Genomic DNA, 144179 nt, shown 5'->3' on the forward strand with positions numbered 1-144179 from the left:
GATGCCTGGAAGTATGCTTTATGGCACAAAAAAACCCAAGAAGGAACACTTTCTTGCTATATTTTTGGGGTGCTCAGAAAAGTGATTTAAAGACTTTGAGCTGACCACATTTGAAGATGCTGACTCGTCTAATGGAGACAGTCTTAATAAGGTCCCTAAATGCTGGTCACACTAATCCGGCCGACATATTTTTAAATATATTAATGGCATTTACTGATACCTTGGAGGTACATCCGAACAGTCAGCTCTTACTGAGTCTGCCCTTGTGATGCTCTTTATAAAGGACATTATAAATACAGCTCTGTTCTCTATTGACTCATTGATGAACATTGTACACTACCATTAAGAATACCCATACTTTATTACTAATCGTTCTTCTGTGTTCCCTTACGCTTCGCATCAAATTGCAACTATCTCTCAATACACTATGGGAACAAATCAGCCTTCACAAAGTCTAGTTGCTAAAACATGTTTGCTGTAGTTCATGTCCACCAAGTCTGAATTGGCGGTAATCTCCTAACTGTTTGTCTCACATCAAAGCAAAGAAAAACTGTAAGCAAGTTTCAGGTTTTCTGGACATATTTCTTTCAGATGCAAACAAAATATTAATTCTACAAAATGTTAGGACTGTATCGCCATACTAGATGGGATCTCTGCCAAATAAGTGCTCTGTTAATAAAAAACAGAGCTATCTGTTTAGCTGTTTGTCTTTGTATTTTTAATCAACACTCATTAGACACTAAATATCAAAGATGCTCTTGGTATACTACAGACAATTCCTATTAATGTGACTAAGGGCAGAGGAGCAGAAATTGGGAGGTCTTACTGAGAGGGTAAGCACTGTGGAATCTGTACAGACACAGGTGGGGCTCAGTGCCCAAGCAATGAAAACCTAAACCGGTGACATATATTTCAAGGTGGGTGACTTTGTCACCTATAAACCATTTGGAATATCTTCCATCCTGAAGCTAGGTGAGAGTATGGAGGTTCTTGACAACCTACACAATAGTACAGATATGTGTTTCTTTGGGTGTTGCTTCATCTATACAAGTAGAACTACTAACTGTTTATTTGGGAAAGGTACTGCAGCACTCGCTAGGACCAAAAATGCTGATGAAGCACAGTTGGTCACTCGGGCTTATAGTCTCTCCCTGGCCCAGTGAAATAACAACGAGGCAGTGAAACCCTCGGTTCAGATTGTGATGCTGACAATGTCTCTTCTGCCGCAGTGAGCAGATCTGTTAGTCTCGGGTATGTGTCTACATAGCTGAGAGTCCGTCTCTTGTGCCGTAGCGAGCAGATCTGTTAGTCTCGGGTATGTGTCTACTACATGTCTGAGAGCCTGTCTCTTGTGCCATAGTAAGCAGATCTGTTAGTCTCTGGTGTTGGTCTATGTTAGACCTGGCACCATTGGCGTAGGTCTCCTTTCCATTTTTGCTGTTGCCTCATGTATTTTTGCTGGTGTTAGAGGCTTTGGGCACTGTGCCACTGCTATTCAGTGCCACAGTGCAAGTTCTCCATATTCCAAATTTATGTACTAATCAGTGGTTCCATGTTTGGCTGTTTTGGTTTACTTGTCAGACCCTAGTCTAGTGCACTGAGTGTGCCAGGGTGTGTAATCCAAATGCTGCTGGTGGGCCTGCAGCACTGGTTGTGCCACCCACAGAAGCAACCTTGTAAAATGTGTCTAAGGTCTGCCATTGCAGAGCCTGCGTGCAGTCTGGTACTGTTATGCTGACTGGGCAAGTGCACCCACTCCCCAGTCCCTAAACCTCCCATTTTCTTCATATCAGTCACCCCTATGGTAGGCCCAAGGGCAGGGTGCATGGTAAGTATAAGGTAGGACAAGCCCTGGCGTGTGTGGCATGTCCTATTGAGAAATTACAGCCATTTTCGTTTTTCACTATTGCCAGGCCACTTGTTCTCCATAGGCCAGAATGGGCTATTAGAGCTATTACATTTTATAATCCTAACTGTCTCAGAGAACATGGTAGAAATTCGAGTTTAGTATTCCTGAACTCAGAATAATAAAATACATCTTTTAGTAAAGTTTATTTTAATATTCTGTGTTTGCAAATACCACTTTTAGAAAGTAGGTATTTGCTTGTCTAACCATTCAAACCTGCCTCTGCTAGTTTGTGTATTCCTATGTCTGGTTTTGTGAGTGACGGGCTGGGGAATTCCAGGAGACAGGCTAAGTCACACAGCGGTGAACAGAGAGATCTGCATCTAGATGGGAGGGAGGAGTCGCAGCTGAACCTTGAATAGGGCTGTGCCTGCCTTCCACAATGCTGGCTCCACCCCCTGGTGAGCGGCTGATGTGTCTGCCCTGCACACTGAAAGAAGAGAAGGACAGTGGCGGCTGGTGACATTTGAAAGTGGTGTGGCGTAAAATGATAATCATACTGCACCGTAGCGAGCAAACGTATCGAGCGTGCCCGAACCCCCTAAGGAGGGTTCGATGGGATTTCCCCCCGAGAAAATTTTGAAAAAAGAGTGGACAAATGGTGCATTTTCAAGCAGATTTGAGAAAGCAGGAAGGTTAATAAAGCAATTGTGAAAGTGCAGTTATTACATTAATAAAGGGGTGTCATATAACATAGGTAGCTGCTTATCCAGCATAACCACAGAGCTTCATAACAGACTTTGAAACACAATGCATTGCTGAGTACCTCACAGATGTATTTTAATAACAAACAAATAAACCGGACACAAACTAGCAGCATTTAAATAGAGTGTTCACTTTTTGTAATTAAAATCAGCACGTCTGTTTTTAATGGAAGAAAACTTCTCAACGGCTTGAACATTGAAGTCTGAGTGTGTCCTTAAGAAACCGTCTACAGCATGCAATGTTTCAACCAAAAAACAAATTGACTTTAGATAAAAATGGAAGCAGCAGGATGACACCAGGGGTAAATATAAAAAAACACATGAGCTTGAAAAACTAGTTTTCACTTAAACATGGGTTTAATTGCAAATTTCAAGCAGTATCCTTACTAACACCTTAGTGAGACATTTAACCCATGCTAAGGTTGCTGTCTTTGTCCCATCATAATTCCTGAAGCATAATACACCACAGTGAACAGCCAGGAGGCCTATAATTGCTTACACTTTTTTATGAGACTAACTACAGATATGACATGTACCTCGGAGACCTCAACAATAAATGTAAAAACCTATGATTTGAGAGTTGCCTGTGCCTCACTTGGCAAATCTGCTGTCCCATAAGTGCCAACCATGATGTCACCTTGACTCTGGCTGGGACATCAGGGAATAAATGCCACGATGGTTCAAGTAGCAGAATGCTCTTTCAAGGCAGTAGAATGTCAATGTTTGACTATAGGCAGAGCACACTCAACCTTTCATACCCCGTAGGTTGGTAAAATGAATATAAAAAAGTGTGTGTTCGTAACGTTTTAATTATAGTGCTTAGATACAGTAGAAGAGACGGATCAAGCACTGTACAATATCAAGTCATTATTCTTATTGTTAATATAGGTCTTAGGCATAGCTTTCTTACACCAGACCCAAACAAATTCCTACATACAGGCCTCGTGAGAACCATGTATGCTATGGTCAGTTTCTGTAACCATGCACCGTTGCTGGTATCAGCCTTCACTTGATATGGGGCCGCAATAGTGGTAAAAACGGAATTCATCTTGTGCTGTGTTCAAGCCAAAACACCAGTCGACATTGCCAAGTATAAAAATAATGTCTCTAAATATTTATCTTAACTGTTCGCGGTCTTAGATGTACTGAATTGTAGTACAGAGTCATTTTCGTCTAAGATGCAACAGCACATGGATATTATATTTTCCATGCTCGTACGGTGTACTTTTGTCTGATCTGCAAACACTTTTGTTTAAATTAATAATCACTTTACTTCAAATCATGCATGAAATCGAAAGCAATCAGTAATAAATATCCCGACAGTGAACGATGGAGAGAGACACCCATCAATCAAAATCCCCAAATGTAATTTGGACCCTGGTATACCCGCAGCTTTGTAATTACATTAACTATTGTGCATCTCAGAATGCTCGATGGGCCTACATGCCTAGAATACCAGTCTGTTCCTCGGATGCCCACTCAAGGCACCTCAGTAAGCGAGGTTTGAGTAACATGTTCAACTGCCCATTATGGGATGAGTGTGTTATTGTTGTATTCTCTTGTTGTGGGATACTGTCTAGTACACACATCAGAACAGTGCTAGCTATTCAGGGTTTCTTAGACTCTGCCTTGTCGTGTACCGTGTGCAGGACCCGCCTTGGAATGAGGCCCACAAGTGAAGCGGCGTGCAGCCTTGAAGAGACATTCTCACGTTGGCTCTTCTTTTAACAGTGCAGAGGGCGGGATGTGAAGCTGGCCGCAGGGTGTACAGTTCCCCTCATCCTGAGTATCGCAACCAAAAATCACGGGGCCCTTGCAGAATGTGACGACGGGCCCTCGGCCTTTACAAACGGATCGGTTACATGCCGAGGGACGCCTTTATATTGAGTCTGTCCGGAGTCTCCTAACTCTCACAGATATTCACTGGCATTGGGCATAACGGGAGCTCCATGATGACGGATTACCTCCATGTCACGCCCAGCCCACCCTCGGAAAGGCAGGTAGCGCTCAATTCGCTCGAAGGTTTGCCTACAACTAAACAGACTCAATATAAAGGCGTCCCTCGGCCTGTAACCGATTCATTTGTAAAGGCGAACAACAATAACTGGCACGTCCGTTTTCATTTTCGTTGTGTCCGTCACTGTACCACCACCCACACCAACACTATAGATCTGACTAAAAAGCACCTCGCTTTTCTAAGAGAAATGCAGTTGTGCTACATCATATTTCGCACTTTTTTGGGACTCCTGAGTTTTGGCTTATTTAACACAGATAACGTGGGTACAGATGTTTAAATATTGCGCATTTCAATAATCATTGCCACTCGGATACAAGTTTCCAATTTTAAATGACTATAAAAAGAAGAAAGAAGTCCTGGCGCCGCACTGTAGCAAATATCACGCGGAGCTAGGCCCAGACAGCGAATGTATGTCAACGGGGGATTTATTGAAATAATTTATATATATGCACACACCTTACGTCGCTCGTAGAGGTCAGTAGTCAGTGTGTGTCACACACAGTCACTCACTGTCTGTCACAGTCTCGATGATTCTCGAACCACGATCTCACTCGAGTGGACTCCTCGGACTGCACGTGCTCTCTTGCAGAGAGGAGGATTGACTGTCCAGTCCTTCCAGTCACTGAATGGCTTAACACACACTAAGCCTACAGTCGTCACAGTGATTGGGCATTGACGCTCGCTCCCACCCCCGCGGTGCAAGACTAGACTGGCAACCGCACACCACTACATGCTGCAGCACTGCAGCAGCCAATCTTGACGCTGCTCTCTTCAGAGGAGAGCTGCTCTCTGAAGAGAGCAGCGTCAGGATTGGAGTGAGCAAGACAAAAACGACGCTCATTTTCGAACCACTGGGGTCTGTGGCTTCGGACATACCCAGTACTCAAACATGCTTGCTTTTGAAAGGCAATAGCGTTAGTAGCTACAGGAAAGGCAGCCGGTCAAACCCCACATGCGCAGTGCGCACTCACTGTGCCAGGCCAGCCCCGCGCAGCCCATAGTAACGATGGTGAGAGTGAGTCATTGCAAGCCAGGCTGGTTGTCACGTCACGTGATGTGATGACGTAGCGATCGAGCACAGCTTTTTAAAATTAATAAACAGGATTACTTGTATTTTAATTTTTAGCGGCGGGCTCAATTAATTGCCCAATTTTATTAGTGGGGCAACGCCCCACCGCCCAAATAGTGGAACCGCCACTGGAGAAGGAGTCCTGTAAACAAAGTGCTCCAGGACTGTACTTGCCTCCCACAATGCTGGCTCCACCTCCTGTGGGGCGTCTGATGTTTCTGCCCTGCACTGTGAAAGGAAAGGAGAAGTCTGGTAAACAGAGTGCTTCAGAACTGGTTTGGACTGGGCAAAGGCCCCTCTCCCCTCAGAGAACAAAATATTTCTGGGTATAAATATTGGGACCCTGAACCCATGAAATTAGATCACTTTGGACTCTCCAGAGTTCTGTTGGAAGTGCCTTCTGCTGTTTTGAGCCTTCTGAGGAACTGCATGTCGCAAGGAGCTGGAAGTGCAACTCAACGAGAAGAAGCATGTCGCCATCGCTGTGCCTGCCATCGCAACTCCGAAGGAGGGTGTCGCCGCTGGAACTGTCGCGCTGCACCGCATCGGAGAGAAGTGTGCCGCAACAAAGAGGAAGCGTGTCGCCGTCGCTGCTGCTGCCGTCGCAACTCCGAAGTAGGAGGGTGTCGCCGCTGGAGCTGTCGCCCTGCACTGCATCAGGAGAAGAATCCCTCAACGAGGTCTGAGCGTGTCGCCGTCTCTGTGCCTGCCATCACAACTCCGAAGGAGGGTGTCGCCGCTGGAACTGTCGCATTGCACCGCATCGACCAAGAGCACCTCGTATCCCCGAGAAGCGTGCCACCATCGGAGCTGCTGCCGTCGCATCTTAGATGTCGCCAACGTAGTTGTCGCATCGAGTGGAAGCTTCACACATCGTGGAGAAGAGCGTCGCCACTGGAGCTGTTGCCGTCGCATCGTATGGGTGTCGCCGCTGCAGTCCAGGCATCGAACCGAGGATGTCTCGCATCCCCGAGAAGTGTGCTGCATCTGGATGATCTTCACGTCTTTATTTCTTTGCACCTGACTTTTGCCGCATTTCCCATCGCTGCGACATTGCTTGTTGTGGAAGCGCAACGCTACTTAAGGTACATTGATGCAGAGTGTTGCATCTAAGAACTGAAGTGAACTAAGCTTAAATATACCATCTTAAAGTAATCATAGTGTGTATTTTTGTCGTTTAAGGTCTTGTGGTAACTCTATATAAAGTCTATTTATTTTTTATATAAAACCTGTGTGGTGTCCATTTGTAGTGTTGTCACTGGTTACTGTATGTGGTCACAACTGCTTAACTTACATCGCCTCTGAAATAAGCCTTGACTGCTCGCGCCACACAGCCTAGAGGGAGAGCAGGGGTTATTTTAGGAGTGTAATCCCCTTGTCCTGACTAGAGGAGAGGGTCCCTATTTGTCCCAAGTACCTACCTGTGTCAACTAGAGACCCCCAAATCTAACAGTCTACATGGCTGAGAGTCCGTCTCTTGTGCCGTAGTGAGCAGATCTGTTAGTCTCGGGGAGCGACCCATGACCTTCCAAGTAGGTCACTCCCCCCTGCTGCAGCTCCCCCAGTGCTTGTGCCCTGCATCCCTGGTTTCTTTGCTGCCCATTCCAGGGCACCATTTTTCTTCACCTCCCGTTCCCACTGCTCACTTTCACCCCGCTGCTGCCCCTGCAGCCCCGCAACCGCACCCATTTGCTATCCTCTGCCTCTCGCCTCCCAGCTGCTTCTCCCTCCCAGCTCCCCTTAAAATGGCACCAGCTGCACGGTGAGGAGAGCGACCTTGACCTTCCAGGTAGGTCGCTCACCCCAGCTGAAGCTCCACCAGCGTTTGTGCCCTGCATCCCTGGTTTCTTTGCTGCCCATTCCTGGGTGCTATTTTTCCTCGCCCCCCCCCCATGCCCACTGCTTACTTTCCCGCTGCTGCTGCCCCTGCGGCCCTGCCCCATCCCCATTCACTATCCCCTGCCTCCCGTCTCCGGCCTCCCAGCTGCTCCTCCCTCCCAGCTCCCCTTAAAATGGCGGCAGCTGCCTGCTTACACAGCGGGTGCGCAGCTGTCGCGCCGAAGGTGTGCCTAAGGCAAGCCCGCCTGCGCCCATCCGCACCTGGACCGCGCCCAGTGCCAGAACCCCTAGACCCCGCGTACGCCACGACACCAGACTCCACTACGATGCCAGCAGCCTCCCCGCACTTAACGCTGGACGAAACCACACCTGCTTCCAGGCCACCCCGAAGCGGTCCCACGGACCCTTCTCCTGCCGCACCTGCAGCTTCACCTGCGACAGAACCACCAAACCTCCAAGGACTGGACCCAACCACGTCCGCTGCATACTCCTCAACACCCACTCCGCACGCAAACATGCCGTCGAGCTCTGGGATCTGCTCGACACCTCTGCACCAGATGTGCCCTTCCTGATAGAGACCTGGTGGAACGACTCCTCGGCGCCCGACATCTCCATAGCCATCCCGGACGGCTACAAGATCACCCGAAGGGATCGCGCCAATGGAATCAGGGAAGGAATAGCCATCGTCCACAAGTCCACCCTCAAGGTCACCACCCACGCAGACGATACCCTCAACACCGCCGAGCACCTGCACTTCTGGATCGACACCGACTCCAACACCACCCTCAGAGGAACACTCATCTACAGACCCCCCCGGACCCCGAGCTCAGTTCAGCGACTCCATCGCCGACCTCGCCAGCACCCACGCACTCGCCTCCATGGACTGCATCCTCCTCGGGGACCTGAACTTTCACCTCGAGAACAACAACGACGCCAACTCCGCCACCCTGATCGACAACCTCGCCAACCTTGGCCTCAAACAACTCGTCACCACACCCACACACGCCACCGGCCACACGCTGGACCCCGTCTTCTCCACAGGCACCCAGGCACCCACCACCGAACTCCACTGGACCAACCACCGCTGCATTCATTTCACTTTCAATAAACCAACCACGAAGCACTTTCCCGCTTTAGATACTATCTCCCTAGCGGAACTTGCCATCCGTGTGAAATCTGGCTCCCCTAATGACTGCTGCCCACCCTCTGTCCTGCGGAGCATCTGCCTCCATCTGCCAGACTGCATTTTACATTTACTCAATAGATCGCTCAGCAGTGGCAGCTTCCCCACTTCTTTCAAGGAGGCCATTCTAGTGCCCCTTCTCAAGAAGCCGGGTGCCGACCCTGAAGAGCCATTGAATTATCGTCCCATTTCCCTCCTCCCCTACTTTTCTAAAATCTTAGAGGCCCATGTCACCCGCTGCCTGTCAAACTTTATTGAATCCTCCCAGCATCTTGAGCCTAATCAGGCTGGATTCCGACCTGCCCACTCTACCGAGGCGGTCATCCTGGCAGTCCTTGACACCCTTAGGAGCAACGCTGACGTTGGGAGTCCTCAAGCCCTCGTCCTTCTGGATTTGTCTGCCGCGTTCGACACGGTGGACCATAACATCCCTCTCCACCGTGTCGAGCAGGCAGGCATCCAGGGCTCTGCTCTCGAGTGGGTCAGATCCTTCCTCACTGGAAGAACACAGGCAGTCCGCCTGGGCCCCTATACGGCCAAAAAATCCCTCACGCCCTGCGGAGTCCCCCAGGGCTCCTCTCTCTTTCCGCTCCTATTTAATTTGTACCTCCGGCCATTGATTCAATCCCTCCTCAAATGGGACATCACAATCTTTAATTACGCCGACGACTTACAGCTCGTTTTCTCACTTAACTCCCCACTGGCTATCAATATGTTCCACGCAGTAATGATTCACATCCAACTCTGGATGGACCAGAACCAATTAAAACTGAACCCCGGAAAAACTGAGCTCCTTCTCCCTGGCCTCAGCCACGCCCATTGGGGCCCACAGTTCTGGCCTCCGGAGCTTGGTTCCCCTCCTACCCCAGCTAAAACAATAAAAAGTCTAGGTGTAACCATCGACGTTGAACTTTCCCTCAAAGCCCAAGTTGGAGCTGTAATCTCATCATGCATGTTCCGGAGGATCCGTAAAGTCCGTCACCTTCTCCCCCCCGCGGCACTCATTCAAACTGTCACCTCACTCGTGCTTTCCCGCCTTGACTTTTCTAATTCCATCTATCACGGTCTTCCACTATTCCTGTTAAACCGCCTTCAAGTCGTCCAAAATCAGGCAGCCCGTTTAATCCATGGATCGCCTAGATGGCAATCCGCCAAGCCTCTGCTTCATAGCCTGCATTGGCTCCCAATGGACCAAAGGGCCGCCTTCAAGGTGGCATGCCTCACCTTCAAAGCTCTTCACTGCTCTATTCCAGGGTTTCTCAAATCCCTTATCCGTCCCTACCGCCCCACACGTAACCTTCGATCAGCCCACTGCGACTTATTAGTCACTCCAAAAAACAAAACTAAGAAATTTGGTGGCCGCCGTTTCTCCTACCTAGCCCCAACTCTCTGGAACCTTCTCCCTTTATCTATTAAATCCTCCCTCTCTCTCCTCTCTTTCAGAAAACATTTAAAAACCCATCTCTTCCCATCCCCTAGTTAGGTTGCTCTGTTTCCCGTTCTTCCTCTCCTCCCACCCTGTCTAGCAGCGCCAGGAAGCTTCGGCGTCAGTGCGCTTTACAAATGGCACCTAACATAACATAACATAACATAACACCCAACAGCTGCCTCGCCACTGCTGGAACAAAGTCACCGAAGACCGTCTGATCACCATCCTCGCCCAGAACCCACCCACAGACCCCACCAACCCAGATGCCGTAGCCCGCAACCTCAGACAGTGGATCGACAACTGCGCCAACACCCTCGCCCCGCTCAAGAAACCCTCCAACAACCACGCCAGCCTCCAAACGCGCATGCCGGAAACTGGAGAAAATATGGCTCCACCAACGTACACCGAAAAACCACGCAGCCCACAAGGACGCCACTCGCAGACATCACCACTTCATCAGATTAGCCTAGAGATCCTCCTTCAAAGACCGCTTGGACAACAACGCACACGACAGCAAAGAACTCTTCTGCATCGTAAAGGAACTCTCATACCCCAGCGCCAATGCCGACATCCCGCCCTCACAAGAACTGTGTGACTCACTAGCCATCTTCTTCCACCGCAAGATCGCTGACATCCCAGACAGCTTCAACACCATAACCGCCCCGACTACGCCAGACTCCATCTCCCCTGTGAACACCACCAGCGCCATCCGCCTGACCTCCTGGTCCAACGTTAACGACGACGAGACATAAAAGGTCATGAACTCCATCCACTCCGTATCTCCGACAGACCCGTGCACACCACATATTCAACAAAGCAGATGCGGCCATCACTCCCTAACTACGGAAGGTCATCAACATCTCCTTCGAAACAGCGACATTCCCGGAAAGCTGGAAGCACGCCAGAATCAACGCTCTCCTCAAGAAGCCCAAGGCAGACCCCAAGGACCTCAAGAAATTCCAGCCCATCTCCCTGCTCCCATTTCCGGCAAAGGTCATTGAAAAAATCGTCAACAGGCAATTGGCCCGCCACCTGGAAGACAACAGCATCATGGACCCGTCCCAGTTCGGATTCAGATGAAACCACAGCACTGAGACAGCCTTCATCGCCACCACAGACGACATCAGGTGCCAACTAGACAACGGCGAAACATCAGCCCTCATCCTCCTGGACCTGTCAGTCGCCTTCGACACGGTCTGCCATCGCATTCTAAAGACACGCCTCCTAAAAGCCGGAATCCAAGAGAAGGCCCTTAACTGGACCACGTCCTTCCTCTCGGGCAGAACCCAGAGTGTCCGCCTCCCACCCTTCCGATCCGAAGCCACCAGCATCATCTGCGGCATCCCCCAGGGCTCATTCCTCAGCCCGGCGCTGTTCAACAACTACATGGCCCCCCTCGCACAAGTGGCCCGCCATCACGACCTCAACATCATCTCTTACGCCAACGATACCCTGCTCATCTTCTCCCTCACCAAGGACCCACACACCACCAAAACCAACCTCCACGAGGGAATGAAGGCCATCGCCGACTGGATGAGGAGCAACCATCTGAAGCTGAACTCGGACAAGACGGAGGTATTCATCCTCTGACCCACCCCCTCAGCCTGGGACGACTCCTGGTGGCCGACCATACTATGAACAGAACCAACACCCACCGACCATGCACGCAACCTAGGATTCATCCTCAACTCCTCCCTCTCCATGGCCAAGCAGGTCAACGCCGTCTCCTCCTCCTGCTACAACACCCTCCGCAGGCTCAGCAGGATTTACAAGTGGATCCCAACCAAAACAAGAACAACATTGACACCGGCCCTCGTCAGCAGCAGACTGGACTACGGCAACGCACTCCAGGCAGGAATCCCAGTCAAACACCTACGACGACTATAACACATCCAAAACGCCTCCGCCCGACTGATCGTCAACTTCCCCCGCCGCAGCCACATCACCCCACACCTGAGAGACCTACTCTGGCTCCCCGTCGACAAGAGGATCACCTTCAAGCTCCTCACCCACGCACACAAAGCACTCCACAACATCAGACCAGCCTACCTTAACAGCAGACTCAGCTTCTACACCCCCATCCGCCAGCTCTGCTCTGCCAGCCTCACCATCGCCGCTGTCCCCCGCATCCAACCAATGACCTCGGGCTGCGGATCCTTCTCCTACCTCGCCGCCAAGACCTGGAACACCCTCCCTACCCACATACGGCAGACCCAAGACCTACTCGCCTTCAGAAGACTCCTCAAGACATGGCTCTTCGAGCAGTAGCAGCACCCTCCCCCCCTCCCCTCAGCGCCTTGAGACCCTTACGGGTAAGTAGAGCGCTCTACAAGTACTCTGTTGATTGAGCTCCCTGTTTTTGAAGGGCAAAATCTCATGGTCAGCAATTTGCATAACATCTGTAATTCTGTAATTCTAAGAAAGCACAGTATTCTCTTTTTTCGTGATTTGCATCTTAACACTTTGCTGCCTAAGAAAGGGAGATTTGATAAGGGAGTGAAAGGAAATGTCTCCTGGTCTCTGTGATTTACCCAGCAAGACTCAAGATTGAACACAAGGGGAAGTACTTTGTCTTCTCACAAATAGATTCTGTTAGGGTCTTTCTTAAAGAGTTGCATCAGGCTCTGGATGAAGATTTGGCCAGTTTAGTTTATGTTTTTGAGAGGGTTCAGAGGAGCGGTGTAGAGTGATAGATGCACAGTAGGTGCTTCTTTGGAAGGAATGGGGTGGGGAATGTGAGTTAAAAGTCGTTCCAACACACAAATCTTTTGTCTCACCATGTTCTTTTCCTCCATTTATACAGGACATTGGGTCCTTGTGTTTTGACATGTATTGGATGATCTGAGAATGGTTTTATATGATTTATTTTCACGTACTGTAGATTTGTATTTGGAAGGAACCTTTTGTCTTTTCTACTTCAGTGATACAATTTGTGAAGTAGGTGCTCCTAAAGGTATTTTGTCTTGATGAACAGATTTAAATTTAGCTATTTCTACAACACATCCCAAGACTCTGCATACATTGTTTCTTGCTGTATATTACAGACAGTTCTCAGCATATGTATCCAACACCTCTATATACCATATGTGGGGTCCACTGGAAATCAGATAACACGCTATTCCCAAAATGAACACCACACCACCACGTATCAACACTCCAATCTCACCTACAAACTGTGATACTCTTTCAACACATGCTAGACAGACCCCACTCACCTTCATCCTTACATGGACCCAAAATCACATAGCTGGTGAAATGCAGCCACATCAACGTAACTGGAATGCACTACACCAACATACATCATAGAAAACACCCAGATAAAACTAACATATACATAACACACTATTAAGCAAAACAACATCACACCAGGAGACTAGAACCTTGATTGTGATGTATGTAGAGAAAACACTACACTTGAGCTGACCAATGTAAAATTGATTCCCTTTTGAGAGCAAAAGTGGAAATCCCACAGCCTACACAACTCATTCAATTAAAATAATGCGCAAATATTTGAAAATCAAATTCAATGTATCTTTACATTCACACAAGCCATTTAAAATGGTAACACTGAGCAAACTTAGTGCTAACTTCACAGAAAACACTAACATATTCTATCAAATAATTGGGCTTGTCATTGTCGATGGATGACCTTCCCAGAACTGCATGAAATGGCACCTACATAGAGTACACACTATAATTCCATAACAAAGGTGGTTAGTGTGATACAAGTGGAAAGTGACATAACATAACCTATGTGGAGCTATCCTCCCTACAGGTATGTGTGGATGTGCATGCAAAGATCTGTGTGTCTGGACCAGCTGCAGTGTCCAGCAGAACACAAGGTATGGTGATGTAGCTGATTGCAGTATGATCCATGGGGTCTACTGTTGACCCACAGGCGTTGTCTCACAGCTATCTCCACTATCTTTACACTTTCATAACAGGAACGTCAGGCACAGGCTGCCATCAAGATTGGTGCCACATGCACATAGTGGAGATTGACCTCCTACTTGCTTAATTGATGAAGTTGCTACCTCGCCATTTACTGAACTGTCACCCACAGTAGTGAAGGCGAGCACAACTGTTAGTAAGGTAGTAAGCCATTAGAGTGTAGATATGTTATGTGTATGCTATGTGAAGTGTTGTTTGTACCTGACTTTCAAGAAAGCTATGGCTGTTCCTATCTGTATTCACCTGCTGTGACAGAGCATTGAAATTATATTTCAGAGTAAGGCACCCAACTAGCTTTGTTTGTGTTATTTGTGTTATTTGGCTTTGCCCGCCCGCCATCCTCGTGCTAAAAGGGACCTTTTGCCTCGTGCTAAAAGGGACTGCCCGCCTTAAGGGCGGGGGTCCCGTCCCCAGCATTAGGATGCACCCGCCACAGTGGCGGGTGCATCCTGCATTCCTACCATTGTTGCGTGTGGTGCACTCAGCACCGCCCGCCACAATGGCAGGAAAGCATGCTGTGCACTTCCGTGCACAGCATGGCAGGCACCGCACGGTGTCTGCCATTCTGTGCATGGAACTGCTGGGGGGGTACCATAGGTACCCCCCATGTGCACCCTCCATCCCCCCCGGAGTCCCTGGGGGCCCGCAATGGGCCCCCGCAGGGCTTCTCCGCATGCCTTTCCGTGGCGGCATTGCCGCCATGGAAAGGCATTCCCAAATGCCCATCATAATATGGCTTGCGGTGTCTGATAGACACCGCCACCATATTAATCTATTACCGCCGCGGTCGCAAGGCGACCGCGGTGGTAAAGCGGCGGACAGTCTTTCCGTCCGCTGCTGTCCCCTCCGCCATCCTAATCTGGCAGAGGGGAAACCGAGAGTGGTTGTCGGGTGGATTGCCTCCGTCAGGGTGGCGGAGGCAATCCGCCCGACATCCTAATGGACCCTTCCAAAACCCCCTCCACAATCCCAATAATTGTGAACACAAATAAAATCCCCATAACTATCAATGAGCCCAGACCTCTCCTCAATTCACCACCATTCAAACACTTCCTTCCTCTAAGGAAAATCCCTGCCCTCTCGCATGCATGCACATCAACTGTAGATTAGCAGCCAATCATGCTACAGATATCGCAGAATGCAATCTCAGGTAAAAAAAAATGATATTGCACTCCTACCTGAATCCAGGCTTAATGAACATTTCACCCCCATACTTAACCTGCTGACTCCCCCTGGGTACACCATCATTAGACATAACAGACCTAAAATAACTGGTGAAAGACTAGCCATAATTCCCGGTGTAGGAATACAACTTTCTGAATAAAATAACACAGAATATTTGACTTTTGGATACCTTTGTGTTGAACTTAAAAGCAAAGGCTCCACTCTAATAAAATTTCACACCATCTACCACCCTCCTGGTGATGGTGCCCTCTTCGCAGAAGAGCTATCTGACCTAATTACTCAGTTCTCCTTAACCGAAATGAAGGATGTGTTCTTGGGTGACTTCAACATTTATTGGAACAACTCAGAAGGCACCTCAGTCCGGCTACTCACGAACCTTCTGGAAATAAATATCCTTAATCAACTCTGCAATGAACCAACACAAATCAAAGGCTCCACTCTACATGCAATGATCACTAAAAATGAACTGGTCTCTCTCGGCTCCATCTCACCTATTGAATGGTCAGACCACCATCTAATACCTTTCAATATCAATACCCAAGTCAGACCCCACCTAAACGTTACAAAGAAACCTAAGCAGTTGACCAGAAATCTCATACAAGTCCCAATAACTGAACTGGAATCCAAGATTCGTGAACAACTACAGCGTCACTTCCTCACGTATACCGCTCATGATCACACTGCACACTATAACACAGCGATGTCGGAAGTTCTCGACCAAGTGACGCCACCTAAACTAAACCAACTGAGATCAATCAAATAAAAATTGTGGTTTAATTCAGATCTTAACAGCAAAAGAAGATAACTCAGACAAGCAGAAAGGACATGGAGACAAAACCTCTCGACAAACCACCTAGCACTACCTAGAACTACAAGGCTGTCATACAAGAAACACATTTTTAGAGACAAATCCTCCTTCTTCCACAAACCAATTGGACTGTGCAAAGAATAGATCCAGAGAGATCTTTGACATTGTCAAACGACATACCATGTCTTCACCCCTTCATGATATAATCGCCACTAATGAACGATGTGAAGAAATGGCTAGCTTTTTCTCTGACAAAGTTACTAAGATCTAGCTAAAAGTGAGCAATTCTTCTTACAAGTCACAATTCTTCCCTCCGTCCTTACCATCCTCACTGACGCACCTCTTCCCATGGCAGCTTCACCCCCAGAACCCATTAATGACCAAATGGCCCATAAAGGAACTAACAGCTACCTTAAGTACTCCCAACTGAAAAACAATGCCAACTGATCTGACTTCAAACCCTTGACTGAAAATGAAGTCTTCAATATAATTGTGAAATTAAAGCCATCTGCTCACTCTAAGGATCCCCCTCATCCACGATGGTACAAAATCTCAACCACATCATTCCCCGTTCTAGACATTAATCATTGGGCTGGGTACCTGACTCTCTCCAACTAGGACAAATCACACCCATACTCAAAAACCCCAGGGCTGACCCAAATGATCTCAACAACCTTAGACCCATCTCCAACTTTTCAGAGTTGGACAGGGTGAGAGAACAATTTGATGCATTCAGGTCACTGAACCCTAGTTCCTAGCCGAAACTATGGAAAAGTGTGTCTTACAACAAGTTAATCATCATGTAGAGAAATTAAACGTCCTTGACACCTTCCAATCTGGGTTCAGGAAAGGCTGTAGCACTGAAACTGCCATGCTCAATATCTCAGATGATGTCCACAGCTTCTTAGATGACGGAGACGCATGCCTACTTATCCTACTCGACTTATCTGCTGCCTTTGATACCCTTAATCACCCAGCCTTACCTGAATCACTGAAGATCCGTTCTGGTATCATGGTACAGTCTTAAAATGGTTCACATCTTACCTACAACACCAATTACAGAAAATCAAAATCAACTCATGTTTATCGAAACCCACATGTGTCACTTTTGGCGTGCCACAGTGCTCAATTCTCTCCCCTTGCCTTTTCAGTCTCTTCGTGGAACCCCTTACTGTCATCCTGAAGCAGGCATGGATCAAATATCACCAATATGCTGATGACACTCAACTCTGTTACAAAATCAGATCACCCAGTGACACCTCAACTCCACTCTGAGGAAGATACAATCTCAATTTAACTCTAACCACTTAAAGGTAAACTCCAACAAAACAGAATTATTTCTATTCTCCCCTTAAAACAACCACCTACCGAATGATGAATGGTTCAGTGACCTGCATGCATCAAATTGTTCTTTCACTCTGTCCAACTCTGAAAAGTCCCTAGGTTTCATCCTGGACAACAACATGTCAATGAAAGATCACATCAAAAATTCAGCCATAGGAGCGCTTTACACACTAAAACACCTCAAGAAAATTAAACTATTCATTCCCTCTGGTGATTTCAAGATTGTTGTGCAATCTCTTGTCCTCTACAAACTGTACTATGGTAATGACATCCTCACAGGGACGCTGAGAACTCACCTCACCCCTCCTTAGATCAGTTCTAAACATGGCAGCCCAGCTCATAACAGATTTTAAATGGTATGACCATTTCCCAAGAACAGAGTTCTCTGTGTTTTGCCCTTTCTTCCTTGCTCTAGAGCACCTAGCCAGCTCTTTTCGCAGTTCAGGCCGGCTGAGGGGAGGGATGTCTTAGCCATCCTTAAATCCTTGAAATCAGGATCCCCTTTGGACCCCTGTCCGGCCAGAGTCCTGGCCGATGTGGCTGAGGCAGTTTTTCTTGAGGCTGCAGCTCTCTTCAATGGATCATTTCAGTCGGGCATAGTCCCCAGCAATGGAAGCATGCCAAACTCCTTCCTCTCCTCAAGAAGCCTTCTGCTGATCCTTCCATCCTCTCTAATTATCGTCCCATCTCCCTTTTACCGGCCTTGGCTATGAGGTACTGGGTTTTTAAGAACCGGCACAGAACCGGTAACCCAGCGGTGTCAGGGAATCAACACCCAGAGACCTCGGGTTCTTCCTGAGTCAGACCTACAGAAACTCAGAGTCTTCCAGGTGAAGTCAAAGATTAGTTTATTGGCTGCAACCAAGGTAACAGGGTCCTAGAAGTACAATACGGGTATATTCTCAGGAGACTGCACACTTTCACGAAGTCAGGCTTCTCTCTTTATACATGATATTCGGCCTTGGGCAAACATTCTTTGAATTCGTGGTATTTCACTTATAGTTACTGGTTACAAAAGAAAAGCAGAGTCATGATGACATGTACATATTTCACGTCGTGCTGCCCATAACAAATCATCCGGCAAGGCCCAACATTTCATCAGATATCGCTGGACCCCTAATAAAAACGGTCACCTCCCCATCATAAAGCAAGTAAAGAAAAGGAGTGGAGGAAAGATGTGAGCGAGATATGGCAGGTGTGCGCGCTGAAATGGTTTTATGGCTGGTTGAGCCTAGATGCTATCTTGCTCGGCCACTGGGAGGGAACTGACCTAACGAGTTCGGCCTGGGGCAATGGTTCTAACTTGTACTGAGGTCAGGGAGAAGTCGATTAAGGAGTATGTGTCCTTGTGGAATCAAATTCAACTGGATTAAGGCCTATGTAAAGGGCAACATGTAAATGGGAGCTAAGGGTTTAGAATGTAAATGACGATTTCGAGGTGAAATCGTCACTCGAATACGCCGAAAATACATGTACATGATGTACTCGTCATTCTCGGTCTTTTGATACCAAATTCGTCCTATTTCGACGAAGTTTTATTTCTCGAGTCCAGAACTTTTATATGAATCCAGATTTTCAGAACCACAGACCCTCCTTTTGCCCTTACATAGGCAATTAATCTATCCTCATGTTAGTCTGAGTCCAGATCTATATTCCTAAAGTCATTGAGATGTTGCTGTAACATCATTCTAGTGCTTAGTTCATTTCTTGACACAGGCTTCCTTACACATGACGTGACGCAGAGGCCACATATTGCAGGAGCACACTGTATGCACAGACAGAACAGGAAAAGAATGGCTAAGACCATCCCAATGACCATCAGAATTTTCCATCCCCAGGCAGATATCAGTTCCCAGAACCATCCCATTAACGACCAATCTCCTTTATCCACATGGATAGATTCAGAAATCTTATGTAATTTGGAGATGGCCCTGTACACTGTTGGAGCATTATCTGGGATGAAAATGCAACAACTAGACTGGATCAATTTGCATACTCCACCTCGGTCCGCAAGTATTACGTCCAAAGCGACCCGGTTCTGAAGGGTCATAAGTCGATCTGACTGGAGCTCAGCAGTCGGGTTACTAAGGGCACCAGCAGTTTCAGTCACGGTGGATTCAACTACCCTTGTCAATTGCCTTATGTTCCTGCTGTTAGCCATGGCTCCCCAGAACGGCAGAAAACCCATTGCAAAGTCACCAAATTCTTGACCTGCAGTGTCTTCTTTACTCAAAACACCTCTAACTACCCTTGTCCGATGGTAATCCGCCGCTGCTGTGTAGGTGGGAGGTAACAGGAATGAAACAAAACATGAGCCCGAGAAGTCAGGGGGCAACCATGTATAGGCTCTATCATGGCAGATGAAATAAGTACCCTTAGCGGCTAAAAACGCAGGGGAAGTCTGAGATCCAAAAACATACGTTTCTGTACAGACACTCTTCCCTAGCTGAGCTCTGGGATTCTTGCCAATACCTTGCAGACACAGGTGACCTTGATGGGGTACGATCCAGATAGGGGACGATCTTTTGGCTTGCTGTTTCTCACTTAATGTAGTGCCATATCCGGTCACGTTCCAACCTACATATGCAAGTATCTCATCATCCGGGGTATCTTCGTAAGAGGTTACTTCCTTGATCATGTCAACTATACCTTTGACTAGGGCGCTAGTCTTGAGGTTGTCTTTTACAGAACGTAGGGGTTGGATTTCTCGTGCATATATGAACATTGTCCTATATGCCCAGACTGAACCATTGTGACTAAATGGCAGGACCAAATAGGGGATACCTTTGTCCGTTGTGTGAGGCATGAGACCACACACCCAACAGTTAGTTGTGTTCATTACAAGTTGGTGTTGGTGTAATAACTGAACGAAGGAGTTATTAATGAACTCTAATCTCCTATTTGATTCGTCGTCAGGCAGAGGGTGGAAAGAATGGGAGGAAACAGTAGGAGGAGGTATGGGTGATGTAGTGGGCGCAAATGTCACATGAAAAGAGAATAAAACATAGCTTATCAAAAAGACCATTACGCTGGATAGCATAAAAATACACACTATTATAAAACTTTTCTTCGTCATCGTGTAAAAAAGTCTCTGCTTAAAGTTCATTTGTTTGGCAGGCCTCTCCACATCAGGAAACACCATCCTCTCTAAGGTGCTGCCCGCGGTGGTAGGTTGCCTCTGCTAAAGGATGCTTCCGCCAGTCTAGGGCAACTCCCTTGGACCAACCAGAACTACCTACCTAACGTCGTCAGCTGCACCCAAAAGTCTTTAATCAACCGTGACCCTAGCAGCGGAACCCGGATGGCGGTTCGAAAAAACCAAAAATAAGCAAGTTACCTAGATGGGAGATCTGCACTTTAAAAAATAGGATTTGGGGAAAATACACATTTTATTAGTCCATAGGGTTTTCTCTCGGATCACAAAAAGGAATCACTTTTAATTAGTCTGTTTTTCTTGGTCGTAAATTGTAGCGTCTTTTCCCGGGTACTGTCTGGTCCAGAAATAGTAGTTCAGGTTCCACAGGGTTTAATTGTTCTGGTGGTGGCACAGTTTCTCGAAAAATGTTCTTGCTTTCACAGTCAGAGTTAGTTTCTTTTACACGTTCATCAGTTGTGCGCTCTGAGTCAGTGCCTCCTTTCTGGACCCATTGGTCATGTGGCAGAGGGAAGGGTATCTTCTTACAATGGATCCCGTGGACCCAATTGGCCTTCCCCTCCACCCTAACAGCCGACCTTGTAGACAGGAGGACGAGGTGAGGCCCGGTCCATCTGGGCTGGTCGTTTCTTGTTCTTTGAAAGTTGCGGACTAGGACCCATGAACCGGGTTCAATGGAGTGACCCGGAGTCTCAGTGACCGGAGGCAAGGTGTTGTGGACCTGTTGATATAAAACACGCAATTTAGCCGTCAATTCATACAAGTAATCAAGCAAAATAGGGTGTTGCAGCTCGCTGAATTTCGTGGGCCTAGGCACTCCCCATATGTTGGCTGGACGACCAAAGATGATTTCATAGGGGCTCAGTTTCACTCGCGAATGCACAGTCATTCTGGTGGATAGGACTGCTAAGGGTAGAGCGTCAGGCCATTTAAGACCTGTGCTCGCTTGGATTTTGGCCAATTTAAGTTTAAGCGTGCCATTGTAACATTCTACTAATCCAGCTGATTGGGGGTGATTTGCAGCGTGGAACTTCTGCCTAATGCCTAGCCCTTCACACACTCTTTTCATCACACGACCCACAAATTCACTTCCGTTGTCAGACCAGACCATTCTAGGCATTCCGAACCTGGGGAAGAACTCTTTCACAAGGGCTTTTGCTGTGGACAAGGCAGTATTGTCTTTTAGGGGATAGGCTTCTACCCATCTTGAGAAGGCACAAACAACCACGAGCACGTATTTTAAGTTGTTGCACCTCTCCATGTGTATGAAATCTAGCTGCAAAACCTCGAACGGATACGTAGGAGGTGCAAAATGACCAGCTGGAGTTGGGGTTCCCCTACCAGGATTGTGCTTCAGACATACCATGCAATTCTTGACAACATTCTCTGCACACTTGGGAATCCCCGAATTCTTCTACACTGGGGCCAACAACTCGCAAATCCCTTTCACGCTGATATGGGCCATTCCATGAGCCATTGTAACCACTGCAAGCACATGTGCATCGGGTAACAACCATCTCTGATGCTCTGTCAATTCAATCCAACAACCATTTGCATCCATTCTTCCTGTACTCTCTCTCCACGTGCTTAACTCTTTCTCCGTGGCCTCAGCTTGGATGGACTTCACGCTCTCTATCGTGTCCTCACATATTCCAACATCACCAGTCCATCTTTCTGGGCTCGCAACATACATCCGGCTCATCACATTCTTTGCAGTTTCTTTAGCGGTTTCATCAGCAAATGCATTTCCACGACCAACATCATCAGTCACTTTCTTGTGAGCACTACATTTCACGATCCGTATTTGCAGGGGAAACGTCAGTGATTCAAGAAGCTCATTCACCAACTGACCATGCTGAATCTTAGTTCCATGCGAAGTCAGGAACCCACGTTCTCTCCACAATCGTCCAAAACTGTGAGCCACTCCAAAAGCATACTGGCTGTCGGTATAGACAGTCACTTTCATTCCTTTAGACAACACACATGCTCTCGTAAGTGCTACGAGTTCTGCGGCTTGAGCTGAACCATGTGGTATTCGCGCAGTTTCAACGACTGTGTGCAAAGTTGTGACAGCATATGCTGTAGTCACGTTACCATTTGGGAGCTTAAAGCATGAACCATCTACCCATAATGTACCATCACATTCAGCAAGAGGAGTGTCTAATAAATCCACTCTCCCTTTTGTCTCTTCCTCTGTTGTGAGAAAACAGTCGTGCTGTTCTGAAGCATCTGACTCCTCTGCAATTGGTAACAATGTGGCTAGGTTCAAGGTACTGCACCTTTTTATGTGCACATGGCTCGCTAGCAGCGTCAATTCGTAACTGGACAGTCGAGCACTAGTTAAGTGCTGTGTCTTGGTCCTATTTAACAATGTGTTTACTGCATGCGGGACCATCACGATTAGTGTATTATTCATTACTAGACCAGCAGACTGTCGAATGGAAACAGCTGCTGCTGTGGCCTTTAAACAACTTGGCAATGCTCGTGCTACCGGATCCAAAGTTGACGAAAAATAGGCACATGGCTGCTGTCTATCTCCGAATAACTGAGTCAGCACAGACAATGCACAGCCTTCCTTCTCGTGGACATACAATGTGAAAGGCTTACTGTAGTTGGGGGTACCTAACACAGGAGCCAAACATAATGCTGTGCGTAAGTCGAGAAAACTTTTCTGACAATCTTCAGACCAAGGAATGGGATTGGGTGTATTTTTACACGTTAATTCCACCAAGGGTTTGGCCAATAACGAAAAATTTGGAATCCACTGTCTACAGTACGATGTAATGCCCAAGAAAGCACGTACTTCTCTCTGTGTTCTTGGCACACTCAATTTTGCTATTGCCTGAATTCTTTCTGGGGTCAGTTTCCTTCCCTCCTTCGATAAGAGGTGACCTAAGTAGGTCACTTCTTGTCGGCAATATTGGAGCTTGGAAAGTGACACCTTGTGATGCAGATCACACAGATGATGCAATAATGTCAATGTGGCCTTTCTACAAATTTTCTCAGTGTCTGCAGCAACGAGCAAATCGTCCACATACTGTACAAGAGTAGCACCTTTTGGTAAAACAATCGTGTCAAGTTGTGTTTTCAGAGCTTGACTGTATATTGAGGGGCTTTCACAGTAGCCTTGAGGAGCGCGTTTAAAGCGGAAGCTTCGACCTCCTAAACTAAAGGAAAAAATATCCCTGCTCTCCTCAGCAATTGGGATGCTGAAGAAAGCATTCTTTAGGTCAATCACTGAAAACCATGAAGCAGAAGCTGGAATCATAGTTAATAATGTGGTAATGTCGGGGACAACTGGGAATTGTGGCACAACTATCTTATTTACTTCTCTAAGATCAATCACGAATCTATACACAGGTGGCTGAGAAGGGTCAGTTCGTTTTAAAACAGGCAGAACAGGACTATTGCAAACATTGCCTTGTGTTTCTTCAATCACATCCTTTTCAATCAACTCGTAAACAATCGCTAGCAAAGCTTTTTCACCCTCATTAGATATTCTGTATTGGGGAATTCGTGGCATTTTGACATTCGACTTCAATGTTACAACATATGGTGGAATTTCTAAAAGACCTACATCATTAGGACCAGTAGCCCAAAGAATATCTGGGAGAAGTGCCAATTCAGCTGGAAGTGCATCTCTTGACAAATACATAGGAGAAACCACTTTCTTGCCTAAAGTGAGTTGTACTCCTGAAGGAGAACAATACAAAGTCGCATACAATCTCTTTAACAAATCCAATCCTAGCAGATTCTCACCACAACCTGTCGTCAGAATAAGGGGTGCTTCGAATTCACAAGGACCAACAGAAAGAGATAAAGGGTCAGAAATCGGATTTCTAACTGGGGCGCCAGAAAAACCTACAGAAACGTTCATTTCGCCAGACAAAGGTGCGCCAGGGAGTTTGGAGTGCATAATAGAACTCTTTGTAGCACCAGTATCCAACAGAAAAGGTTCTGACACACCCGATGTAATCACCTCAACGTAAGGTCCACTCTGATCTACTGGAACTGAAACAACTCCCTCTCTTTGTCCATGGCTGTCCTAGCAATCATTATTCTCCCACTGCTCATTTTCTGTGTAATACTCATCAACATAGTATTGAGCGGTCCTGTCAGATACGTTATTCTGCTGATCAAACCTGTTCATAGAGTTTTGTGGCAGAAGGGGGTGCGCGTCCTGAGGGGCGTTTCCACGTCCTCTACCTCTAGGTGCTTGCTGACTGCCACGACCTCTAACGCCAGGAACTCCATTCGTACGTTGTGGCAGGGCAGGACAATTATATTTGTAGTGACCCTCTTGTTTGCAATATAAACACTGGTTGGGGCCTACACGGGGTTGAGCATACTCGAATCTTTGCGAGTTTCTCTGATACTGTTGAGGCTGCTGAAAAGTATTTTGGTAGTGATTCTGACCATTATTATTTTGATTACCACCACCACGTGGCGGATAGGCTTGCTGTAGCAAAACCTTCGTTTTGAGTTCTCTAGTTTTCTTTTCTACTTTATCTTTCTCATCTTTGTCTCTATTCTCGTATTATTGTGCAGAAGCTAATATCTGCGCTGAAGATGAGACTGCCCAAGAACTTTCTGAATCTTTTAATTTCCTACACAATTCTGGAAGCAGATTGTGCACGAATTTATCGACAAACAATCTCTGACCACCTTCCGTGGTCATATCTTGACCGCTATGGTCAATGAATGTTTCTTCAAATCTGGTGAAGAAATCTGAAACAGTTTCTTCTTTCTTTTGCTTGCATGCAGACAACTTATCCCAATTTACGCGTATTGCAGGCATTATCGTTTTCATGTAATCTACTATTCTACCAGGTAGTTCTGCTATCAGAGGCTCAGGCTGTGCACCACCAACTTGTCGGGCATCTGCAGCAGTAATATTAGCCCACGTGTCACCTAATTCCTGGTCATGATCTACATGACGAATTTTACCCCATAAGGGCTGTGGAACAACATTCCCAAATAACATATCGATATCGGCTAAATTCATTATACATGACCCAGCAGTTTGTGACAATTCTTTATAGTACCCTGCAGGATTTTTACGCGGATCTGGTAATGTTTGTTTGAGTGCTAAAACTTCAGCTCGCTTCCATGGGACATGTACCCATACACGCTGAAAGTGTGACAGGACAGGTGGGACAGCAGTCGTGTCACCCTCTCTCCACTGTGGGGGAACTTCTCTCATAGGGTATTGTCGTGCCTTTTTCCTACTGGATGTATTAGATTCCGATGGTGACCCAGAACTGTTTCCCTTACTTCGGTATGATAATAACATTTCAACTGCCTTTTCCACATCTGGACCTACAATCATACCCTCTCCAAACTTAAATCGTACACGACACATTTCTTGTGGGATGCATTCTTGATCATTGTCTTCCAAATCCTCGCCAAGAAAGACACACATTTGTTCGAAAACATATCTCTGTGTCGCTGCTTCCCATTGATGGAAGACTTCCATGACAGACTGTACATCATATTTTGCAGTGTCCATGACCCATTTCCGAGCTAAACTATTCAGGGAATCTCTCTCTTGATAATCAGGCAGTTGACTTCGCAACTGTCTTCTTCCTATGTTAGGGGTCGTAGCAGGCGACCCGAAAAGAGGTAAAAGAAGATTAGTAACAGTGCTGGCCATTTTCTGCCGAATGGAAGGTGAAACTGAAGGACAAACAGATGGAAAAACGGGGTGAGATAAGGCGGGGGTAGAGATGGCAGAAGAGGTATCAGGGAAAATAGATGTGGTACTAGGCAGAATCGTAGAGGGAGCATTAGGAGATGTAAAAAGTACAGTAGGCAAAATCGTAGAAAACACAGGTGAAACAGAAGTGGTCGGTGGGCCTGGAGGAGGCTGCACCGAAGAAGTAGGAGCCAGCTGAAGAACAGCTGGTGGGTGCTGTGGAAGAGCAGGAGGCGCAGCTTGTGCAACTAAAGGTTGCGGGGGTGCCGTGGCATTCTGCGCATAGGGGGGTGGTGAAATTAATAATTGCGACATTAATGGGTCTTTTTCACGCTCTTTTGCTGCCTCTTGCTGAAGAGACGGCAAAACTGGATAACACTTATCTATTGCCATTTTACGTTGCCTGTGCAACTGCTCATTTATCTGCTCTTCTTCATTATCTTTAAACTGCACGGCAGCTTGCATTAATGAAAGTCCTCCTTCTCTCTTATTTTTCTTAGCTAATTTAATTTCTTTTTGTTTGGCTTCTTTGCGCCATAAGGGGAAAGAGTCAAACATCGCCGGCCTGGCTTTCTTTTTAAAGAGTTTCACTTCAAGGTTGTCTAAGATTTCAGAATCAAAGCTACCATATTGGGGCCATTTTAAAACACCATCTTTCCTAGTGTATTTAATCCATACTTCGTTGTAAACAATGGGGCCTACCCCATGTTTAACATATAGCTCGTAAGTCGGAGTTCCAACTGGAGGAACCGGACATGAGTCCTCCAATCGGGAGTCCCTATTATTACTACCAAGACAAAATAAATTCCCAAGTCTAAGACTAGGCATCCTCGCTCTCTAGTCTAGTTCCAAAACTTCAAAGGATTTATCGATTACGATATTTCTCGTGAATACACGAGTCCTTCGGTTATGGTGCTTGCAAGTACCAATACAAAACCTTTTGTATCCCAAAGATACCACAAAGTAAGTCCAACTATGGACTGGGAGACGCTCCACTTATACTTAACTGAAAATATCGATGGCGTCACCAGAAGACTCGTCTCAGTGTTTCGCTCTACCGAAAACTTCAAGGGCCCAACATCAGGGCGATAGCCAGGGCAGCAGTCCTTGTAGCCGTCGGGAAGCGGGGAACCTCGCAGCAAAGACCTTCGGACCACGTCGACATGCAGGGGTCGATGAGGTGGTGGGCCCTCCTCCGGAATTTCCACACGAAGCTCCTCACGATCTTCAGGCTGACTGGTACCACTGGAATCGCCCCAAACGTTGGGCGAATTGAGGTACTGGGTTTTTAAGAACCGGCACAGAACCGGTAACCCAGCGGTGTTAGGGAATCCACACCCAGAGACCTCGGGTTCTTCCTGAGTCAGACCTACAGAAACTCAGAGTCTTCCAGGTGAAGTCAAAGATTAGTTTATTGGCTGCAACCAAGGTAACAGGGTCCTAGAAGTACAATACGGGTATATTCTCAGGAGACTGCACACTTTCACGAAGTCAGGCTTCTCTCTTTATACATGATATTCGGCCTTGGGGAAACATTCTTTGAATTTGTGGTATTTCATTTATAGTTACTGGTTACAAAAGAAAAGCAGAGTCATGATGACATGTACATATTTCACGTCGTGCTGCCCATAACAAATCATCCGGCAAGGCCCAACATTTCATCAGATATCGCTGGACCCCTAATAAAAACGGTCACCTCCCCATCATAAAGCAAGTAAAGAAAAGGAGTGGAGGAAAGATGTGAGCGAGATATGGCAGGTGTGCGCGCTGAAATGGTTTTATGGCTGGTTGAGCCTAGATCCTATCTTGCTCGGCCACTGGGAGGGAACTGACCTAACGAGTTCGGCCTGGGGCAATGGTTCTAACTTGTACTGAGGTCAGGGAGAAGTCGATTAAGGAGTATGTGTCCTTGTGGAATCAAATTCAACTGGATTAAGGCCTATGTAAAGGGCAACATGTAAATGGGAGCTAAGGGTTTAGAATGTAAATGACGATTTCGAGGTGAAATCGTCACTCGAATACGCCGAAAATACATGTACATGATGTACTCGTCATTCTCGGTCTTTTGATACCAAATTCGTCCTATTTCGACGAAGTTTTATTTCTCGAGTCCAGAACTTTTATATGAATCCAGATTTTCAGAACCACAGCTAAGGTCTGTGAAAAGGCGGCTTTTAGGCAACTGGAGGAGTTAGTTGAGTCTTCAGGTGCTCTTCACCAGGCTCAATCAGTGTTTAGGGCGTCCTATAGCACTGAGACAGTGCTGGTTGAGATAACTGAGGCTATTAGGGAGTGCCTGGACGCGGGCGGCAGAGCGACTCTGATTTTATTGGACCTCTCTGCCGCCTTCGACACGGTACCCCACCAACAACTCCTTGCCCGATTGTCTGCCATCGGCATTACGGGCCTGGCCTGGGACTGGGTCAAATCCTTTCTCGATAACCGCACCCAACAGGTGTGGATGCCGCCTTTTTCAGTATCAGTTAGTAAACTGTCCACGGGGGACCCAAAGGGGTCTACACTTAGTCCCTTACTTTTTAATATTTATCTGACTCCCCTGTTCTTCTTGGCAGAGGAGCTGGGTGCCAAAATAATGGCTTATGCCGAGGGCACTCAGCTCCTATTTACTTGGAAGGGCTCTGATCTTCAAACTGACACTGCCCATAAGTGCCTTTCATCGGTATTCTCCGGGCTGGCTCAGGCCAGTCTCAAATGTAATGAAGACAAGTCCGAGGTGCTCCTCTATGGCCAGTTTCCCCCCACCTTCAGAAAGTTTCTTTGGCCACCTGATTTTCCGTGCACTAAGTCTAAGTGTGGCCCTGCCAAGAACCTAGGAATATGGTTTGGGGAAGATCTGTGTTTCTACGACCAAATCAAAAAACTCACAGGAGTCTGTTTTGGCTCTCTTAAAGCCCTGAGGAGATTTTTCCTCTGCTGCCTCGCACTGCTAGGGAAACGGTTGCCCGGGCGCTCATTCTTTCCCGCCTAGACTATGCTAACGCTCTCTACATTGGTATACCAGGTTACCTCCTAGGAAAACTTCAGGTTATACAAAATGCAGCAGATAAACTCCTGTTTAATATCCTGAGGAGTTCCAGTGTCCGGAGGCAGATCAGGGACCTTCATTGGCTTCCCGTGGCCCAGCGAGTATGTTTTAAAGCACTGACCATGATTCATAAGGCACTCCACGGTTCCGGCCCTCTCTACATTAGAACGCGGTTTGCGTTCTATTTGCTCAGGCAACCTTTACGTTCCGCTCTCCAACGTCGGCTGATGGTCCCTAGGTTCCGCCGGTCACGGATTGGGGGTCAGTCTTTAGCGGTTAAAGCAGCCATGCTGTGGAATGCTCTTCCAGCTGACCTCCATCACACCCAGGAGTTTCCTATCTTTAAAAAACTTCTCAAAACTTTCCTGTTTAAACAGCTGATTTAATATTTCTGTACACGCATGCCACTGTTCACTGACGTGCCAGGACACTCCAGAGTATTAGTGCGTGGTATAAATCTTTCTATAACATAACATAACATAATATAACATAACATGAACACAACACATCTGCCCTCAAGATCCTCAACTGGCTTCTCATCGAAGGAAGATGGACTTACAAGACTGCCTGCATCACTCACAAAGACCTTCACTCGCATACCCCCAACTTCTTAGACAACACGCTCAAGAAAGCTGGAAGAACCAGAGCTTTGAGAAGCTTCAACTCTCTTTTTCTCCTACCTCCAAAACTAAAAAGGAAATCAACTCATGCTCCCTCTTTTTCTGGAAATGCACCCAGCATATGGAACTCTCTACCAAGCGATCTACGATGCAACCTCTCCTTCCCTTGCTTCAAAAGAGACCTGAAACTCCTCCTCCTCAACAAATACTTTAACTCTTAAGCTTACTGAACTTTGTTAATTATCCCTCGTTACCGGACCAAACCCTCTGTCTAAGTCAGTTGTTTGTTTGCTTCTGTTGTCTATTAGGTCTTCTCTCTCTTAATGCATACTGTTCTTTTGACCTCTTTCGGTTACCCACGCTCATTGCCTAACACATTTTCTTTGTTTATCTTTGGTGTGCTTTAGAGTCTATGGAGTCTCGGTTCATATGGTTTGTGTTGTGCCTCGAGTGTTAGCAAAAGTTGTTTAATGTAGTAGATAACATCTATTTTGAAGAAACAAAAGTTCATTCATAGATACAAGCCAAGAAAACCATATTTTGCACAACACTAATTTAACAATCCTATGCACTCTGGATGAGAGGTACGTGTGCTTGCAGGCTTCAATGGATAGCAGATCAAAGTAGCCACTGTCTGCTGTCTGCAGTGAATGGTGTAGCAGCCCAAACCTATTGCCACTCTGAGGGTTTAAACTAGTAATTTGTTGTTGTCCTTTTGGAATACTCGAAAGTGTGCTTTTGAGCCAACCTATATTTAATCTCTATCTGTACTGTAGAAACATGTAAAGACATTTGCTTGCTTAGCATAACTGTAACCTGTCTTCCCAATGTTGTCTTGTTCAGGCTAACGTAGCATTACTGAATGTGCATGTCTCCAAGCATTGGACACCTTGCATCCTTTGAAGATCTGCTTGCTCGGTTGACCTATTTACATGTTAGGTATTGAGGAAGGCCATCTGCTAATTCTCCTGAGCTGACCTAGGCTACTGCTTGCTCTCCTGGTGGAGTTTTGTCATGTGACCCATACTTTAAATGGTGTTTTCAGTATGGTATATATATTGCAGCCCTACCTTATGGTTGTTCTATTGCTGATCTATGCTGTAATCTCTGTGATTTACAGGCTACTACCTATGGTCAATAAGCATGTTCAGAGTTAACCAAAATGTGTGACTAAGCTTTCTTTGAAAGCATTGGAGCATTGACCAAAAACTATCTGCACCTCCACAAACCCAGGTACAAAGATAATTCATAGTATTCTCTCTGGAGAGCTTTGAAGGAGTATGGTCCAGTGTCCAAATGGCTGAACACGTCAGACAGTATACCAAAATGTAATTTGAATGTGAGCTGTGCTTACTGATTACTCATTAGGTACTTTTTGTTCCTTTAGTTAATGGAATTGTTGGACAGGAATGGGTGAGTGCCTGGACTAGGAGGCAGAGCTGAGATTGAAATCTATATTTATTGAGCAACACGTTCAGGAGGGACAGCAATGGTTCCCTAGGTTCCATTTCAAACCCTAATAATTGTATGTATTGAAAGAAATCACTGATTCCTCTGACCAAGACCTCGTGCGTGCCTCAAAAGACTATGACCAGTGGTATTTTGATTGGATCACTGACAGAATATCGACTGTCAAAATATTGACAGTCAAAATATCAAGGTAAAAATATAGAATGCCAGAATATCGACCTCCTATCTACAAACAGGAAAGTACAAAAATATCGACTCCAAAATATCGATAGGAAAAAATATAGACAGTCAAAATATCGATTTTTTAAAATATTTTAAAAGTAATTTTAAAGTACTATAATAATAAATATAACTATTTTAAACATACTTAAAATACTTAAATAAACTTAAAATTAATAAATAATTATTGTAACTTAAAAAAATATATATTTTTAAAACATATATATATATATATATATATATATATATATATATATATATATATATTACGCTCCAAGTTTGCCCCAGCAAGGAGCCTGCACTCCAGTTCAAGCAATGGCTGAATGCTAGGGTAAGAATGTTCTCCGTCTGCCGATGCATTCAGACAGCCAATTCTCCACCTCGCCTGACGCGTTTCGAATTATTCTTCCTCAGAGGCGTGGTCGGTTTTGAAAAGGTGCGTGCCTCCAGTGCTTTAAGTAATCCAGTTAGTTCCGCCCCCAATATTACTGGCATGATTGCACTGTGGGGCATACTGGGAACTGTAGTCACTGGAGAATGAAACCCTTGATGGTTGCACTAATTCTTGTCTTGCAATAGTTCAAAGTCCGCAAATGGACCTCGGGAGACAGAGTCCATTCAAATCCCTTACTTGAAAATCCTCAATAGGTGTACTGGATACAACACCAATGGCCCCCTGATTTCGCGGGATGGTGCAAGCTCGGCGGCGGGACAGCCGCCTTAATATTACGCTCCAAGTTTGCCCCAGCAAGGAGCCTGCACTCCAGTTCAAGTAATGGCTGAATGCTAGGGTAAGAATGTTCTCCGTCTGCCGATGCATTCAGACAGCCAATTCTCCACCTCGCCTGACGCGTTTCGAATTATTCTTCCTCAGAGGCGTGGTCGGTTTTGAAAAGGTGCGTGCCTCCAGTGCTTTAAGTAATCCAGTTAGTTCCGCCCCCAATATTACTGGCATGATTGCACTGTGGGGCATACTGGGAACTGTAGTCACTGGAGAATGAAACCCTTGATGGTTGCACTAATTCTTGTCTTGCAATAGTTCAAAGTCCGCAAATGGACCTCGGGAGACAGAGTCCATTCAAATCCCTTACTTGAAAATCCTCAATAGGTGTGCTGGATACAACACCAATGGCCCCCTGATTTCGCGGGATGGTGCAAGCTCGGCGGCGGGACAGCCGCCTTAATATTACGCTCCAAGTTTGCCCCAGCAAGGAGCCTGCACTCCAGTTCAAGTAATGGCTGAATGCTAGGGTAAGAATGTTCTCCGTCTGCCGATGCATTCAGACAGCCAATTCTCCACCTCGCCTGACGCGTTTCGAATTATTCTTCCTCAGAGGCGTGGTCGGTTTTGAAAAGGTGCGTGCCTCCAGTGCTTTAAGTAATCCAGTTAGTTCCGCCCCCAATATTACTGGCATGATTGCACTGTGGGGCATACTGGGAACTGTAGTCACTGGAGAATGAAACCCTTGATGGTTGCACTAATTCTTGTCTTGCAATAGTTCAAAGTCCGCAAATGGACCTCGGGAGACAGAGTCCATTCAAATCCCTTACTTGAAAATCCTCAATAGGTGTGCTGGATACAACACCAATGGCCCCCTGATTTCGCGGGATGGTGCAAGCTCGGCGGCGGGACAGCCGCCTTAATATTACGCTCCAAGTTTGCCCCAGCAAGGAGCCTGCACTCCAGTTCAAGTAATGGCTGAATGCTAGGGTAAGAATGTTCTCCGTCTGCCGATGCATTCAGACAGCCAATTCTCCACCTCGCCTGACGCGTTTCGAATTATTCTTCCTCAGAGGCGTGGTCGGTTTTGAAAAGGTGCGTGCCTCCAGTGCTTTAAGTAATCCAGTTAGTTCCACCCCCAATATTACTGGCATGATTGCACTGTGGGGCATACTGGGAACTGTAGTCACTGGAGAATGAAACCCTTGATGGTTGCATTAATTCTTGTCTTGCAATAGTTCAAAGTCCGCAAATGGACCTCGGGAGACAGAGTCCATTCAAATCCCTTACTTGAAAATCCTCAATAGGTGTGCTGGATACAACACCAATGGCCCCCTGATTTCGCGGGATGGTGCAAGCTCGGCGGCGGGACAGCCGCCTTAATATTACGCTCCAAGTTTGCCCCAGCAAGGAGCCTGCACTCCAGTTCAAGTAATGGCTGAATGCTAGGGTAAGAATGTTCTCCGTCTGCCGATGCATTCAGACAGCCAATTCTCCACCTCGCCTGACGCGTTTCGAATTATTCTTCCTCAGAGGCGTGGTCGGTTTTGAAAAGGTGCGTGCCTCCAGTGCTTTAAGTAATCCAGTTAGTTCCGCCCCCAATATTACTGGCATGATTGCACTGTGGGGCATACTGGGAACTGTAGTCACTGGAGAATGAAACCCTTGATGGTTGCACTAATTCTTGTCTTGCAATAGTTCAAAGTCCGCAAATGGACCTCGGGAGACAGAGTCCATTCAAATCCCTTACTTGAAAATCCTCAATAGGTGTGCTGGATACAACACCAATGGCCCCCTGATTTCGCGGGATGGTGCAAGCTCGGCGGCGGGACAGCCGCCTTAATATTACGCTCCAAGTTTGCCCCAGCAAGGAGCCTGCACTCCAGTTCAAGTAATGGCTGAATGCTAGGGTAAGAATGTTCTCCGTCTGCCGATGCATTCAGACAGCCAATTCTCCACCTCGCCTGACGCGTTTCGAATTATTCTTCCTCAGAGGCGTGGTCGGTTTTGAAAAGGTGCGTGCCTCCAGTGCTTTAAGTAATCCAGTTAGTTCCGCCCCCAATATTACTGGCATGATTGCACTGTGGGGCATACTGGGAACTGTAGTCACTGGAGAATGAAACCCTTGATGGTTGCACTAATTCTTGTCTTGCAATAGTTCAAAGTCCGCAAATGGACCTCGGGAGACAGAGTCCATTCAAATCCCTTACTTGAAAATCCTCAATAGGTGTGCTGGATACAACACCAATGGCCCCCTGATTTCGCGGGATGGTGCAAGCTCGGCGGCGGGACAGCCGCCTTAATATTACGCTCCAAGTTTGCCCCAGCAAGGAGCCTGCACTCCAGTTCAAGTAATGGCTGAATGCTAGGGTAAGAATGTTCTCCGTCTGCCGATGCATTCAGACAGCCAATTCTCCACCTCGCCTGACGCGTTTCGAATTATTCTTCCTCAGAGGCGTGGTCGGTTTTGAAAAGGTGCGTGCCTCCAGTGCTTTAAGTAATCCAGTTAGTTCCGCCCCCAATATTACTGGCATGATTGCACTGTGGGGCATACTGGGAACTGTAGTCACTGGAGAATGAAACCCTTGATGGTTGCACTAATTCTTGTCTTGCAATAGTTCAAAGTCCGCAAATGGACCTCGGGAGACAGAGTCCATTCAAATCCCTTACTTGAAAATCCTCAATAGGTGTGCTGGATACAACACCAATGGCCCCCTGATTTCGCGGGATGGTGCAAGCTCGGCGACGGGACAGCCGCCTTAATATTACGCTCCAAGTTTGCCCCAGCAAGGAGCCTGCACTCCAGTTCAAGTAATGGCTGAATGCTAGGGTAAGAATGTTCTCCGTCTGCCGATGCATTCAGACAGCCAATTCTCCACCTCGCCTGACGCGTTTCGAATTATTCTTCCTCAGAGGCGTGGTCGGTTTTGAAAAGGTGCGTGCCTCCAGTGCTTTAAGTAATCCAGTTAGTTCCGCCCCCAATATTACTGGCATGATTGCACTGTGGGGCATACTGGGAACTGTAGTCACTGGAGAATGAAACCCTTGATGGTTGCACTAATTCTTGTCTTGCAATAGTTCAAAGTCCGCAAATGGACCTCGGGAGACAGAGTCCATTCAAATCCCTTACTTGAAAATCCTCAATAGGTGTGCTGGATACAACACCAATGGCCCCCTGATTTCGCGGGATGGTGCAAGCTCGGCGGCGGGACAGCCGCCTTAATATTACGCTCCAAGTTTGCCCCAGCAAGGAGCCTGCACTCCAGTTCAAGTAATGGCTGAATGCTAGGGTAAGAATGTTCTCCGTCTGCCGATGCATTCAGACAGCCAATTCTCCACCTCGCCTGACGCGTTTCGAATTATTCTTCCTCAGAGGCGTGGTCGGTTTTGAAAAGGTGCGTGCCTCCAGTGCTTTAAGTAATCCAGTTAGTTCCGCCCCCAATATTACTGGCATGATTGCACTGTGGGGCATACTGGGAACTGTAGTCACTGGAGAATGAAACCCTTGATGGTTGCACTAATTCTTGTCTTGCAATAGTTCAAAGTCCGCAAATGGACCTCGGGAGACAGAGTCCATTCAAATCCCTTACTTGAAAATCCTCAATAGGTGTGCTGGATACAACACCAATGGCCCCCTGATTTCGCGGGATGGTGCAAGCTCGGCGGCGGGACAGCCGCCTTAATATTACGCTCCAAGTTTGCCCCAGCAAGGAGCCTGCACTCCAGTTCAAGTAATGGCTGAATGCTAGGGTAAGAATGTTCTCCGTCTGCCGATGCATTCAGACAGCCAATTCTCCACCTCGCCTGACGCGTTTCGAATTATTCTTCCTCAGAGGCGTGGTCGGTTTTGAAAAGGTGCGTGCCTCCAGTGCTTTAAGTAATCCAGTTAGTTCCGCCCCCAATATTACTGGCATGATTGCACTGTGGGGCATACTGGGAACTGTAGTCACTGGAGAATGAAACCCTGGATGGTTGCACTAATTCTTGTCTTGCAATAGTTCAAAGTCCGCAAATGGACCTCGGGAGACAGAGTCCATTCAAATCCCTTACTTGAAAATCCTCAATAGGTGTGCTGGATACAACACCAATGGCCCCCTGATTTCGCGGGATGGTGCAAGCTCGGCGGCGGGACAGCCGCCTTAATATTACGCTCCAAGTTTGCCCCAGCAAGGAGCCTGCACTCCAGTTCAAGTAATGGCTGAATGCTAGGGTAAGAATGTTCTCCGTCTGCCGATGCATTCAGACAGCCAATTCTCCACCTCGCCTGACGCGTTTCGAATTATTCTTCCTCAGAGGCGTGGTCGGTTTTGAAAAGGTGCGTGCCTCCAGTGCTTTAAGTAATCCAGTTAGTTCCGCCCCCAATATTACTGGCATGATTGCACTGTGGGGCATACTGGGAACTGTAGTCACTGGAGAATGAAACCCTTGATGGTTGCACTAATTCTTGTCTTGCAATAGTTCAAAGTCCGCAAATGGACCTCGGGAGACAGAGTCCATTCAAATCCCTTACTTGAAAATCCTCAATAGGTGTGCTGGATACAACACCAATGGCCCCCTGATTTCGCGGGATGGTGCAAGCTCGGCGGCGGGACAGCCGCCTTAATATTACGCTCTAAGTTTGCCCCAGCAAGGAGCCTGCACTCCAGTTCAAGTAATGGCTGAATGCTAGGGTAAGAATGTTCTCCGTCTGCCGATGCATTCAGACAGCTAATTCTCCACCTCGCCTGACGCGTTTCGAATTATTCTTCCTCAGAGGCGTGGTCGGTTTTGAAAAGGTGCGTGCCTCCAGTGCTTTAAGTAATCCAGTTAGTTCCGCCCCCAATATTACTGGCATGATTGCACTGTGGGGCATACTGGGAACTGTAGTCACTGGAGAATGAAACCCTTGATGGTTGCACTAATTCTTGTCTTGCAATAGTTCAAAGTCCGCAAATGGACCTCGGGAGACAGAGTCCATTCAAATCCCTTACTTGAAAATCCTCAATAGGTGTGCTGGATACAACACCAATGGCCCCCTGATTTCGCGGGATGGTGCAAGCTCGGCGGCGGGACAGCCGCCTTAATATTACGCTCCAAGTTTGCCCCAGCAAGGAGCCTGCACTCCAGTTCAAGTAATGACTGAATGCTAGGGTAAGAATGTTCTCCGTCTGCCGATGCATTCAGACAGCCAATTCTCCACCTCGCCTGACGCGTTTCGAATTATTCTTCCTCAGAGGCGTGGTCGGTTTTGAAAAGGTGCGTGCCTCCAGTGCTTTAAGTAATCCAGTTAGTTCCGCCCCCAATATTACTGGCATGATTGCACTGTGGGGCATACTGGGAACTGTAGTCACTGGAGAATGAAACCCTTGATGGTTGCACTAATTCTTGTCTTGCAATAGTTCAAAGTCCGCAAATGGACCTCGGGAGACAGAGTCCATTCAAATCCCTTACTTGAAAATCCTCAATAGGTGTGCTGGATACAACACCAATGGCCCCCTGATTTCGCGGGATGGTGCAAGCTCGGCGGCGGGACAGCCGCCTTAATATTACGCTCCAAGTTTGCCCCAGCAAGGAGCCTGCACTCCAGTTCAAGTAATGGCTGAATGCTAGGGTAAGAATGTTCTCCGTCTGCCGATGCATTCAGACAGCCAATTCTCCACCTCGCCTGACGCGTTTCGAATTATTCTTCCTCAGAGGCGTGGTCGGTTTTGAAAAGGTGCGTGCCTCCAGTGCTTTAAGTAATCCAGTTAGTTCCGCCCCCAATATTACTGGCATGATTGCACTGTGGGGCATACTGGGAACTGTAGTCACTGGAGAATGAAACCCTTGATGGTTGCACTAATTCTTGTCTTGCAATAGTTCAAAGTCCGCAAATGGACCTCGGGAGACAGAGTCCATTCAAATCCCTTACTTGAAAATCCTCAATAGGTGTGCTGGATACAACACCAATGGCCCCCTGATTTCGCGGGATGGTGCAAGCTCGGCGGCGGGACAGCCGCCTTAATATTACGCTCCAAGTTTGCCCCAGCAAGGAGCCTGCACTCCAGTTCAAGTAATGGCTGAATGCTAGGGTAAGAATGTTCTCCGTCTGCCGATGCATTCAGACAGCCAATTCTCCACCTCGCCTGACGCGTTTCGAATTATTCTTCCTCAGAGGCGTGGTCGGTTTTGAAAAGGTGCGTGCCTCCAGTGCTTTAAGTAATCCAGTTAGTTCCGCCCCCAATATTACTGGCATGATTGCACTGTGGGGCATACTGGGAACTGTAGTCACTGGAGAATGAAACCCTTGATGGTTGCACTAATTCTTGTCTTGCAATAGTTCAAAGTCCGCAAATGGACCTCGGGAGACAGAGTCCATTCAAATCCCTTACTTGAAAATCCTCAATAGGTGTGCTGGATACAACACCAATGGCCCCCTGATTTCGCGAGATGGTGCAAGCTCGGCGGCGGGACAGCCGCCTTAATATTACGCTCCAAGTTTGCCCCAGCAAGGAGCCTGCACTCCAGTTCAAGTAATGGCTGAATGCTAGGGTAAGAATGTTCTCCGTCTGCCGATGCATTCAGACAGCCAATTCTCCACCTCGCCTGACGCGTTTCGAATTATTCTTCCTCAGAGGCGTGGTCGGTTTTGAAAAGGTGCGTGCCTCCAGTGCTTTAAGTAATCCAGTTAGTTCCGCCCCCAATATTACTGGCATGATTGCACTGTGGGGCATACTGGGAACTGTAGTCACTGGAGAATGAAACCCTTGATGGTTGCACTAATTCTTGTCTTGCAATAGTTCAAAGTCCGCAAATGGACCTCGGGAGACAGAGTCCATTCAAATTCCTTACTTGAAAATCCTCATTAGGTGTGCTGGATACAACACCAATGGCCCCCTGATTTCGAGGGATGGTGCAAGCTCGGCGGCGGGACAGCCGCCTTAATATTACGCTCCAAGTTTGCCCCAGCAAGGAGCCTGCACTCCAGTTCAAGTAATGGCTGAATGCTAGGGTAAGAATGTTCTCCGTCTGCCGATGCATTCAGACAGCCAATTCTCCACCTCGCCTGACGCGTTTCGAATTATTCTTCCTCAGAGGCGTGGTCGGTTTTGAAAAGGTGCGTGCCTCCAGTGCTTTAAGTAATCCAGTTAGTTCCGCCCCAATATTACTGGCATGATTGCACTGTGGGGCATACTGGGAACTGTAGTCACTGGAGAATGAAACCCTTGATGGTTGCACTAATTCTTGTCTTGCAATAGTTCAAAGTCCGCAAATGGACCTCGGGAGACAGAGTCCATTCAAATCCCTTACTTGAAAATCCTCAATAGGTGTGCTGGATACAACACCAATGGCCCCCTGATTTCGCGGGATGGTGCAAGCTCGGCGGCGGGACAGCCGCCTTAATATTACGCTCCAAGTTTGCCCCAGCAAGGAGCCGGCACTCCAGTTCAAGTAATGGCTGAATGCTAGGGTAAGAATGTTCTCCGTCTGCCGATGCATTCAGACAGCCAATTCTCCACCTCGCCTGACTTGTTTCGAATTATTCTTCCTCAGAGGCGTGGTCGGTTTTGAAAAGGTGCGTGCCTCCAGTGCTTTAAGTAATCCAGTTAGTTCTGCCCCCAATATTACTGGCATGATTGCACTGTGGGGCATACTGGGAACTGTAGTCACTGGAGAATGAAACCCTTGATGGTTGCACTAATTCTTGTCTTGCAATAGTTCAAAGTCCGCAAATGGACCTCGGGAGACAGAGTCCATTCAAATCCCTTACTTGAAAATCCTCAATAGGTGTGCTGGATACAACACCAATGGCCCCCTGATTTCGCGTGGGGCAAACTTGGAGCGTAATATATATATATATATATACATATTATTAACAAAACATATACAATAATTTTTCCGTAAGATAGCGAGAGTTTTAAATTTACTATTCCAACTCCAGTGAGTGCAACAGTAGGGAAAGCGTTGGATAGCGCAGGGGTAAAAATTACTATTCCCACTCCAAAGAGTGCAACAGTAGGGAAAGCGTTGGATAGCGTAGGGGTGAAAATGACTATTCCCACTCCAAAGAGTGCAACAGGCGAGGTCGCCCCCACCCACCGCTGCTCCTGCCCGCTGACCTCCAGTTCGCTGCCTGCTGCCTGCTGACTGCGTTGCCTCTGTGTTTTTCCCCCCCTCTTGCTGCCTCCGTTTTTTCCGCCTATTTGCCCTTTGCCTGTTGGTCTTCTTCCTCCTGTATTCACCTTCCCCTGTGCCCCCTTTGCCTTCTGTACCCTATTTTCCCCCTTCTGCTGCTCTCCCCCTACCTGTGGGTCTCCTCCAGCCGCTGGACGACCCAGCCGCCGCTGAGCCGCCCTCGGCCCTCCTTTCCCGCCACTGTCCTCCAGCCGACTCCGCCCCCCCTGCCCACTGGCCGCCCCGCTCCCGCCACCCAGGTGACCCGCCCTCCCGGCGCATTACTTATGACGCCCCCTGAGCGACCGCGCAGCGGGAGCACCGATTGAGCGCCGAAGGTGCGCCAAAGGTAAGCCCGTCTGCGCCCGTCCGCGCCCGTCCGTGCCTGCACCAGGCCCTGCGCCAGGACCCCTGGCCCTCCCTGCCGATGCAAGACGACCCGACTGTCCTACGACGCCGCCACTCTCAACGCACTCAACGCCGGCCGGACCCACGCCTGCTGACGAGCCACCCCGAGACGCACCTACGGACCCTTCACCTGCTGTACCTGCAAGTTCACCTGCCTCCGAACCTGCCCCGCACCCGCCAAGACAAACACCAGCAGCAACCACCTCAAATGCATCCTGCTCAACACCTGCTCCGTCCACAGACACGCCGTGGAACTCTGGAACCTCCTCGACGCTACATCACTGGACGTCGCCTTCCTCACGGAGACCTGGATGAACGCCTCCTCTGCACCCGACATCGCCATCGCCATCCCGGACGGGTACAAGATCATCAGGAGGGACCGCATCAACCAGATCGGAGGAGGCATCGCCATCGTCCACAAGAACACCATCCGCATCACGACTGACTCCAACGACACCTTCGCCACCGCCGAGCACCTCCAGTTCCAGATTCACACCGACCCTAAGACGACCCTCAGAGGCACCCTCGTCTACAGACCCCCGGGACCACGCACACAATTCAGCGAAGACATCGCGGACTTCATCAGCCCACACGCCCTCCCCTCCGCTGACTACATCCTACTAGGGGACCTCAACTTCCACCTGGAGAACAACAAGGACCGCAACACCACCGCCCTGCTGGAAAACCTCGCCAACCTCGGACTCAAGCAACTGGTCAACACCCCACCCACTACGCCGGCCACAAGCTTGATCCCGTCTTCTCTTCCAGCAAGGACATCACCATCAGCCAAGCCACCGGACTCCACTGGACCGACCACAGCTGCGTCCACTTCATGTTCAAAAGATCCATGACCCACCACCACCCGCAACAGATACCTCACAGGAACTGGAGCAAGATCACCGCGGACCAGCTCACCACCTCCCTCAACCAGAGCCCACCCGCCTACACAACGGACCCCAACGAAGCAGCCCGCAACTTCACACAGTGGCTGACCGCCTGCGCCGACGACCTTGCGCCACTAAAGAACCCGCCCAGCAGACCCAGAAGCAAGAAGGCATCCTGGTTCACCGACGAACTCAAGGACTCCAAGAAGGCCTGACGCACCCTCGAGAAAGCCTGGCGCCTCGACCGGACCACCGACAACATGACCGCCCTCAAACACGCGACCCGCAAGCACCACCAACTCATCCGCACCACCAAGAAGAAATCCCTGAAGGAACGACTGGACAACAATGCCCACGACAGCAAAGAGCTCTTCACCATCGTCAAGGAGTTCTCCAACCCCAGCACCGGCACCAACGACATCACTCCGTCACAAGACCTCTGAGACTCCCTCGCCTCGTTCTTCCACCGCAAGATCGCCGACATCCACAACAGCTTCGGAGCACCACCCACGCACCCAACCGTCGAACCAACGCCCCCCACCGCCACCCTCCGCACCTGGACCACGGTGACCACCGAAGACACAGCCCGCACGATGAACACCATCCACTCCGGATCACCGACCGACCCCTGCCCACACCACGTCTTCAACAAGGCCGACTCCACCATCGCACCCCAACTCCGGAACATCATCAACACCTCATTCAACACCGCCACCTTCCCGGAGAGCTGGAAGCACGCCGAGCTCAGCGCCCTCCTGAAGAAACCTACAGTGGACCCCACCGACCTCAAGAACTTCTGCCCCATCTCGCTCCTCCCTTTTCCTGCTAAAGTCATTGAGAAGATTGTCAACAGACAGCTGACCGCCTTCCTCGAGATGAACGGATCCCTCGACCCCTCGCAGTCCGGATTCAGAGCCAACCACAGCACCGAGACCGCCCTCATCGCAGCCACCGACGACATCCGGACCCTGCTCGACAAAGGAGAAACAGTGGCCCTCATCCTCCTGGACCTTTCCGCTGCGTTCGACACTGTCTGCCACCGCACACTAGTCCAGCGCCTCAACAACATTGGTATCCAAGAGAAGGCACTGGAGTGGACCATCTCGTTCCTCGCTGGAAGAACACAAAGAGTCCGCCTCCCCCCGTTTCGCTCCGAGGCCACCGAAGTCATCTGCGGCGTCCCGCAAGGATCTTCACTCAGCCCCACCCTCTTCAACGTCTACATGAGACCTCTTGCAGCCATCGCACGCCAGCACAACCTCAACATCATCTCTTACGCCGACGACACCCAGCTGATCCTCTCCCTCACCAGAGACCCCAACACCGCCAGAACCTGCCTACACGAAGGGATGAAAGATGTCGCCGAGTGGATGAAGGACAGCCGCCTGAAACTGAACACGGACAAGACGGTAGTCCTCATCCTGGGATCCTCGCCCTCCGCCTGGGATGACTCCTGGTGGCCCCCAGCCCTGGGCACCGCACCCAAACCAACCGACCACGCACGCAACCTGGGCTTCATCCTGGACTCCTCCCTCTCGATGACCAGAGAAGTCAACGCCGTCTCCTCATCGTGCTTCAACACCCTTCATATGCTTCGCAAGATCTTCTGCTGGATCCCGACCGAGACCAGGAAGACTGTCACCCAGGCACTCGTCACCATCCGTCTGGACTACGGAAACGCCCTCTACGCCGGAACCACAGCCAAGCTACAGAAAAGACTCCAGCGCATCCAGAACGCCTCCGCCCGACTCATCTTGGATGTCCCCCGACGCAACCACATCTCCAGCCACCTGAGGAACCTGCACTGGCTCCCCGTCGACAAGAGGATCACGTTCCGGCTCCTCACCCACGCACACAAATCTCCCCACGACCTGGGCCCCAAGTATCTCAACGACCGCCTGACCTTCTACACGCCCACCCGCCAGCTACGGTCCACCAGCCTCGCCCTCGCAGCCGTACCACGCATCCGAAGAGCAACCGCCGGAGGAAGATCCTTCTCTTACCTGGCTGCCAAGACGTGGAACTCCCTCCCCATCCACCTTCGGCTGACCAAGGACCATCTCACCTTCAGAAAACAACTCAAGACCTGGATGTTCGAGCAGTAGCATACCGCCTCCCCCAAGCGCCTTGAGACCCTCCCGTGTGAGTAGTGCGCTATACAAATGGTATGATTGATTGATTGATTGATTGATTGACAGTAGGGAAAGCGTTGGATAGCGTAGGGGTAAAAATTACTATTCCAACTCCAGCGAGTGCAACAGTAGAGAAAGCGTTGGATAGCGTAGGGGTAAAAATTACTATTCCCACTCCAGCGAGTGCAACAGTAGGGAAAGCGTTGGATAGCGTAGGGGTAAAAATTATTATTCCCACTCCAGAGAGTGCAACAGTAGGGAAAGCATTGGATGGCGTAGGGGTAAAAATAACTATTCCAACTCCAGCAAGTGCAACAGTAGGGAAAGCGTAGGATAGCGTAGGGGTAAAAATTACTATTCCCACTCCAGAGAGTGCAACAGTAGGGTAAGCGTTGGATAGCGTAGGGGTAAAAATTAATATTCCCACTCCAGAGAGTGCAGCAGTAGGGAAGACGTTGATTAGCGTAGGGGTAAAAATTACTATTCCAACTCCAGCGAGTGCAACAGTAGGGAAAGCGTTGGATGGCGTAGGGGTAAAAATAACTATTCCAACTCCAGCAACTGCAACAGTAGGGAAAGCGTTGGATAGCATAGGGGTAAATTTTAATATCCCCACTCTAGTGAAAATAAATTAATCTAAGTCACATAATTATAAATTAATCAATTAATACATTTTAATTACCAATTAAGAATTAATTAATTACCAATTAAACATTAATTAACAATTTATTTAAAATAAATAGCAATTAATTAATTATCATGTTTAATTATTTATATTAAATTACTTCCCACCCTATTCCCCTATAAACCCACAACCCGCTACTACAAATAAAATAATATTATTCACATAATTATTAATAAAAATTTTTTTTTAATTAATTATCAATTAAGAATTAATTATTTATCAATTAAAAATTAATTAGCAATTAATTCAAAATAGATACCAATTAATTCATTAACATATTTAATTAATTATAATTAAATTACTTCCCACCCTATTCCCCTATAAACTCGCAACCCGCTACAGAAAATTAATTACTAAAATTAAAATATTTATCAATTAATCAATTAAAATTTTTACCAATTATATTTTAATTAATTACCAATTAATAATTAATTAACAATTAATTCTAAATAAATAACAAAAAATAAATTAACATATTTAATTTGTTATAAAAAAATTACTTCCCACCCTATTCCCCTATAAACCCACAACCCACTACAGATTTATATTACACAAAAAGAAAAATTAATATTAACTTACCTACATTTCGAGATTTGTTGTCTATATTATGTCTAGTCGATATTATGTCCATTCTATATTTTTGATTCGATATTATGTCCATTTTATTAGATATTAAAATTTTCTAGTCGATATTTTGGTAGTCTATATTATGTCTAGTCGATATTATGTCCATTCTATATTTTTTACTCGATATTATGTCTAGTCGATATTAAAGACTCAATATTTTGACTCTATACCATTTTGATTGCAATGGGGCAAGAGAAAAAGCATGAACTTACTTTCTAGCCTTCTTCCTAGTTAGCTGGCAGGGAAAAGCTGGCAGCAACCTCCTTTTCTCTCTCTTCTTATTCTACCATCTCCTCTGTAGGGATGAGCTGAAGCAAAATGAGGCAAACAACCTAACACTGCCTTTGAGTGAGTGAGAATGAAGTAAGGGAAATTGGGACTGAAGAATTAAAACTAGGTGAGCTCGCTAATGAGGGACTTCCCTCTTTGTGTGCAAATTAATTATATGAAGGATAGAATGTGAGCTTTTATTCTCACTGTCCCATAACTAATAGCCCAAAATGACTAATGATAGGCCAGAAGAAACCACAGATAAAAGGGAGGACATGTTAGATGTTTTCAATTTTCCTATCCAGGCAGGACATGCAGGAAGTGTCCTAATGACTACACCCAGAAACACTATGGTGCCATTGGATGAACAGGCTGAAAGTGGTGCAGGCAGGGGCAGTGAAACTACAAGTTAAAGGAATAGATGTGAAGCTGCCCCTACAATGCCACATTTGCCACCATCACTGGCTTACTTCCAATTGGTACCTCCCCAAAGCTCCACCTCCTTTCAGAAGCTTCCTGTCAGAACAGTCAGGCATGTTCCACGACTCTCACCTGGGAGAGTCTAAGGTCAAACGATGAGCAAAGAGCTTGGCTCCCTAAACACAAGCCCCATCACCGAAGATGAGCATGATTCCTTAATGAGGATGATACCCCGTGTTCAGCCTGATGCCCTTTTAAATTTACAAATTGAATATTCCTAGACAATTCCCCTAAATCCGAGAAAATCTCAGAAATTCATGCATACATTGCAAATTGTTTTTGAATGCTATCATTCTAATTCGGCTGATGTGAATTAATTGTTATGTGTTACTAAGCCTTGAAGGCAACTGACCACTATATTCGCCTCAGCAGAAAATGCTGTTTTGATTGCTGTTAGAGATGCTTTGTTGAATGCCAAGGTTTACCCTAAGACTGTTAGACCAAAAACAATAATCGTAAATAAAACAATGGGAAGACCCAGGTAATTTTTGGTAATGGCTTGAAAAATGCTGTTGATCATTATTCTGATATTGTGAATGATGCTGAATCATGTTCAAGAGGCCTTTGGGCGATGGTGTTGGACATGGGTTATTACAAAAGGTGCTGGACAATTGAGAATGATGTGGAGTGGTTGTCAAAATGTATCTGTAGCAAATCATTGTGCAGTGCATGAAGAACACAAACATTTTAAGTTAGTGTCATTACAAATGCAGTCTTTCCACAAACCGTCAGAGTGAGGGGTGAAGGAAGCCCAACATGACATGGACAGAGCAAACAAGTAGGTGAGAGGGTACGGAGGGACAGACAGGGCCGGACTGGGAATCCAAAGCAGCCCAGGCAAATATTGTCAGACCAGCCTTGCACGCTGCATAGTGAGTGCAGCGAGAGCCCCTGGCCACTACAAGGAGGATTTGGTGGGTTGTCCCTCCGCAAGAAAATTTGGACAAAAAAGGTGCATTCTGCAACATAATTTTCAAAATATATTCAATTGTATTAGCTTTTACAGCATAGTAAATGATGACCTTAGAGTGTATCAGGATGTAACAATCTTTATTGGGGCTCTTCAATGATTCTCTCACTATCGCCCTCCAACAGTGCCGGTCATCTCTCCATAGCCTCTCTCCCACATGTATTTAATTTGTTTTATAGTGCCTCTCAAATCACTGTAGGCTGTCGGAGAAATTTACATCATACACAAATACTTAGACAATGAATCATACATGTGTAAATCAGTGTATAGAAAATAGAACATAAGACATAGGAAACTACAAGGTGTAGAATTCATGTCATCCATACTGGTAGGCATTTTTTAAGAGGTTTGTCTGAAGAAGCATCAATCAGGAATCAGAACGTAACACAGTGGTTAGGGTTTGGCTTTAATAATAAGAATTGATTTTTACGCAAACAACCCCCTTTTAGCAAGACAATGAAAGTTTATGAAAAAAACATAACTTTCTAACATGCACCATGTAGTTTGCATGCAGCTCTTTGATAACACTTCATAGATCACTCTGCTAGATTATGATTGTAACTTATGACCTGCACATTAAGCTATGCACAAAAGATACTGTTCTGTGATCTACATGGTACTCATCCTTTGAAGCAGGCATATTAACCATCATCGAGACCTTAGATGAGTCAAAACGGCCACTAGACAAAACTGTGGTCTCTCTCAAGCAGGTACATTAATCACCAGAGTCATCTTGACACTTTTATTCTTGCCTGAAAACTACAGGGAACTCTGCAGCGTGTGTTTTCAAAACTGCCGCAGTGCAACAAATACGGCACCAGAAACAAAGCCAGCCCCCCCCCCCCCTTTTCCAGACTCCTGGGGAAATGCCTGATTCCTGGTATAACCAGTCTGGCCTTAAGGAATGAGAAGGGGAGAGTTTACCTCACCTGGTAACTCCTTATGTTTCAAGTGTTATCGATTAGTACATTGGAAACAAGGCTGCCCAAATCTACCTTACAGTTCTTGCGTTCAGCCTGAACAGCCTGATTATTCTAATCCTCTGAACAGGCCCCAGTTAAGAAAAGCCAGAAGGGTGCAGAGGACTCCTTACACACTATAATCCAAGAAGACCAGATGAAGGGTTTGTCATCAATGAAAAGCCATTTTGATGCTGGTGGGAGTTGATCCACTCTAAGAATCTAGAAGTTCCCCTTTCACACTCTGCATACGTTTTCAGATGTGAAAGTGGACAATCTTTCAGTTTTTGGTTTAACCAGCTACACCATCTTCTGACCACCTCAGGACCATGATCTCCTAGTGAACGTGGAGAAAACACAATTTATGGTCCTACATAAGCACAAGGTGATAAATGGTAGAGTAGAAATGATGGAAGGTATTCTGGAACAGACTCAGGTCTTCACTTATTTGAGCGTAACGTTTGGCAGTAAACTCAGTTGGAAGCCTCGGTTTAATTTATTGACCCTTAGGCATGCCCAGCTGTCACGTGCCCTGCTAAAGGAGCAGCGACTCTCGTATACCAAACCTGTAGCTCCAGTCTAAAAATGTATAATTCAACAATTAGTGCTTCGGTCTTGTATGGAACTGAATTGTGGGGCTTCGATGATCTTACCCCTCTTAAAACAGCCCAAACCACATTTTTGAGGGCATTGACTGGGTTACCTCAGTCAACTCCCCTACTGCCCCTATTTTTAGATCTCGGCTGTTATTCAATCAAAGATACAGCGCATTATAGACCAGTAGCGTATTGGAGAAGACTCTGGGTCACCCCGGAGCTGTCCCAGTATGCCATGCACTTTTGGAAGTCAGGGAGGCCTATAGGATGCATAAAATTCCATGGCTGAGACGAGTGAAAACTACTCTGTCAGAGATGGGGATGAGTAGACTGCGGGTAAATCCCATGGAAAACTCCTTTCCCTCAAAGTGCGAATTTAAGGCAGCATATTGGAATATGATTAAAACTAAGCGTTTTTCTGCTTTAACAAAATCATCGTTATCCAGAGATTTCTTAGATCATAAGTCCGAAGAAGAGTATGAAAAGTACCAGGATTTTATCACCCGAAAAAATGATAGAAAACTGTATCATCAATTTAGTGTGGGATCTCTACCAACCAATCTCTTTTTGTCAGTAAATGGAACGCCTCAGATCCCAGCACATGCGCATTCTGTCCCACAATGAATGAATCACTGGCCCATATCCTATCAGCATGTCCCACCAATAAAATCCCTAGGCATAGATGGCTAAAACCTATTTGTCTAATCCTAGGGACTGGGTTAAGTAGCGAATCTTTTAGGATCTTAAAAACATCTACGAATGAAACCATTGTGATAGCTGTCGCTAAATGTTTAAGCTGGATGTGGGTTATACGTGCTAAGGAGAAGAGACAATGTTAATCTCTTTTTCCTCTTGTGTAATGCTGGGGGCAGACTACTCTATTGTACTTTATTGCACTGACCTTAGCATATCCAAATTGTCCACCTGTTTTCTTCAGGATTATTGAGTGTCATGCCAATTGTGATTGGAGTTTAAAAGATGTTTTAGTGATTCACACTATTTATTATTTTAAGCATGTTTTAACTATGGTCCCGTCATCCTTTTGTCCATCACATTTTAATGTACTTTTTGCTAAACACCTTTGATCATGAAATTCATAGTAATTGTGAATGTTTAATTCTGATGTATTTTGATTATATATTTAACTTAGTTTTAGATGGTCTTTGTCTTTTATGATGTTTATTCGAAATAAAGACTTAATGACTTGACCACCCCATCCGGCTGGTTTCAATCAAGTATGCTAGGGCCCTGTGGCTGCGACTGAAGGTCTCCACAGGATACCCTCCATTTTGTGCTTCTTTGTAAATATTTAGCCGGCCTAGGAAGCAGTTTCGTTGTATACAGACAGAGCCACCCAGTAATCCCGTGAGGACTGGGTATAATCAATAACACATACACAATTGTCCTCAAAGGAATCGTTTTCACCAATTTCAATAATTAATATTGTCACAGAAAGTGATCAATCATTTAACTGAAAGCAAGGTACATACAGTTTCTCATACTGTTTTATTATTTTTCAAAAGAATATAGTATCAAAAATGAATTTCTCAAACATGGCAACATAATACTACTATAAATAATTGATTTTCAGTAGTATTCAACACCTTCTGCACTCTACATGGAAGAAATGAAATACCATGTACAATCAAATATAACCCAGTCATATGATTTTATCTAACATCAATGATATTAGAAAAGGCAGAACGGCGTCAGGCGTCGACGTTTCGGTCCTCCTTGGTTAATAAATCCATAGGACCATCCTCAGGACCCGTTGCACATAATATATCACTAACCACCAGCCGGTGGACGTGACGCCTCAAAGGCAGAAATATTTTTCGAATAAATTTATCGACTCACTCCTGTATGTAAACTGGAAGGTTCCAATGCCAACTCTTCGATTTATTCTGTAATCTCTTTCGTTCTAGAGCGTTCACGTCTCTCTTCCTCATGCCTTAACGGTCAGGGAGTGACTCCCTGACCGTTAAGGCATGAGGAAGAGAGACGTGAACGCTCTAGAACGAAAGAGATTACAGAATAAATGTGCAACGGGTCCTGAGGATGGTCCTATGGATTTATTAACCAAGGAGGACCGAAACGTCGACGCCTGACGCCGTTCTGCCTTTTCTAATATCATTGATGTTAGATAAAATCATATGACTGGGTTATATTTGATTGTACATGGTATTTCATTTCTTCCATGTAGAGTGCAGAAGGTGTTGAATACTACTGAAAATCAATTATTTATAGTAGTATTATGTTGCCATGTTTGAGAAATTCATTTTTGATACTATATTCTTTTGAAAAATAATAAAACAGTATGAGAAACTGTATGTACCTTGCTTTCAGTTAAATGATTGATCACTTTCTGTGACAATATTAATTATTGAAATTGGTGAAAACGATTCCTTTGAGGACAATTGTGTATGTGTTATAGGAAGCAGTTTCTGCAGGCTCTCTTGAAAGCCCTGAAATGTATGCAAGCCCGTGTGGCGCTCATGCATTTGCAGCTTCTTCAAATTAATACACCGTTTTTGCAATAACCTCCTTTCTTCGGGCAGCTTTGAGGTCAAGGCAGTCAAAGACCCAACTGATATTATGTGGATATACTTTTATGGTACGTTGTTTTAAACGTGATTTTATTCTATTTTTATTGGTATTTATATATGATTCTGTATTTAATGTTTTTGCTCTGTGATTTTATCTTTTATGGTTGTGATTGCAACCAAATATTTATTTGATTGATTGAGTTGACATCTACTAATTCATTTCTAAAACATTCTAATCATTGTCTTGAATGCTATTAGGAAGTATGCTCAAGTTTGTTATACATGCCAAAAACAGTTCCGCCAGCGGCCAATTTTTTGAGGCAGTATACTCCTAGAAGTACGAAAATAGTATCCCAGGAGTTTTCAAATATAATCTACAAAGAGAGGTGCTCTTCTGTCTTTCTGTCTGGAATGCTGTTTATTTGGGTTTGAATAGAGAACAAAAACGTGATAAGTTTAGTGCCTGAATTACTCTCGTTCTTTGGGAATTACCCTGGGCTACATTCACTGATCAGGCCCAAACAGGCAAAAACAGGTCTTGAGTTGCTGTTGTTTTGTGTTCATTTAGGATGCAGCCTAGCATTTTGGGCTGGGCTGTTTCTATTGGAGCAGGATTGTATCTGATTAGCATACAGTTGGTCCCTGTCAAAAGCATAACAATGAGCAGAAAATTATCCACAGGAAGGGAGGTTGGAGCAATATTTAGCAGCTGAAATTAATACAAACATTCCATCCAACACTTTTTTGCTTTTCACAGTAAGGTGCCCTAAGTACAACTGATATGCTGAGAAATGTGTCCAATAGTTCATTGACTAAAGATGAAACTATCTCATGATGGCTTAAAAGCCTGCCACTAGTCTTGGGTTACTCGTATTCATGTTCAGAGGATTCACGGCCTAACACAATCAACACAAATTTGCATATGTTCGGTCTCTTTAGGGGCATACTAAACAAAATAGGGATAGTGTGTGGCCATGAAGCTAATGGTACAGGTTAAGGAACCCGGCCATCATTTTTTATTTTGCACCTTTTGCTTTCACAGCAATAGCTATTAATAGGTGGCACCATTTCTCCAGCACCTGATTGTTTTAGAGAGTTTGATTTTTAAAGAGATTGGGAGTGATTAACCAGATTCGTTTTCTTTTTTGATAATGTGCCATTAATTTGTCCAAGTCACTAGCACAATTAAACTTAAATGTTGTATTTTTACTAGTTAATGTATCAATGTATGAGATATCCGACAGTGATTGCTCCATGTAGAGATCATAAAGAGGTTTTTAATTGATTATTCGACAATTTGTAAGGCAATATGTATCGTTTTTATTAGAATTTTGGCATAACAATCCATCAAAACTTTACATGTTTTTTTTTCGTAAATGTGTATTTCAAAGCTAAATGGCGGGATTACATGTGATAATTAAGATGCTTGGCTCTTGGCTAAATTCTATGCAAGGCATACAAGATAAGAGAAATGTAACTCAGGAAGGCAGAGATAATGTAAGCTAAGCTCTTTCTTCTGTTATAGAAGGTATCTGCTAGTGTCCATCTACAGTGATCATATTTGTTAATTTGATTCATGTATAATAAGTGTTCCTCCTCTTTCTGGTCCATGCTGTGGCAGAAGGGGACTGACGGTGAAGTCTCGCCCAGAGTATGCATGGCCTAGATCTGGAAGACTGCAAGTATTGCCTTGGTCCATCTCACATTTAATCCCAAGTGTAGAAAAGTCTTGCTAACCTCAGCTCCATAAAACATGAAACTCACCACCTTTATCTCCTCGTTTGCAGAGGGATCAGAAATTAGCCCTGAACTTGTAATGAGGTCCTTAGGCTGATCAAAGGAGTTAACATTTGCGGATTAAATAACAGGGTAAAACAAAAAGGAACTGGTGTAATAACACTGAATCCTGCATGGTATTTCCCATAAATGTGTATTAGGAATTAATTCTACTTCCCAGAGCTTACCAATGACCAAGGAATTGGCATTTCTGGAGAGGTGAATGTGGGGAAGGATGTTAGAGGAACAGTTGTAATGGAAAGACTAAGAAGAAGATATGTTGCTTAGTTGGTATAGAGAGATGTGTTCTTAAGCTATAGCCAGTGCTCGGGAACATCAAAGTCACTTTCACAAATTGACCCATTTATAAAGCTTAAGCTATGCCTTCCTGACAAGCTGAAAACATGATGGCAATCCTCTTTATTCACTTTGCTAAGATAGTCCCTCTGCCTCCAGAGCCGGGGACCTTTCCGGATGCTATAGAACTATATGCTCCACTTTTGGGTTTCTTTTTTCTTTTGAAGGGCCAGATCCACCTCCGCTCACGAGTACCCTGTAAATTGAAAAAAGAAAAGAAAAGTTCTGTCAAAGTATAAAGAAGAGCACCCATGTGTACACATTGCCCATTCCAGTGTTCCTTTGGTCTTGAAAAAAGCACTAATTTCTCTATTAGACGTGCATTTCTCAACCATCAGTGAAAATACATAAAAGTGGGTCCAAAACAGAAAAGGAAAGCATAGCAATAGAGTTACATGAAATGAAAAAAAGCCAATATGTCAAAATATATCAATACAGAATTAAATGAATCCACTGCAGTCCCTTTGGAACATGAAGACATTTGAAAAAATAAACACTGTAGGTGATGAAAATAATTGGAAGCACATTTGGATGTGGTGCAGTTCTAAAGTAAATGATCCTTGGCATGTGCTACTCACAGATACTTGAGATCTACTTTCTAGAGGACATTGTTTTGTAACTTTTTTATGGTAAAGTGTCTAGGAAGATTACTCGCGATGTGGGCAGTGGACCAAAAGATACATGCAGCACTCATCTTTAGTCACCTACGTATTTTAAGACCCAAAAAGGATGTCCCTGGTTGGAAATCGCCACATGAACCCCCTGCCCAGTGATCCCTCCCTTCAACAGGGAGTATAGAACAACAATACACAGTTAGAGCTGCACCACATGCAGACAAACAAATCAGCTTTGACAATGTCAGAAAACAGTGTAATATGACACTTCCTTTTAAATAACAGTGTCTATACAGTCCTCAGGTAGTAGTTTCTTCCTTTATTTTATTGCGTTCAAAATAAGTTGCACCAACGGCCACGGCGCAATTCAAGATAGCACTATCTCTGACCTGAGATCTTCTATTATAAAGGGGACACACGGATTTCTCAGTGCATATGGGTGGGTGGATAATCTCCACTACTTGATGCATCTCTGATTGTGATTTGCATACTGATGTCAATTGCTTCAATCGGGCGACAATACTTGTATGTCGGGTTTTATTTCGTCGCCGTGTTTTATTTCGTCGCCAAATGGAATCTCGCCTATATTTCTTCGCCATGTCTAGGACTGTCCATCAACACAGTCCTCTGCAGAAGCCTCATTTTGGCATACAATCTTGAATTGCGCCATGGCCGTTGGTGCAACTTATTTTGAATTGACATAGACGTTTGACGCATTTACTGCCCTGAAGAAGTCCAATTGAAATATGGACGAAACGCGTTGGCTGATGTTTTTTTTTTATTGAACACAATAAAATAAAAGAAGAAACTTCAACATATGGACTGTATAGACACTATTATGTAAAAGGAAGTGTTATATTACACTGTTTTCTGACATTGTCAAACCTGATTTCTTTGTCTGCATGTAGTGTCTAGGAAGATACCAGGATCACCCTTTGCCTAGTTTCTTGCAGATAGTGCCAATGTAAACATTCTATATAGCACTTCTTCAGTCATTCGATCGATTTTTTTGTAAATACTAGAGGCTTATGTTAATGCTGTATTTTATTAAAATGCTAGTAAGAAGTTATACTGTACATGGGTACATGGGAATTAAATTAACCAAAACGAGAGCATGGTACAGCGCATCAATCCATGTTCTGACATGTAGGAGGGTGGAGTATTATGAGGTGTAGGGGTTAGGCCTTACCATGTAAAACTATTACGATACCAGAAAGATGGTTCTCGGATTTTCAGGATTAAATTCTTAGTGCAATCTCGGTATTGTGGCAAACAGCTGTCAGGCTTTACTAGAGGAACATTTGTTAAGTACTTCAGAGTACCAGCATGGAAGATAAGTAATTGACATGACTCAAAAGAAATCTGAGACCAATTTATAAAAATAAAAGAGATTTTAAGTTAATATAGACACCAAAACAAATGGAATAGCATACATATAATTGGAGTTATAGATTTTTGAAGCAATATAATTTCAGTGCAAAATAATACAGTGAAATTTTATCATTGCGTTCAATGGGGAAAACCACAAGTGACAATCGGTCACTTGCATGTCGGGTTGCGGGGAAGAGTAGCAGGGGGGTAAAGGTGATGCGGGTCTCAGGACAGAGGCAAGATAGTCAGTTCAATTTTACCTGGCCTGTGAAGCCCTGCTGCAGAGTTGTCCTGGCTGTCCCTTGTGCTGAACGGGAACCGCAGGAGAGCTGCTTTTACCCTTGAAACAGCGATGGACAAAAAAGATTTAAAAGCACAACAACGGGCTGCTGCTAATGTCAGATGAATGTTGATTGGAGTTCCCTCTTGGTGTAGCATCAAATGCAGGGGTCGGTTGCCAGACTGGTGATCAACAAGCCTTAGCAACGGTAGGAGGAGCCCAAAGTAACTTCGACATCCTGTGGTCTCTGGTAATATGGTAGCTGCCTGTAACTTGCAGAAGGCAGACTACAGTTCCCACAGTGCACTAGACTATCTGGATTTCTCTGATCCCTCATGTGGCCCTACAGCCGCCAGTGATTCTTTGGATCCTGAGCATTATTGTACCTGTGATCTTAAGGGGACTAATGCCTCTAGTCCGGGGGAGTCTGATGGTGCTTCAGGCTTCAGCAGGTGTCTCTCTCCCTGAGGGAACTAAGAGATAGCCTCGGATGATTCTCAATCAGGCAGTTTCAGATGTGTTGCCACAGGGACAGAGTATCCCTCTTTTGCTTTGGTCAAGTCACGGATCCCTTCTTTGTCCTATTTGATGCAGGGTGTTCAGAATTGAGTTTCTGGTGTCAGGGTGTCCCTTACATCCTACATGTAGGGGAGTTAGGGGTGTGGGCAAAAGTTGCAAATGGACTGCTAGTCACTGCAGCTAATCCTCGCTGAGTTGACCACATCTCGGGGTGTAGGTCACTTTTCCACACAGAACGCACAATTTCTACCACTTTTAAAAAGGACAATATCTTCCTTAATTGTACAGACCAGGCAGCTCACCCTTGGGGTGTGGCTAGCCTTCTGGGGGATACGTCTCCTGCCTACCTAAGTTTCCAACCTGCCCAGGTGCAAATGTGGAAGGGGCAGGAGGAGGGCTGCTTACTCCTCTGGGAGACTGCCTGATGCATATCAGAGTCAGTACATCCTTTAAAGCTCGCCGCCTTGATGTGACACTTCTTTAGCCTTCCTGAGAGGGAGGAGGTGTTACTTTGTTGTAAATGAAGTTAGTAGACGGATGAAAGGCTTAACACTTGTTTATTAAGCACCATAGAGAAAAGCTGGTGTTCCCATCAGAAAGCAGGAGCTAACTGACAAGACAGAACATAGGGGAAAATGACATCAGGGAAAATGGAATGCATGACTTAAAGGGATACAGAGAAACATAAGTGCAGAGAATACAACATATCCTCTTCCCTTCCCATGGAGAAACATAAAAAAAAAACATAATAAGGCTATGCCCTTCGTTACAGGAGAAGACCTTACTTGCAAACAAAGTCGTGCAAATGGGCTGGGGGTCTTCTCACTCTCTGGGTTCTACTAGTACGAAACTCATTGGTGCCACTTGCCCTGTGCTCGCTGGACCTCACCGGTTCTTGCTCGGCTTTCTTATACAGTGCCACACGCCTCAAGTTCCAACTTTCACCATTAAATAAAGTGACAAATCTCCTGTGTACAGACTTCACCTTAAATGGACCCCTGAACTTCGTCAGTCCGACACCCACTCGACCGGGCTTGACCTTAACCCAATCATTCACAGCAAACTTACACGCGCCATCAGATTCGCAAACAATGTCAGGCTCACCAGGACTGGCAGGGGGATCAGCGTTCAGGAGTTCCTTCATCCATGCAGCCACAAGTTTGGTACCCGCTGGACGTCCCCTCATGACAGAAAACGGGACCAAACCAGTCACAGCATTTTCAGTGGTCCTGTAGGCCCACACCAGGTCATTAACCAGACTCTTTACATCTAACCGGGAAGAAATCGCCATCTGAATAGCACCTTTAACCATTCGGTTGGCCCTCTCCACTATGCCATTTCCCTGGGGGTTATAAAGCGAGGTCCTTGAGTGAATGATCCCACATCTTCCCAAGAAGTTAGCCATCTCCAAGGAGGTGAGCTGCGTCCCATTGTCAGTAATAATCTTTGTGGGGAAGCCTTCCTCCCTAAAAATCTCACCCAGTACGGCAATAGTGCTGCTCGTAGTGATCTCCCTCATGAATTTGACTACTAACCATTTAGAAGAGACATCAACTACCACCAGCCCAAACCTCAAATCCTGGTTCAACTGGTGGAATGGGCCAATGAAGTCGAGGCATATGGTGTGCCAGGGGCACTTGGGATCCGTTATTGAGCCACAGCCAGTATGACTACCCACCTTAAGTCTCTTTTCACTTTCTAAGCAATCGGTACATCTCTCCACCCACTGCGAGATTTCAGAGTCCATTCCGGGCCACCAAAAATTGTCCCTAATTCTCCTCTTGGTAAGGGACTGCCCTAAATGGCCCTCATGACCCAGCTTAAACAAGGTAAATCGCACGTCTTGTGGAGGAATGAATTTGTCATCCATTAAGATCAAGAATCCCTCATTGTCCAAGATAGACAATTGATCCAGAACCTTCAAATAAGGACGGAGTGCAGGAGATATACAACTCTCTCTCCTTGGGCCCTTTGCTATCAAATCTTTGACTTCACACAGCACTGCATCTTTAACCATTGAAGTGTTCCACAAACTTCTAGTAATTGCTCCAGCACACATATCTACAACTTCATCTACAGCAGCAACAGAACCCTCCGAGTTGAGAGATTCAACCCCTAACTTGTCTACTCTCTCCCAAGGTAGTGGAAGTCTAGAGAGTCCATCCGCCTGGCAATTCTTCCAACCGGGAATGTATTCCACGGTGTATAAGTACTCTTGAATCCTGGCGGCGAGTCTCGCTAACCTGGCGGAGCCTTTACCAGCGCCACCAGGCGAAAGTATCTTAACCAGGGGTTTGTGGTCTGTCAATAATGTAAATTTAAACCCCCACAGGTACATTCTATAATACTCGCAACCCCATGCTGCAGCTAAAGCCTCACGCTCGATTATAGAGTAATTTCTCTCGGCTGTAGTAAGTGTCCTTGAGGCAAACGCTACTGTTTTAAGACCGGAATCGTGTACTTGAGCTAGGACCGCACCAACTCCCACAGCACTTGCATCCACTGTCAGAACCGACTTACGGTTGGTGTCAAACGGTGTCAGAATACCCGCCTCACAAATCTCCACCTTGATTCTTTTGAAGCACTCATCTTGTTCCACACCCCACACAAACTTACAACCACTCCTCAACAGCACCTTGATCTTTTCGGTTTTCTCTGCAAAATCCCCTACAAACTTAGCGTAGTACTCGATGAGGCCGAGGAAAGACCTCAACTGATCCTTATCACATGGAGATGGTGCATTTCTAATGGAGTCTAATAAATCTCTCTTGGGTTTTACACCATCCACAGACAATGTATACCCAAGATATTCAACCTCCTCCACTGCAAATTTACATTTCTCTTTCTTGAGAGTTAAACCCGCTTGTTCTATCCTTTCTAAAACAGTTTTCAAAATCACATTATGTTCTTCGACAGTCGCTCCAAATATTAGAACATCGTCCTGAAAATATACAACATTGTGTACCCCTTTTAGTACAACACCCATCATCCTCTGAAATACCCCAGCTGCAGAGGCAAGTCCAAAAGGCATTCGCGTGAATTGGTATATTCCTTCGGTTGTTATGAACGCTGTAAGTGCTTTAGAGTCTTGGTGTAGTTTTATCTGATGATAGGCGCTGCGAAGGTCTAACTTGGAAAATACTTCCCACCTTTTAGTGATAGGACCAACTCATTGATGTTTGGTAAAGGAAAATTATCTGTCACAATGTTTTGGTTCAGGGTGCGAAGGTCCACACAAAAACGAAATTTCCCATCAGATTTGGTTGTAATAACCACGGGGGAAATCCAAGGTGACGTTTCGATCTGTTCTATCACACCCTGATCTAGCATTTCCTTTAACATCTTCTTCACTTCCTCACGTGCGATAAATGGAACCTTTCTGACTCTGTGTTGCATGGGTATGGCATTATCCCTCAACACAATCTTATGCACATAGCCCCTTAACTCTCCTATATGCTCATCAAACAAACCATTCATCCCTTCCACTATCGAATCCGTGGTTATACTGTCTACTACCATTACCTGTTGTGCTGCTCTTGGATTTATTATTATCCCAAGGTCATACTGCTGTCCCCATCCTAAAATTGCAGGACCGGACTTGGCTACGTACACCTTCCCTTCAGCTGAACGATCCTTGAATGTTATTACACACACCATGAACCCAATCACATCTATGCTTTCACCCTGAAAACCACAGGCATTAATGTCGCTGGGAGACAATTGCACGTCCTTCCAATTGGTTTGGAACATATCTTTGGGAATGATGGTCCATAAGGATCCAGGGTCAACCATCAGTTGAACCTCAATTTTATCAATAAGGAATAGAGCTTTTGGTCTGAATCTCCTCCCAGGCTCATCCTCGTTCACACCGTCTCCACCTAAGCACAATATTTTGTTCGCACCTTCAACACTAACAAAGTCTCTTACTTCATCCCTGTTTTCAACAACAGCAACTTTATCGACATTTGTACTTCTACACATCTTCGCGAAATGTCCTTTCCGCCCACATTTCCTACACATCTTGTCAATTGCAAAACATTTTCTAAAGTCTGAATTGTGAAAAGTGCTCCCACACCTACTGCACATTCTTCCTTGGAATCTATTTCTATCGTTACTTGAAAATGTATTGTTAAATTTTTTTTTTCTGACTACTTCCTCCCAGATCCACACTCCTCTTGTTTACAACAGCAACTTCGTCATGGTCAACACACGAAACATCATTGCCTTGAGCATTGCCTTTTGCGTTATCTTTCTTTTCCATTTCTTTCATGCATGCATTCGACTCCTCAACCACTTTTGCTATGTCAATGGCCATTTGTAGGGTTGGGTTTTTTGCTGCCCACAGTTTTTCTTGCATCTTTTTATTTCGACACTGTACTATTAGTTGGTCTCTTATCATTTCATCTCTTATTTCTCCAAAACTGCATTTTATCGACAACTCACGTAGTCTAGCCACGAACTGATCCACAGACTCTTCATTCCTTTGAGGCTGAGTGTAAAATTTGTGTCGCGCCATAACAATATTTACTTCTTTTGCGTATTGTTTTTTCATCCGAGCTTTAGCTTCTGTGTATACATTAGTTATTGCTCTACCATCTTGGTTGACTGCCACAGGAAGGTATTTAAAAGAATGTTGACCCTCCTTGCCCAAAGCACTTAACAAGAGAGCTTTCTTCCTAATTGCACTAAAATCTTTCCCATCAAGTGCTTCGATGTAGTTCTCGAAAATGTCTATCCATTCATCCCACTCAATGGGTGGATCTCCTGTGGCTTGTAAGAACAATGGGGGTGCAATGATATTTAAATTCTCCATTTTTTTTTTATTTTAAAAAAAAATGTATTTTATTTTTTTTTTTAATAAAAAAATGAAGAAATAGTCAGACTGGGATAACAATTACACTCCTTAACATATGCTATATGCAATTCATTGCTCTTTCTTTACCCGTCTAATGTAAAGAATAAAGTCATTGGTAGCTTACACTGTGTCTAATAGAGGAGCTCTTCCATGGGGCTCCAACACTTCAACTTGCAGCTTTCGTTGTGCACTGCCTAAAGTCTCAAAGCTAAACTGTAAGTAAGGTTCTCTCACCCTTCACTTTCTCTTGTTAATGGTGCACTCACCCTCCGTTTCCTCTTGTTGACGCGCTCACCTTTCAATTCCTTTTTCTTTCGTTCATTTAGATTTACTGAGATTTTCAAGCTACTCGGTAAATTTTTTTTTTTTTTTTTTTTTGAGTAACGATCTTTACTCGGGATGTCTGTAACAATTTCTACTCGCGTTGCCAAGATACGCGGTAAACAAAGATGGACGCTGCGTGGTTGCGTCACTGCCGGCACTTTGCTCTCACGCGATGTCGGTTGCTAGGATACGCAGTGATCCGGATGAACGCTGCGTGATCGCGTCACTGCTTCACTTCCTGCATTGTTGGATGCGCAGCTCGGTTGCGAAAGAAAACAATGGTTGAAAATGGAACGGTGAGTCTCCTGCGCTCGTGTGTCTGCTGTGCTTCTCTGTTCAAGAAGTGCGCTCGTGTATTTTCAAAAGATGCAACACGTATGTTTGTGTTGAGGTTATCAGTTTGAGCAGGATTACACAGATAAAGTTAGATTTTGAGCATGAATGCTACACCAGTCACTCCGTTTTCGCTCTAAAGGTCACGTTTTTCATCTCCTTAAAATTTTATAATCAACAGGAATTTCTCTTTCTTTTAAAAACGGAGCTTTCTCAAACGTGGTATTTCTGTGGCTGTAGCCTTTAAGCTTAACGTTCATCAAAGTTAACCAAAGTTACAACGAGACACACAGCAAGGGTTTGTTAATGATTTCTCCAACTCACCAGTTGCTTTGGAGGTTTGCAGGTTCTAATTCAAACGTAGATTCTTGCAGTTTTCACATCAAAACGTAATATGTCCTTCTTGTCTGTTTCAATAGATGTGTAGCAATATATTTTCCTCTTTTTTTTTAAGACTTGCGTGGTTCTTTAGAGTTGTTTTCTCTGGTTCTTCAGAAATTCGCGTGGTTCTTTTCACCAGTGGAGTTCTCCTCCCTCTATGGTTGTTTATCTCCTTCTGTTCATCGTCGCCATGTGTTGTAAATGAAGTTAGTAGACGGATGAAAGGCTTAACACTTGTTTATTAAGCACCATAGAGAAAAGATGGTGTTCCCATCAGAAAGCAGGAGCTAACTGACAAGACAGAACATAGGGGAAAATGACATCAGGGAAAATGGAATGCATGACTTAAAGGGATACAGAGAAACATAAGTGCAGAGAATACAACATACTTCTTTCCCAGGGCCATCTTAACAGCATTATAGGCCCCCAGGCAAAGCAATGCACTAGGCCTTGCCTACACAACCACTCAGAGAAATAAACATTTTAATTGAACATTAGTGTTAAATTCTGGTCTGCATGGGGTCTTAATGCTCGTTGGGCTTCCGGGCAACTGCCCAGTGTACCCATGCGTTACGACAGCACTGCTCTTTCCTGCCCAAACCTTTGTTCTTGACTCCTGGAAGTGTTCATACTGCCTGGCAGGAGGTCAGAATCCTGTCTTGGCAGCAGCAAGTGTGAGCTGTCAGCCAGAGCACAGGAAAGCTGGGGCAACCACGTGAGCAACTTCTAAGGTAGTTACCTAGGTGCATGCCACATCTCTCCTGGCACAAGATACTTGTCAGGGGTGAGAAGGCACATTGCTTGATATCAAGCATGGCATATTTAGACGGTACCATAATGGAGATGCTAACCTCTGGTTTGCCCAGGTGCCAGCCCAAGTTATCCTATGGACCGTCTATTACGTATAGTGTCCTTTAATGGTAAAGGGCACTATTAGGAATTATAAGCTGGCTCTTACATGTCCACACCCTGGATACAATGCACCCTGCCTCCAGAGTTTAGGAGGCCTTCCTTTTTGGTCGATTGGCATATATCAAGTAAAGTGTATTGACTTTGCCACACATGGTGAGGGCCAAGTCTAGTTCCCGCAGTTTACACTGCTCCTGCAAGCTGCAATGGCAGGCCTGCTGTCAGTAGTTTCTTTAGGTTACTCAGGGTGGCACAAACAGTGCTGTAAACCCTGGGGTTCTCTTTACCACCCATGCCCTAGATCCACTGGTACCATATACTAGGGAGTTAAAAGAGGGCTAAAATCCGTGTCAGCTGGGATTGCCAATTTGAACGTAACAGGTTTGGGGAAAGAGCACAGGCATTGGGGCCTGGTTAGCAGGCTCCTGTGCATTGTCTTGAGGCGAAAAGCAGCATCTAGTAGTCCAACTAGGGGCAAAAAGCAGGGCCATCTGCAAAAAGCCTGTTTTCTTACCTGAAGATCATATCAAAGCCTAATCTGCTATGATCAAGCCTTCCTCTCTTGCTATTGCAGGCACATTTTTCCAATTATGGATAGGTAACCATCTGCAATGGGTTGGTTTTCAAATGACAGTTTCCAACTTACATTAAATAGATAAGCACAATGGAGTTTGATTTGTCTCTGATGTCACTACTTATTCTAAGTTAATAAACAACTACCCATCTTTAAGCTTGTGTTATGAATGGTCTAAGTGCAGGAGTAGTGGAGTCATGGTAAAAATTTGCACAACAAGACTCACCTAACTCAGCATCCCTTTCTTGTGCTGTAAAATGAAATCTACATGATGCCCTGCCATCCACCCCACCACACACTGGAAATTTCTGGCATCCTCTGACCAAATATCAATAACATGACAAGCATATTTCTGGTTTCCTCCCCACTCTTAGGAGAGCACTTCTCACCAATGTGCAAATCAACTAAAAATACATAGGGCCACTTGTATCATCATCGTTTTAAATAGTGGTTACCTAATTACGATTCTCTGTGAATTGCAATTAGTTAATCACTGATTGAATTTTTTGAAACTCCATGAGTTTCATTTAGCGTTTCCTAAAGTGTCGCAAATCTACCTACCTCAATATTAATGAGGCAGTTTACATTTGGTGACCCATTGGAATCGCTAAAATCTCAGAGAGGGTGGCCTGCTGGGGGCTTTTAAATAAAGCAATTTAAAATGCAGCCCGATTTCCTTAAAGGAAAATGGGTTGCGCCTAAAAAAGAAAAATTACAGGTTTTCTTTTCATTTTTCAAGAGCAGGACCACTGCCTTCTCTTCAAAAATCTTTCCAAGAACATTCACATTCCTGTTTGGGAATAGGTTACCACCTACTTGAAGTAGGTGGTAAAATGCGAAAGATTTGCGACCACAATTCAGTCGCAAAACATTCCTACATACCGCTGCGATTCGGTATTAGGAAGGCACGCCCTAAACATGCCCCTTCCTAATACTGAACAAAACCTCACTTGCAAGCTACAGAACATCCAGATCGCCGCCTCAAGACTGGTCATCGAGCTGCCAAGACACTGCCACATCTCCCAGCACCTGCGCACACTCCACTGGCTCCCCATCAAAGCTAGAGTCACCTGCAAGATGCTTACCCATGCCCACAAGGCCTCCATGACAATGGACCAGCATACCTGAACAGCCGACTCAAATTTCACGCACCCCAGAGGACCCTACGTTCTGCCCAGCTCTCCTACGCTGTGGTCCCCGCACTAGAAAGACCAGATCGGGAGGCCGCTCCTTCTCCTTACTCGCGGCCCGAGCCTGGAACGCCCTGCCGCTCCACACTAAGCCAGACAACATCGCTCCCCATCTTCGCAAGAAACCTCAAAACCTGGCTCTTCGACAGACCCCCCCTTGATGGACTGGAGCCTGCTAACCCCCCGCCCCACCACCTTGAAACCCTTACAGGTGAGTAGTCGCACTTAACAAATGCCTGATTGATTGATTGATTGATGTATTCACAATTCCAAGTTGCGATTCAGTACCATGTTATTAAATCACAAATTGGAATTCATACATACCAAAATGCATATTACCGGTAGGAAACTGCCCGATTCGCATGTGACCGGTAAAATGCAGGATATATGTGGCCCCTAGTGTTGGAAAAGCATAATTTTTACTCCACTCTTTCATGTATGAACAGGCCACATGCATATTTACACATGGCCTTGTATTTGTGTGAATTAATATCATTAATGTGATGTTCGCCAAACAGCTATAGAAAGTGCATTTACTGTATAATCTCGACATTTAAACAACTTTGCAAACCAATGTTGTCCTTATAGTAACATTGAATTGTCATTCCCATAAATATCTGATTTGTGTGGTTTGAATAATGTTGTTAACTCTAATTATTTGAATAGGGCTCTGCATCTGTATTGTAACTGTATAAATATCCTTAATCATGTATTTAAACGTGTACAGAAATGCCTCCTACGTTAACTTGACCAAAGGCCTTAAGCATTTGGATTTCTTGAGGTTTAACCTTCAACAAGAAGCTTGCTTCGGTTGTAATGTTTTTTTCTCATATGCAGGAACAGTCATATTTTTTTATGATCTTAAGAACAGAGAAAGGCACATTATTTATGAGAGCTAGTGAGGTTTGGAGGAGTAGTTCTGTCTAGGGATGAGAAGCCTCAACAAACAAAGGCAGGACTACTGCTTGTACGTAATCGGGAGACAGGAGGAATCCAAGGACATTTTGATGTGCGGACCAAAGGAAAGGAGTTTCAAGAGTAGTTACCAAGTTTTACTGTGTGAAGGTGGAAAATAATGAGACACATGATATGAGATTCTTGAATGTTCTTTATTAGGGTTTAATTAATGATCACACTTTATCTTTTGGAAGATTTTGTTTAGACTCAGAGGGGTATAGACCTCTGCACGATGTCAGTGTTGTGTGGTTTTATGCTATGGAATACTCTTTATTTTGGAGGACTTCTACAGAAGTTCTGCTATGATGACCCTTTCCTACTATACTAGATCTGATTAGGGTTTCCCCAATGAGTGCTTTTAGTTCAGGCTTAGTTCAGAAGATTTACATTTCCTCATGCGTAGTAAGCAAGAGGACCGCAAAGTTTAAACCGATCATCAGATTTGATTTCTGATTTTCTGCAGGGCTACCACTGAATTCCTTGTATGTTCTCGAGGTTTCATTTTGGGAGACAATTTGGCCTCGTAGTAGTGATTTTGTATTTTTACAATATATTATTAAGACTTGTATACATTCATTCATTCATGAAAACTTTATTTCGGCTATTACAGCCATAAAAGCACATACAAAATAACAACTTCCTAAAATTCATATAATAATATACTAGTTAAGAGCCAAGGAGGGAAAGAAAATACAACATCACGGAGGCCATAATGTAAAAAAGTAGTTCCAACATACAGAGCAACAGTGTTCACCCGTAGGGAAGCAGGCAAATATAGATTCTATAAAAGCTAGTTCATTTTCATCACTATGGGAAATATAATCAATTAAACTAAAAACGCTAAAAGGAAATTCACAGCCTATGTATTTGCAAAAACTAGGATCACTACAATAGTCAGATAGAAGCGGGTATTACTAATTCTCACATCAGTCTTTCAACAAGTACCTTCACTTGCACCACAAAGCAAATAGGAATTTGGAAATTGCAACAACAAAAACCGGATTGGTATCAGATTTTAATACCCTGTAGAATTCTCTATAATTTCTAATGTCCAGGTTTCTACAGAGTTGGATTACCCATTTTGACCTGGCCCACTTATATGCCAAGCAGAAGAATAACACATGAATTTCAGATTCTTCCTCTACTAAGCACCCCAGGCAAAGATGTTTGGTGGCGCCCGCCCACTTGTTGTCCTCCCTCCCAAGCGCACAAAACGAATCTCTAATAAAGGACAGCCACGGAATATTACTCGCCCCCAGAGCAGACATTACAGCCTTTAATTCCTCCCTATAATGTCCTAACTCTGGCGTGCTCCACAGCCGTCGCCAGTAAAGGAGTGGACGCGAAGCGATTAAGTCCGCTATGGGAAGAATACCCAGGTCCACCCTTAGGGGTGTTAAGGGGGTGCTTTTGGGCAAGCACAACATTTGTCTGATAGAATTATTTTCTGCTACAGTAAGGACATTGGCTGAGCAATGTCCCGACAGTTCGGCCCCATACAAAGTCGCCCCCCTTGCTTGAGCCTTATAAAGTTCTACAGGTGGGCTTTTAACCTTCAGGGCACAGCTCTTATGAACTTTTAAGATCCCCGATGGCCTGAATTAGCTTTAAATTAGCTTTATTGATTTGTGGTCCGCACCCCATTTTTTCATTTATCGTAAGACCAAGTAGTCAAAAATAGGAACCCTTTGCAGAGGTCTATCATCCATTTTAGGATGCGGGCAATTTGTGGAATCAGCATGGAAGACCATATACTTTGTTTTCTTAATATTTATTTCAAAATTCTTCTTTTTGCAAAGCAGGCTAAATTCCTCTAAGACACGCTGCATCCCCATTGGTGATTTCGAGAGGAGCAGGGTGTCATCCGCAAACATTAAAGCAGGAAATTTGCAGTTAGCTAGTTTTGGGAGTCAATATCCTTAACGGCAAGAAGATCTTCAATTAGCCCGTTAAGGGAGAGTGAGAAAAGGGGTGGCACAAGCACACAGACCTGCTTCACACCCTTTCCAATGGAGAAGGGAGCTGTTAGTGTCCCATTCTTGCCAAATCTTACCCTAGCAAAAGTTCCCTCGTGAAGGCATTTGAACTGGCGGCAAAGATATGGTGGCGCTCCCATATCCAACAAAAGAACCCACAGCTGGTCATGATCTACCATATCAAATGCAGATTTAAGGTTCACGAATGTAAGGTACAGGCTGTCACCCTCCAAAACTATATGTTTCCAATAGATCAAATGAAGTCTAAACAACTGATCTATGGTAGATGTTTTATGTCTAAAGCCTGCTTGTAGGGGAGTTAAAATGTTAAGGTCTTTTATCCATTCCTGAAGTCTTCCCAGTAACACTTGAGCAAAAATCTTTTGGTTACATCAATAAGGCTAATTGGCTTATAATTTGCTGGTTCTAGGGGGGAACCTTTTTTATAAATAGGAATATTCTATGCCCCTGCCCACGTGGGGGGGTGGCATTCCAGAAATAATAGCATTAAATAAAGTCTGCAGGTATGGGGCCCAGACTACCTATTCATTTTTATACAGGTCCCCGGGGATTCTGTCCAACCCAGGAACTTTATTTGGTAGTACCTTGGCTAGGGCCGCAAATACCTCAGCCAATGTACAGGGAGGTATGTCTCCGGGGGAATCAAAGGTTTGGGAGCACCCCGACATCCTTATCTCACTAGATCCATTATGTAAGCTTGAATATAAATCTTTAAAATGGACACGCCAGGCTTCCTCGCCAATATTTGGGTCGATGGTAGTCCTGCCCTCGATTTTTCTAGTTTTAACTAAGTTCCAGAAGCCTCTTGTATCTTTATGGTCCAAGGCATTCTTAATGGCCTGCCATCTTTCAATTTCCCATTCAGATTTGGCTGCTACAAAGAATTTTTTTTTAAATGCCCTTGCTTCCCTTATTTGCTTACTCTCCCCCCCCTTGAGGCTTAGCAACAGGGCACTCTTTGCATCCCTGCATGAACTGTTAAACCAGGGTTCTTTTTCTCTGTGTTGGTTACCCTTGTTAGGCTTACTACTGTAAAATAAAAATCCACCAGGTTTGCAACCAAGTCCTGGTGGATTTTGCCTAGATCTTTAACAGGTTCTAGATTGGCACTGCTTCCAGACACAAGGCTTGCCTTTTCTAATAGAGGAATAATACAGGTATACATATTAGACATTACTTCTGAGGACTGGACTATTGAACCCCAGCGAATTCTTCTCTCTCCTTTAACCACTATTAAATTGTGTGGTGGTAGATTGTGCAGACCTTGCCCTCCTTCTACTAAATGACTATCTAAAGTTACGACCAACGGGTTATGGTCGCTGGAGGACAAGAAACTTCGAAACCTTGTGCCAGATTTCGACATTTATCAAAATATAATCAATTATTGTTGCCTGGCCATTTCTATCAAAAGTAGACTGCCCAGGATTGTCATCAGGAAACCGACCATTGCATGCCCTCAAAGAATAGGTGAGGGTAAGAGAGGTTAGTTGCATAACTAATGGGGTCCATCCCTTTATCGGGTAGGCATTACACGCAGGGATTGACCAAGTTAAGTCCTCATCGCTAGTGATGGATGATAGTAGGCCGTTAAGGGGTTCAAAATGACAATTGAAGTCCTCGCCAATTAAAACATACGCTTTCCCAGACAGTGTAGTAAGAAGAACAGCCAGGCAATCTAGCGTCGGAGATGTCTGCCCATACTTTACTGGGCGAGAGTAAACATTGATGATGGCCAACTTTGGAAGGTTTCTATGGGTGAGGAGGATACATAGAGTGTCTAGGGAATGGGTTTCTATCCTCTTAACCGTACAACCCAAATGAGTACCCACCTAGATACACAAGCCCCCGAAGGTCTACCCCTAGGACCCTTCTCCGCCGCTTCACAGTACGCTACAAAGCCTACTCTATATAGTGGTCTTAGTGCCCAAGTTTCTTGGAATAGGCAGATCTCGTGGGAATCTATAAAATCACCCCAATCGGGGAGATCCAATCTAGCCATTAGACCCGCATATTCCATGACTGAATCCTAGGACTGTGTGGTCTTGCTTCCATTTCACTCTCAGGGGTCACCTCCAATTCTCCACTATTTGTAACTTCTAAGACCTCATAGTTATTTTCAGCGGTTCCTAATGTTTGGTGGTTTAATGCCACCTCACTAGTTATTACGGTATAACTCTTGGCTACATCAGAAGGTTTCCCGGCCTCCTCATGATCACTATCTTTAGTGGTTTTGCTAATCTCCTGATTCACTGACTCATTTCTGAGCAGTACCTGTTGGTTTATTACCTTAGCTCCAATCCCCAATGTACTTTTACCCAACTGTTTAACCATAATAGGCAGATAAAGGTCAATTGGAGTCAGTCAATCCACCAGATCTAATACACTAAATCTATTGCTGAGAGGGACACTAGGTGCAAAAAGGATATCGTCATTCCCTCTCCTATTATGGGCACTACCTAACTGGGCTCTCCCTTTCCAATTCTTGCCTAATTATCCAAATCTCCCAGTTAGGAGTGGGGGAGGATAAAAGTGGCTTAAATCAAAAGTCTGGTTACTAGTTCTCATCCTTTGATGAGACCAATCACAAATATGTTGAACCACCCGTCTATCTCTGAAATTAATCACTATACAATCACCCGCTATGTCTTTCACTTTCTGGCCCACCCAACTTACTGTACGTACAAATAAGATTTCACTATGCACATTCAGTGGGAGGGGTTTATTGTTGTTTAGCCAATGAATGGACTTATGTTTTAATTCAGTATAAGTTTCTACACTGCTTTTATTCAATTCAGGCACCCCGGTCATTAAGACAACGTATGGTGAAAAATCAGGGGGTAAATCAATACATGGAAAGGTGTGCTTGGATTCACTAGTATTAGTTATTTCCTCAACTTTTCATAGTAATTTTTGGGGAAATCCCCTTCCCAGGGTTTTTGGCTCTACTCTCACACCCTGGGGGCAGCCTGTTCTTCCATGTACCACTGCACCGCTATAGGTGGACAATCCAGCTACGTTATTCCCACAAGATGGAACATCCACTATCTTATAGTTGGGGTCGGCAGTGGGGGATTGGTGGCTACAGAATTCAGGATTACATTTGTTGTCACTTCATTTAGCTGAACATTCCCCCCCAAACTATTCTTTATACAATCAAAATGAGTTACAGTCAACTGTTCAAATTTTACCAATCTGTCCTCGATTAATGACAACCTCTCAAAGAAAGGCAGCATAGATGACGTGATGAGGGCTCCTACTTTGGTCCAAAATCCCTCTTCAGCTAGGGGCAAGGAGCAGTCAGCAAAGACCGTGGACGAAGTATGTGATGAGGGAGTAATTGACCAAGGCACTTCTGTGCTTGACGGAGCTGTAATCGCCGTCTTGCCAATCTTGTTGGTTTTAGGCATCTTTGGGTTTTTTACCCTCTGTGCACCCCTCCTCGCTTCCTCTTAGAGGCCATTCCTGATACATGGTCTGCCGCTTGGGGCAAAGCTTTGGGTGCGGACCTTGTGGATGCACGTGTAGCTATGCCGCTATCAGTGTCTATCAAAGATAAATCCATAGGTGGAACAATAGAGCGGAGCTCCCGAACTATAGATGTATTTGCTAGATCCTGTGGCAATTGACTGTTGCTTTCTCCCAAATCCCTAGGGTCGGTTTCTGCAAGTATATGCTGGTCGGGTGAGTGTGCCAACATCAAACACCCCAAAGATGAACGTTTGGCATACATGGGGTCCAATGAAAGGCGACACTCAGTCAGTGCAATTTCATGAGCTAGCACTGACTAGTTATAAACAGGTTAAGTGTCCCGGCAAAACTCCCGCCCATCACGGCTTTCTTCCCCTTCCCTTCGCGTGCAGTCATCATAGGCTGGGTACTGCACTATAGTTTGGTACCAGATATCTTGCCCCTCATCAACAATTGACAAGACAGTTAAACAATAGGACTGACCTTGTGGTGCTGAAGGCATTGGCGGGGGGGCCCGGCCTCCTCCGGTCTCCAACAGGCTGAAACAGGCCCGGGCTTGGCCCGGCACGTGCCCGCGCGCGTTATGCAAAGCGGGTGTGGCAAGGAGTTATGTAGGCATCCTCTGCAGGCAAAAGCAGTCTCAGGTGCGGTCAACACATAGGGCCCCTGGGACCTGTAGTCCCTCCGGTGAATTTGTCCTTCCAAACACTGACGCAGTGGCTCCCGCTCAAGGCGTTATGTAGGCGTCCTCTGCAGGCACAAGCAGTCTCAGGTGCGGTCAACACATAGGGCCCGTGGGACTTGCAGTCCCTCCGGTGAATTCATCCTTCCAAACACTGACGCAGCGGCTCCCGTGGAGCGGGAGCGGCAAGGAGTTATGTAGACGTCCGCTGGAGGCAAAAGCAGTCTCAGGTGCGGTCAACACACAGGGCCCCTGGGACTTGCAGTCCCTCCGGTGAATTTGTCCTTCCAAACACTGACGCAGCGACTTGTATACATCAACCTGGCTTTAAATTTATTTGTAATATACCTATACTTAATCTCATTTACCGAACTTAGGTCCTCATTGTGTGGCCGAATTGATTCCACTGTAAATTGAACGTGTAGAGGATGTTATCTCTCTTTTATTCCTTACGCACCTGAAAAGGTCAGTTGCAGTTACATTTGGACAGAAGGCACACTGCTCTAGCAGTGTCCTCCACCCTCCATGGCCATCCTTGAAAGTAGCTTGTCCTTTAACACCATAAAATACCTGGAATCCTGCCACCCTGCTCCATCACCCAATGACTATTCCTCCCCTCCCTCCCTGAAGCCATGCTTTATGCGACCATGCATATGCAGAGAGCCACTACTACAATACCAGCAGCTGTATGAGAGTCACTGCCAGCACAGAGTTGTGGCCTGTGTTTTCTATTAGCTGTGGGTATGTTCAGATCTGCGATATGCAGATGAGATGCCAGTTGTATATACAAAAGAACCACTCATAGTGCCCTGGTGCCATTAGTCAGCATGGACATGAGATGAGATGCACAAGACTGTGGGCCATCAACTGTCAACCTACTTTCTCCTTCTGGTCTTCAGAGAAGGAAATGAATTTGCTTTATGCCAGAGCACTGATTTCTCTTTTTTCATTGTGCAGATTAGTGAAAAGTAAAACGAATTCTGTAACACTCTAAGAGCAGTGAAAAGCCCGATTCTGTATATAGAGGCTTCCAATGGAAGCAATACACAACTTGCCTATGTTAATTCCTTTAATATCCTGTATTTTGCTTTAGGCAGTAGTTCACACATGTTCCTCATGATGATCTGACTGTGTTAATGAGCATGTTTTTTAAGTCTCCCTGAGCTAGTCTCTTTGTTGCAATACATTGTAGTCCTCAGGACCAGACATCGCATTGTGGTTCAGTTCACGTGCTGCAGGTTTAGCAGTGGTAAAAAAGGTTTTCCCTGTGTCATTCCAGTTTTCTAGCTCACGTTTTGTACATGCAAAATGGCAAAAACAGCCTTATGTTGCCCTCTTCATCAAACGGGGCTGTAATAAAAAGGCGTCTTGTAATTAGGCCCATTGTGCCATGCTCTCTGGGGGTTATTGCTCTGCACACTGTGCTTGAAAGATGGACTTCTTAGGTTTTGGTCTTCAAAGTGATATTTTTCACTTGCCAATGTTTCCCTAGGGGTAACTCTCTGCTGTTTACTCAGATCTACTGATATAAGAGGGGCACTGCTACGATTATGGATCCGCCCATTATTATTTCTGCATCTCGAAATTGCCCATACAACGTGCATTGGTAAATGTAGGATGCACAATCACCACCGAATTCCCCATTTCTTTCAAATTTTCATCCAGAGGTTTCACTAGGTTTTAGCTGGGGAAATATCTTGGGTGTGAAACTGCGGGATATATTACTTAGGCTTTCCTTTTAATTCAGGATTTTTCTAGAAAATGCAAATCAGAAATGACCGAGAACTTATAATAGGGGCCCGTCTAATACATTCTTGAGCACTCAACAACATAGGGGTACTTTTTCTGAATACCTCTAGAAATGTGATTACTATTTTCTGAAAAATCTTGAACTCTTCTTCCGTTGCTTCACTGCCCATTAGTTTTTGGGGAACTGGCTATTTGCAGACAACCATCCCCACTTGAAGTTTTTCTCCTTTTTATGTCTCGCCTTCTGACAGCGCATGCACTCTAAAGGGCCGGGAGCCCGCCATCGCTTAACATTCATCAACTTCATTGTCACCCTTCTTTGCTATCTATTAATTTCCCAACGCTTGCCGGCTTTACTTCCATTTCTTTCGCATGGACCTTGGACGAAGCTCAGATTGGTTCATTTTGTTTACTGCCCATTCGCTGCTCTCACCTGATAGAGACTCTGGGGCAGATTTATGTTGGACTTGCGCCACGTTTACGCCGCGTTGCGTCACGCAACAGCGGCGTAAATGTGGCGCATCCCTGCGACCCATTTCCAACGTGACGCATCTAGTCAGATGCGTCACGTTGTAAAGCCCTGCGCCACCTGTGGGCGTTCCGGTGCAGGGTGGGCGTTCCGTGGCAGGTGCGCCTCGCAAAAGTGCCTGCGTGAAATCTACAAGATTTCACACAGGCACTTTTAGGCCAATGCTGCGTCAAAACCCTGCGCCTGCCTGAAGCAGGCTTAAGGCTTGACGCAGCATTGGACAGATAGGGCCCCCAGAGCATTGATGGAGCTGCGTCGTGCTTGCGACGCAACTCCAGCAATGCGCCGCCTTTACGGCACAGATGCGTCACGCATCTGTGCCGTTTTTGCCCCACTGCGGCGCACTATGGGTGGCGGAGCTGCGGCGCACAATAACTGGCGCATCCCTGGGGATGCGCCAGTTATTGTAAATCTGCCCCTCTATGTCTTCTTTCCCTTCCACCACCCTTCTCCATGGTGCTTCTTCTCCCTCCCATTCACCCCTTCTTGTTGCTTCTTCTCCTCTCACCCTCCCCTTCTTGGTGTTGCTGTTCCCATCACACCCACCCCTCCTCCATTATCTACTCAATTAATGCTTGCACAGCCCCCCTCCTATCTGTCCCTCCGCTCCTCCCATCGTCACTGCTTACCCATGCCGCCCATCCTCTCCCCCCCAAAAAAAGTGTTATGACGCAGAGCCAGTGTCGATCTTATCATATTGTTTTTTGTTTTTTATGTTACTTTTAGCCATGCTGCACACCCACACTGCAGTACACCACGGCTAAAAGACATTGGCAAAACAAATAGCTCTTGCATAGGCAATTCCTATTGACTTTTCCCAGACTTGTTTTGATTATGGTCAGAGACCACACAAGACTCTGATCTAGATGGTGTATGTAGACCGGGGAGTATGTTGTGTTCGTAGTTTGTATGTACCTATATGGCAATTGTTCTTTGGTCCATGCTCAAAGTTTTTGAGCTAAAAACTAAACTCTGTTAATTTGCCCTGGGAAATGTTACTTCTTTGACAATGGTAAAGGGCCTTGAAACCCCTTTTACAGGAAGTAGTTGATTGAAATGGCCTGTTTTTAATCTTGGATGTCTATGGTTGCACTGGATTTGGCATTTGGGCTGCATCCTTATGATCTGGAGATAGTAATATGCCCGGTCTGCAGTTGTTTGGATTCATGCCTGACTTGGATTGGCATTTAATATTAATGGGTAAGACAAAATAAAACCTCTTGATGGTGGTCATTATTCCCAATGGTAGCCGGAAGAGTTAGGCGTCCCTCCCTCACCGGTTGCCAAGGTCAAGAACCTTGGGATTCTGATGGACGATAAACTGTCCTTTAGGCCTCAAGTAAATGCGCTGTCTTAAGCCACCTTTTTTGTTCTTAAGACTTTACGCAAGATTCTTCCCTTTCTTCCAGATGAGTATAGAAAAACAGTGGTGTCGGGACTGATCCTGTCCCGGCTGGATTTTTGCAACGGCCTACTGCTCAATGCTCAACAGAGGCTCCTTGATAAATTACAAGTTCTGCAAAATGCAGCGGCCCGCTTGATCACGGGTACTCCCAAATTTGCCTCTGTCGCCCAGGAGCTGGTGAAATTACACTGGTTGCCTGTGCGTAAGCGGATTGCATTCAAAGCATTATGCATAGTCTTCAAGGCACTTAAAGGGCTGGGCCCTCAGTGTATGACCCAGTACTTTCAGTGGTACAAACCTGCTAGATTCCTTAGATCAACCGATCAGGGGCTGATAGTGGTCCCAAGAATTAAGAAAGCTCGATGGGGAGGCAGAAGCTTTTCCTTGGGAGCAGCAAAGGCTTGGAACGCCTTGCCAGCGGACCTCAGACAGGCACCAGATTTGATGTCCTTTCGGAAGGTCCTGAAAACATGGTTCTTTAGGCAATAAGCATCAGAGCTAGTCTTCGGAGTGGTCAACCAGCGCCAGGAAACTGACTGGTAACAGTGAGCTTTATAAATCCTGCAAATAAATAAATAAATAAATGAAGAATTCCCTTCTGATGCAGTGTGTGAAGTCAATTTTCGGTACAAACCTTCTTTTTGAACCAGACATACATGTGTTTACTACCTCCTGTGTGTGACCTCCTTAGTGTTATTCGTAAGATTATATTTTTTGCTTCGTGCAACCTCTAGCATTACAGTGGTTTGTGTCCTACTATTTTCCAGGTTGGACTACTGCAACTGGTTATTTGTTGGTCTTCCTAAATACTTGATTCACAGAGTACAGTAAGTTCAAAATGCGGCCGCTTGATTGGATCTAGGACTGAATCGGACATCATCCATGTCCAACCATCTTCTCCAGCTCTGTTGATTACCCGTTGCAAAGAGGAGCCTCTTCAAAGCACCTTGCTTGTCTCACAGAGATCTTAACAATATGAGAAGTGACAACTGTATGTCTTCTTTGTTTGAACGCTATCTGCCCTCTCGAGCTCTGCGGTCTACATCTCATCATCGGTTTTGCATTCCAAGGTATACAGATCTCAGAGCAGGAGGTATATCTCTAACTCAAATTACCTTCAAAGCATGTAATACTTTGCAGGCTTAGCTCAAGTCTCAAAACAATCTTTCACATTTTCTCAAACAGCTGAAAACCGATCTATTCAATCTGCTTTCAACCTTTCTGTGCGTCTTTCTATGCGTGGGTGTTGTACAAGTACCGGGATATCTCTTGCTAAGGTCTTTGTTTACGCTATACAATCTCTTTTTTCATTCATTCATTTGAGTCAGCAGCTCCTTTTTGGATCCTGTGAGTGTTCAAAGAGCATTCCAATCACAATGAAAGGTAGCAGGTTTCCAGCTGGAACAAAATATGGATGCTTTCTGGCTCTAGAACATGAACTAATTGCTTTCTTCTCAGTGGACCAATGGCATGCATTACTTTGCACGCTACATAAGATCTAGATAGGATATACTGGGCAAAGTGGTGGACCTGAACTGATTGTCCTGTCATTGCCGGGTGGATAAATGTTAATTGAAATATTGATTCTGATTCTGAAAGAAAAGCCCAGGCGCTGCCGGCATGACTTGCGGGTGGGGGGGTCGCGTGGGGGGGGGGGTGTTAATTTTAATTATACGGATCTGGTCTTGCTTTGTCTCTGCTCCTCCCTTCCCTCCCCCTGAGCCAATCACAACGCTAATAAGGCAGCGTTGTGATTGGGTCGGATGCCGACCACACAGGCGTCTATGAGGGGCCATTTTCCCCATGCAGGCTGCATGCAGTCTACATGGAGAAAATGGCAGCGTGCGTATGACTGGTTTAGTCGGCCCCAGAGGGCACACCAAACAGTCAGGGCCCACAACATTGGGCTAGCCACTCCTCCCCTGCCCTATTCCAGGATCGCCCACCTCCCCGCCCCAAACCCAACCCTTCTGCTTTCTCTCAGTGCGAGAAGTAGTAACACACAATGGTATACCATTTTATGTTACTACTTCTCGCACTGTGAGAAAGCAAGTGGGGCGACGCTCCTCCCCCCACATGGAGGAGCCGCCCCTGGAAGAGCCTTAGATTGGTTAAAGGAGACAGTGGAGTCCTTTACGCTGGTCAGTAGGATTCATTAGTTAAACATCTCTCACATGTATTCTGCAACACATCATCATACAGGGTCTTTATAGTGCCCTTTTTTCAATTTTACACAACATCCTCAGACTGACAATATAAGGATTCTTAGTGGTATTGGTCGACATGATCATGGAGTTTGCTTATCTTTTAGTATTCTCCTAGCTTTGCGTAATTCATCAGTAATCAATTGCTTATTTTCTCGAAGAACATTAGGTTTTCTTGTTCTTATTGCTCTCTTGTTCTTGTCTTATTTATGGCTTTAGAGTTGTAGTCTGAATTAATGAACGATTCACTAAAATTTATTTTTCCCCGATTGTATTTCAAGAGTAGCTTAATGGCTTCATGCCCGGTCATATTTTACAGAAAACAACTATTGTTCTTTGTGGAGCTCACTTCTAGGAATTCAGATATGGCCCTGGTCTCCAGAACGTTCACAAAGTTTCCATCGTTCTTCCATGTTTTTAGATTTCGCCTGGTTGAAAGCTGCGCACCGCGCAGCTTTTCGGCGCAGGCGAAATCTAATGAGAACAGTATGTGGCTTGGTCACCGCCTCTCTGTTCCATTGGCTAGCTCCATAAATGGAGGCTAGCAATTGGAACAGAGATCTGTCCGTCATAGCCGGAGCAGATTCGGGGGCGTTCCCGAGAATTTTAGGCTTTTGCCCACGTCATGCGGCTGTGGGCGGGGTTTTTTTTTTTCGTCGTCAAGGTTTGTTTTCGTTGTTTTTCTGAAGATGGCGGCCGGGCAGTAGCTTGTTTGTACAGGTCCGGACATTATTATGTTCGTGCCGTTAACCTGCTCCCCTCCCGCTGTCCGTTTGCCCGTTCCCGCCCCCCCCTCCCGCTGTCCGTGTGCCCGTGCTTAATGCTTGTTTGTTGTTGTTTTTGTCTCCTTACTCTAGGCGACCCATTGCTCTTCGTTTCCCCCTCTCCAGTCTCTGTCCGCCCTGATTTCCTCCTCTCCAGTCTCTGTCCGTCTTTCCTCTTTCTCCTCTATATCTCCTTTCCACCACCCTCGTGTCTACTTCCCTCCGTGACGTTACATCGCGGACACAGTCATCGCCTGCTTTTACCCATTCATATAGCGCCTAGTGCCCTGTGGCGAGGCGCTGTAGCGCATGCAGTAGATGGCCCCTGGCTTCTCAGCGCTCTTGCTCTCTGTCATTGAAGCCTTTCTTGCTGGGCCTCTGTCCCAGACACTCATTATCCTGTCCATGAGAAGCGAGTTCCTAGAGTGACTTCCGGGCCCCCGGCTCCAGACCGCAGCACACCTGCCCCTGCCCATCGGGGGCCTCTCACTCCTGCAACCTGACAGGACAGACGGCCGCCCCCTCTCGCAGTCCTGCAGGAGCCTCGTTATGTCGGAAAGAGAGGAAATAGCCGACTCCGACCTCATCGGTCTGCAGGAAAGAGGAGACCGGGGCCGCTGCCTCTTCCAAACTGCGGCGGGATAGTGAGACCGGCCGCCGGACAGGCCCGGAGAGACCGGGGAAGAGAAAGACAGAGGCCGGGGGAAGAGAGAGACAGCGGCCGGGAGAAGAGATGGACGGGAGAAGCCTTGCACCCCACACCGAGCCAAGGGGACTACAGCTCCCACTCCCTACTACCACACACCGAGCCTAGGGGACTACAGCTCCCACTCCCTCCTACCACACACCGAGCCTACGGGACTACAGCTCAAGCACACCACATCCATCCACCATCCATCCACCCCCCACCCAGCCCCCATCCATGCATCCATCTAGACACCCATCCATTCCTCCACCCGCCATCAATCCATCCCCCCCCACCCAGCACCCATCCATCCATCCACCCACCCACCCACCCACTTACCACACACACATCATCATCCACCCATACACCCATCCATGCATCCATCCAGACACCCATCCATTCATTCACCCGCCATCTATTCATCCATCCATCCACCCAGCCACTCACCACACTAGTGATAGGCACTGTCTTTTCAAAATTGTATATAAAAAGTTCAAGTTCATTGATAGAAGGCGTGCAATTAATTGCTGGCACATCTTTATTCAGAGCTATCCGTCATACCACATATTGACAGTCTGCAATAAAAACATTGCATCATTCAAAAGGCGTGCAATTAATTGCTGGCACATCTTTATTATCCTCCAATCTGCTTGCACAGCCTCCCAAATGCCAGAAAAATATTTTTCCACAGCCTCCTGCAATAAAAACATCGCATCATTCAAAAGGCGTGCAATATATTTCTTTATTCCGTCCATTCTCCCCCAAAAATATTTCTTTATTCCGTCAGTGTGCAATAAAAACATCGCATCATTCAAAAAGCGTGCAATTATTTGCTGGCACATCTTTATTATCCTCCAATGTTCTTGCACAGCCTCCCAACTGCCTAATTGCTGGCACATCCTTATATTTCTTTACGTCAAAAACACATCCTCCCAACATCGGGTAACATCGCATGCGTGCGATGTTAATGGCATTGCGCCGTTGTAGCATCCGTACTAAAAGCCTGTGATGTAAAGGATGATGCGATGTAAAAGTCGCAGTGCGATAGCACCGCGATGTATTAACATCGCTGTAATTGGTGTTTCCCGGGCAGGGGTTTACTGAGAACAGGCTGTACTTTGAAGGCTGTGGAACACGCGGCTGTTCTCACAGGTAGCGTCGAATTTCATCTTCTGGTGCCCCGCACTGCCCATTTGTGTACAGAGGACCCCCCCCCAACTATGCCCACCCTCACATTTGCAGTCTTAACTCCTCCTTGTAGGTTAGAAAAGTAATCAATTGTATTCGCCCTATTTAACAACATACTAGGATATTTATCATTTCAGAGTGGAACTGTAATTTTAATATTGATGAAAGACCCCTCGCATCTTGCCTATTTTAAACATATATCTTAGAACGTGCCTCAAGTGGAGCACCTTTTCGTGTACAGACCAACAGTATAGGCAAGGAGGCAGTCCCACAAACTCCCTTTAGTGGAGGGGCGAGAGAAGTGCTTGCGGTCAGCCGAGACTTGAACCACAGGTAAGAGGCAGATAAGAGGGGCCCCTGCCAGCTCCAACCGACTCCCCGTGACAAGCCAGGGCGGTGTTACCAGATGCTGCCTGCTGGGAGAATGACCATCTGTGGAGCTTGAGGAGTAAGTATCACCCCATGTGCTCATCACGTCAGCTCCCCACGCCCAACTACCTTTACTTTGAACAATTGTAAGTACTTAAACATGACTGAACGCTTGTATATAGCGCTACAACAGCAGGACAAACTCATGTGGGAAGTGGATTCATAGGTCAGATAATATGAAAATAGAGTTCCTCCGTGTGGGAGGGGGTGGGTGAGCTATAACACTCGTAAGACAAACACTCCAAATGTATTCTCCAACAGCAACAGCCAAAGAACGTCCACGACTTTGGAAAGAAAGCGTTGAGCTACAGTCTGTTATTTTTTAAAGATTTCTGACACACATTCCAAAGAGCCTTATCCAGAGTAACCCACTCCGAGGCCTGCTAGTTACCCCTGGAGGCCTCGGCAAACATTGTTGGCGGGCTGGGGGGGGGATGCAACCACACGCAGGAAGAAGCTCCTTTTACAAGAGCTCGTTACCGGCATCGCCAGAGTGCTGACTCCGCACTTCTCAGTCTGTGAGCCCCTGCCAGCGTCTTTCGAGTGGACGGGATGCTGGCATGAAGCGCTTTCTCTGCTCTCCGGCCTAGTCTACGGAGAGCACTCTAGTAAAACACTTCTGCTCCATTGGTCTGGGCCTAATTTATTACACATTGAGTGCGTGGCTCCAAAGTATTTTTCGGGAGCCCGCTAGCGGTGCTGCATGGAGCCGGAGCGATGAATTGCCAAGGCTGCCAAAATAGGGCGTACGGTCGTCCTGGAATGGCTAGGACAGTCCCAGGTTGTCATAATCTATCCCCCTAATATTACCTCACACATTGCCTGCAGCCTTAAGAGACACTGTATAAGTGTTTTGCAGGGTATGCAGACCACCATATCCTGCAAAACGCATATAGTGTTTTCGTCTGGCACAAGTATGTATATGCTTTTGCTGGTTACCATTCAACACAGACCCAAATACAGCGGGGGTCAGCTACCAATCCTTGACCATTAGACACAGGCCATTATATGCTCCTGCAGAAAGCCTCTGAACACGGACCGTAGTACAGCAGGATTGCTACCTACGCCTGCCTATTAGACACAGACCAGTGCGTGCCCCTGCTGATTACCCCCACCACAGACCCATATACACTTGGACTGCTAATTACCCCTGAGCATTAGACACATGCCAGTGTGTGCCCCTGCCAATTAGCACCCAGCACAGACCCATATAAAGTAGGACTTCTAATTACCCCTGAGCATTAGACACAGCCCAGTGTGTGCCCCTGCCAATTACTACTCAGCACAGACCCATATACAGCAGGATTGCTACCTACGCCTGACCAATAGACACAGACCAGTGTGCCCCCCCTGCTGATTACCACTCAACACAGACCCGTATACAATAGGACTGCTAACTACCACTGAGCATTAGACACAGGCCAGTGTGTGCCCCTGCCAATTAGCACTCTGCACAGTCCCAGGTCCGTGTATGACCCAGCTGATTACCACTCAACACGGACCCATATAAATAAAAATTTTAAATGTAAATGTCGGAATTTGTAAAGCGCACAGCTACCTCCACCGGAGGTGTCCCGGCGCTGTCCGTATACCGCTTAGGAACCCTTCCTGGCTTCCCTGGGAAATGTCCACTCCTGGGCACCCCCCAGGTGCAGCCAGGCATCCCAGCGCTTTTGGGGCCGTTGTGGAGATTAAGCAAGCTATTGCCCAGAGTTGCAGAGTGGGACCCATATAGAGTAGGATTGCTACCTACACCTGAAGATTAGACACAGACCAGTGTGTGCCCCTGCTGATTAGCACTCAGCACAGACCCAGTTTCAAATATCCGCGTCTGCCCAGGGCTGAGTGCTAGACTCGGGTCAGTCTCGGGTCAGTATGCAGTCCCGTACAAGAGGAGGTATTGCCGACCACTGAGCAGCAGATTCAGGTCAATATATACTCAACAAGTTCAGACCTGATCAGGACGGTGGGATTGCTACCTATTACTGAACACCAGGCACATGCCCACTTCCTCAGGCCGGCTTCACCTGAACAGTGAATAAAGGCACTACTCCCCTCACAGATCTGTTTGGGCGTTCGTTTCCCACGTAATATCAAGTGCCCGAGAGTGTGGAGTACAGACTTCTGCTGCGTGAAATGGTGGGTTCCTTACAATCTAATACTAGATGCAGACACGAACGCGAGGGTTGTAACCTCCCAACAGCGGGAGGACAGCCATACCCTTTCCGAAAACCTAGGAGCTGTTACTGCAGAACAGCAGTGCGGACTAGATGTTTGGGCAGGGGCTAGCCCTGTGCACCTTCTAAGTTCGTAGGGGCCCTCCCTGCAAAAGAGCATGTAAAGCCCGCTGAGGAAGGCTGTGGAGCAGGTAATGTAAATGACAATGCCATTTATTTATCTGTTTTCAAAACCAACACATAAATACAAATTTTGTCATTTACAATGCCAATAGCTCTAACTTTTCCAAAGGCGAAACCATTGCATTGTAAATGCTTGTTCTTCCGTTTCTTCAGTATGGCCAGGAGTATGATGGAGTTTTTGGCATCATTATTACTTCTCTAATGCCTGTGTGGAGCTATGGAGAAATCTCGTTAAGAATGAGAGTTAGGTCTCAATTGGATGTCTTTATTTTTTTTTTCTGTGTAGCAAAGTTTTTAGGATTGATTGCTTTGGGCCATATGTATCAAGCAAATTCGCATTCGCAAATGCGAATTTGCTAAATGTAATGTATTAAGCAAAATCTGGAATCCCAAAATTTGCGATTCCTTATTTTGCAATTGCATTTAAGGAATTGCAAATTTTGCGATTCCTTAAATGCAATGTATGTAGCAAAAAAAATTAGCAAAATGCCCTTTAGGAATCGCAAATTACCACCAACTTCTAGTTGGTGGTAAGTTGCGAATTCCTTGAAAAATGCACATTTTTGCACTTTTCAAAGTGCCATGTGACGCACATACATGCCCTTAGGGCATGTAAGTGCGCCACATGTGCACCCATGCATATTTCAGGGGTGCAACAGGGTGTCCTTTGGACACCCCTGCACCCTTGAAATTATTCTCAATTTGCGATTAGCAAATTGAGAATAACTTCCCATTCATTTCTATGGGCCTCTTTGCCCATAGAAATGAATGGGAAAGTATTCCTTAATTGCGATTCGCAATTTTCCAATCGCAATGAAGGAATTTTAAGAAATCGCAAAAAAAATGGGATTTTGTACATACATACCCATTTGCGATGCTCAAATAGCGATTTCTTAAAAATCGCTATTTGGGAATCGCAAAGGGGTATCTTGATACATATGGCCCTTTGTCCTTTCATTTTCTGATAAGTTTTCTGTCGACCCGCAACTTCTGGGTGCTGGACTGTGACAATGTAATCTCATTAAGTGCTGAGAGAATGTTACTTGAGCAGTGGCAAGAAAACCCTTTTCACCAGTCGGATATGCAGTCTAGGAGACCTTAATTTCCTAAGCCCGTTCGCATTTCATGTAATTATGAATTATTTCCTATCGTTTTAAAAAAAATTCTCATAATTAGGCGAATTTCAACTACAATTTGATGGGCGTGCGCGGAATAACGAAGTCCAGATAGTAGAAATATGTTTTTCGTACGTTCCTTTATTTTTCAATCAGTATCAAAAAGCTTTAAATTCCAGCCAACACGTTTGATTCTCCTTGGGAGAACTTCATCAGGGCTCCTTTGGAATTTCACCAACCAGTGCGAAGCCTAGTAACGTATAGGGTTCACACATCTATAAAGTGTCCTGAGCTCTGCCCAATTATGTCCTGGCAAAAATGTCTGGATCAATCCCGACCTCACATGCGACCTAGATCATAGTTCTCACTTTTAAGATGGCCGAGAGTAGATGCCACGAGCTCAAAGGTAGATATGTGTGGATCCTAGGTACATCCCTGCACCGGATCGGAGTCCATATAAAGATTGAGTTTGTACTGTTGTGCTCCCCACTTGGGAAGCTACGGCAGTCTGTAAAATTTCACACTTATCAACAAGATTTCAAGTGTCTGAGATTAAAAAGGTAGAACCATTACATGTAGTCAAGTCTTCAGGCAATATTCTGGAGTCTCAGGAGGCAAAAAGTTCCCACGGATTTATTGAGCCCGTTCGTACAGTCAGTAGTTCGGCACTACTGACAGTACAAACGGGCTCAAAAAAGCAGTGGGAACTTTTATAGTTGTATAGTATATGGAGCAAACTTTGTCAACACTTTCCGCCGGTTGTGTGGCATAAGTGGCACAAACCAGTGCAAAGTGTTGGTTTTGAGATTTACTTTCCAGCACAAAACTTGTTTTGAGCTGGAAACTTTCTTTCCAAACTTAAGCCAAGTTGCGCTGTGAGTTACTTTGTGCTACTTTGCTTTTCTTTGTGTCAAGAAGGAGTACAATGGATGGCGTTTTGGCATTTCCGACCCACAGTTAATGGATTTTGATGCAAATCCCTAACTACCAAAATTGTAAAAATTTGCACAAAAAAACTTTATGCCTCCTGGAGGCAAGCATAATGTTGGAGAAACGTGTTCTTTTCCCAAAACGTTCTTTGCTTTGCATGTGCACTGTATTTTACAGGACACATACATGTTAGAGCATGTTTAACTATGTCAAATCATAGAATTAACCAGTACAACACCTATACTAGATATCGCACAAACACCTTAGCACTATGCTGCAAAACTATGTGTATTGGCACAAGGCAGCCGAAAGTGTTCCAGTGCAGGAAGAGAGAAAAATATGGCCATAGCTTACTACATATGGTGTTGGTCGGCCCTCTCCCTTTCACACAAAGCAGAATAACAGCTGTTGTGTGCACTGTTTGTAAATTTGCCTCCTGGTCTTCTCAGTTTTAAAGATTACACGTACATCTCCTATAGTGAATACATGGACTGCATTTATTTAAAAAGCATAAAAGGTTACAACAACCGCCGATGACGAGGCTTGGAAATCAAATTAAGACATTTAGGGCAGGATTTATAGTCTGTCTGATAAGGTACTCTTTTGCAAACGTGACAGAGTGTGCTACCCGCCAATCTCTCGGGCCACCCACCTCATTTAGTGATGGGTCGCCCTCAAGTTTTCTATGCACAGGAAGCTTCCTCCAGTGACCCAACGAATCATCCGAGGAAATTAAATACACTGCCTATCCTATGTAGGATGGAAGGTGTCATGTACTTTTTTCTGTGCATCACCACCTGAAAAACGTAGCTCATCTGTGCTCAGCAACCAGTTATTACACAGCTGGATTCAGTCTGCGTAAATTCACTACAGGCACCTTTCGAAACTTTGAGATTTTTGTTAAAACCACTCTTTCCTCCCTGCACTCAAACTCTAACTTCTGTTATTCTGTAAAAAAATGTTTTGAATGTAGAATGGAATTCTTCAATATTCTACGACAGACTGTGAACTTACAACCTGGACATTAGTGTTGAATCATTTTAAATGACCACAATTCCTTATAACCTGCCGTGTAGATATCCAACTTCTGAGACACGCTACTCAACACTGTCAAGTCTAAGTTCGCCTTTGTGACGCACTATTTGACTACTGGTCAAAAAATAGTTTCAAGTTTACCCTCTCACCTTCTATAAGGAGATCCTATGGAATTCATTCTCACCATAATGAACTTTGCACACTACTGATCTGTGTTCATTTGGTTATGGTGGCATACAGATGAAAGTCTCTGCACCCCTCTGAAAAATGATGGCCCTTTGGTTTTTGCATTATAATATTTTGTCTACATTGTTTTCATTTATCAAATGCCTACTGATACATAACTAAATAAATACAAAATATGGTTAATTATATTATTTTTCCATCTAGTTTCTAGTCTTCCAAGGGGCACTTTCAGAGGAATATTTCTTAGTAGTGCTTACAGCATTTGCCTCTCCCTGCTGAGCTGCATGAAAGGGATTGATTGGCACAAGCTGCATAATACCAGTGCTTGATTCTGCATCAGAAAGCATAACAGGAGGATATGGGAATTTTCAAACATTTCATAAGCCACCAGGGGTGGCTGGTGACATTTGAAAGTAGTGAGGCGTAAACTGATTTGCATACTGCACCGTTGCGAGCGAGAGTGGGTCTCTTCACTTTTAACACAGACCTACCTTCGCTTCCCCACTCATACTCGGTTTCATCTGCCATCTGCCCACTTTACACCAATCGTATTTAGTCTAAATTCCTGCCTGTATTATTTTCTTAGCTGTGCCTTCCCCGTACAGGTGAAGTGTAAGTCCATTCTTACAATGCAGCTCTCTCTCATTATAGATGTAGTATCTTGTTCTCTGTTTGGCAAGGATATCTCTTCCATCTGACTCTACATTACCAGTCCAGCTCTGTCCTCCCTGCATTCTCGGTCTTGCCTCACTTCCTCCTCTTGTTTCATGGTCCCTTGATCTAAACATTCTCTGCCTATCAGTGTTTCTCTGTTCTTTCTCACCATATTTCCAGTCAACCACGACTCTCATTTTCTGCATTCTCAGTCTTAGCATTCTCCTTACATTAGCACAACTCTTTACATTCTCACCCACCAATCCTTTTGTTTTGTTTTAGTAGAGAACATAAGCTGTGAGGCACACGGTGAACACATAAGCCGGCAAGATTGCTCAATAAGCCAAATGTGCAATGCTGTCATCTGCTGTAACATAAAAGGCACAAGACCACATCTGGCAGGGCCAACTCTGCCTCCCATCCTGCCAGAGCAGGTCAATTGAGAACCTTTAAATTCAATAATAGTAAGGTATATGTTTTACAGTGTTCAGAAAACACAGACGCGCTATATAAAGTGGCACATGAATTTAGCATGATTATTATTAAAATACTAACTATCAAAATTAAGTTAATGGATTCCTGGTCTGCTTTAATGCAGTGATTTTCCCATAGCGTATTTTCACACATGACTTTCCTTATTATGGATGTTTGCATAATTTAACTAGCCATCTGGGAAATTTACAGGCCTGCGTTAACCTAATGTTCGTTTTTTTCCTGAAAATATCAACATTGTGCGTAATATGAACCGGGCGCGAACAGTTAACTTTATCAGTTTAAACAGATTTACTTTTCTGCTGTGAAAAGAGAAATGGTAATTAAAATGCTCCGTGAGGTTTTCCTCATTAGAAGGGCCACGCAAGAATGTTCCATTCATCATTTGTTTGCTGCGCAGCACCGTGGATATAACTGCAACTTGAAGCCGGGCCCTGGGGGGGGGGGTGATGTCGCACGGGGGGCGGGGGAAGGGGGGAATGAAATATTAAATATAAAAAAACGAAACTTACCTCAGTTACCGCCGGTCCGGGTCCACGCCACCTCTGTTCCCCGACCCCTTGGCGCCTCACGGCACAAACGGAGACTGGCAGCCCTCGCAGCCAATCCTGGCGCTTGGGGCACAGGTTTCTCTTCGCCCACAGCACGCCCATTGGCATGCGCAAAAAAACGCAAACGCAAGTGCGCATGCGTGGGCACGGGTAAAAAATTCACCCTCCGTCCCCACTCATGCGCACTTGTATTGCCTGCCCTGGTGACATCATCATGTCAGTCAACATGACGCCACTCCGCTCACCCCCTTCAGACTCTGAAGGGGGTGGGCGATGTGATGTCATGCTGACTGACATGATTGGAATGTCAGTTCTCCTGCCTTGGCGTCTTTCAACAGAAACGCTGAGGGAGCTGCGGGCGGCTGCGGGCGGGCGGGGGGCTACGCCCCCACGCCCCAATGGACGCACCGCGCCTGTAAGCCACTACATTCTAAAAGACCATCACTTTTGTAGCCAATAACAGTGTTTTATGCTTTGTGCCTTCTTTTTTGGTGACATAAAAATCATTTAGTGAGACCGCCACAGTCCTCCAATTAATTTATATTAAGTTACTACTTGGGGAAAATGTATGGCATGACATCATAGTGACTGTCTTTGGACCTGGCGAACCAGGGTTAAGTCCCAATCCTAAGGTTAACATCCTGTGATTTCAGGAGAATCACTTGGGGCAATATGTATCAAGCAAAATTGCGATTGCAAATGCTGAAATTTGCCGACTTTCGGCGTTTGTGATCGCAATTTTGCTAAGTGGTATGTATGAAGGAAAATCTGCGTGCAAAATAAGGAATGGCAAAATTTGCGATTCCTTATTTTGCAATTGCATTTAAGGAATCGCAAATTTAGCGATTCCTTAAATGCAATGTAAGAAGCACCAAAAAAATGCAATTTGGCCTTAAGGAATCACAAATTACCACCAACATCAAGTTGGTGGTAATTTGCGATTTCTTTGAAAAATTCACTTTTTTGCATTTTTCAAAGTGCAATGTGAAGCATATACATGCCCTTAGGGTATGTATGTCCGCCACAAGTGCACCCATGCTTATTTCAGAGGTGCAATAGAGTGTCCTTTTGACACCATTGGACCCTTGAAATTGCATTCTCAGATTGCGATTCTCTAATTGCTAATCACAAATTGAGAATGTCTTCCCATTCATTCCAATGGGCCTCTAGGCCCATAGGAATGAATGGGAAGGTATTCCTTAATTGTGAATCGCAATTTGAGATTCGCAATTAAGGAATATGTAGGATTCGTAAAATGTATTGCAAATCCTACATACATAGCATTTTGCGATCCTCAAATAGCGATTCGCAAAAAATTGCTATTTGAGAATCGCAAAAGAGGATTTTGATACATATGGCCCTTGATCTCCTTGTGCCCAAGAAATGTGTAATGTCATATTATGCTCATGTAAAGAGCACCGATGCCCTTGGAGCAAGTTTGTGCAATGTTTCGAAAAGACGTAAACCTCTCAGATAGATGAACTTTACAATGACCTCAGGAAGGCAAAATAAGCAGACACACAAAATAGCTATACTTGAATCTATGTTATAAGGACATGTTTATCTTACATGAAATGCCTGTATGGAATGCAGAGTGAACTAAATTATTCGATGTTCACAAATTATCCTTGATCCAAGACATTGAAGGCAAGTCCTACCTTTTGAATAGAGCTGTTACAATTGATCATGATGGTGTTTCTTTCCATTTCCACAAGGAAGTCCAACGAGCACACTTTAGTAATCTGTAGGGGAAGGAAGGACAGTTGCACTAAACGTCAGTACATGACAATTGTGTAGGCCAAAAAGTGTGATTAGTGGTGGATAGGTATGAAATTCCTTTGGCACAAAACTAGGTGTAGGGCTTTATGTAGTGAGCAGCATTAACTAGATCAAGAATGCTAAATTTTAGAATCACCCTATATGGTTTCAAAAATGTCAACGAAATCAGAACACAGTTAGATATTTAGGCTCATTAAGTGTTCCCTTGGAGTGGGCATGGAATGCATTGGTGGCATATTTAATTTACTTATAAGTCCCTAGTAAAGTAGGACTACATGTACCCAGGGCCTGTAAATGAAATGCTACTAGTGGGCATGCAGCACAGATCGTGCCGCCCTTTATTAGTGTCTCAGGCCTGTCATTGCAGAGACTGTGTGTGCAGTTTAAACTGCCATGTTAACCTGGCAAAATAAACCTTTTCCCAGGCCCAAGTCTTACTTTTTAATACTTATAAGTCACTCCTAAGGTAGGCCCAGGACAGCCCAAAGGGCTTAGAGTAATGTATTTGAAAAGTGTGACATGTGCTTTTAGGTTTTACATGTCTTGGTGGTGAAACACTCTTAAATTTGTATTTCACCACTGCAAGGCCTAGCTGTCCCATAGAATGACATTAGAGTAACCCTATTACATTTTATAAGTGTAATTTCCAAAAAGAAGACAGATAACCTGTTCATGTTTAGTGTCTTTGAGACTGTGGTGAAAAGCCCTATTTTATGGTAAAGTCTGTTTTTTTCTCACAATTATAAAAATGCCTCTTTTAGAAATTTGTTATTTTTCTGCCCTTTTGTGCCCATAGCCTGGCCTAGGTCACACGACTGGCTGTAACAGTTAGACGTTGTAATTTCCTCGCAGACAGGTAGAGAATGGAGGGATTGCGGGTACCTGAATAGGCCATCTGCTGGCAGGATGTGGGCAGAGCTGAGCACAGCCCCACTTACACCAGAATAGACTGTGTCCTGTCTCCACGAAAAGCGCTTAAGAACCCTCTATTGTAACTGCAGCCAGCTTTGAGCCAGGGCAGTGGAAGCAGGAGATTCCATGCATCTCAGAGCCACTTTCTAAAAACTTCTCCCACCTTCCGAACCAAGGGATCGGGTTATAAAAGTAGGACCTCAGACACCAACTCTTCAGTACACTTCTGGACCTGTTGATACTCTGCCAGGGAGAAGGACTGGTGTGCTGCTACAAGAACTGCCACTCTGTTAGACTACTACTCTGAAGGAGCTGCTGATCTGCTGCCTGCTGTCCTCTTGCCAGGGTAGAAAGAACTAAACCTGCACCTTCATCTTGAACCCAGGACCATAGATTGGCTCAAAGGGCTAGTGTGCTGGGCTCCCAATCTGAGCCATAGGGACATAAAAGATTCCCGAAGAGATCCTGGACCTGAATTCAGTGAGTTCCTGACCCTCAAGTGATGCCTCCCAATTCCTGGATCCTTAGTGTGACTCTCGCGCACTTGAAATCATTGGGCCTGTTCACGCCAAGACTGTGCTGCTCACAGCAAAACTCTGTGGGAGCCACCGCCCGCCCGTTTTTTCTCACAGCAGCATTGACCGCCCACAGGGGAGGGACCACCAATGCAAAGTTTCAGCCCGCTCTTCTAAAAATGCCTGGCCTGCTCTTCACACCACCTCCATTGTTGAAACAGATGTGCTCCTCTGGACCTTCTTTAATGCTAACAGGGTGCTTGGCACAAAACTTGAGAAGGTAAAACTTCAGCTGGAGTAATCTGTGACTATATCTTAACCAATGCTCTAATGTGTTTGGCCTGGACTTTTGATTTTGACCTGGTCCAGAATGGCCAGATAGCCGTGGTTGTAGCTTATTGCTTTAGGGACTATTTTACAGTTTATCCTTTACAAATTCATAACTTTGGTTCTACTGATTAGATTTTGCCATTTTGGTCTTGTTTTATTTATTAAATTCTGCTCATTTTTTTCTAACATTGGGTGGGATACTTTTGTGTGGTGTTTATCCCTGTTTTACTGTTTGAAGTACTTTACACTTTGCCTTTACGTTAACCCTGACTGTTAAGTGCCAACATGGCCGGACTGGGAACAGAACAGAAACCAGCCCTGGCAATTTCACTCGACCAGCCTGGGAGGGGCAGGGGGGGGGCTTGATTCTTGGGGGGTGTGATTGAGAAGCACTGGCTCAGGGAGAGGGGTGCTAGTGTCAAGCACCATTGCTGCTTTTGTTACAGGGGGCCGGTATTACAGCTCTGCTGCAATACTGGCCCTTACTAACAAAACCAGCCCCCACCTTCTGGCTCACCGGGAAAGCACCCAGTGCCTGCTACAGTCAGTCTGGCCATGAGTGCCAAGCTACCAGTGGGCGAGCACAGGTTAATTTGGGGTTTGCACGTGCTTTACCCTGACAAGAATTGTGGTTTCCTGCTTGACCAGGGCTCACACCACAATCAGCCAGTAACCTAATTTCTTACATATACATACCACTACATCAACATTTATTTACTCACCAATCACTCAGTCTTCCTTTTCAGAAATTATCTTACCCTCAGTCACTCACCACCTATCTGTAATCTGCAGTATCAACCACATAATTCATCACTCACTCACTTGCCAGAGCATCTGTTCAGCCACAGCCACTCATGCACAACTCAACACTATTCATCCACATACTCAGATCATCACCAATCCCACAACAAAACCAAGTGCTCACATCATTAATTGTTTTATGATACATATCACTTTTTGCAGCAATCTCATACCTTGCAATATAACTTACTATTCACCTTGCTACACATTCAACTCTCTCCCCCATGTGCACACCGTTCAATCTGCGCACCACGCCTCAGAACTCCACTTGCTTACATCACTACTCAGTCTGGGGCAAGTCTGCTACAGCAAGTTAGATTATACCATGAGGGAGGACTCAGTTGTTTAAGGCCAATGACTGTTGATCGGTGTGTCTTGAACGCAGTTGACAGCTGTTGTTTCATGCATCTGTGGCTATACTCTACATTAACAAAACCTTAGGAATTCACTGAAAAAACAAAGGTTGAAGGGGCATTATAGTTAGGTGAATATGTTGAGGGCTGGAGTTGTAATTACTTTACAGCACGAGTTATAGTTACTTGAGATAGCTATAACTTGTGAATTTCAATGGCTTTTTTAGTTTAAAACTGACTGGAATGGCAGGATTATCGACGTGCCTTTTTGTTTTGGTTTCGCAGTCTTGGCGTAATCTACCCCTACCTTTGTATCTCGCAGTGAGCCTCCTTAACATTAGGTATCAGCCAAAGACAGAGTTGATCATTTTCCAACTGTTATTCAAGTTAAGCTTTCTCTCTATGGGTGAAATTCTGTTATGTGTCAAGAAACCTCACATGGGTTTATTGATAAGCATGAAGAACCATTTATGGGTGTATGTTCATTACATAATAGTCAAACGTATCTCTTAATGACCGGGAAAAATATCAGAGGGATGTGGGGTGGAACCATGGACCCTATATGTACGAGGAAATACAATATATAAAATGTACATTGCCTCTCTTGTCAATATCCACCACCTGCCCCTCCCCTCAGAACTGAAGTGGGGTCACTCTTTCACTCAAATTGTTTGCTTCCGGCTCCCAGAGATGTATGGGAATTCTCGTTTGTATCACATTTCCAAAATCTTTTGGTTCCCCTTTTACCCATATGGGAACCAGGCATTGGCCTGTCTTGCCTTACTCACCAGTACCCTTTCCACGCATATCCTTTTTTCCTATTTTTAAATTACCGCTGCAAGTCCTAAATCCTCTCCCTATTTAGTCGAAAGGAAATGCGCTGTGACCCTGACTTACAGACACTAAGAAGCATGGACTAAGATGGGTGCCACAGCAATGTCACCCCACCAGCTCCAAGACAAACATGACGTCACTTCCTAGGGTCTCAAGGGAGTCAGAACCGTGGTCTTGGAGTAAAGAGAAAGTTCTTTCTGCCCATAGGGAGGGACAGACAAACATTAGTTTGTCCCAAGTGTGATGAATTCACACATGAAAATCACCTTTCAGCGAACAAGATAAAAAGCACTGACAAAACCAAATTGGACTGACTTTATTGTACCAAAGCCTGTTAACAAAGACATTTCTGGTTTTACTTACCCCTCCCTCTCTGATGTCACATTCTTCTACAGTTTTGTTCTCTGACTTCAGGCACTCAGTCTCTTTCAATGTGAACCGTAGCTGTGGGGGTCTTATAGACACATTCTGAGGGAAAAACAATAACGAACAATGGCAATCCCAGAGTATACATATACGTTGATGATTCAATCATGATATTATACATTTAAAAGAATATGTGAGGCCCAACAGCACTGTGCAATGTTAAGGTTGAGCAAAATTAAATATTTTATTTCCTGTGAATTTCTGTGAAAATGATGCACAATTACACAAAGGGAGTGAAACGTGGCTTTTCAGTAATTCGAGTGAAAATTTCACACAGGATTTATTTCGGTTAAAAAAGTCACACGAGCTACTGGCAGCTGACTGACGACAAAATGTGTCTCAGCAAGATATTTTTTGCTCAAACCTTTTTCCCCTGAGCAAAAAGTGGCCCAACATTTTGTGAATTTCAAGAATTTTTTTGTAATGCAAAATTCACGAATTTACAAGCGTAATTTACTCTTGTCAGTGGTCTAGTTCTTGATTAGTAGCTTAATAACATGCATACACTTATGCTGACTAACAAGTGCGTGAAATGGTTGTACATACTATGCTCCTATTGTCTTCTACCTTTCTCTTACACAGTTCACATCCCCTCCTGTTGGCTTTATATAACCAGGGAGCAGCTAGAGAGCCTTCACTCACCAATGAATTAAGTATGATCATAAAGTGTGTTCACTCTTTGACTAAACTCCAAGTAATTCCCTAGAATTAAAAAAAAAACGCTTCACTTCCAGTTACCAGGATACTTCACTTACCAAGCCATAGCCGGCGTCGAACTCTACCAGTTTAAAAACATAGTCGGCGACGGATGCGTTATTGAAGAAGTCAACAGCATCCTGAACTCGCCGGGTTTGTTTGGAGAGAGTAGAGGCAGCGGTCAGCGCAGCAACAGCGAGCCCAAGTAAGATTCTGTACCATCCCTGCATCTCTGGTCCCCTGCGCACGTGCCTGAACTGCGCGTGCCACACACACCTAAAGAAGCCCTTTTTATCTGAAACGGCGGTTCCCCTTCCTCTTGGACTGGGATCAAAAAGTAATAATAAATAAAGTCGATGGTACGTCACATAGATACGAGTTTCACAGCCCGCACGGCCGATTGCAACACGAGGGAAGTGGGGAAATTATTCTCTATTTCTCCCAACAGCTAGCAGAGATCTTTGGGTATTTTTCCTGCTTCTGCTTGTTGCATAAAATATTATAGAAGATTTTAATAAGGCCAAATATGGGCTTCAGATATGCAGCATACGATTTAGAGGGGAAGCGCATGCGCTATACTGCTCTGGTTTGTAGCAAGGGTAAAGTGCACAGGGTCCTAAAACCAGCACAAAGAGGGTTCAGAAAAAGGTTAAAAAAAAACAGGGTGACCATGCAGAAAAGGAAGATGGAGATGTCGTTGCAGAGGGTTTGCCCTGACATTTCTCCATAACACAATCACCCTATATACTGCATCTAAACCACTGTTCTAAAAAAACAAAAAAACAAAAAAACAAAAAAAACAAAAAAACAAAAAAAGAGGATTTCAGATGGTCTAAGTTTGGACAATTAACGGAACGAACCTGCTGCCTAATTTGTGCCTCCTTACATATAACTCTATACCCTTGGACCTAACAAAGGCATTTTCCCTCTAATGTCAAGGGCTCAGTCTTAACATCCACAGGTAAATAGTTCCTAGCGATGGATAGCCTCATAGTGTGCATGCTATGTATGCCTGTGGTATCTGTATCTTACCTAGCCAAAAGGCAGTGGAGTACTATGCATGGTCAAGGGAAAAGGTATAGTCAAGGAATATCTAGAAGGGTAGCACGTTTCTGGAAATGCAGGTGTGATATAGTACCATACTTCAATATTAAAGCATAATGTGTTGCTTGTGTTCAATGGAAAGATTGTTAATAGGCAAAGGCTACCACCTAATAAATCATAAAACATAATTGATTACTAAGTCCAACGACATCACCTCCAACTAACATTTTTCAGGCCCCTTTCAAGATTATTCATTCTACATCTCAAGCTGATGTGGAAAACAGTGTCTGTAACTTTGCCGTGGAAATTTACAAAAAATGTGTGCGTCAAAGGGTATTCTTAACTCAATCGCAGTTCTGTGCTTGTGCAGCACCTATGATGCACCTGGACAGTATTTTGTGCTGTGCCAGATGTATCAATCTAGTACAGCAAAGGGGCAGCTTACCTTAATTATTGTTGGTACTCCACCGTCCTTTTTTTCTGCCTCTTTTTTTAAATTATACTATTAGTGAATAATAGTAAGGGGTGTGTAATTTGTGTAATTTGATTTTGCATAGTTACGTGAAATGTGGGTAAATTAGGCACAATTATGCATTATTAGGCAAAATGCAAATCATCATTTATTGCTATATTGTAGTGAAAAATTATTGATATGAGGACACATCCTGCACTAAAAATGTAAAAACATGCTACCATGACAACAAGTTCTTGCTTTCTGATTGTTCACTTTGTTCCTTTGCACCCACACTATAATTTATCAGCTTAAATATAGGTTGTGGAATAATGGTGCAATTTCAGGGATTTCACATAACTAGCATAATGCGAAATTCCCAAAATTACGAAAGGCCAGCGTAATTACAATTTTGCCCAAGCCTAAAATATTATCAAATTATTACCTATTGTTATTAATTATAAACTAAATACAGCCCCTAGAGCATCGAGCAGCAACCTTAAGCAGTGAATCTGTCTGACGACCGGGTGCAAGCTCATATAAGTGCTTGCACCAACCATCAGACATATTACCCAGAACTGACAACGTCCCAGCCCTGTCTTAAGAGTTCTAAGGCATGTAGGTGCCATCCTTATAGTGGCCTTCTCATAGTAGTGCCATCACCACCCATCAGACAGCATTCCAGCTCTGACAAATCCCCAGCCTGTCTTAGGGAATCTAAGGCATGCAGGTGCCATCCTTCCAGTGACTTGCTGCAGCCTCACTCATGATGGTGTTCTCTGGCGTTTTAGGCTTCAGCCCTGCAGCGCCTGTGATGAAAGCAGTTTATTATATGGTGTGGTTGTGCGACCTCACTGTGTAATAAACTCATAAACCCATCTTGGTTCAAATCAGGGTCATTTGCAAAACCTTAACTCAACCCTGGGTAGCTGTGGCTTAGAGCAGTGAGGGTTTGTCTAAGGAACAAGTGCAAAGAATTTAGGAGTTCCAAAACAGCTGAATAAGAAGGAAACAGGACACAAAAATAATTAACACCAATTTATGAAAATACCTCCTATTTTATGAATTTTTAGATACCAAAATAAACAAAATCCACTGGAGAGTTCTGAAAATATTAATTATTACCAAATAATAAATCACAGCTTTACATTCAAATCACAAGCAAGCATTGGTGATGGACTTGTCTTGGCCTTCTCTAAGAATAGTTCTAGATGCAGGGAGTAAGTTGGGGGAACATTTCACCTCAACAGCAAACTTACAGCCTGATTCATGTAGGCAATAGCGCTCGCAAAAGGGCCAGATTCTGAGAATCTGGCCCTTTGCAAGTGCGATTTTTGCATTTGGTATTCACAATCCCAAATGCAAAAATCGCTATTTAAGAATTCGCATATTTGCGAGGAATGGCATTTAAGGAATCTCTAATAGAGATTCCTCAAATGCTATTCAAGACACATCAAGAAATTGCGATTTTGAACTTTTGGGGCCACTATTTACCGAGAGGTCAGACCTGTCGGTAAATAGCAAAAACTCAGAAAAATGCTTTTAAAAGCATTTTTCTAAGTTGCATGTTGCACACACACATGTCCTTTGGACATGTGTGTGCGCAACACCTGTTCAAATGTGCATTTTAGGGGTGCTACAGGGCGTCCTTTGGACACCCCTGGCACCCTTAAAATCGCTATCTTATTTGCGAGTAGCAAATTGCTACTCGCAAATAAGGGATACTCCCCATTCATTCCTATGGGCCTCTTGGCCCATAGGAATGAATGGGGAGTTTTTGCGAGTAGCAATTTGCTACTCGCAAATAAAGAACATGTAGGAATCGCTATTTTATTAGCAATTCCTACATGAATGCCGTTTTGCGTGTCCTCAATAGCGAGTCGCTATGATTCGCTATTAGGGCCACGCAAAACGGCATGTACATGAATCAGGCTGATAGTGCTATTTCTTAGTGCAAAATGCCTTCACATGATAACTTTCCACACAAGTGGGGCATTTTTCAATAAGAAAATAGCGCTAAATGGCACAAGGTAAATTGGGGGAAAATCCTACTCCAAGAGCACATTTAGTGAACACCTATTCATGCTTGCTATTTGTGTTTGGTTGCATTTAGAATTATGTCTTAGAGCAATACATTTTGCGCTCATTTTGGATAAAAGGGGCCTTTTTTCATTAGGAAATTGCGCTAAGTGCAGAATGACTCTTCCTACTGAATTACACATAATCTTGCAGAATATTTTGGTAATTCCACATGATCACGCTACACTGCATTAGGCCAGTTACGCCCACCCTTACTTTTAATATTTTAAAAATGGCTTACACCCAATTGGCACATTTAATTTACTTTTAAATCCCTAATAGAGTGGTACCACAGGTAAGCAGGGCCTGTAAATTAAATACTACTAGCGGGTCTGCAGCAGACCTTGTGTCACCGACTTAAGTAGCCCTTTAAACTTGTCTAGGGCCTGCCATTGCAGCCTTTGTGTGCAGTTTTTAAACTGCCATTTCGACCTGGCAAAATAAGTCTTTTGCCAGACCTAAATCTTACTTATTGATACATATAAGTCAACCCTAGGGTAGCTCCAACAGCGCCCAGAGGGCAGGAGGTTGCAGTGGAAATAAAAAGTTTGACATGCAGTTTTATCTTTTATATATCCTGGTATCGAAAAACTCAATATTTTTGTTTTTCACTACTGCAAGGCCTCTGACACAAGATAACATTGTGTTACCTTATTACATTTAATAAGTGTTGACTTTCATTTGGGTTACAAAATGAGGGGTCAACCCAGAGGGTCAAAGGGACCTTGGGAGCAAGGATGAATGTTGAGTTTGGTGCCTAAAGAATTGTAATTTAAGAACCCTCTAATGGTACAGTTGGATTTTAAGTCACTATTCTGAAAATGGCACTTTTAGAAAGTTGCAATTTTTTTGTCCTAACTGTTTGGTGCCTGCAGCTTGTATCCTGCCTGTGTCATATAACTATGGATAGCTTGGTCTTTGTGTATTGCTCCCGGATAGTGAGAAACGAGGGACTAGATGTTGGCAGGATGGGCCATCTCTGACTCCATAGGGGCCGGAGCTGTAACCTACAGCGTTTGCACATCACAAAGGCTCTGCCTCACCAGACTCACAAATGGTTTCATACCAGTCTTTTGCGTCCCCAGACAAGTTGGAGCCAGGGCAGGGAGGTAGAAAACTCTAAACACCTCTGGGGGTGGAACCCTCTAGAAAAAATCTCCTACTTCAAAGTTGGCACCAGTATAAATATTGGACCCTCAGACTCAACTGTTCAATATGCTCCTGCACCTGTGGATACTACAGAAGAAGGGTGGCCTGCTGCAGTGCTGCTTGAGGTCTGTCCTGCTTGCCGGGAAGGAAGACTAGACCTGTTCCCTCCTCATCCCAGGCTGAAGTGACTCCAAGGGACAGCTGTCTGACCTCCTGTTCTGAGTTACAGGGACATAACAAGCTCAAGAGGGCTCATTGCAATTGCCCAGCTGACCTGCTGCCTGAACCTGATGTCTAAACCTGAAAATGGAGATGCCTGTGTGCTGCTGGCCTCCACTTGAGTGGGTTCCTGATCCCCAAGAGGTGCCCCTCAGGTCCTGGACCCTTGGTTTGTAATCAGTTGCGATCACTCTCCAACAAAAGAAAAGAATCCTAAAGTTTTGGGCTCTTTACCACCGCAAACAAGATTGTTTGCGGAAGATCCTGCTGCCAGTGCCAACCGCCATCACAAAGTTCTGTTGTACCCGACTCTTCATGCTATAGAGACTGCCGGCAATAAACGGCAATGTGAGATCTGCACTTCTCGCTACAGGATTGACAGCCGGCAGTGAGTGCTTACACTAATCTCCATTAACAACCATCAGTGACGCCCAACAGAACCTTCTTGCTATAGAGATGATTGTTTGTGATGCCTGGCTTGCTCTTTGTGCTACATGGATGGTCATCTGTGATGCTCCCCCTGCTTCTTGCAGCTTACTCCACCATGAATGAAACTCTTTGCGCTGGATTTTAGAAGGTATCTTTTTAAACTGGGCATCCTAGTCCATGTATGAGTCCCACGCTCTATTACAATTAGACACACTAGTGACTTTCACATGGCCTCCCTTGACTAGACACCCACAAATGATTTAGGTGCTGTACTTACCAGAATTGTTTGAAATTGCATATCTCTGGTTCTACTGACCTGATTTTTATCGGTTTGGAGTCAAATAATTTATTACATTTCACTCTATTATTCTGAATTGGTGTGGGTTTTTCTTGTGTTTTGTTCACTTTATTACTGTTTGAAGTGCGACATAAATACTTTACACATTGGCTCTAAGTTAAACCTGACTGTTTTTGCCAAGCTACCTGAGGGTTAAGCACAGGCTAATTTGGAGTTTGCTTGTATTTCATCCTGGCAAGGATTGTGTTTACTGCTTGATTAGGGTTTCAACCCCTTCAATCAGAAACCCAATTCCTTATAATGGGTGTTAGATTTGAGGGTCTCTGGTTGGCACAGGTAAGTACTTGTGACAAGCAGGGACCCTCTCCTCTAGTCAGGACAAGGGGATTACCCTCTAAAATAACTCCTGCTCACCCCTTCTGTGCACTTCGTACTATCTGTGCGGTTCTCCCGGGGATGAAAACGGCTTAAGGAGAGTCAGAATAGGCGCAGCGAACGCTCGGGTCCGGTGCGCACACAAACGTGGTGCGAATCGTACAGTACCTTTAACTTTGTAGTTTCCGACACTGACGATGCGTGTGCAAGCGAAGGCGTACCAGGAGCGTTGTCGGCCCCTCTCCGATGCGAGCCCGGCTCATTGCAGGCGTCTCTGTGTGAGGCGTTGAGCAGGGCCACAGGGAGCAAGGCGGACGGTCCTGATCTTCAAGCGTTCACTGTACGGTGCTTTGTGCTAGCCGTACCTCATAGCGGGGATGCCTTTTCATCCGGACAGAGCGGTGCAAGGCGGCCGGTACGCTACAAGCGTACGGGCCGTACTTAGCCTTGTGGTGCGCTCGGATCTCAAGCGCCAGCGTCAGGGGGACAGGGAGCAGTGCATTTCAAAGGGGGAGGGTGAAGCGGTGTGCAGTGCGGCCCTTCTTCTTACGGTGCGAGCTACGGCTCGTAGAGGGAGCGGAGTCACACGTTTCAGGGCGGCAACTGGCACGGGGCTTCGCAGCGGTCAGGTCTTCGAGGCGCACTTTGCTCGCGGTTCCAGCGGCACCGGTTAATTGGCAGATTTCAGCAGTTCTTGTTGAGGCAGAGGGAGTCCAATAGTCCTGGGACTCGGTTCAGGGAACAAGCTCACTCACAAGCCCTTGGAGATCATTTCAAGCGCAAGTTGAGCAACAGTCTTTTAAGTCTTTTTCCTCTCCTCTCGCAGCAAGGCAACCACTGCAGGCCAATCCCCAGGTCAGGGACAATACTCCTCCTTGCAGTTTTCCCAGTTCCTTCTCGTTGGGCAGAGGTTCTTCTTGTTTCAGCAGGATCTGATTTCTTGGGAGCAGAGCCCCAATATTTATACTACAATTCTTTTGTTCTTTGAGGCCAGGGGGCCTTTGCCTAGTTCAGTCCAGTTTTTGAGCACTTTGTTGATATGAGTCTGGCTCGTCTTTTCAGTGTGCAGGGCAGAGACATCAGACGCTCCACAGGAGGTGGAGCCAGCATTGTGGTGGCAGAGCACAGCCCTATTCAGAGTCCAGGTGCACTCCTCCCACCCATCTGGCTGTAATCTTCCTATTCACCACCTGGCTGCCCCAGCCTGTCTCCAGGAATTCCCCAGCCCTGTCACTCACAGAAACCAGACAGCAGATACACATCCTAGGTGAGGCAGGCTGAAAAGGTTAGGCAAGCAAATACCAACTTTCTAAAAGTAGTATTTGCAAACACAGAATATCAAAATAACCTTTACTAAAAGATGTATTTTATTATTCTGAGTTCAGGCATACTAAACTCGAATTTCTACCATGTTCCCTGAGTCTGTTAAGAATGTAGATTGTAACAATTCTTACAGCCCATTCTGGCCTATGAGAACAGGTAGCCTTGCAATAGTGAAAAACTAAAATGGCTGTAATTCACTATTAGGACAGGCCACACACACCAGGGCTTGTCCTACCTTATACTTACAATGCACCCTGCCCTTGGACCTACCATAGGGGTGACTAATATAAAGAAAAGGGAAGGTTTAAGGACTGGCAAGTGGGTGCTCTTGCCCAGTCAGCATGACAGTACCAGATTGCACGCAGATTCTGCAATGGCAGACCTTAGACATATTTTACCAGGCTGCTTCTGTGGGTGGCACAACCAGTGCTGCAAGCCCACCAGCAGCATTTGGATTTACAAGCCCTGGGCACTCCTGGTGCACTGTACTAGGGTCTGACAGTAAACCAAATAGGCCAATCATGGAATCCAATCAATGTATACATTTTATACAGGGAGCACTTGCACTGTGGCACTGATTGGCAGTGGCACAGTGCTCTGAGCAGCTAACACCAGCAAAACACATGAGGCACAGTAACAAAAAGTGGAAGGGAGACTCACGCCAAGGTGCCAGGTCTAACAATGGACAACTACGGCAGTTACTTGGATAACTTTGAAACCTTCTGAGAAATGTTGTGCAGTTGTTTTCCATTGCTCCAACCAACTTCGGGCGACCAAATCTGTCAGGGAGAAAATCACAAAGCCAATAAGACTTGGCAGGGCAGTTAACTTGTAGTCAAAGCAGTCTCCAGTCCAGTTAAAGGCTCTTTTGGTGTATCGTCATAGACATCAATGGAGTGGTGCTGATGCAAGGTTTACAGGATGCTGAAGGTGCTGAGGATGCTAATCCAATGACAGCGGTCTTTCCGGGACCACCCCTCAGTTCACAAACATGGTGGGGTGACTTTGACTACAAGAGTCAATGCCTCTCGAAGTCCATTTGAAATCCAGCTAAAAAACAGTTGCCAATGGTCTACTGGTCTCCGGTTACAGCAACATCAGCGGTTTCTTTTAACTTAGGCTAATGTCCGTCGTGGGTAACCAAACTGCACTCATATGACTCTCCTGGGTCGAGCAGACTCAAGTGCAGCATTTGAGCATCAAAACCTGGTCTTCTAGGCTGCAAATCAGTGGTCAGTGGAGATCAAGTGATTGTAGTTTCTAACTCGTCAAGGCAGGCTTCTTCAGCTTTTGTGGCCCTGGTTCTGTAGTAGGAAGTCAGTAAACTGACTCTTGGAGTCACTTCTTCTAGCTGGGGCTCAGCATTACTTTTTCTCAAGCAGCGCACAAGAGGCACAGTCCTCTCTTAGCGCCATGAAACCGCTTGGTGTAAGTGCGCTTTAAAAATAATTTTAACATAACATAACATCTCTTTGCTAGCTGAACGGTCAGAAGGTGCAGTCCTGTCTTTGGTGCAGCCTCAATTTGCCAGATCCAGGGAACAGCAGGAGAGCCCTTCTTTGGTCCTCTCTCCAGTGCAGATGTTATTTGAGGTTTGGATACCAGAGGCTGCCACTTTAATGCCTGCAACTTGCTCTCTGGGGATGCAGTGTGGCATCTAGCTATCAAAGAATGCAATATACTGTCCACTCCCAAGAATGTAGAACGCTACTCTCGGTGTGTGGAGCTTGGTAGCCCACTTTTGAGGTGCGGCTAGCTGAGAGCTACATGCCCACAGGAAAACTGAATTGGAAACTGTTTCCTCCTCTCCTTCCCCGATGCCAACTTGTCTACCAGATAAAAAATCAGTCCTTCCTGTGTGTGTCCACCATTTGCCCTTCAAAGGCGGCTTCCCCTTTGAACTTTGACTTTTGGGTTCATACCCTGTTGGTGTTTCTGCCAGTGGGAGGTAACACCTGTTCCAAGGGCACGCCATTTGTGTTCCTTCCTGAGAGTCTTTCACACCTCCCTCCGGCAGGGGAGATGGCTGTGTCGTGACCAGCAATGATAAACTGTCACTGGAAGACTTGGGCAACAGAGTGGAAACTTTCTAAGGTTGCATTTACTTTGAAAATGTATTTCAATTCTACTGGGGCAGCAAGTCGGATTTAATGTAATGATTCTTTTGATACCTCAAAGTACAAACATTGGTAGGCTCTTTTGCAAACAGACTATTTTTTTCTGCATGTGAAAAATACTTTTCTCTGTTGAAAAACCCTTACATTTCCACAAACTATTTAGGTGTTCTGTTGCTGTTTCCTACCCTGGAAGAGGATTTACTGCAGAAATATGCTGGACCACATCTCCAAAAATTTATAAGGTAGGAAAGGGCCAGATACCTGTTTAAGACTGAACACAAACACACAAGTTGTGTGGCATTAAAAAAAAAACCTCTAGGCATACCATGGTTGATCCACCCACCCCTCGCTACGTCAATGAGTTTTACTACTGCACATTTGAGCAAAGTTGTGAGGTACATTTATGCAGCAGTAAATGCCACATGTTCTTTATTGGACACTTGAGGGGCATATATTTTCTGACATACCTTTGGCTTTGTGATGCAAGCCTATATTGTAAATATATTATAGGATGGAGGAGCGCAATGTAATTATCAATGTGGTCTTTTAGGTTTTTTTGGGATAGTGGAGTTTGTCATTGGACAGCAGGGAATAAGAATACAACTACCCTACTGGAATTATTATTATTCATATTAAAGAGCTCTACTGGGAGATCAAAATATCCCTGAAGAAAGTTTGCATCCCAGCATGTTACTGCACGGAGAAAGCACAGTAAGAGAGTACACCATTCTTGAGAAATGTCTGAGTTATCCCACCAACAAAATCTAAAAACAAATGTGGGGCTTAACTATTCATTTGATAGCTTAATTTTCCAAAATTATTTATTGGAGTAAAAGCCATTTGGCCAGTGAAAAAAGCTTCATCCACAAGTTTCTGAATTTTCATGGGGGTAGGACCCCTTTTTCATCTCTCCCTTCCAGCCTGCTTGCCATCGCTCTGGTAGCTCAGAAATGTAAGAGCTACCCTGTAGGAGAGTAGGGTCTGCTATCCTATGGTCACCCCAAATTTTTGCTTTTTGCTTCACTGGTTTTCGACTACTGAGGCTGTGGGCCTGCTGATCAGACCCCCAGCCTGCTGTTCTCTCACTAAATTACTGATGCATGTGCTATAGGCACATACCACAATTGGAAATGAACTCCTTGTCAGCCCCTGTCTAATGCACTATAGGTGCCCAGGGCATAGGGGCCACCAAGGCCTACCAGGGGCTGCAGCATATCTTTTGCCACCCCTGGCTGGTTCTTAAATTGACACAACTGGCTGATCACTCAGCTGGGGTAAGGTGGTGTAATCACCCCTTACTTAGATATAGTATACCTATATCTAAACCTATATCTGGACACATATAAACCTGTGAGCCACTCCTATGGAAGGCCTCATCAATCCTGGAGGCAGAGTGCGTGGTTTCATGTGAGATGGAGCTCTAGCATGAGCTGAGCCTGTCTGCAGCTGTCGGGAACAACTCCCTAAGCTGTTTCAGGATAATGCCATACCATATACTCTAAGTGCCTTATAATCCTCGCGGTTATATAGCAACTTTGGTTTGGCTTTATCAAAACATGTCGTGTAAGGTGTCATACGATTTGGAATACTATCCCCTCGCCAGTTCTGGCGACGGGGATAGCATTCCACCCCTCTAGAGGGGTAAGACATGTTACTTTACTTAAATGCGGTTAATTTCTAAAAGGACCTTAGATCCACAAAATGGATGCCTCTGCCACAGACAAGAGTCTGACCCCCTGAAGCTGACCGAAACTCAGCCAAATGGGGCCTGGACAAAGGGTTTCCTGTCGCAGGGGGGTGTTACCACCCTCCAGACAGGAGATAGTTGTTGGACTTTGGCCCTTAGGGCAGGTTCACCCCTAGACTTTTTGCTTGAAAGGGTGACCTGGAGATGGTGATTTTGGGATTCTGCGCACTTTCACTGTGTCCCAGTGGAAAGTGCGTGCGCACTCTGAGTGCATGTGCTGAGCTAGGCCTGCCCGCCCATAGGAATGCATGGGGAATGTATGTGTCCCTGGTAGTTCCTGATGCGTGGGGTGTACAGGCTTGAGTCTGGTATGTGTGAACTCGTGAGAGTGAATGCTGCGAGATGGTGTATGCAGCATGTATGTGTCTAGTAGCAAAGCGCCATTTCTAGACATGGCTGTACGTGTGCTGTGAGGGTGCTGGCGTGTGATTGGCTGGAGCTGGCTGGCATGCCAGGCTCCAGGAAGTCTGGATGGGTCTGCCCGGTGGTGAGTGGGAGATTAGCATGAGTGATGTGTGGGAGGAGTGTACCTGTGTCCTGGATGGGCTGGGTTTTCCCCACACAATGCTGGCTCCGCCCCCCTGTGGTGTGTCTAATGACCCAAGCCCTGCCAGTGAATAGAGAGGGTGGTTGATGTAAACAGAGTACTCAAGAACCAGCTGCGACTGGTTCCGCCCCCACTCTGCACCCTTGAACAAAGGAATGCACTGTATAAAAATGGGGCTGTGTCCCCACAGATGTTCTCTTCCAGGATCCTGAGGGGGCTGTTGCTGGGCCAGAGGACCGCCACTTGGGGTGTCTCCCTGCCTGGAGACCCAGTGAGCTGGCTCTGGGCCCAGCCTTGCCCCCCCTGCCTGCCCAGGGACTTGCTGGCACTCTGCCCTGCTTGCTGAGGGCACCTGGGAGCGCTTTATCCTGTTTGTAGCGCTAGGAGCGCGCTTTATGCCCTCTAGCGCTTGGAAGCGCTTTGTTTTTGATTATAGCGCTTGGAGCGCTGTAAATTGCCTGTTAAGCGCTGAGGAGCGCTTTGCCTGCCTAGCGAGTGCCTACCTCGCTTTATAATTGATTAGGAGGCCGGTGCCCACCCGGCATTGCCCAGGTCCGTGGTTTATTTGGATCACGAGGGAGCCCACTCCTCGGATCATGGGAGCCCGCCTGCCTGCCTAAGAAGCGAGCCGCCGCGCTGCCCGCGGCGACCCGGAAGTGGTGAGGCGGCCGACCAATTACAGCGCGGCCCCGGAGAGGCCGACCGGAAGTCCCGCCCCGCTGCCGCGACCCGGAAGTCAGGCAGGCCGGGGGCAGGACAGAGAGGCAACCGGAAGCGGACGGGAGGCCACCCCGCGCTCCGGTGAAGAGAGAAGCCGGCGTCTTCCCTTGTCCTCCCCAGGCTCCCAAAGTGAGGGAGAGCCCAGGGAGAAGTGTCCAGAGAGCCCCGAGGAGCGGGAGCTCTCGAGGAGCAGAGCCTGCCGCGTCGTGCCTGGAGCCCCGGGACGAGAGGAGAGGAGCCGCCCTGCAGCCCAGCCAGCCGGTGAGTGACTGCTCAGGGAGAGGGGGGCGTCGGGGCACATTGACGGTGCCCGCCCCTCCCCTCCAGTGCGAGGCTCACGGCGCCACATGTGTCAGAGCCACGAGAGGCTCTTGAGGGCATTTCGGGGTCTAGAGTCCTGAGGGGCTCGAGGTGCCAGTTGTTTTCAAGTCCCCAGAGGGGGGACTCCAACGAAGGGGGCACCATTGTTCTAGGCCCTGTGGGGGCCCGGGCATTTATTTGTGTTGAGCCCGGAGAGGCTCAGAGGGGGCATCTTCTTCCCGAGCCAGGAGGCTCCTGGGGGCCATTTTGTTCCTTGAGCCCAGAGAGGCTCTGAGGGTGCCATTCCCTCGTGTTGGAGCCCAGAGAGGCCCCAGCCCTTTTGCGTTGCGAGCCCCAGAGAGGCTCGAGTGCCCATTCTGTTGAAGAGCCTGAGAGAGGCTCAGGAGGGCCAGTTCGTGTTCTTGAGCCCAGAGAGGCTCCAACTTTGCCCTAACTTTCCCTGCACCAGTTGCCCAGCACTTTGTGGGCAACTGCGACGTTTAGGCCCTGACATTGGGACACAGGGACAGTCACAGGTGGTGACTTCTGAGTTTTGCGCAATTGTACTTTCTATGCACCTCTGAATGTATTGTTTATGCGTCATGTGCCTTTACACCTCTGAATGAATGTCATGCATTGCATCATGTGTTTTCCTCTTACACCCCTACAGGTATTGTGATACATAGGTGGTTGTTTTCTCCCTAGTACAGGTGGTGCTAGTGAGATCCTGGTTACCAGTAATTACTGGTTGTGTGCTATTTTGTGCTATATTCTATGTACTAAGTGCTATTTCTGAAAGTGCTACTTCTGATTCCTGACAGTGGTCCAGGTGGCCCTGTCTTGTACATATCCCTTGTAAATTCTGCCCGTGCCTCTGGCACATTGTAAAGTGTGTGTTTTATCTAATGTGTTTTGGTGTAATACAAAGGCTATTTTTATATAACCTTGTGTGGAGTTTCCTTTGTGGTGGGCCTTTGGTTGTTGTTGCTGGGGTGCGTGCGCAAATACTTAGCCTACATCGCCTCCAAGTTTAGCCTTGCTGCTCGCGCCACGTTACCTAGAGGGTGAGTAGGGGTTATCTTGGCGTGTAACTCCCTTGCCCTGACTTGGGTGTGGTGGTCTCTGACTGACTTTAGCGAAAGCCCTGGCCAGCCAGGGATCCCATTTCCAACATTGGCGGCAAGCGGTGGGATAGGGATTTGTGTTTGCGTTGTACCACAGTAGCGGCTGGCCGCACTTCAAAGCTCTGCATTTTAGCTGACCACATTTTAGGGGATTGTTTTGGAAGTTCCATTGTTTCTTCTCCTGAAGAGTGTTATTTGATTGTGTTCAGTACATTTGTCCCCCGCCCTGCTTCCAGAGTTTGGTACCTGTGTCGCTTTTGGTCAGGTTGAGAAGTCAGGGGTGGTAGAAACTGCCTTACCGATCCGAGGGGAGGGTGTGTGTGGATGAATGGTGTGTTTTCCTGGACGCATGAGTATGAGTTCTCTTTGATAAGGAGATTGTTGAAGTTTTGGAATTGTGTACTCTTACTTCAGATTGTTAAGTCCCCTGTGTTGCACGTGTCTGTGAGCATCTTGCCAAGATGGAGTCTGCTTTTAATGTCTGGGGTCTGTTTTTGCATGAACTGAGAGAGTTTTGCGAAGAGAGAGACATTGCAGTGAATGAGTCAGACACCCAGTCCCAACTTAGGGGTAACCTGATCCAATGGCAGAAGGATGACTGGGAGCGTGAGCACAGTGAGGAGAGGGCCCGGGTCTCACACCATGAGGGTGGTGGGTCAGAGGGGAGCCCTGAAGAGTCTGAGGAGGAGGGAGAAGATGATAGCACAGGGACGCCAGCAGATAGTGAGGACCCCATAGGTAGGGAGTCCCTTGCTGGGTCCAGCGTCGGAGGCAGCGCCTCATCCCTTTCCCTGTCCCCAGAGGAGCTGGAAGATAGGAGGAGAGAAAGGGAGCACCAGCTGGCTTTAGAGAAGCTCAGGTTGGAGCATGCCCAGGCTATGGCACAGCTGGGCATTAGAAAGCAACAGCTGGAGGTTAAGAAGCAACAGCTGGAGACCGAGACGGTCTTAGCGCAGGACAGGATAGAGGAGGCTGAGAGGGCCGCCACCAGAGGCAAAGTAGCTCTGGAGGGTAGACTATCCCCTGCGCGCAGTGTTGAGTTTCTGGATCCCCCAGGAAGGGTTGAGTCCAGTGGTGGCAGCTATTTAGATTTCAGTGTAGGAAATCCCAGTCCCAGTTCCCCCAGTCTGGTACCTGTTTCCCCAGAGGAGGAGTTAAGGGTGAAGTTCAGGGACAGTAGGAAACTGTCTCACCAGTCTTGGGTAGATTTTGAGGATGAATGTTGTGATACACTGTGGGCTTGGGTAGAGGTTCACACTGACTCTGATTTTGAAGTCTTGTTTGATCTTATTGTCAAAGAGCAGGTGCTCAGTGGTTGTTCGCCAGAGTTGCGCCAACACCTGTTGCAAATTGGATTTACTGATCCCGAGTTACTGGCAAGGGAAGCCGACCGCTGGGAAAGGGCCAGAGGTTCTCTAGAGTCATTAGGGAGTGAGTCCAAAAGAAGTGGTTCAGGTATCTTCCAGCCCAGCGTGGTGGAAGAGGCTCAGTGTAGCCCAGCTAGGTCCCAGGATAGCGGGGAGGGTGTAGGGGCTCACTGCCTGGCTCAGTGGAGCAGGAGTGAGGGGGAGACCGAGGTTCCCCGGACGCCCGAAGCCCTGCCTCAGGACTTGGATGGTTTCTGTAGGGAACACCAGGTTGGGGACCTAGGCTGTCCTGTTAGTCCATTTGAGGAAGATCTCCTAGTGAGTAGAGGACCTGGAGCGTCTGTAACCAGAGCTCCTATGGTTCTAGAGTCTGGCAGTACCGCTCCGGTAGGGAGGGTACAGGAGTCCAGAGTGAGGAGTGATTGGGGGAGTTCCCCAGTGGAAGGACCAGTGGGTCAGGGACTACCCAGTTGGGCTAGGTTCCCGTGTAGTGACCCGGGTGGTGCCACTTCTGGTCTGGGGGATCGTCACGCACTGTCAGGTGGACAGAGGGCGGGAGATCTGCGCCAGACAGACAATCACACAACAGATGTGTCATTTGTTAGCCTCAGGGGGATTGTGTGTGAGTCCCCAGAAGTCCTGGAGTGCCAGGCAACTGTTCCACCGAAGGTTTTAGACCAGAGGTTGGAAGGCCAGGTTCAGGATCGGCCTGACCTGAAGGGTAGGACGACTGTAACCAGTGTCCTGACCGGTTCTTCTTCCAGAGGAACTTCTCCAGGTGGGAGAGGGCAGACCTCTGGAAGGGGGTGCAGAGGGTGGGAGAGCCCACCTCTGACCCCGGTGCAACCTGAGTGGATAAGCCCTGGGTTGGAATGGCGTTCTAGGGGTACCCCTCGCAGAGGGAGGAGGAACCCTAGGAGAAGAGGTAGGGGGAGGAGAGCCTTCCCTGAGACTCCTGGTCCGCCTGAGGTTGTAGGCCCTAGGCTGGAGTACCAGTGGCAGTCTAGTCCTGTCTTGCAGACAGGAAGAGTGGAGAATGGCTCCTATGTGCCAGGGGTTACTACCCCCCGCTCTGCGAATTGGCATGGACCAGTGGCACCTGGGTGGCCCAGGGCCTGCTCCTGGCCGCGGACAAATTGGGAGTACCAGTGGGGTAGCCCAGTTGGTCCAGACAGTGTGTTTAGAAGGAATCCCATGGGTTCACCGTGGCATAGAACAGGAGGGTGTCCCTGCAGTTGCGGGCCCGCGTCCGTGTTCTATCGCCCCAAGCAGGGAAGTCCATCACGGTGGTGATTGTTCTCCCCTGCGTTTTGGCTGGAAGGGGGTTATGTTGGACTTTGGCCCTTAGGGCAGGTTCACCCCTAGACTTTTTGCTTGAAAGGGTGACCTGGAGATGGTGATTTTGGGATTCTGCGCACTTTCACTGTGTCCCAGTGGAAAGTGCGTGCGCACTCTGAGTGCATGTGCTCAGCTAGGCCTGCCCGCACATAGGAATGCATGGGGAATGTATGTGTCCCTGGTAGTTCCTGATGCGTGGGGTGTACAGGCTTGAGTCTGGTATGTGTGAACTTGTGAGAGTGAATGCTGCGAGATGGTGTATGCAGCATGTATGTGTCTAGTAGCAAAGTGCCATTTCTAGACATGGCTGTACGTGTGCTGTGAGGGTGCTGGCGTGTGATTGGCTGGAGCTGGCTGGCATGCCAGGCTCCAGGAAGTCTGGATGGGTCTGCCCGGTGGTGAGTGGGAGATTAGCATGAGTGATGTGTGGGAGGAGTGTACCTGTGTCCTGGATGGGCTGGGTTTTCCCCACACAATGCTGGCTCTGCCCCCCTGTGGTGTGTCTAATGACCCAAGCCCTGCCAGTGAATAGAGAGGGTGGTTGAGGTAAACAGAGTACTCAAGAACCAGCTGCGACTGGTTCCGCCCCCACTCTGCACCCTTGAACAAAGGAATGCACTGTATAAAAATGGGGCTGTGTCCCCACAGATGTTCTCTTCCAGGATCCTGAGGGGGCTGTTGCTGGGCCAGAGGACCGCCACTTGGGGTGTCTCCCTGCCTGGAGACCCAGTGAGCTGGCTCTGGGCCCAGCCTTGCCCCCCCTGCCTGCCCAGGGACTTGCTGGCACTCTGCCCTGCTTGCTGAGGGCACCTGGGAGCGCTTTATCCTGTTTGTAGCGCTAGGAGCGCGCTTTATGCCCTCTAGCGCTTGGAAGCGCTTTGTTTTTGATTATAGCGCTTGGAGAGCTGCAAATTGCCTGTTAAGCGCTGAGGAGCGCTTTGCCTGCCTAGCGAGTGCCTACCTCGCATTATAATTGATTAGGAGGCCGGTGCCCACCCGGCATTGCCCAGGTCCGTGGTTTATTTGGATCACGAGGGAGCCCACTCCTCGGATCATGGGAGCCCGCCTGCCTGCCTAAGAAGCGAGCCGCCGCGCTGCCCGCGGCGACCCGGAAGTGGTGAGGCGGCCGACCAATTACAGCGCGGCCCCGGAGAGGCCGACCGGAAGTCCCGCCCCGCTGCCGCGACCCGGAAGTCAGGCAGGCCGGGGGCAGGACAGAGAGGCAACCGGAAGCGGACGGGAGGCCACCCCGCGCTCCGGTGAAGAGAGAAGCCGGCGTCTTCCCTTGTCCTCCCCAGGCTCCCAAAGTGAGGGAGAGCCCAGGGAGAAGTGTCCAGAGAGCCCCGAGGAGCGGGAGCTCTCGAGGAGCAGAGCCTGCCGCGTCGTGCCTGGAGCCCCGGGACGAGAGGAGAGGAGCCGCCCTGCAGCCCAGCCAGCCGGTGAGTGACTGCTCAGGGAGAGGGGGGCGTCGGGGCACATTGACGGTGCCCGCCCCTCCCCTCCAGTGCGAGGCTCACGGCGCCACATGTGTCAGAGCCACGAGAGGCTCTTGAGGGCATTTCGGGGTCTAGAGTCCTGAGGGGCTCTAGGTGCCAGTTGTTTTCAAGTCCCCAGAGGGGGGACTCCAACGAAGGGGGCACCATTGTTCTAGGCCCTGTGGGGGGCCCGGGCATTTATTTGTGTTGAGCCCGGAGAGGCTCAGAGGGGGCATCTTCTTCCCGAGCCAGGAGGCTCCTGGGGGCCATTTTGTTCCTTGAGCCCAGAGAGGCTCTGAGGGTGCCATTCCCTCGTGTTGGAGCCCAGAGAGGCCCCAGCCCTTTTGCGTTGCGAGCCCCAGAGAGGCTCGAGTGCCCATTCTGTTGAAGAGCCTGAGAGAGGCTCAGGAGGGCCAGTTCGTGTTCTTGAGCCCAGAGAGGCTCCAACTTTGCCCTAACTTTCCCTGCACCAGTTGCCCAGCACTTTGTGGGCAACTGCGACGTTTAGGCCCTGACATTGGGACACAGGGACAGTCACAGGTGGTGACTTCTGAGTTTTGCGCAATTGTACTTTCTATGAACCTCTGAATGTATTGTTTATGCGTCATGTGCCTTTACACCTCTGAATGAATGTCATGCATTGCATCATGTGTTTTCCTCTTACACCCCTACAGGTATTGTGATACATAGGTGGTTGTTTTCTCCCTAGTACAGGTGGTGCTAGTGAGATCCTGGTTACCAGTAATTACCTGTTGTGTGCTATTTTGTTCTATATTCTATGTACTAAGTGCTATTTCTGAAAGTGCTACTTCTGATTCCTGACAGTGGTCCAGGTGGCCCTGTCTTGTACATATCCCTTGTAAATTCTGCCCGTGCCTCTGGCACATTGTAAAGTGTGTGTTTTATCTAATGTGTTTTGGTGTAATACAAAGGCTATTTTTATATAACCTTGTGTGGAGTTTCCTTTGTGGTGGGCCTTTGGTTGTTGTTGCTGGGGTGCGTGCGCAAATACTTAGCCTACATCGCCTCCAAGTTTAGCCTTGCTGCTCGCGCCACGTTACCTAGAGGGTGAGTAGGGGTTATCTTGGCGTGTAACTCCCTTGCCCTGACTTGGATGTGGTGGTCTCTGACTGACTTTGGCGAAAGCCCTGGCCAGCCAGGGATCCCATTTCCAACAATAGTGGATTGTAGCAGGGAGGTTTGAAAGAAACCAGACACTGCCTGGGGCGCACAAGGCTGCCCCTTGCATAATCCGGCCAAACCGGTTCTGGGGCACTCCAGCCCTCGTGCCAGGGCGGCCTGGATCAAAGGAAGGGGGTGTATCCACCCACTTCCTGGGTCCCACCCATAGGAGGGGACCTAGCAGGTAATCCAGCCCCCAAAATTAGTATAAGACTGGGAGCAGTGCCAATGCCCTTCAGATTATCCTGAAGAAACATAAGAAACGAAATTCTGGACCCTTCGACATCCTACTCGACGTAGAAGGCTGAAGAATCTCCCTTGTGGTCAAGGAGTGACCACCCTGTGCAAACAGGCACCATCCAGCCATCGACGTCTGATTTGTCGCAGTTCTTGCCGGAACTCGAGCAACAGAGATCGACGAGATCAAGCTTGCCTGCCTTCCACCAGCCCGATCCACAGTCCCTGCAGAGCTGAGACCCGTGGAGGCGACCGGAAGCGTGGGGCACGCCATCTTGAATTGACCACGAGACGCTGACCGTGCAGCCCACGAATGACCCTCGAAGCTGTACACCGGGGTTTGAGAAGACCCAACCCTGAGCCACTCTTGCACCGAAGTTCAGCCCTCCACACTCGACGAGTGCTGCGTGGGGCCCTTCTGCTCCATTTGGCTCAACGCGTTGGCCCGGTCACTTGCCAGCCGGCTAGTGGCCCCTGTACCGACGAACTTTGAAATTCGACCTGTGAATCTGGTTGCTCCAGATCTGCACCAGCTCCCCTGAAAAGGAACCCCCACTCTGACCCTCCTGGTTCGAGTGAGAAGCAATCTCCCGGTTCCGCGTGGATTGCTCTTGCCAAGTGTTGTTTGCTCCAAACTTGAAGCCGACTGCGCCGACGGTGAGAGCCCTTGTGGGACAGATCGTGACCCGCTCCTGGACGTCGCAGATGCCCCAGAGCCCACGTGACAGCGGAGAGAAGCTCCTCGACGACCACCTGATTGCGCCCGACATTGCCTGGTTCCACCCTGGTCACTGCTGAGTGACCCAGACTCTGTCCCCTCTGCTTTCAGGTACTTTTAGACTCGAGTCCACCCTTGGACTCCACGGGACACTTCTCTTTCACCCCGCCTGCAGCCCTTTCAGCTTCAAGCACCAAGAGCCTGCGTGACGAAACCCGACTCAACTTCGACCCTGTGCACCCGCTTCCTGTGGGTGAGGTAACTTTGCTCCGCCGGTGTTCCCCCACTGGTACACATCTCTAGGGTCTGTGTCTTAAGTTTTGTTCCTCTAGGTTCAGCGGAAGTGTCCTTAAACTTTAACTTTACAACTTTTACGCACCATTGGTTAACATTGGTGCATGCGTGCGCTTTCCGCACTGCTCCCGAATCCCGTGGGCCTCTCCCGACTTCAGCATTGCTTGTCCCGACTGCTCCCAGCGATTCCCTAGGCCCTAGACCTAACCACTGTTCGATTGGTATCTCTTATACCACTTGTTTAGTATATGGTTTGAGTGGCCACCCGCCCTCATCCATAATTGTGCAACTTTGTATGTTTAAACTGTGCTTTTGATTTAACGCTTGTGCCCTTTTATTCATAAAGAATAATGGGGATTGTTTTTAGTAATAAATACATATATTTTTATAATATATACTTGTGTGGTGTCCTTTCATTTGATATTACAGGATTGGATGTGGTAAAACAGCTCGCTTAACACGACCTCCTAAGTTAAGCCTTTAGGCTGCTTAGTCCATGCTACCCCAGGATAGCTTGTCTAACAAGGTTGACTTACAACCTGACACCATAAGGGATTGTTTGGTCTGATAATAGGTGGTTCCAGAATTGGAAACATCACCTATCAGGCCAACTTCTCACATTGGTAGCAGCGGTGGGATTTGAGCTTGCTGTTGTTTTACCATTGCAATCTTTTTATCAAATTGAAAGATCACATCAAGTACCTCTAGGTACATATAAATCAAAAGCTTAGCATATTAAGTTCTACTGAACTTAGTAGTTGTAGATTAAAGGGATTAGCACACCCTGACTACAACTCACTAGCAAGGTACAGTAGGAAAACACTTAGTGTAGGTAAGTGCACCACTTACACCTCACTAGCAGTCATGTCTGACACAGGAAAAGCCTCAGGGTCTGCTCCTGTGACAGTTGACCTTACCAAGGCAACTTCCAGCTATGACAAGTTAACCCGAAAGGACTTGATTGCCTTGTGCATATCAAGAGGGTTAAAAAGGGGCAGAAGTCCCACCTGTCCTATCCTGATAGCCATTCTAGAGCAGGATGACTTAGAGAAGGGAAATGAAGCTCCCTTAGAATCAGGAGATGGAGTGAACCCCCCTGTAACTGATACCCCTCAAGAGGAAGGAGAAGAGGAGGAAGAAGAGGAGGAGGAGGACTCAGATGTAGAGGACCCAGAAGATCAGGATCAGAGGGGTAGCCAGGTCCAAGTTGCCAGGCTTAACCAGGCCAACTTAGACCTACTGGGAAATGGAGAGGGCCAGCACCTCCCCAGATCCAACCATATCATTCTCCCAGGCAACAGAAGAGTGAGATCTCCCTCAGGGGACTCTCATATTTCTAGTGCCTCAAGAGAATCTCAGAGAGGTATGACTGCCTCTCAGAAGATAGAGCATAGGGCCAGAATGAGGGCTGTCAAACTCCAAATAGAGAGGGAGGAGGTAGCATTGGCTCAAGCTAGACTTGCCTTGGCAAGAGAGCAGAAATTGTGTGGCTTAGATGCCACTGGTGGCAGCAATATTCCTAGAGAAAAAGACAGGAGCTATGCTAATAGAAACCTGACAAAAATTGTGGCCCCCTACAAGGAAGGGGATGACATCCACAAATGGATGACTGCTCTTGAGAGAGCCTGCATGGTACAGCAGGTTCCTCAGGATCAGTGGGCTGCAATTTTATGGTACTCCTTTTCTGAGAAAGGGAGGGACAGGCTCCTCACAGTTAGACCTGAGGAGGCCAAAAACTACTCTGTCTTGAAGAGTGCTCTTATTGAAGGGTTTGGCCTAACCACTGAGCAATACAGGTTGTTGTTCAGAGATACCCAAAAAGCACAGACTCAAGACTGGACTGATTTCGTAGATTGTGCCACTAAGGCTCTGGAGGGTTGGTTGCAGGGAAGTAAAGTTTCAGACTATACAGGATTGTACAATCTTATAATGAGAGAACAGATCCTTAATAACTGTACAAACCAGCTGTTGCATCAATACCTTATTGACTCTGATCTGACCTCTCCCCAAGAATTGGGAAAGAAGGCAGACAAATGGGTCAGAACAAGGATTAAGCAGAAACCCCAGAACCAAGGTGGTGACCAGAAGAAAACAGACCAGAAGGGTGGAAATCAGAAAGATAAAGAAAAAGACCAGAAGTCTTCAGGCCCCCAAACTAATAGTAAGGAGGGTGGTTCCCAAAATGGAAACAAAAAGAAGAAGAATAATGGCCCAAAGAAACCTTGGTGTAATAACTGCAAATCAGTTTCACACTGGGGCAGTGAATGCACCAAGACAAATCCAGTCCCCACCACTGCAGCTCCTAAAGCAAATGCACCCCCTAGTACAGTCAGCAGTGGTGGAACACAGCCAAAGGGTGTAGTAGGGTTGACCCTGGGTACTGAAGTAGGATCTGGCCTAGTCAGAATCCCTACTCAGGCAGTTCTCCTATATGATGTGGACCTAGCTTTGTCCACTACAGTGAGTCCCAGTAACCTGGGCAAATATAGGCAGACGCCTTTAATTAATGAGAAACTGGTTCAGGCCTACATGGACACATGTGCCAGTGTCACAATGGTGACACCTGACTTTGTGGACCCTGGACAGATTGTGCTAGGTGAGAGTTACCTAGTGACCAATGCAAGCAACTCCACTACTTCCCATAGTGTGGCAGTTGTGAACTTCTCCTGGGGAGGGGTAGATGGCCTAAAGAAAGTTGTTGTGAGTGCAGACCTCCCAGTAGACTGTCTGTTAGGCAATGATCTTGAAAGCTCAGTTTGGTCAGAAGTGGAGTACAGGACTCATGCAGAAATGCTAGGGATTTCAGCTCATGTCCTTGCAGTGACAAGGTCTCAGGCTAAGAAGTGCCTTCCTGAACCAGTGGTGGATCTTGGAACAATAGACCAACCACAACCCAAGAGAAGGAGCAAGAGAGGAAAGGCTGAGCCTTCCACCTTGCCCCAGGTTGAGGATCAAGTTTCAGAGGAAACTGATTCTGCAGTCCAAGAGGAGACTGTCTCTGAGGAACTTGAACCTGACCAGGTTGAGTTTCTGGGGACAGGGGGACCCTCAAGGGCAGACCTGAGGCAGGCTCAATTAGATTGCCCTTCCCTTGAACCCCTCAGACAGCAGGCGGCTGCTGAGGCTGCTGGGGATGCCCAAGGTACCCATACGGTGTATTGGGAAGATGGACTCCTTTACTCAGAGGCTAGAGACCCCAAGCCTGGCATGACCAGGAGGTTGGTTATACCTCTGCAGTTTAGGGGCTTCCTCCTTACCTTGGCCCATGATATTCCCCTTGCAGGACACTTAGGCCAGAACAAGACGTGGGACAGGCTTGTTTCACACTTTCACTGGCCTCATATGTCAGAAAATGTCAAGGAGTTTTGTCGCTCCTGTGTCACTTGCCAAGCCAGTGGTAAGTCAGGTGGCACAACAAAGGCCCCCCTAATACCACTACCTGTGGTGGGGGTTCCCTTTGAAAGAGTTGGAATTGATATTGTGGGTCCAATGGACCCCCAAACAGCATCTGGGAACAGATTTATACTGGTGGTAGTGGATCATGCCACCAGGTATCCAGAGGCTATTCCCCTGAGGACCACCACAGCACCTGTGGTGGCAAAAGCCCTCATTGCAGTTTTCTCAAGAGTGGGCTTTCCAAAGGAGGTATTATCAGATAGGGGCACAAATTTTATGTCTAGCTATCTGAAAGCAATGTGGAAGGAGTGTGGAGTAAACTACAAGTTTACCACCCCCTATCATCCACAGTGCAATGGGCTTGTGGAGAGATTTAACAAGACCCTAAAAGGCATGATAAAGGGATTACCAGAGAAGCTCAGGCGGAAATGGGACATTCTTTTACCTTGCCTGCTCTTTGCTTACAGAGAGGTCCCACAGAAGGGGGTTGGCTACAGCCCTTTTGAACTTTTGTTTGGCCACCCTGTAAGGGGTCCATTGTGTTTGGTGAAGGAAGGATGGGAGTTACCTCTCAAAAAGCCTAAACTAGACATAGTGGACTATGTACTTGGTCTCCGCTCCAGGATGGCTGAATACATGGAAAGAGCATCCAAAAACCTGGAAGCCAGCCAAGAATTACAAAAAGCTTGGCATGACCAAAAGGCTGTACTGGTAGAGTTCCAACCAGGACAGAAGGTGTGGGTACTGGAGCCAGTGGCCCCAGCAGCACTCCAGGACAAATGGAGTGGACCCTATCCTATCATTGAGAAAAAGGGAGAAGTCACCTACTTGGTTGACTTTGGAACCCCTAGGAGCCCTCACAGGGTAATCCATGTGAATCGTTTGAAAGCATTTGTGTCCAGGGAGGACATGAGCTTGCTCATGGCCACAGATGGGGATCAGGAGGAAGAGAGTGACCCTCTCCCAGACCTGCTTTCTCAGAACCCTGATGATGGTTCAGTTGATGGAGTAGCCTTGGCAGGCAGCCTCACTGACCAGCAACAGAGGGACTGCAGACACGTTTTGCAGGCCCACAGGCATTTGTTTTCACTCACACCCAGCCAGACTGACTGGTGCACCCATGTGGTGGACACTGGTGACAGTCTGCCTGTGAAGAATAAGATCTACAGGCAACCTGACCATGTCAGGGATTGCATCAAGGCTGAGGTGCAAAAGATGTTGGAGCTTGGAGTGATTGAGCCATCAGAGAGCCCATGGGCCAGCCCAGTAGTCCTTGTGCCAAAACCTCATACCCAAGATGGAAGGAGAGAAATTAGATTTTGCGTGGACTACAGGGGTCTCAATGCTGTCACTAGGACAGATGCTCACCCCATTCCAAGAGCAGATGAGCTCATTGACAGATTGGCTTCTGCCAAGTTTCTGAGCACATTTGATCTGACAGCTGGCTACTGGCAAATCAGACTAGCTGAGGAGTCAAAAGCCAAAACAGCATTCTCTACCCCTAGTGGACATTATCAGTTTGTGGTAATGTCCTTTGGTTTGAAGAATGCACCTGCCACTTTCCAAAGGTTGGTGAACCAAGTCCTTACTGGGTTGGATGACTTTTGTGCAGCATATCTAGATGATATTGCTGTCTTTAGCTCCACCTGGGAGGATCACCTGATCCACCTGAAGAAAGTTTTGGAGGCCCTGCAAAAGGCAGGCCTGACTATCAAGGCCACCAAGTGCCAGATAGGGCAGAGTAAGGTTGTATACCTGGGCCACCTAGTGGGTGGAGGTCAGGTTCAGCCACTGGAGAGCAAAATCCAGACCATACAGGACTGGGCTCCTCCAGTTACCCAGACACAAGTCAGAGCCTTCTTGGGCCTGACTGGGTATTACAGAAAGTTTGTGAAAAACTATGGGTCTATAGTGACACCATTAAATGACTTGACATCCAAGAAGATGCCAAAAAAGGTTCAGTGGACAGTTAGCTGTCAAAAGGCATTTGAAGACCTGAAGAAGGCCATGTGCTCTGCACCTATCCTGAAGAGTCCTGACTACTCCAAACAGTTCATTGTACAGACAGATGTTTCTGAGTCGGGGGTGGGAGCTGTGCTCTCACAACTTAATCAAGATGGTCAAGACCAGCCCATTGCTTTTATTAGCAGAAGGCTGACCCCCAGAGAGAAACGTTGGTCAGCCATTGAGAGGGAGGCCTTTGCTGTGGTTTGGGCCCTGAAGAAGTTGAGGTCCTACTTGTTTGGAACTCACTTCCTAGTTCAGACAGACCATAAGCCCCTCTTGTGGCTCAATCAGATGAAGGGTGAAAACCCCAAACTGCTCAGGTGGTCCATTTCCCTACAGGGGATGGACTTTACAGTGGAGCACCGCCCAGGGACTGACCATGGTAATGCAGATGGTCTCTCCAGGTACTTCCACTTAGAACATGAAGACTTATCTGGTCAAGGTTAGTTTAATGTCCCTGCGTTTGGGGGGGGTTGTGTAGGAGAGTAGGGTCTGCTATCCTATGGTCACCCCAAATTTTTGCTTTTTGCTTCACTGGTTTTCGACTACTGAGGCTGTGGGCCTGCTGATCAGACCCCCAGCCTGCTGTTCTCTCACTAAATTACTGATGCATGTGCTATAGGCACATACCACAATTGGAAATGGACTCCTTGTCAGCCCCTGTCTAATGCACTATAGGTGCCCAGGGCATAGGGGCCACCAAGGCCTACCAGGGGCTGCAGCATATCTTTTGCCACCCCTGGCTGGTTCTTAAATTGACACAACTGGCTGATCACTCAGCTGGGGTAAGGTGATGTAATCACCCCTTACTTAGATATAGTATACCTATATCTAAACCTATATCTGGACACATATAAACCAGTGAGCCACTCCTATGGAAGGCCTCATCAATCCTGGAGGCAGAGTGCGTGGTTTCATGTGAGATGGAGCTCTAGCATGAGCTGAGCCTGTCTGCAGCTGTCGGGAACAACTCCCTAAGCTGTTTCAGGATAATGCCATACCATATACTCTAAGTGCCTTATAATCCTCGCGGTTATATAGCAACTTTGGTTTGGCTTTATCAAAACATGTCGTGTAAGGTGTCATACGATTTGGAATACTATCCCCTCGCCAGTTCTGGCAACGGGGATAGCATTCCACCCCTCTAGAGGGGTAAGACATGTTACTTTACTTAAATGCGGTTAATTTCTAAAAGGACCTTAGATCCACAAAATGGATGCCTCTGCCACAGACAAGAGTCTGACCCCCTGAAGCTGACCGAAACTCAGCCAAATGGGGCCTGGACAAAGGGTTTCCTGTCGCAGGGGGGTGTTACCACCCTCCAGACAGGAGATAGTGGATTGTAGCAGGGAGGTTTGAAAGAAACCAGACACTGCCTGGGGTGCACAAGGCTGCCCCTTGCATAATCCGGCCAAACCGGTTCTGGGGCACTCCAGCCCTCGTGCCAGGGCGGCCTGGATCAAAGGAAGGGGGTGTATCCACCCACTTCCTGGGTCCCACCCATAGGAGGGGACCTAGCAGGTAATACAGCCCCCAAAATTAGTATAAGACTGGGAGCAGTGCCAATGCCCTTCAGATTATCCTGAAGAAACATAAGAAACGAAATTCTGGACCCTTCGACATCCTACTCGACGTAGAAGCCCGAAGAATCTCCCTTGTGGTCAAGGAGTGACCACCCTGTGCAAACAGGCACCATCCAGCCATCAACGTCTGCTTTGTCGCAGTTGCCGCCAGAACTCGAGCAACAGAGATTGACGAGATCAAGCTTGCCTGCCTTCCACCAGCCCGATCCACAGTCCCTGCAGAGCTGAGACCCGTGGAGGCGACCGGAAGCGTGGGGCACGCCATCTTGAATTGACCACGAGACGCTGACCGTGCAGCCCACGAGTAACCCTCGAAGCTGTACACCGGGGTTTGAGAAGCCCCAACCCTGAGCCACTCTTGCACCAAAGTTCAGCCCTCCACACTTGACGAGTGCTGCGTGGGGCCCTTCTGCTCCATTTGGCTCAACGCGTTGGCCCGGTCACTTGCCAGCCGGCTAGTGGCCCTTGTACCGACGAACTTTGAAATTCGACCTGTGAATCTGGTTGCTCCAGATCTGCACCAGCACCCCTGAAAAGGAGCCCCCACTCTGACCCTCCTGGTTTGAGTGAGAAGCAATCTCCCGGTTCCGCGTGGATTGCTCTTGCCAAGTGTTGTTTGCTCCAAACTTGAAGCCGACTGCGCCGACGGTGAGAGCCCTCGTGGGACAGATCGTGACCCGCTCCTGGACGTCGCAGATGCCCCAGAGCCCACGTGACAGCGGAGAGAAGCTCCTCGACGACCACCTGATTGCGCCTGACATTGCCTGGTTCCGTCCTGGTTCCACCCTGGTCACTGCTGAGTGACCCAGACTCTGTCCCCTCTGCTTTCAGGTACTTTTCGACTCGAGTCCACCCTTGGACTCCACCGGACACTTCTCTTTCACCCCGCCTGCAGCCCTTTCAGCTTCAAGCACCAACGAAACCCGACTCAACTTCGACCCTGTGTACCCGCTTCCTGTGGGTGAGGTAACTTTGCTCCGCCGGTGTTCCCCCACTGGTACACATCTCTAGGGTCTGTGTCTTAAGTTTTGTTCCTCTAGGTTCAGCGGAAGTGTCCTTAAACTTTAACTTTACAACTTTTACGCACCATTGGTTAACATTGGTGCATGCGTGCGCTTTCCGCACTGCTCCCGAAACCCGTGGGCCTCTCCCGACTTCAGCATTGCTTGTCCCGACTGCTCCCAGCGATTCCCTAGGCCCTAGACCTAACCACTGTTCGATTGGTATCTCTTATACCACTTGTTTAGTATATGGTTTGAGTGGCCACCCGCCCTCATCCATAATTGTGCAACTTTGTATGTTTAAACTGTGCTTTTGATTTAACGCTTGTTCCCCTTTATTCATAAAGAATACTGGGGATTGTTTTTAGTAATAAATACATATATTTTTATAATATATACTTGTGTGGTGTCCTTTCATTTGATATTACAGGATTGGATGTGGTAAAACAGCTCGCTTAACACGACCTCTTAAGTTAAGCCTTTAGGCTGCTTAGTCCATGCTACCCTAGGATAGCTTGTCTAACAAGGTTGACTTACAACCTGACACCATAAGGGATTGTTTGGTCTGATAATAGGTGGTTCCAGAATTGGAAACATCACCTATCAGGCCAACTTCTCACATTGGTGGCAGCGGTGGGATTTGAGCTTGCTGTTGTTTTACCATTGCAATCTTTTTATCAAATTGAAAGATCACATCAAGTACCTCTAGGTACATATAAATCAAAAGCTTAGCATATTAAGTTCTACTGAACTTAGTAGTTGTAGATTAAAGGGATTAGCACACCCTGACTACAACTCACTAGCAAGGTACAGTAGGAAAACACTTAGTGTAGGTAAGTGCACCACTTACACCTCACTAGCAGTCATGTCTGACACAGGAAAAGCCTCAGGGTCTGCTCCTGTGACAGTTGACCTTACCAAGGCAACTTCCAGCTATGACAAGTTAACCCGAAAGGACTTGATTGCCTTGTGCATATCAAGAGGGTTAAAAAGGGGCAGAAGTCCCACCTGTCCTATCCTGATAGCCATTCTAGAGCAGGATGACTTAGAGAAGGGAAATGAAGCTCCCTTAGAATCAGGAGATGGAGTGAACCCCCCTGTAACTGATACCCCTCAAGAGGAAGGAGAAGAGGAGGAAGAAGAGGAGGAGGAGGACTCAGATGTAGAGGACCCAGAAGATCAGGATCAGAGGGGTAGCCAGGTCCAAGTTGCCAGGCTTAACCAGGCCAACTTAGACCTACTGGGAAATGGAGAGGGCCAGCACCTCCCCAGATCCAACCATATCATTCTCCCAGGCAACAGAAGAGTGAGATCTCCCTCAGGGGACTCTCATATTTCTAGTGCCTCAAGAGAATCTCAGAGAGGTATGACTGCCTCTCAGAAGATAGAGCATAGGGCCAGAATGAGGGCTGTCAAACTCCAAATAGAGAGGGAGGAGGTAGCATTGGCTCAAGCTAGACTTGCCTTGGCAAGAGAGCAGAAATTGTGTGGCTTAGATGCCACTGGTGGCAGCAATATTCCTAGAGAAAAGGACAGGAGCTATGCTAATAGAAACCTGACAAAAATTGTGGCCCCCTACAAAGAAGGGGATGACATCCACAAATGGATGACTGCTCTTGAGAGAGCCTGCATGGTACAGCAGGTTCCTCAGGATCAGTGGGCTGCAATTTTATGGTACTCCTTTTCTGAGAAAGGGAGGGACAGGCTCCTCACAGTTAGACCTGAGGAGGCCAAAAACTACTCTGTCTTGAAGAGTGCTCTTATTGAAGGGTTTGGCCTAACCACTGAGCAATACTGGTTGTTGTTCAGAGATACCCAAAAAGCACAGACTCAAGACTGGACTGATTTCGTAGATTGTGCCACTAAGGCTCTGGAGGGTTGGTTGCAGGGAAGTAAAGTTTCAGACTATACAGGATTGTACAATCTTATAATGAGAGAACAGATCCTTAATAACTGTACAAACCAGCTGTTGCATCAATACCTTATTGACTCTGATCTGACCTCTCCCCAAGAATTGGGAAAGAAGGCAGACAAATGGGTCAGAACAAGGATTAAGCAGAAACCCCAGAACCAAGGTGGTGACCAGAAGAAAACAGACCAGAAGGGTGGACATCAGAAAGATAAAGAAAAAGACCAGAAGTCTTCAGGCCCCCAAACTAATAGTAAGGAGGGTGGTTCCCAAAATGGAAACAAAAAGAAGAAGAATAATGGCCCAAAGAAACCTTGGTGTAATAACTGCAAATCAGTTTCACACTGGGGCAGTGAATGCACCAAGACAAATCCAGTCCCCACCACTGCAGCTCCTAAAGCAAATGCACCCCCTAGTACAGTCAGCAGTGGTGGAACACAGCCAAAGGGTGTAGTAGGGTTGACCCTGGGTACTGAAGTAGGATCTGGCCTAGTCAGAATCCCTACTCAGGCAGTTCTCCTATATGATGTGGACCTAGCTTTGTCCACTACAGTGAGTCCCAGTAACCTGGGCAAATATAGGCAGACGCCTTTAATTAATGAGAAACTGGTTCAGGCCTACATGGACACATGTGCCAGTGTCACAATGGTGACACCTGACTTTGTGGACCCTGGACAGATTGTGCTAGGTGAGAGTTACCTAGTGACCAATGCAAGCAACTCCACTACTTCCCATAGTGTGGCAGTTGTGAACTTCTCCTGGGGAGGGGTAGATGGCCTAAAGAAAGTTGTTGTGAGTGCAGACCTCCCAGTAGACTGTCTGTTAGGCAATGATCTTGAAAGCTCAGTTTGGTCAGAAGTGGAGTACAGGACTCATGCAGAAATGCTAGGGATTTCAGCTCATGTCCTTGCAGTGACAAGGTCTCAGGCTAAGAAGTGCCTTCCTGAACCAGTGGTGGATCTTGGAACAATAGACCAACCACAACCCAAGAGAAGGAGCAAGAGAGGAAAGGCTGAGCCTTCCACCTTGCCCCAGGTTGAGGATCAAGTTTCAGAGGAAACTGATTCTGCAGTCCAAGAGGAGACTGTCTCTGAGGAACTTGAACCTGACCAGGTTGAGTTTCTGGGGACAGGGGGACCCTCAAGGGCAGACCTGAGGCAGGCTCAATTAGATTGCCCTTCCCTTGAACCCCTCAGACAGCAGGCTGCTGCTGAGGCTGCTGGGGATGCCCAAGGTACCCATACGGTGTATTGGGAAGATGGACTCCTTTACTCAGAGGCTAGAGACCCCAAGCCTGGCATGACCAGGAGGTTGGTTATACCTCTGCAGTTTAGGGGCTTCCTCCTTACCTTGGCCCATGATATTCCCCTTGCAGGACACTTAGGCCAGAACAAGACGTGGGACAGGCTTGTTTCACACTTTCACTGGCCTCATATGTCAGAAAATGTCAAGGAGTTTTGTCGCTCCTGTGTCACTTGCCAAGCCAGTGGTAAGTCAGGTGGCACAACAAAGGGCCCCCTAATACCACTACCTGTGGTGGGGGTTCCCTTTGAAAGAGTTGGAATTGATATTGTGGGTCCAATGGACCCCCAAACAGCATCTGGGAACAGATTTATACTGGTGGTAGTGGATCATGCCACCAGGTATCCAGAGGCTATTCCCCTGAGGACCACCACAGCACCTGTGGTGGCAAAAGCCCTCATTGCAGTTTTCTCAAGAGTGGGCTTTCCAAAGGAGGTATTATCAGATAGGGGCACACATTTTATGTCTAGCTATCTGAAAGCAATGTGGAAGGAGTGTGGAGTAAACTACAAGTTTACCACCCCCTATCATCCACAGTGCAATGGGCTTGTGGAGAGATTTAACAAGACCCTAAAAGGCATGATAAAGGGATTACCAGAGAAGCTCAGGCGGAAATGGGACATTCTTTTACCTTGCCTGCTCTTTGCTTACAGAGAGGTCCCACAGAAGGGGGTTGGCTACAGCCCTTTTGAACTTTTGTTTGGCCACCCTGTAAGGGGTCCATTGTGTTTGGTGAAGGAAGGATGGGAGTTACCTCTCAAAAAGCCTAAACTAGACATAGTGGACTATGTACTTGGTCTCCGCTCCAGGATGGCTGAATACATGGAAAGAGCATCCAAAAACCTGGAAGCCAGCCAAGAATTACAAAAAGCTTGGCATGACCAAAAGGCTGTACTGGTAGAGTTCCAACCAGGACAGAAGGTGTGGGTACTGGAGCCAGTGGCCCCAGCAGCACTCCAGGACAAATGGAGTGGACCCTATCCTATCATTGAGAAAAAGGGAGAAGTCACCTACTTGGTTGACTTTGGAACCCCTAGGAGCCCTCACAGGGTAATCCATGTGAATCGTTTGAAAGCATTTGTGGACAGGGAGGACATGAGCTTGCTCATGGCCACAGATGGGGATCAGGAGGAAGAGAGTGACCCTCTCCCAGACCTGCTTTCTCAGAACCCTGATGATGGTTCAGTTGATGGAGTAGCCTTGGCAGGCAGCCTCACTGACCAGCAACAGAGGGACTGCAGACATGTTTTGCAGGCCCACAGGCATTTGTTTTCACTCACACCCAGCCAGACTGACTGGTGCACCCATGTGGTGGACACTGGTGACAGTCTGCCTGTGAAGAATAAGATCTACAGGCAACCTGACCATGTCAGGGATTGCATCAAGGCTGAGGTGCAAAAGATGTTGGAGCTTGGAGTGATTGAGCCATCAGAGAGCCCATGGGCCAGCCCAGTAGTCCTTGTGCCAAAACCTCATACCCAAGATGGAAGGAGAGAAATGAGATTTTGCGTGGACTACAGGGGTCTCAATGCTGTCACTAGGACAGATGCTCACCCCATTCCAAGAGCAGATGAGCTCATTGACAGATTGGCTTCTGCCAAGTTTCTGAGCACATTTGATCTGACAGCTGGCTACTGGCAAATCAGACTAGCTGAGGAGTCAAAAGCCAAAACAGCATTCTCTACCCCTAGTGGACATTATCAGTTTGTGGTAATGTCCTTTGGTTTGAAGAATGCACCTGCCACTTTCCAAAGGTTGGTGAACCAAGTCCTTACTGGGTTGGATGACTTTTGTGCAGCATATCTAGATGATATTGCTGTCTTTAGCTCCACCTGGGAGGATCACCTGATCCACCTGAAGAAAGTTTTGGAGGCCCTGCAAAAGGCAGGCCTGACTATCAAGGCCACCAAGTGCCAGATAGGGCAGAGTAAGGTTGTATACCTGGGCCACCTAGTGGGTGGAGGTCAGGTTCAGCCACTGGAGAGCAAAATCCAGACCATACAGGACTGGGCTCCTCCAGTTACCCAGACACAAGTCAGAGCCTTCTTGGGCCTGACTGGGTATTACAGAAAGTTTGTGAAAAACTATGGGTCTATAGTGACACCATTAAATGACTTGACATCCAAGAAGATGCCAAAAAAGGTTCAGTGGACAGTTAGCTGTCAAAAGGCATTTGAAGACCTGAAGAAGGCCATGTGCTCTGCACCTATCCTGAAGAGTCCTGACTACTCCAAACAGTTCATTGTACAGACAGATGTTTCTGAGTCGGGGGTGGGAGCTGTGCTCTCACAACTTAATCAAGATGGTCAAGACCAGCCCATTGCTTTTATTAGCAGAAGGCTGACCCCCAGAGAGAAACGTTGGTCAGCCATTGAGAGGGAGGCCTTTGCTGTGGTTTGGGCCCTGAAGAAGTTGAGGTCCTACTTGTTTGGAACTCACTTCCTAGTTCAGACAGACCATAAGCCCCTCTTGTGGCTCAATCAGATGAAGGGTGAAAACCCCAAACTGCTCAGGTGGTCCATTTCCCTACAGGGGATGGACTTTACAGTGGAGCACCGCCCAGGGACTGACCATGGTAATGCAGATGGTCTCTCCAGGTACTTCCACTTAGAACATGAAGACTTATCTGGTCAAGGTTAGTTTAATGTTCCTGCGTTTGGGGGGGGGGTTGTGTAGGAGAGTAGGGTCTGCTATCCTATGGTCACCCCAAATTTTTGCTTTTTGCTTCACTGGTTTTCGACTACTGAGGCTGTGGGCCTGCTGATCAGACCCCCAGCCTGCTGTTCTCTCACTAAATTACTGATGCATGTGCTATAGGCACATACCACAATTGGAAATGGACTCCTTGTCAGCCCCTGTCTAATGCACTATAGGTGCCCAGGGCATAGGGGCCACCAAGGCCTACCAGGGGCTGCAGCATATCTTTTGCCACCCCTGGCTGGTTCTTAAATTGACACAACTGGCTGATCACTCAGCTGGGGTAAGGTGATGTAATCACCCCTTACTTAGATATAGTATACCTATATCTAAACCTATATCTGGACACATATAAACCAGTGAGCCACTCCTATGGAAGGCCTCATCAATCCTGGAGGCAGAGTGCGTGGTTTCATGTGAGATGGAGCTCTAGCATGAGCTGAGCCTGTCTGCAGCTGTCGGGAACAACTCCCTAAGCTGTTTCAGGATAATGCCATACCATATACTCTAAGTGCCTTATAATCCTCGCGGTTATATAGCAACTTTGGTTTGGCTTTATCAAAACATGTCGTGTAAGGTGTCATACGATTTGGAATACTATCCCCTCGCCAGTTTGGCAACGGGGATAGCATTCCACCCCTCTAGAGGGGTAAGACATGTTACTTTACTTAAATGCGGTTAATTTCTAAAAGGACCTTAGATCCACAAAATGGATGCCTCTGCCACAGACAAGAGTCTGACCCCCTGAAGCTGACCGAAACTCAGCCAAATGGGGCCTGGACAAAGGGTTTCCTGTCGCAGGGGGGTGTTACCACCCTCCAGACAGGAGATAGTGGATTGTAGCAGGGAGGTTTGAAAGAAACCAGACACTGCCTGGGGTGCACAAGGCTGCCCCTTGCATAATCCGGCCAAACCGGTTCTGGGGCACTACAGCCCTCGTGCCAGGGCGGCCTGGATCAAAGGAAGGGGGTGTATCCACCCACTTCCTGGGTCCCACCCATAGGAGGGGACCTAGCAGGTAATACAGCCCCCAAAATTAGTATAAGACTGGGAGCAGTGCCAATGCCCTTCAGATTATCCTGAAGAAACATAAGAAACGAAATTCTGGACCCTTCGACATCCTACTCGACGTAGAAGCCCGAAGAATCTCCCTTGTGGTCAAGGAGTGACCACCCTGTGCAAACAGGCACCATCCAGCCATCGACGTCTGCTTTGTCGCAGTTGCCGCCAGAACTCGAGCAACAGAGATTGACGAGATCAAGCTTGCCTGCCTTCCACCAGCCCGATCCACAGTCCCTGCAGAGCTGAGACCCGTGGAGGCGACCGGAAGCGTGGGGCACGCCATCTTGAATTGACCACGAGACGCTGACCGTGCAGCCCACGAGTAACCCTCGAAGCTGTACACCGGGGTTTGAGAAGCCCCAACCCTGAGCCACTCTTGCACCAAAGTTCAGCCCTCCACACTTGACGAGTGCTGCGTGGGGCCCTTCTGCTCCATTTGGCTCAACGCGTTGGCCCGGTCACTTGCCAGCCGGCTAGTGGCCCTTGTACCGACGAACTTTGAAATTCGACCTGTGAATCTGGTTGCTCCAGATCTGCACCAGCACCCCTGAAAAGGAGCCCCCACTCTGACCCTCCTGGTTTGAGTGAGAAGCAATCTCCCGGTTCCGCGTGGATTGCTCTTGCCAAGTGTTATTTGCTCCAAACTTGAAGCCGACTGCGCCGACGGTGAGAGCCCTCGTGGGACAGATCGTGACCCGCTCCTGGACGTCGCAGATGCCCCAGAGCCCACGTGACAGCGGAGAGAAGCTCCTCGACGACCACCTGATTGCGCCCGACATTGCCTGGTTCCGTCCTGGTTCCACCCTGGTCACTGCTGAGTGACCCAGACTCTGTCCCCTCTGCTTTCAGGTACTTTTCGACTCGAGTCCACCCTTGGACTCCACCGGACACTTCTCTTTCACCCCGCCTGCAGCCCTTTCAGCTTCAAGCACCAACGAAACCCGACTTAACTTCGACCCTGTGTACCCGCTTCCTGTGGGTGAGGTAACTTTGCTCCGCCGGTGTTCCCCCACTGGTACACATCTCTAGGGTCTGTGTCTTAAGTTTTGTTCCTCTAGGTTCAGCGGAAGTGTCCTTAAACTTTAACTTTACAACTTTTACGCACCATTGGTTAACATTGGTGCATGCGTGCGCTTTCCGCACTGCTCCCGAAACCCGTGGGCCTCTCCCGACTTCAGCATTGCTTGTCCCGACTGCTCCCAGCGATTCCCTAGGCCCTAGACCTAACCACTGTTCGATTGGTATCTCTTATACCACTTGTTTAGTATATGGTTTGAGTGGCCACCCGCCCTCATCCATAATTGTGCAACTTTGTATGTTTAAACTGTGCTTTTGATTTAACGCTTGTGCCCCTTTATTCATAAAGAATACTGGGGATTGTTTTTAGTAATAAATACATATATTTTTATAATATATACTTGTGTGGTGTCCTTTCATTTGATATTACAGGATTGGATGTGGTAAAACAGCTCGCTTAACACGACCTCTTAAGTTAAGCCTTTAGGCTGCTTAGTCCATGCTACCCTAGGATAGCTTGTCTAACAAGGTTGACTTACAACCTGACACCATAAGGGATTGTTTGGTCTGATAATAGGTGGTTCCAGAATTGGAAACATCACCTATCAGGCCAACTTCTCACATTGGTGGCAGCGGTGGGATTTGAGCTTGCTGTTGTTTTACCATTGCAATCTTTTTATCAAATTGAAAGATCACATCAAGTACCTCTAGGTACATATAAATCAAAAGCTTAGCATATTAAGTTCTACTGAACTTAGTAGTTGTAGATTAAAGGGATTAGCACACCCTGACTACAACTCACTAGCAAGGTACAGTAGGAAAACACTTAGTGTAGGTAAGTGCACCACTTACACCTCACTAGCAGTCATGTCTGACACAGGAAAAGCCTCAGGGTCTGCTCCTGTGACAGTTGACCTTACCAAGGCAACTTCCAGCTATGACAAGTTAACCCGAAAGGACTTGATTGCCTTGTGCATATCAAGAGGGTTAAAAAGGGGCAGAAGTCCCACCTGTCCTATCCTGATAGCCATTCTAGAGCAGGATGACTTAGAGAAGGGAAATGAAGCTCCCTTAGAATCAGGAGATGGAGTGAACCCCCCTGTAACTGATACCCCTCAAGAGGAAGGAGAAGAGGAGGAAGAAGAGGAGGAGGAGGACTCAGATGTAGAGGACCCAGAAGATCAGGATCAGAGGGGTAGCCAGGTCCAAGTTGCCAGGCTTAACCAGGCCAACTTAGACCTACTGGGAAATGGAGAGGGCCAGCACCTCCCCAGATCCAACCATATCATTCTCCCAGGCAACAGAAGAGTGAGATCTCCCTCAGGGGACTCTCATATTTCTAGTGCCTCAAGAGAATCTCAGAGAGGTATGACTGCCTCTCAGAAGATAGAGCATAGGGCCAGAATGAGGGCTGTCAAACTCCAAATAGAGAGGGAGGAGGTAGCATTGGCTCAAGCTAGACTTGCCTTGGCAAGAGAGCAGAAATTGTGTGGCTTAGATGCCACTGGTGGCAGCAATATTCCTAGAGAAAAGGACAGGAGCTATGCTAATAGAAACCTGACAAAAATTGTGGCCCCCTACAAAGAAGGGGATGACATCCACAAATGGATGACTGCTCTTGAGAGAGCCTGCATGGTACAGCAGGTTCCTCAGGATCAGTGGGCTGCAATTTTATGGTACTCCTTTTCTGAGAAAGGGAGGGACAGGCTCCTCACAGTTAGACCTGAGGAGGCCAAAAACTACTCTGTCTTGAAGAGTGCTCTTATTGAAGGGTTTGGCCTAACCACTGAGCAATACTGGTTGTTGTTCAGAGATACCCAAAAAGCACAGACTCAAGACTGGACTGATTTCGTAGATTGTGCCACTAAGGCTCTGGAGGGTTGGTTGCAGGGAAGTAAAGTTTCAGACTATACAGGATTGTACAATCTTATAATGAGAGAACAGATCCTTAATAACTGTACAAACCAGCTGTTGCATCAATACCTTATTGACTCTGATCTGACCTCTCCCCAAGAATTGGGAAAGAAGGCAGACAAATGGGTCAGAACAAGGATTAAGCAGAAACCCCAGAACCAAGGTGGTGACCAGAAGAAAACAGACCAGAAGGGTGGACATCAGAAAGATAAAGAAAAAGACCAGAAGTCTTCAGGCCCCCAAACTAATAGTAAGGAGGGTGGTTCCCAAAATGGAAACAAAAAGAAGAAGAATAATGGCCCAAAGAAACCTTGGTGTAATAACTGCAAATCAGTTTCACACTGGGGCAGTGAATGCACCAAGACAAATCCAGTCCCCACCACTGCAGCTCCTAAAGCAAATGCACCCCCTAGTACAGTCAGCAGTGGTGGAACACAGCCAAAGGGTGTAGTAGGGTTGACCCTGGGTACTGAAGTAGGATCTGGCCTAGTCAGAATCCCTACTCAGGCAGTTCTCCTATATGATGTGGACCTAGCTTTGTCCACTACAGTGAGTCCCAGTAACCTGGGCAAATATAGGCAGACGCCTTTAATTAATGAGAAACTGGTTCAGGCCTACATGGACACATGTGCCAGTGTCACAATGGTGACACCTGACTTTGTGGACCCTGGACAGATTGTGCTAGGTGAGAGTTACCTAGTGACCAATGCAAGCAACTCCACTACTTCCCATAGTGTGGCAGTTGTGAACTTCTCCTGGGGAGGGGTAGATGGCCTAAAGAAAGTTGTTGTGAGTGCAGACCTCCCAGTAGACTGTCTGTTAGGCAATGATCTTGAAAGCTCAGTTTGGTCAGAAGTGGAGTACAGGACTCATGCAGAAATGCTAGGGATTTCAGCTCATGTCCTTGCAGTGACAAGGTCTCAGGCTAAGAAGTGCCTTCCTGAACCAGTGGTGGATCTTGGAACAATAGACCAACCACAACCCAAGAGAAGGAGCAAGAGAGGAAAGGCTGAGCCTTCCACCTTGCCCCAGGTTGAGGATCAAGTTTCAGAGGAAACTGATTCTGCAGTCCAAGAGGAGACTGTCTCTGAGGAACTTGAACCTGACCAGGTTGAGTTTCTGGGGACAGGGGGACCCTCAAGGGCAGACCTGAGGCAGGCTCAATTAGATTGCCCTTCCCTTGAACCCCTCAGACAGCAGGCTGCTGCTGAGGCTGCTGGGGATGCCCAAGGTACCCATACGGTGTATTGGGAAGATGGACTCCTTTACTCAGAGGCTAGAGACCCCAAGCCTGGCATGACCAGGAGGTTGGTTATACCTCTGCAGTTTAGGGGCTTCCTCCTTACCTTGGCCCATGATATTCCCCTTGCAGGACACTTAGGCCAGAACAAGACGTGGGACAGGCTTGTTTCACACTTTCACTGGCCTCATATGTCAGAAAATGTCAAGGAGTTTTGTCGCTCCTGTGTCACTTGCCAAGCCAGTGGTAAGTCAGGTGGCACAACAAAGGGCCCCCTAATACCACTACCTGTGGTGGGGGTTCCCTTTGAAAGAGTTGGAATTGATATTGTGGGTCCAATGGACCCCCAAACAGCATCTGGGAACAGATTTATACTGGTGGTAGTGGATCATGCCACCAGGTATCCAGAGGCTATTCCCCTGAGGACCACCACAGCACCTGTGGTGGCAAAAGCCCTCATTGCAGTTTTCTCAAGAGTGGGCTTTCCAAAGGAGGTATTATCAGATAGGGGCACAAATTTTATGTCTAGCTATCTGAAAGCAATGTGGAAGGAGTGTGGAGTAAACTACAAGTTTACCACCCCCTATCATCCACAGTGCAATGGGCTTGTGGAGAGATTTAACAAGACCCTAAAAGGCATGATAAAGGGATTACCAGAGAAGCTCAGGCGGAAATGGGACATTCTTTTACCTTGCCTGCTCTTTGCTTACAGAGAGGTCCCACAGAAGGGGGTTGGCTACAGCCCTTTTGAACTTTTGTTTGGCCACCCTGTAAGGGGTCCATTGTGTTTGGTGAAGGAAGGATGGGAGTTACCTCTCAAAAAGCCTAAACTAGACATAGTGGACTATGTACTTGGTCTCCGCTCCAGGATGGCTGAATACATGGAAAGAGCATCCAAAAACCTGGAAGCCAGCCAAGAATTACAAAAAGCTTGGCATGACCAAAAGGCTGTACTGGTAGAGTTCCAACCAGGACAGAAGGTGTGGGTACTGGAGCCAGTGGCCCCAGCAGCACTCCAGGACAAATGGAGTGGACCCTATCCTATCATTGAGAAAAAGGGAGAAGTCACCTACTTGGTTGACTTTGGAACCCCTAGGAGCCCTCACAGGGTAATCCATGTGAATCGTTTGAAAGCATTTGTGGACAGGGAGGACATGAGCTTGCTCATGGCCACAGATGGGGATCAGGAGGAAGAGAGTGACCCTCTCCCAGACCTGCTTTCTCAGAACCCTGATGATGGTTCAGTTGATGGAGTAGCCTTGGCAGGCAGCCTCACTGACCAGCAACAGAGGGACTGCAGACACGTTTTGCCGGCCCACAGGCATTTGTTTTCACTCACACCCAGCCAGACTGACTGGTGCACCCATGTGGTGGACACTGGTGACAGTCTGCCTGTGAAGAATAAGATCTACAGGCAACCTGACCATGTCAGGGATTGCATCAAGGCTGAGGTGCAAAAGATGTTGGAGCTTGGAGTGATTGAGCCATCAGAGAGCCCATGGGCCAGCCCAGTAGTCCTTGTGCCAAAACCTCATACCCAAGATGGAAGGAGAGAAATGAGATTTTGCGTGGACTACAGGGGTCTCAATGCTGTCACTAGGACAGATGCTCACCCCATTCCAAGAGCAGATGAGCTCATTGACAGATTGGCTTCTGCCAAGTTTCTGAGCACATTTGATCTGACAGCTGGCTACTGGCAAATCAGACTAGCTGAGGAGTCAAAAGCCAAAACAGCATTCTCTACCCCTAGTGGACATTATCAGTTTGTGGTAATGTCCTTTGGTTTGAAGAATGCACCTGCCACTTTCCAAAGGTTGGTGAACCAAGTCCTTACTGGGTTGGATGACTTTTGTGCAGCATATCTAGATGATATTGCTGTCTTTAGCTCCACCTGGGAGGATCACCTGATCCACCTGAAGAAAGTTTTGGAGGCCCTGCAAAAGGCAGGCCTGACTATCAAGGCCACCAAGTGCCAGATAGGGCAGAGTAAGGTTGTATACCTGGGCCACCTAGTGGGTGGAGGTCAGGTTCAGCCACTGGAGAGCAAAATCCAGACCATACAGGACTGGGCTCCTCCAGTTACCCAGACACAAGTCAGAGCCTTCTTGGGCCTGACTGGGTATTACAGAAAGTTTGTGAAAAACTATGGGTCTATAGTGACACCATTAAATGACTTGACATCCAAGAAGATGCCAAAAAAGGTTCAGTGGACAGTTAGCTGTCAAAAGGCATTTGAAGACCTGAAGAAGGCCATGTGCTCTGCACCTATCCTGAAGAGTCCTGACTACTCCAAACAGTTCATTGTACAGACAGATGTTTCTGAGTCGGGGGTGGGAGCTGTGCTCTCACAACTTAATCAAGATGGTCAAGACCAGCCCATTGCTTTTATTAGCAGAAGGCTGACCCCCAGAGAGAAACGTTGGTCAGCCATTGAGAGGGAGGCCTTTGCTGTGGTTTGGGCCCTGAAGAAGTTGAGGTCCTACTTGTTTGGAACTCACTTCCTAGTTCAGACAGACCATAAGCCCCTCTTGTGGCTCAATCAGATGAAGGGTGAAAACCCCAAACTGCTCAGGTGGTCCATTTCCCTACAGGGGATGGACTTTACAGTGGAGCACCGCCCAGGGACTGACCATGGTAATGCAGATGGTCTCTCCAGGTACTTCCACTTAGAACATGAAGACTTATCTGGTCAAGGTTAGTTTAATGTCCCTGCGTTTGGGGGGGGTTGTGTAGGAGAGTAGGGTCTGCTATCCTATGGTCACCCCAAATTTTTGCTTTTTGCTTCACTGGTTTTCGACTACTGAGGCTGTGGGCCTGCTGATCAGACCCCCAGCCTGCTGTTCTCTCACTAAATTACTGATGCATGTGCTATAGGCACATACCACAATTGGAAATGGACTCCTTGTCAGCCCCTGTCTAATGCACTATAGGTGCCCAGGGCATAGGGGCCACCAAGGCCTACCAGGGGCTGCAGCATATCTTTTGCCACCCCTGGCTGGTTCTTAAATTGACACAACTGGCTGATCACTCAGCTGGGGTAAGGTGATGTAATCACCCCTTACTTAGATATAGTATACCTATATCTAAACCTATATCTGGACACATATAAACCAGTGAGCCACTCCTATGGAAGGCCTCATCAATCCTGGAGGCAGAGTGCGTGGTTTCATGTGAGATGGAGCTCTAGCATGAGCTGAGCCTGTCTGCAGCTGTCGGGAACAACTCCCTAAGCTGTTTCAGGATAATGCCATACCATATACTCTAAGTGCCTTATAATCCTCGCGGTTATATAGCAACTTTGGTTTGGCTTTATCAAAACATGTCGTGTAAGGTGTCATACGATTTGGAATACTATCCCCTCGCCAGTTCTGGCAACGGGGATAGAATTCCACCCCTCTAGAGGGGTAAGACATGTTACTTTACTTAAATGCGGTTAATTTCTAAAAGGACCTTAGATCCACAAAATGGATGCCTCTGCCACAGACAAGAGTCTGACCCCCTGAAGCTGACCGAAACTCAGCCAAATGGGGCCTGGACAAAGGGTTTCCTGTCGCAGGGGGGTGTTACCACCCTCCAGACAGGAGATAGTGGATTGTAGCAGGGAGGTTTGAAAGAAACCAGACACTGCCTGGGGTGCACAAGGCTGCCCCTTGCATAATCCGGCCAAACCGGTTCTGGGGCACTCCAGCCCTCGTGCCAGGGCGGCCTGGATCAAAGGAAGGGGGTGTATCCACCCACTTCCTGGGTCCCACCCATAGGAGGGGACCTAGCAGGTAATACAGCCCCCAAAATTAGTATAAGACTGGGAGCAGTGCCAATGCCCTTCAGATTATCCTGAAGAAACATAAGAAACGAAATTCTGGACCCTTCGACATCCTACTCGACGTAGAAGCCCGAAGAATCTCCCTTGTGGTCAAGGAGTGACCACCCTGTGCAAACAGGCACCATCCAGCCATCGACGTCTGCTTTGTCGCAGTTGCCGCCAGAACTCGAGCAACAGAGATTGACGAGATCAAGCTTGCCTGCCTTCCACCAGCCCGATCCACAGTCCCTGCAGAGCTGAGACCCGTGGAGGCGACCGGAAGCGTGGGGCACGCCATCTTGAATTGACCACGAGACGCTGACCGTGCAGCCCACGAGTAACCCTCGAAGCTGTACACCGGGGTTTGAGAAGCCCCAACCCTGAGCCACTCTTGCACCAAAGTTCAGCCCTCCACACTTGACGAGTGCTGCGTGGGGCCCTTCTGCTCCATTTGGCTCAACGCGTTGGCCCGGTCACTTGCCAGCCGGCTAGTGGCCCTTGTACCGACGAACTTTGAAATTCGACCTGTGAATCTGGTTGCTCCAGATCTGCACCAGCACCCCTGAAAAGGAGCCCCCACTCTGACCCTCCTGGTTTGAGTGAGAAGCAATCTCCCGGTTCCGCGTGGATTGCTCTTGCCAAGTGTTATTTGCTCCAAACTTGAAGCCGACTGCGCCGACGGTGAGAGCCCTCGTGGGACAGATCGTGACCCGCTCCTGGACGTCGCAGATGCCCCAGAGCCCACGTGACAGCGGAGAGAAGCTCCTCGACGACCACCTGATTGCGCCCGACATTGCCTGGTTCCGTCCTGGTTCCACCCTGGTCACTGCTGAGTGACCCAGACTCTGTCCCCTCTGCTTTCAGGTACTTTTCGACTCGAGTCCACCCTTGGACTCCACCGGACACTTCTCTTTCACCCCGCCTGCAGCCCTTTCAGCTTCAAGCACCAACGAAACCCGACTTAACTTCGACCCTGTGTACCCGCTTCCTGTGGGTGAGGTAACTTTGCTCCGCCGGTGTTCCCCCACTGGTACACATCTCTAGGGTCTGTGTCTTAAGTTTTGTTCCTCTAGGTTCAGCGGAAGTGTCCTTAAACTTTAACTTTACAACTTTTACGCACCATTGGTTAACATTGGTGCATGCGTGCGCTTTCCGCACTGCTCCCGAAACCCGTGGGCCTCTCCCGACTTCAGCATTGCTTGTCCCGACTGCTCCCAGCGATTCCCTAGGCCCTAGACCTAACCACTGTTCGATTGGTATCTCTTATACCACTTGTTTAGTATATGGTTTGAGTGGCCACCCGCCCTCATCCATAATTGTGCAACTTTGTATGTTTAAACTGTGCTTTTGATTTAACGCTTGTGCCCCTTTATTCATAAAGAATACTGGGGATTGTTTTTAGTAATAAATACATATATTTTTATAATATATACTTGTGTGGTGTCCTTTCATTTGATATTACAGGATTGGATGTGGTAAAACAGCTCGCTTAACACGACCTCTTAAGTTAAGCCTTTAGGCTGCTTAGTCCATGCTACCCTAGGATAGCTTGTCTAACAAGGTTGACTTACAACCTGACACCATAAGGGATTGTTTGGTCTGATAATAGGTGGTTCCAGAATTGGAAACATCACCTATCAGGCCAACTTCTCACATTGGTGGCAGCGGTGGGATTTGAGCTTGCTGTTGTTTTACCATTGCAATCTTTTTATCAAATTGAAAGATCACATCAAGTACCTCTAGGTACATATAAATCAAAAGCTTAGCATATTAAGTTCTACTGAACTTAGTAGTTGTAGATTAAAGGGATTAGCACACCCTGACTACAACTCACTAGCAAGGTACAGTAGGAAAACACTTAGTGTAGGTAAGTGCACCACTTACACCTCACTAGCAGTCATGTCTGACACAGGAAAAGCCTCAGGGTCTGCTCCTGTGACAGTTGACCTTACCAAGGCAACTTCCAGCTATGACAAGTTAACCCGAAAGGACTTGATTGCCTTGTGCATATCAAGAGGGTTAAAAAGGGGCAGAAGTCCCACCTGTCCTATCCTGATAGCCATTCTAGAGCAGGATGACTTAGAGAAGGGAAATGAAGCTCCCTTAGAATCAGGAGATGGAGTGAACCCCCCTGTAACTGATACCCCTCAAGAGGAAGGAGAAGAGGAGGAAGAAGAGGAGGAGGAGGACTCAGATGTAGAGGACCCAGAAGATCAGGATCAGAGGGGTAGCCAGGTCCAAGTTGCCAGGCTTAACCAGGCCAACTTAGACCTACTGGGAAATGGAGAGGGCCAGCACCTCCCCAGATCCAACCATATCATTCTCCCAGGCAACAGAAGAGTGAGATCTCCCTCAGGGGACTCTCATATTTCTAGTGCCTCAAGAGAATCTCAGAGAGGTATGACTGCCTCTCAGAAGATAGAGCATAGGGCCAGAATGAGGGCTGTCAAACTCCAAATAGAGAGGGAGGAGGTAGCATTGGCTCAAGCTAGACTTGCCTTGGCAAGAGAGCAGAAATTGTGTGGCTTAGATGCCACTGGTGGCAGCAATATTCCTAGAGAAAAGGACAGGAGCTATGCTAATAGAAACCTGACAAAAATTGTGGCCCCCTACAAAGAAGGGGATGACATCCACAAATGGATGACTGCTCTTGAGAGAGCCTGCATGGTACAGCAGGTTCCTCAGGATCAGTGGGCTGCAATTTTATGGTACTCCTTTTCTGAGAAAGGGAGGGACAGGCTCCTCACAGTTAGACCTGAGGAGGCCAAAAACTACTCTGTCTTGAAGAGTGCTCTTATTGAAGGGTTTGGCCTAACCACTGAGCAATACTGGTTGTTGTTCAGAGATACCCAAAAAGCACAGACTCAAGACTGGACTGATTTCGTAGATTGTGCCACTAAGGCTCTGGAGGGTTGGTTGCAGGGAAGTAAAGTTTCAGACTATACAGGATTGTACAATCTTATAATGAGAGAACAGATCCTTAATAACTGTACAAACCAGCTGTTGCATCAATACCTTATTGACTCTGATCTGACCTCTCCCCAAGAATTGGGAAAGAAGGCAGACAAATGGGTCAGAACAAGGATTAAGCAGAAACCCCAGAACCAAGGTGGTGACCAGAAGAAAACAGACCAGAAGGGTGGACATCAGAAAGATAAAGAAAAAGACCAGAAGTCTTCAGGCCCCCAAACTAATAGTAAGGAGGGTGGTTCCCAAAATGGAAACAAAAAGAAGAAGAATAATGGCCCAAAGAAACCTTGGTGTAATAACTGCAAATCAGTTTCACACTGGGGCAGTGAATGCACCAAGACAAATCCAGTCCCCACCACTGCAGCTCCTAAAGCAAATGCACCCCCTAGTACAGTCAGCAGTGGTGGAACACAGCCAAAGGGTGTAGTAGGGTTGACCCTGGGTACTGAAGTAGGATCTGGCCTAGTCAGAATCCCTACTCAGGCAGTTCTCCTATATGATGTGGACCTAGCTTTGTCCACTACAGTGAGTCCCAGTAACCTGGGCAAATATAGGCAGACGCCTTTAATTAATGAGAAACTGGTTCAGGCCTACATGGACACATGTGCCAGTGTCACAATGGTGACACCTGACTTTGTGGACCCTGGACAGATTGTGCTAGGTGAGAGTTACCTAGTGACCAATGCAAGCAACTCCACTACTTCCCATAGTGTGGCAGTTGTGAACTTCTCCTGGGGAGGGGTAGATGGCCTAAAGAAAGTTGTTGTGAGTGCAGACCTCCCAGTAGACTGTCTGTTAGGCAATGATCTTGAAAGCTCAGTTTGGTCAGAAGTGGAGTACAGGACTCATGCAGAAATGCTAGGGATTTCAGCTCATGTCCTTGCAGTGACAAGGTCTCAGGCTAAGAAGTGCCTTCCTGAACCAGTGGTGGATCTTGGAACAATAGACCAACCACAACCCAAGAGAAGGAGCAAGAGAGGAAAGGCTGAGCCTTCCACCTTGCCCCAGGTTGAGGATCAAGTTTCAGAGGAAACTGATTCTGCAGTCCAAGAGGAGACTGTCTCTGAGGAACTTGAACCTGACCAGGTTGAGTTTCTGGGGACAGGGGGACCCTCAAGGGCAGACCTGAGGCAGGCTCAATTAGATTGCCCTTCCCTTGAACCCCTCAGACAGCAGGCTGCTGCTGAGGCTGCTGGGGATGCCCAAGGTACCCATACGGTGTATTGGGAAGATGGACTCCTTTACTCAGAGGCTAGAGACCCCAAGCCTGGCATGACCAGGAGGTTGGTTATACCTCTGCAGTTTAGGGGCTTCCTCCTTACCTTGGCCCATGATATTCCCCTTGCAGGACACTTAGGCCAGAACAAGACGTGGGACAGGCTTGTTTCACACTTTCACTGGCCTCATATGTCAGAAAATGTCAAGGAGTTTTGTCGCTCCTGTGTCACTTGCCAAGCCAGTGGTAAGTCAGGTGGCACAACAAAGGGCCCCCTAATACCACTACCTGTGGTGGGGGTTCCCTTTGAAAGAGTTGGAATTGATATTGTGGGTCCAATGGACCCCCAAACAGCATCTGGGAACAGATTTATACTGGTGGTAGTGGATCATGCCACCAGGTATCCAGAGGCTATTCCCCTGAGGACCACCACAGCACCTGTGGTGGCAAAAGCCCTCATTGCAGTTTTCTCAAGAGTGGGCTTTCCAAAGGAGGTATTATCAGATAGGGGCACAAATTTTATGTCTAGCTATCTGAAAGCAATGTGGAAGGAGTGTGGAGTAAACTACAAGTTTACCACCCCCTATCATCCACAGTGCAATGGGCTTGTGGAGAGATTTAACAAGACCCTAAAAGGCATGATAAAGGGATTACCAGAGAAGCTCAGGCGGAAATGGGACATTCTTTTACCTTGCCTGCTCTTTGCTTACAGAGAGGTCCCACAGAAGGGGGTTGGCTACAGCCCTTTTGAACTTTTGTTTGGCCACCCTGTAAGGGGTCCATTGTGTTTGGTGAAGGAAGGATGGGAGTTACCTCTCAAAAAGCCTAAACTAGACATAGTGGACTATGTACTTGGTCTCCGCTCCAGGATGGCTGAATACATGGAAAGAGCATCCAAAAACCTGGAAGCCAGCCAAGAATTACAAAAAGCTTGGCATGACCAAAAGGCTGTACTGGTAGAGTTCCAACCAGGACAGAAGGTGTGGGTACTGGAGCCAGTGGCCCCAGCAGCACTCCAGGACAAATGGAGTGGACCCTATCCTATCATTGAGAAAAAGGGAGAAGTCACCTACTTGGTTGACTTTGGAACCCCTAGGAGCCCTCACAGGGTAATCCATGTGAATCGTTTGAAAGCATTTGTGGACAGGGAGGACATGAGCTTGCTCATGGCCACAGATGGGGATCAGGAGGAAGAGAGTGACCCTCTCCCAGACCTGCTTTCTCAGAACCCTGATGATGGTTCAGTTGATGGAGTAGCCTTGGCAGGCAGCCTCACTGACCAGCAACAGAGGGACTGCAGACACGTTTTGCCGGCCCACAGGCATTTGTTTTCACTCACACCCAGCCAGACTGACTGGTGCACCCATGTGGTGGACACTGGTGACAGTCTGCCTGTGAAGAATAAGATCTACAGGCAACCTGACCATGTCAGGGATTGCATCAAGGCTGAGGTGCAAAAGATGTTGGAGCTTGGAGTGATTGAGCCATCAGAGAGCCCATGGGCCAGCCCAGTAGTCCTTGTGCCAAAACCTCATACCCAAGATGGAAGGAGAGAAATGAGATTTTGCGTGGACTACAGGGGTCTCAATGCTGTCACTAGGACAGATGCTCACCCCATTCCAAGAGCAGATGAGCTCATTGACAGATTGGCTTCTGCCAAGTTTCTGAGCACATTTGATCTGACAGCTGGCTACTGGCAAATCAGACTAGCTGAGGAGTCAAAAGCCAAAACAGCATTCTCTACCCCTAGTGGACATTATCAGTTTGTGGTAATGTCCTTTGGTTTGAAGAATGCACCTGCCACTTTCCAAAGGTTGGTGAACCAAGTCCTTACTGGGTTGGATGACTTTTGTGCAGCATATCTAGATGATATTGCTGTCTTTAGCTCCACCTGGGAGGATCACCTGATCCACCTGAAGAAAGTTTTGGAGGCCCTGCAAAAGGCAGGCCTGACTATCAAGGCCACCAAGT

The 144179-nt window shown here is 46.8% G+C and overlaps 1 protein-coding gene across 1 annotated transcript; it reads right to left on the reverse strand.

Annotated features, from left to right (window-relative positions):
• Nucleotides 1–52346: 52346 nt before the first annotated feature.
• On the reverse strand, nt 52347–94855 carry LOC144783774 (15 kDa protein B-like). Its single transcript, XM_078662467.1, has 4 exons — nt 94619–94855; nt 93801–93905; nt 89572–89655; nt 52347–53379 (listed from the first exon to the last, which is right to left on the reverse strand). The coding sequence occupies exons 1-4, from the start codon at nt 94787–94789 to the stop codon at nt 53251–53253; spliced, it is 489 nt and encodes a 162-aa protein (XP_078518593.1). The 5' UTR covers nt 94790–94855; the 3' UTR covers nt 52347–53250.
• Nucleotides 94856–144179: the final 49324 nt, after the last annotated feature.

The sequence above is a fragment of the Lissotriton helveticus genome, chromosome 10, assembly GCF_964261635.1.
Source record: "Lissotriton helveticus chromosome 10, aLisHel1.1, whole genome shotgun sequence".
In the NCBI taxonomy this organism is placed as follows: domain Eukaryota; kingdom Metazoa; phylum Chordata; class Amphibia; order Caudata; family Salamandridae; genus Lissotriton; species Lissotriton helveticus.

What these genes read in the sequence shown, in the direction of transcription:
- LOC144783774 (XM_078662467.1), bottom strand. Translation starts at nt 94,789, where the DNA reads ATGCAGGGATGGTACAGAATCTTACTTGGGCTCGCTGTTGCTGCGCTG. An exon ending in TCGACGCCGGCTATGGCTTG is followed by an intron (nt 93,906 to 94,618) that starts GTAAGTGAAGTA and finishes TTTTTCCCTCAG; the next exon opens with AATGTGTCTATAAGACCCCC. An exon ending in GTAACAGCTCTATTCAAAAG is followed by an intron (nt 53,380 to 89,571) that starts GTAGGACTTGCC and finishes TTCAATTTACAG; the next exon opens with GGTACTCGTGAGCGGAGGTG.